This window comes from Suncus etruscus, chromosome 1 (assembly GCF_024139225.1).
Source record: "Suncus etruscus isolate mSunEtr1 chromosome 1, mSunEtr1.pri.cur, whole genome shotgun sequence".
Taxonomy (NCBI): domain Eukaryota; kingdom Metazoa; phylum Chordata; class Mammalia; order Eulipotyphla; family Soricidae; genus Suncus; species Suncus etruscus.
Window position 1 is genome coordinate 15814762 of NC_064848.1, and position 144179 is coordinate 15958940.

Below are 144179 nucleotides of genomic sequence, written 5' to 3' on the forward strand. Positions count from 1 at the left end.
GCAGAAATTTTTTTCATCTTGTGTAGTCTATTTGAAAATTACTGTTTTGGTGTACATGCTATGGTTTTTTTTTAAAAAACGTCTTTGGGAATTGCTTGAAAATTTTGTCCAGGGAACAGAAAATGTACAGCTGTTAGGTCACATGCAGCTCACCAAGGTTTTATCCCTGGCATCCCATATGTCCCGCCAGGAATAATTATTTTTTTAATTTAATATTTATTGGTTTTGGGGCCACACCTAGCGGCACTCAGGTCACTCCTGGCTCTGCTCAGAAATTGTTCGAGCCAGAAATTGTTCCTGGCCTGCTTGGAGAACTATATGGGATACCAGGAATCAAACCGGGTCCCTCCCACGGCAGCCACCTGCAAGACAAAAGTCCTATCTTTGTGCTACTATCTCTTTGCCCCCCCCCCCCCCCCAATAATTCTTGAGCTCAGCCCTGAGGGGCCAGAGACATAGCATGGAAGTAGGGCATTTGCCTTGCATGCAAAATTCCACCATCCCATATGGTCCCCCAAGCCTGCCAGGAGCGATTTCTGAGCATAGAGCCTGGAGTAACCCCTGAGCACTGCTGGTGAGGCTCAAAAAATCCAAACCGTCCCCCCAATTTTTTCAATGTTTTTATCTAGTTGAATTGAGTATGTATGTATATATGTGTGTGTGTGTATATATATATATATATATGTATATATATATATATATATATATATATATATATAGTTTATATATTTGGAGTAATTTTTGGCCAAAAACCAAAAATAAAAAAAAAAGTAACCCCTGGGCATGCTGGTGAGGCTCAAAATCCAAACCGTCCCCCCAATTTTTTCAATGTTTTTATCTAGTTGAATTGAGTATGTATGTATATATGTGTGTGTACATATATATATATATATAGCTTATATATATATATATAGTTTATATATTTGGAGTAATTTTTGGCCACACCAGGTGATGCTCAGGGGTTACTCCTGGCTTGAGGGACCATTTGGGACGCCGGGGGATCGAACCTCAGTCCGTCCTAGGTTAACGCATTCAAGGCTGCCCTACTGCTTTGGGCATCCCTCTGGCCCGAATTGAGAATATATTTTGTCTAAGAAGCCATGATAGAAAATACTTAAGTAATTTAGTGTAGATAGGAAGAAATGTTTAAATACTTTAGTGTTTTTCCTTGCTTGCATTCATGTAAGTCAGGCTCTTGCATGTGGCTACCTGGTTTTAATCCCCTGTACCCCATTTGGTCCTGCCAGGAGTGACTCCTGAGTTCAAAGCCAGGAAAAAGTCTTGAGTACCATCAGGTGTGCTACCTACCCCAAAAGCTGGCCTATTTTCCTAAGTAGAATAAGTTTCCAATATCCTGCCCTTCATTTGAATTTTGTGTCATGCCGGATGGTACTCACTGGTTACTCCTAGCTCTGCATGGGGGGGAGAGGGAACATCTGGGATGCTGGGATTTGAACCATCAGTCCTGGATCTGCTGCATGCAAGGCAAGCACTCTACTGCTGTACTATCTCTCCCGTGCCCCCCCTCATTTGAGTAGACATTTGCAAAGAATGAATTCTGGGCCTAAGCCATAGCACAGTTAGGCATTTGCTTTGTTTTTGCATGTGACCAACCTGGGATGGTCTCAGGTTCTATCCTGGCATCCCATATGGTCCCTGTAGGGTTCCAGAGTAGAAGGATGAAACCACACAACTGGAATAAAGTTGAACACTTTAATCTGTCTGCCAACAAGCTTCCCCAGCCTGGCCAGTCGGGCCATCCCCTGAAGGAGATGAGCCTCGCCCAAGGTCATGATGAGGTTTATATAGGAAAGGAATTTAGGGAGGTTCCAGCTTTCTGATGATACTTAAAACGATTGGATCTTGTCTAGGGGTATCTTCCTACTGCTCCCTTGTCCTTCCCTGATAGGCTACCTGGTATGGCCAGATAGACTGAGGCGGGGTCTGTGGAAATAGGCTTCTGAAGCCCCAGCATGTAGTCCACACCATGTGGTCCTTCCAAAATGGTGTTTCTTCCTGCTTCAACCTAAGAAGCCAGCCATGTGGCTTTTCTAAAATGGCGTCCTCCTTATTCAGAATTCAGGTCCCAACAGTTCCCTGAGACTGCCAGGAGTGATTTCTGACCAAGAGCCAGGAATAACCCCTGAGCGCCACTGGGTGTGCACCCTCCAAAAAAAAAAAAAAAGAACTAATTTTGTATTTGCCCAGATAAACAGTGATGAGGATTGATCTGCTTTTCAGGAAGAAACTTGGTGTGTGGGTGGCAGGGGACACTCAGAAGTAACTTAAAGTTAATGACTTTATGTGTACAGTGGTGACCCCGTTTGTGCATTGGGGAATCTTGTGGGGGAGGGCACAAGGGAGAGAACAGTTTATCAGTCAAGAAGGGTTCCTGATCTGAGGATATATTTGAAATTCCCCCACAGGCCTTTGTCGTGGACTGTGGCACTGTCTCAGGTTCTACTTTGCAGTTTTACTAACTTTTACTTCTATCAGGTTGTATTGTAATGACTAGTCAGTTGGATACTTGCATCTCTACCCAAGTGCCTGCAGGCATACTGTCATATTTTTTCTTTCTATACTTGGCATTTGTTGGTTGCTCTTTGAGAACCAGCATCTAATCCAGACCAAATGAAGGGAGTAGGGAAAAGGCTGGGAAAGAAGTTAACAAGGGACTTTGTAAAGCACAGATAATTGTTTTGTGAGGAATTTTAGAAGGTGTTATCCCTTCTAAGAAGGGATCAGAAAATAGTAATTGGGTTGGGGAGGACTGTGAGTAAGGGCTTGCCTTGCCATGTAGCCATATTCCCAGCATCCCATATGGATGCCTGAGTACAGCCAGGAGCAATTCCTGAGTGCAAAGCAAGAGTAACTCCTGAGCACTATCTGGTGTGGCCCCAAACCAACCAACCAAATGAAGAATAACCAAACCAACAAAAAAATATGGTTGGGTCAGAGAGATGATAGTACAGCTGGTGGCAAGGCTCTTGTCTAACCTGGAGCCTATGGATTTGATTCATGACATCCCATATGGTCCCCTGAGCCCACAGGAGTAATCTCTGAGCTAAGCCCTGTGCATAGCCCAGTGTGGTCGCCCTCTCCCTCAAGTAAGTTGTCATTAGGGAGAATTGGGTGCCCTAGACAACATTCTTTTTTTTTTTTGGGTTTTTGGGCCACACCCGGAGATGCTCAGGGGTTACTCCTGGCTGTCTGCTCAGAAATAGCTCCTGGCAGGCATGGGGGACCATATGGGACACCGACATTCAAACCAACCACCTTTGGTCCTGGATCGGCTGCTTGCAAGGCAAACGCCACTGTGCTATCTCTCTGGGCCCCCTAGACAACATTCTTTATGGAAGAACATGAAAAGTATGGTTTGTAAATGAACAAACTTGATTTTTAGACCAATGGTACTGTTGGTGACGTGCTTCTTGCTCCTGTGGCTTTTCTCTTGGAAGCTTCATCAATCATGGACTAACGGGCATTTTGTATCTGTGTGTATTGAATGTGATGTGAATATCAATGACTATTGTACCAAAATATACGGGGAGAGTGTTTGCAAGAGCACAGGAGATCTTTCTGTTGAAAGTATTCTAGTCTACAAGCAGTCCTCACTTCATTGGGATGAGAAGAGGTAGGTTTTGAAGCTAAAAAGGAAATCTTCCAGTGTCATTACAAATTATCAGGGCCTCTTTATTAAATAAGATGAATAAAAGTGGGGCCGGGAAGGTAGCGCTAGAGGTAAGGTGTCTGTCTTGCAAGCGCTAGCGTAGGACGGACCGCGGTTCGATCCCCCGGTGTCCCATATGGTCCCCCCAAGCCAGGGGCGATTTCTGAGCGCATAGCCAGGAGTAACCCCTGAGCGTCAAATGGGTGTGGCCCCCCCCAAAAAAAGATGAATAAAAGCTAGGGAACCCAGTAGATTCTCAGGAGAAAGCGGATAGATTTCAGAGGTTCATACTGTTGTAATCTCTTGTCTTCCTGCCCCTCGAGATTCCAGAGGTTCACACTATTGTAATCTCTTGCCTTAGCACCCCTCGATGTAGTAATAGAACAGAATGATGTTTTTTTTTTTGGTTTTTGGGTCACACCCGGCAGTGCTCAGGGGTTACTCCTGGCTGTCTGCTCAGAAATAGCTCCTGGCAGGCACGGGGGACCATATGGGACACCGGGATTCGAACCAACCACCTTTGGTCCTGGATCGGCTGTTTGCAAGGCAAATGCCGCTGTGCTATCTCTCCGGCCCAGAACAGAATGATGTTATAAACAGTGATACAAGGTGCTTTTTGTCTGCCAAGTGCTTTTTTTCCCACTTGCTGTGGAACATTCTCATTAGATGCTTCTCAGCTGGAGCTGCAAGTGAGGGAACTTGACTGAGGAGGAGCAGAATAGTTGTGCTTGGGTCCTATTTCCTGAGCTGCTACTGTACTGGTGTGTCTTGACTGCATCCTCTGTAAATTGGTGATGTCAGTGACTGGCAGTGCTCATCTCTTGGGGACACTGAGGATAAGTGAGCTGTGGATGTGATGAGTGATTTCGAGTCCTTTTGTTATTTTATTTATTACTATTATCATTATTATTTGTGGGGTTGAGGTCATAGCCTGGGGTTTCTTGTGGTCCTACACTCAGAAATCCTATTCCTGGTAGTGCTTGGGTCCTTATGGGATGCCTGTGATTGGACCCAGGTTGGCCTGTGCAAAGCAAACACCCTCCCCACTGTGCTATTGCTCTGGCCCCAAGTTTTATTTTATTTTATTTTTTGGTTTTTGGGTCACACCCGGCAGCGCTCAGGGGTTACTCCTGGCTCTATCTATGCTCAGAAATCGCTCCTGGGGGGCCGGGCGGTGGCGCAAGAGGTAAGGTGCCTTGCCTGCCTTGCCTGCGCTAGCCTTGGACGGACCACAATTCGATCCCCTGGCGTCCCATATGGTCCCCCAAGCCAGGAGCAACTTCTGAGCACATAGCCAGGAGTAACCCCTGAGCGTTACCGGGTGTGGCCCAAAAATCAAAAAAAAAAAAAAAAAAAAAAAAAAGGAAATCGCTCCTGGCAGGCTCGGGGGACCATATGGGATGCCGGGATTCGAACCACTGTCCTTCTGCATGCAAGACAAATAAATGCCTTGCCTCCATGTTATCTCTCCGGCCCCTGATTTAGTATTTTTAAAAAATTTAGTTTTGTTTTTGGGCCACACCCAGATGGCAGTGCTCAGGGTTTACTCCTGGCTCAGAAGTTTCTCCTGGCAGGCTCGGGGGACCATAAGGGATGTCGGGGATCGAACCTGGGTGTGTCCAGGGTCACTTGTGTGCAAGGCAAATGCACTACAGGTATGCTATCACTCCTGCCCCTGGCTTAGTCTTTTGTTTTTCTATTTTCCTTTTTGGCTTTTGGGCCACACCTGGTGATGCTCAGGTTCAAGGCTCACTCGTGGCAGTGCTCATGCAACATGGGTCTGCTGCATGCAAGGCAAGAACTCTATTTGTTGCACTATCTTTGTTCCTATGTCAGTAGTTTTTGTTTTGAGTAGTATTTCATTATAGGAATGTACTGTTTTTTTAATTCACTCATCATGGGATGGCCACATGGATGTTTTTAGCATTAACTATCAGTAATAAAGCTGGTAGAACCAGATGTGTAATTGGTTGTGGTCATGTATTTTAATTTCTCTTGGGTAAATTTGTAGCTGGATTGCTGAGTCATGTATAAATATTTGTTTAACCTCTTAAACTGTTCAGCAAGGGCCTCCACTTGCCTTGCTGGTTTTAGACCCAGTTCAGTCCCTGGCACCTCATATCAGTCCTCTGAACACTGAGTGATTCCTGAGCACAGAGCCAGGAGTAAACACTGATCATTGCTAGTGTGGGCCAAACCCAAACTTCACTCAAAAATAAAAAATCCAACAACTAAAAACCAAAATTACCTAACTTTTCCCGAGGACTTGAAGCATTTCCTATCAGTGTAGATGCTTCATGGGAGCCAGTATTCCTGAGAACACTAATGTTCCTGAGAACATCTAATGAGTGCTAGCTGTCTCCTGTGGTGGGATTTGGGTTTTTATTTCTGGGCAAAACTTGTCAGTGCTCAGTGGTTACTCCTGGCTCTTCACTTAAGGAATCACTCCTGGCGGTGTTTGGGACCAAATGGGATGACTGGGATTGAACCTGTGTCAGCTGCTTGCAAGACTGTCTCTCTCGCCCAGTACACTTTTTGTTTGAGCCTTTTGTTTACTTTCAAATTGGGTGGTTTGTCTGAGTTGTAGGTTACATCATAGTCTAGATCAGGGGTCTCAAACTCTTGGCCTGCGGGCCGTTTGCGGCCCTCCGTACATTTTGTGGCCCGCGGCTGGCCTTGAAATATCGAAGTATTCGCGATTATTCTCGTACCGAATAATCGCAATAAAAATTGCATTAGTGGGCCCGGAGAAATAGCACAGCGGTGCTTGCCTTGCAAGCAGCCGATCCAGGACCAAAGGTGGTTGGTTTGAATCCCGGTGTCCCATATGGTCCCCCGTGCCTGCCAGGAGCTATTTCTGAGCAGATAGCCAGGTGTAAGCCCTGAGCATCGCCGGGTGTGGCCCAAAAAAACCAAAAAAAAAAAAAAAAAAATTGCATTAGTAAGAAAAAAATCACATTAAACATTCGCATACCCCAGCAGTTCCGTTCCGGGTATGCAAAATTTTTTTTTTTGTGTGGTTTTTGGGTCACACCCGGCAGTGCTCAGGGGTTATTCCTGGCTCCAGGCTCAGAAAGTGCTCCTGGCAGGCACGGGGGGGGGGGGGGGGGGGGGGGGCACGGACCATATGGGATGCTGGGATTTGACCCTATGACCTTCTGCATGAAAGGCAAATGCCTTACCTCTCTGGCCCCTGCAAATGTTCAATTCGACTTTTTGCGATTTTTTTCTTACTAATGCGATTTTTTATTGCGAATATTCGATAAGCGAAATCCCTTATTAGGCCCTGCCTCACCCTGACTTTGCCTCCTGCGGCCCCCAGGTAAATTGAGTTTGAGACCCCTTCAGACTATTATACTCAGTCAGATATGTATTGTATATTTTAGGTCATGTTAAATAAAGTTGGTACTGAATTAAAACATTGTTTAAGGTCAGTTAAATTGTATAAAAGGTTTTTTGGGCCACACCCAGTGATGCTCTGGGGTTATTCCTGACTGTGCTCAGAAATCCTGGGTAGGGAGACCATATGGGACACATATGGGGGCTAGGTTAGCGCGTGCCAGGCAAACGCCTGACTGCTTGTGTCACCGCTCAGGCCCCCATATTCATTTTTTAACTTTGATCATGAGTGCACATTTGTGAGACTCTGCAGCAAGAAAGGACTGGACTGCTTCTGCTCTTGCCTGGAGTGGGAAAGTAGGGAACAGCTCTCAGTGAGAGTTAGTTATATAACAAACAGCTTGGGGTGCAGGGTGTACTTGTTTCATGGAAAGCACAGTTTATTTATGAAAGTATGACTTGACAAACATTCAATCTTGAGTGTTTAGCATTTTTTTCAAGAGTCAGCCCATCATTTCTAGGAAAATTCAGCCATTTTTGTCACTGATATAATATGAGTGATGCATACAGTACAGTGGGTATGGTGCTTGCCTTGCTCATGGCTGACTCTGGGTCTACTGATCCCTGGTACCCCATATGGTCCCTCAAGCACTGCAGCACTGCAAGGAGTATTTCTTTTTCTTTGCTTTTTTGGGCAACACCCAGTGATGCTCAGGGGTTACTCCTGTATATGCACTCAGAAATCGCTCTTAGCTTGGGGGACCATATGGGACACCAAGGGATGGAACCCAGATCTGTCCTAGGTTAGCGCGTGCAAGGCAGATGCCTTACCGCTTGCATCATTGCTCTAGCCCTGCAAGGAGTATTTCTGAATATAGAGAACTGATAGTAATCTGAACATCTGGATGTGGCCCCCAAACCGAACAATATAGATTTTTGGGGAACACTTGTTACTGAAGATCACTTCCCAATAATATTTACTTCTGATTAGATTGTGGGCTTAACAAACAAGATAAAAGAAATCTAATGGGGGTCTTACATTGCATTATCACTGGATAGGCTTCAAACTGTGTGTGTGTGTGTGTGTGTGTGTATAGGCTTCAAACTCGGTGTGTGTGTGTGTGTGTCCTGTATCGTATTTAAAATTTATTTTGGCAAGGCTTCATACCTGCTGGTGCTCAGATGCTGCTCTCACATCTGTGCTTGGGTTATTTATCCCCTGGGGACCTCAGCATGCAATTCCTGTGCTCAGCTTGATGGTCTGGTTTCCTTGCTTTTTTAAAAAATGGGGGTCCATATCTTTTGTTGCTTGAGGGTGGGGAATTGGTAGGCCTATGGTACCAGGAATTGAATTTGGTTCCTGAGCTATACTCCCAGCTTTTCAAAGGGTTCAAGTCTTGCATGGATGAATGATCTATATAGAAGGGTGAATATATTCATACTTTTTTTGTTTTTGTTTTTTGGGTCACACCCGGCAGTGCTCAGGGGTCACTCCTGGCTCTACTCTCAGAAATCGCTCCTGGCAGGCTTAGGGGACCATATGGGATGCTGGGATTCGAACCTCTGTCATTCTGTATGCAAAGCAAACACCTTACCTTCATGCTATCTCTCTGGCTCCATATTCATACCTTTGGGGCAAGTTTTGGGGCTACACTCAGCAATGCTCAGGGGTTACTTTTTTTTTGGCTCTGCTTTCAGGATTTACTCCTGGCAGTCCTCTGGACCAGGGATCGAACTTGGGTCAGCCGTGAACAAGGCAAACACCTTACCCATTTCTCTCAAATGATCCATGCATTTGGAAAAATTCCTTGAATTCTTGCAGTTCCACATTGCAAGAAGTGTAAGAAACTAGCCCTTCTTTTTTTTTTTTTCTTTCTTTTTTTTGTGGTTTTTGGGTCACACCCGGCAGTGCTCAGGGGTTACTCCTGGCTCCATGCTCAGAAATTGCTCCTGGCAGGCACGGGGGACCATATGGGACGCTGGGATTCGAACCGATGACCTCTTGCATGAAAGGCAAACGCCCTACCTCCATGCTATCTCTCCAGCCCCAGAAACTAGCCCTTCTGATGATATGTTGTCTTCAGGAGAGGAGCTCGGGGTGGAATTGCAGGTTGAACTAGACATTTTTTCCACAGAACGCTTTGGGTGCAGGATCATTTGTGAGATCCACAGAGAGCCTCAAAGGCTGTTCAAGGTTTTTTTTTTTCCCCTCTTTTTTTTTTTTTCCTCCTTTTGTAGTTAAGAATCTGGAACTGGATTTTCTCCAGATTCTTCAACTAAAACAACATTTTGGAATGAATTGAAAGCAGAAAACAGATATGGGAATCCAGCTGTCTTTTAAGGCAGATATTAAAGAAACTGGCAAAAATACAAAAGTGTCACTTACCAATTCTTTAGTTTTATGATTTTGGAGGTTGGGCCACACCCAGTGTTGCTCCAGGGTTTACTCTTGGCTTTGCACTCAGGAATTATTCTCAGTATTCAGGGGAGCTATATGGGATTCCTGGGATCAAACCAGTACCTTACCCTCCGCACTGCATTCTCTCTCCATTTCTTGATGTGGCCTATGAATTCAAGGACCCTAAAGACAACAGGGTTCAAGTGCATTGCCATGAGATACAAAGTTAAAAGGTTGTTGATGGAGGTAGGGCCTTTGCCTTGCACATGGCAGATCAGGGTTCTATCCCTGGCATCCCATAATGTTAAGTAAAATTTTTTTTTTTTTTTTTGCTTTTTTGGGCCACACCCGGTGACACTCAGGGATTACTCCTGGCTATGCCCTCAGAAATCTCCTGACTCGGGGTACCATATGGGATACTGGGGTATCGAACTGAGGTCCTTCTTAGGTCAGATGCATGAGAGGCAAACACCTTATCACACCTTATCGTTAAATCAATTTTTTTTTGGTTTTTGGATCACACCCAGTAGCGCTCAGGGGTTACTCCTGACTCTACACTAGAAATTGCTCCTGACGGGCTCAGGGGACCATATGGGATGCCGGGATTCAAACCACCATCCTTCTGCATCTAAGGCAAACACCTACCTCCATGTTATCTCTCCGGCCCCACGTTAAGTAATTCTTGAGTGCAGAGTCAGGAATAACTCCTGAGCACTGCCAGCTGTGACCCAACCTTCCCCCCGTTTTTTGATGGTTGAGTTTCAGTCATACAGTGTTCCAACACACATTCCTTCACCAGTGCACATTTCCTATCACCAGTGTCCAGAGGGGTTGACCTTGCTATAATTTCATCAGCACTAGATGAGGGTGGGTTCCATCTTTCCTTCCCTCTCCTATCAATTCTCTCCTTTTCCCCTCTTTTTCTCCTCCTCCCCTTCCCTGGCTCTGCACTCAGGAATTATTTCTGACCTTGCTCGTGACCATGTGGGTGTCAGGATTGAATTTGGGTGCCTGGGATTCCATTATCTCCCACTGTACTGATGTATACCATTTTCCCTGGTGTGAGGTATTCACTGATATTTTGTTTGATTTGTATTTCTTTCCTAAATGATGGACATTTTTTTTCTATGTACATGCTAGCTACCTCCACTGTTGTATGTCTTGTATGAGGAAGTGTCTGTTGAGTTCTCCACATTTTTTGGAGGGGGTTTTTGATTAGGAATTACTCCTGAAATTACTTAGGAGACCACAGGGAATGCCAGTGATTGAACCCAGGTTGGCCACATGCAATGCAAACATCCTACCCTCTGTACTATGGCTCTGACCCTCTCCCCATTCTTTTTTTTCTTGTGGGGGTGGAGGGTACACCTTGTGTTAGCACCACTTACTCTGCATTCAGGATTCACTCCTGGTAGGCTCCAGGTACCTTATTGTGTGCAAAGCAAACATACTACCCTCTGTACTATTGGTCTGGCCTTCTCTCCACATTTTTTGGGGGGGGGGGGCACATCTGGCAATACTCAGGGACTTATTCCTGGCTCTGCATTCAGGGGAGTGCTTGGGGAGGGGACCAAATGGGATGCTGGAAATCAAACTGGGTCAGCTGCATGCAAAGCAAAAAAACCTGCTGTGCGATCATTCCGGCCCATTCCATTATTTTTTTCCATTCCAATTTTTTGGATGGAGTTACTAAGTACTCTGTAGTTATACCTATAATATTTTTATATTGTTACTGTACATAAAATATTTTTTGCGTAATAGCCCTTAGCTCAGTTTAGGCAGATAACCTTTTTTTTTTCCTATTTGGCAGCATGTCTTTTACCTCTTTTTTTTTTTGGTGCCAGGGCTCAGGGCTTACTTCTGGTTCTGCACTCCTGCCTGGCTCAGGGGAGCATTGGGATGCTGGGGAACAAACCCGGTTGGCTGTGTTCAAGGAAGTGCTCTACCTGCTGTGCTATCTCTCCAGTCCTTCTCGGACTTGTTCTTTGTCTTTTATTCCTTCTAGTATTTTGACCATGTCATTGAGAAGATGCAGTATCAGTGTTCTTCATGGATCTGCAGGTGTAGAAGGTTGAAAACCACTGCCCCTGTTGTGTAGGTGTTCATAACTCTGTTCCTCAGGTGTAAACAGGTTGAGGAACATGAATGTTTGTTCAGTTTCATGTGGAGTTCTTTCTACAATGTAATTTATGGATCTGGGGTTGGTATTGAAGTCTTTATTTCATCATTTTAAATTGGTTTTTTTTTTTTTTTTTTTGGTTTTTGGTTTTTGGTTTTTGGGCCACACCCGGTGAATCTCGGGTTACTCCTGGCTATGCGCTCAGAAGTCGCTCCTGGCTTGGGGGACCATATGGGACACTGGGGATTGAACCGCGGTCCATCCAAGGCTAGCGCAGGCAAGGCAGGCACCTTATCTCTAGCGTCACCGCCCGGCCCCCATTTTAAATTGTTTTTAGTATTAAGAAACTTCATCTTGGAATATGTTAAGGTTTCTTTAAACATGGCACATTTGTCAAAACTAAGAAACTGGCTTCTGCCGCTGATTCACATCTTATTTGTGTTAGACGTTTTTCCCTTTGGTGCACAGAACTTGTTCCAGGATCCACACCAAGATACCACATTGCCTGCACACGTAGTTTGGTCCCAGTGACTGAGTCCCTTGTTCTTGAGTCCCTTGTTCTTCTGTTTCCTGTGATGGATTTGAGGAGTTGTGGTTTTTGTTTTTGTTTTTTGGGTAGAAGTGTCTTTCAGGTTGGACTGCTCTGGTGATTTTCTTAGGTTTGGCTGATGAGGCTGAGGTTGAGAGGGTTAAGGATGAATCCCATAAAGATGAGGTGCCTGCCCTATCACACAGCATAGGGGTGCATACATGCGGCTTGACTTACCACTAATAACTCAAACCCAATCACGATGAAGCGGCTTATTTCCACTTGACATCGTTGTTTCTCTCAGGGGAAGGTATGAGCGCTCCTCTTCCCAGTAAAGAAGCAGACATGTTTATTTGGATTCCTTTTAAGTAATGGTGGTCTCTTGACCATTTCTTTTTCTGGCCACATCTCATGATGCTCAGGGGTTACCCCAGATTTGTACTTAGGTATCCTTCTAGTGCTTGGGATCATATTAGGGTTCTGGGTTGACCACAAGGCAGTTGCCTTGAATCTGTACTATTGCTTCAGGCCTCCATCCTCTGTATTTATTTCTTGTATGTGCTCAGAAATCCCCCCTGGCTTGGGGGGACCATATGGGACGCCGGGGATCGAACCGCGGTCCCTTCCTTGGCTAGCGCTTGTAAGGCAGACACCTCTAGCGCCACCTTCCCGGCCCCTGTATTTATTTATTAGTATTGCAGGTACATTTATTGCACACATTAATTTGGTTATAATAGTATCATGCAGTTTTTGTTTTTTTTTTTTTGTATTTCTTTGGCCACACCCATTGACGCTCTTGGGTTACTCCTGGCTCTGCATTCAGAAATCCTCTCCTGGCTTGGGGTACCATATGGGATGCCAGGGGATTGAACCACAGTTCGTCCCAGGCTAGCGCTTGCAAGGCAGGTGCCTTACCTCTAGCGCCACTGCTTCGGTCCCCAGTCATGCAGTTTTTGATTTGCTTCTGAAATTTTCAGCTTTGGCCATTGATCATTCTTCAGTTGGTTTTTGTTTTTGACAATCCTGTTCTTTTTGGGTGGGGTCTAAGGAGCACACCCAGTGGTGCTCCCTCTAGCTCTGCTAAGAGGGATCACTTCTGGTGGTGTTCAGGGGATCCTATGTGGTGTAGGGTCACATTTTTCCATATACATGACAAGTACCCTCCCCATTGTACTATGGCTCCTGTTCTTTTTGTTTGTTTCTTTGGGCCAGACCCAGCAGTGCTCAGGGGTTACTCCTGGCTCTGCACTCTGAAATCTTGGCAGGCTGGGGACCATGTGGGATGTTGGGAATTGAGCCTGTCAGTTCTGGTTTGATTGTGTGCAGGACAAATGCTGTGCTATCTCTCTGGCCCCAGATTTTTACCAATCAATGCTGAAATGTTTCCCACACCCCATCTTGTAGCACCCAGCAGGCATTGCTATAATTTTGTTAGTTTTAAATGCATTGTTTGTTTCATGACTTAATCTGGTTTGATTTTTTTTTTTTTTGAGCAAAAGCATGGTTGTTGTTTTGGTTTCACTGTATACAGACAAATGCCTACACATATGCTATCTCTCTAGCCCCAGAAGCTCCAGTTTTATACTTGGTACTGCTTAGTGGAGGCAGCCACCCCTAAGATCCTAATATATCCCTCAACCCCTGGGGGCTTCCTGGGAATGGTATAGCCACTTACAGCATGTACTGGCTAGTGGACCAGGTTTGTTGCTGTTGGTTTATTTAGGTGTCTGCTACTGTCATCTGCTTCAGCTCCTCATAACTGTCAATCATTCCCGTTGTTCTTTTGATGGACCCTACTTCCCCTGAGGGTCTATTCATACAGGCGTGTGCTCCCTCCTGGTCAGCCCAGTATCTTCACATTCTGTCTTTGTTTTGTTTTGTTTTTTGTTTTTGGGTCACACTGGGCAGTGCTTAGGGGTTACTCCTGTAAGGTTAGAAGCCTGTTTTAAAGTATGGAAGAATTTGTGCCTTTTTTTTGTTTTGTTTTGGTTTTTGGTTTTTGGGCCACACCCGTTTGACGCTCAGGGGTTACTCCTGGCTATACGCTCAGAAATCACCCCTGGCTTGGGGGGACCATATGGGATGCCTCGGTCTGTCCTACGCTAGCGCTTGCAAGGCAGACACCTTACCTCTAGTGCCACCTTCCCAGCCCTGTGCCTTCTTTTTTAAAGAGTAATGATAGGGGCCGGGAAGGTGGCGCTAGAGGTAAGGTGTCTGCCTTGCAAGCGCTAGTAGCGGTTCGATCCCCCGGCGTCCCATATGGTCCCCCCAAGCCAGGGGCGATTTTTGAGCGCATAGCCAGGAGTAACCCCTGAGCGTCAAACGGGTGTGGCCCAAAAACCAAAAAAAAAAAAAAAAAAAAGAGTAATGATAAATCTTCCTACTTAGACTATTGTGGGTAAATTGTAATTTTTCTGATTTATTTTCAATAATGCTACTTGTTTTATGACTGGAATTTCCCCCCTCCTATAGTATGGATCTCACAGACTGAAAACCAGCTTATCAAAATACATGTAATTCCTGTACACTTCCTTAAAAAGGCTACTCTGCAGTAGTGGAGAATCTTTGTAAATTTGATAAGCACTTGTGTATGGCAGGAAACTTTGTTTCTGTGCCACAGGGCTCACTCTTTTATCTGTTTCTGGGTGCACTTCTGGTAGTGTTGGGGTTTCATGCAGGGTACAATGGAGCATCTGGTTAGCTGTGTATTATCAGTGGCCCCTCTGGACTATCTTTTATTTTTTTGTTTTTTTTGGGTCACACCCGGCAGTGCTCAGGGGTTTCTCCTGGCTCTGTACTCAGAAATCGCTCCTTGCAGGCACAGGGGACCATATGGGATGCTGGTATTCTAACCACTGTCCTTCTGCATGCAAGGCAAATGCCTTACCTCCATGCTATCTTTCCGACTCCTGGACTGTCTTTTTTTCGTTTTGTTTTTGGGCCACACCTGGCGATGCTCAGGGGTTACTCCTAGCTCTGCTCAGAAATAATTTCTGGCCGGCACAGGGACCATATGAGATGCTGGGGTTCAAACCAGGGTTTTGAACCACCATCAGTCCTGGGTTGGTGGCTTGCTGAACTCCTACCAACTGTGTTATCTCTCCGACCCCACCCTCTGGACTATCTTACCTCCAGCACCTTCTGCAGATGTCCATGTTCTTTCTTTCCTTGAATGTTGTTTTACTGTTCAGATTAAGGCTGGTTAGACAGTGATTTTAATATGAAACCATTGTTTTTAGAGTAATCATGGGCCAGACTGGCAAGAAATCTGAGAAGGGACCAGTTTGTTGGCGGAAGCGAGTCAAATCTGAGTATATGCGACTTCGGCAGCTCAAGAGGTTCAGGCGGGCTGATGAAGTCAAGGTACACGTGTCCTCTGTCACTGCCCATGCCAGTCAGGGTCGGTTCCCCAGCTAAGCCAGCCTGGTTTGGAGTCCTGGGGTTGAACAGGCTCAACAGCTTGGGGCCTTGAGGAAGAGGTAACAGTGGGAGAAGACTCTGTTCAATCCTCCTTATATTCACATAAGGATTGTACCCAGACACCAAGGACCTTGCTTCCTATTAGCTGTATTCCTGGTCCTTGTTTCTATTGTCTTTGGATATTCTCATACCATTTTTTAAAAAATATCCTGCATATGAATGCAGTCATTCTATATCTGACCCCTCTCTGACTCATTTCACTCAGCATATTACTCTCCATGTCTATCCCTATAAAAGCATCATTTTTTGGGTGAAGCACCTACTGATGCTTAGAGGTTATTCCTGACTCTGTACCTGGGGATCACTCTTGGTGGTGCTTGGCCGTATGGGATGCCCGGGATCAAACCTGGTGGGCCTTGTGCAAGGCAAACGCCGCCCTACCTACTATAACTATCACTCTGTTTCCTCTCAGCTCTCCATTGTGCTTTTTCTTTTGTTTTGTTTTTTTTTTTTGGGCCACACCCGGTGGTGCTCAGGGGTTACTCCTGGCTGTCTGCTCAGAAATAGCTCCTGGCAGGCAGGGGGGGGGGGATGACCATATGGGACACTGGGATTCGAACCAACCACCTTAGGTCCTGGATCAGCTGCTTGCAAGGCAAACACCACTGTGCTATCTCTTTGGCCCTCCATTGTGCTTTTTAAAAGTTTTTGTTTGGGGAGAGGTGAGTTTGGGACCATATTTGGCTGTGCTCAGGTTACTCCTGACTCTACTCAGGAATTGTTCATGTTGGTGTTAGGGGACCATATGGAATGCCAGAGATTGAACCCTGGTTGGCAGCAAGCGCCTTGCCCACTGTTCTATTGCTCTGGCCCCCTGTTGTGATTTTCTTTCTTTCTTTTTTTTTTTTTGGGTCACACCCAGCAGCGCTCAGGGATTCCTCCTGGCTCTATGCTCAGAAATGGCTCCTGGCAGGTTCTGGGGACCATATGGGATGCCGGGATTCAAACCACTGTCCTGCAAGCAAGGCAAACTTCCTACCTCCATGCTATCTCTCTGGTCCCTGATTTTTTTTTTTTTTGGGCCACACCCGGTAACGCTCAGGGGTTACTCCTGGCTATGTGCTCAGAAGTTGCTCCTGGCTTGGGGGACCATATGGGACACCGGGGGATCGAACCGCGGTCCGTCCAAGGCTAGCGCAGGCGAGGCAGGCACCTTACCTTTAGCGCTACCGCCCGGCCCCTGATTTTTTTTTTTTAAGTACAAACTTACCTGTTTCATCTGGAAATAATCACTAGTATTTCTGTAATGCTGGAGCCCAGGGCCCCAACATGCAAGTCTAGTATTCTCTTCCTCCTCCTTTTCCTCCTCTTCCTCTTCTACCCCCACCCCCCAAATTCAGTTGGGGAGTGACAGAGTAGCCTAGGCAATGTAGCTTCTGATGCAGTCAAGGGAATGGAATGCCTATGTTTTTGAGAACTCACTAGATTGCCCTCAACTTTTAAGGTCTGACAATATTTCCAACAATGACCATTTTTTTTCTCTTTTTGAAAAGAGTATGTTTAGCTCCAACCGCCAGAAAATTGTGGAAAGAACTGAGACCCTTAACCAGGAGTGGAAGCAGCGGAGGATCCAGCCTGTGCACATCCTGACATCCGTGAGCTCATTGCGCGGGACCAGGGAGGTTGGTTCACTCACACATTGGTCTTGGCAGCTCCTTCTGGGGTTTGTTGGTGGAGTGCTGGTTGGTTAGTGAGAGAATGTTCATCTTCTCACTGTAACTTAATGACTCTGTAGCACCTCTATTGGTTCCCATGGTAGAGTTCTAGTATGGAGAATATGCTTTCATACTCTATAAAGACCATTGAGTGAAAGAAAAAACAGTGCTAAATTTGAAATACTCTCCTCATCAGATCACTAATAGAACAGAGCTTTCTGACTCAGTCATTGTTTTTACCCTCTAATTTGAATTTACCATGTTAAAAGAAACATGTGTTTTATTTCCTATCATATCCATGAATTAAGAAGCTTCTATTTTTAAACTCTTAAGGCTCACTACAAGAGTTTTTTTTTTTTTTTTGATTTTTGGGCCACACCTGTTTGACGCTCAGGGGTTACTCCTGGCTATGTGCTCAGAAATCGCTCCTGGCTTGGGGGGACCATATGGGACACCGGGGGATCGAACCACGGTCCGTCCTACACTTAGCAAGGCAGACACCTTACCTCTAGCGCCACCTTCCCGGCCCCACTACAAGAGTATTGAGATTGCTTTTGAGATTCCTTTTGTGGCCTTGTCTGAGTTAGTTAGGTAAGTCTTGAATCAAGGCATTGAATTTTTTAGAGTCTAAATTGACACATGGCTTGAAAGGAAAAGAAAACTGTAGAAGTGGGCTGGAGCTCATGAACTGTTTTGGACTTGACTCCTGGCTCATGTGCCATTGGGGGTGAGTAAGCCTGCTCCCCTACTTAACCCATTTTGCCTGAAAGAGAAAAACACATTTAAACTGTATAGAAACAGTAGAATTCTGGACAAAATATTGTTTCATATCCATTTTACTTGTTTATTTGGTTTTTGGGCTATACCTGGTGGTGCTCAGGTGTTATCCTGGCTCTGCTCTCAGAAATCATTTCTGGCTCGGGGGACCACATTTGATGCTAGTGATTCAACTGGGTCAGCCACGTGCGAGGCAAAAACACCCTACCTGCTGTATCAACACTTTGTCCCTCATACCCATTTTATATAGAAAGACCTGGCATAGGATATGAAATGTCATTTGATTTTTGTTTTGTATGATTTTGGGGCCATACTCAGTGATTCAGGCCTTACTCCTGACTCAGTACTCAGGGTTCACTCCTGGTCTGTACTTGGGAGACCATATCGGATGCTGGGTATCAAACCCTGGTCTTTCACATGCAAGGCAAATGCCCTGACCATTGTGCTGTGTCTCCAGCCTCCCGGAATGCCATTTAAAGAGTCCAAGTAAAACAGGGCATGGGTCAGGGCATGCTGGAGCCCCAGGTTCTATCTCTGACTCTACTCAGTCAACCATGGACTACCAGTTGTGGCCCAAAATCAAAACAAAAGAGGTGATGTCTTTCTTATACTGTATATGAGATGGTTATCTCTGAGCTGAAACATGGCAGCATTTGAACAGTGAACTTGTTTTAAAATATTCAATGAGTAGCCATTTGTCCATTTGGTATACAATCAAGCAGTATTTCCTTACTGTTTGGAGTCTTGTCAGTATGTATAGTAGTGCAGAGAACTTCAACTATGGACATAATCCTAATTTTTTAAATTTACGGTGATTGGGATGGTTTCAACAAGACTTGGGATAATTCTTACTCATTTCTGCATTTTGTCAACTTTCAATTGCCTTGACTAGAGTTATATGTATATTATATGCAGATTCCTTCCACTTGATTTGGAACCATTAAAACAATGGTTTAATAATTAAGAGTAGAATATTTATTTTAATCACAGTGTTCTCAAAAATGGCAATTCTTTAGGAAGACTTGTCTAGTGACCTTTTGGAAATTTCGAGATGAAGGAAAATAGAAACATTTTTCTCTTTGGAGGAATAAATATTAGTATTTTTTTTTTTTTTTTTTTTTTTTTTGTGGTTTTTGGGTCACACCCGGCAGTGCTCAGGGATTACTCCTGGCTCCATGCTCAGAAATTGCTCCTGGCAGGCACGGGGGACCATATGGGGCGCTGGGATTCGAACCGATGACCTCTTGCATGAAAGGCAAACGCCTTACCTCCATGCTATCTCTCCAGCCCCAAATATTAGTATTTTTGAGACGAAAGTGGAAACTCATAGAATATATATATATATGTGTGTGTGTGCGTGTGTGTGTGTGTATATATATATTACCAATTATGAGTCAAAGTGTTACCAAGACTCAGCCTCACATTTGCATCAATAATTTTTTGGGTGAAGATAGGTACTTGGCACTCATCATTGTATTGAATTTCATGTTGTATGATGCCTTTTCTCACCTCCCAAGCAAGAAAATTTAGCTTTACCAGAGTTGTTGGTTTGCTTGCTCTCACAGTGATCTGATGTAGGCCTTTAGGAGCACATTTTCTTTGGATGCATGAATAAAGTTTATTATTATACATCAACTTTGAATTGCTCAAATTACAATTTAGATCTTAAATATAAGGGTGCAGTTTATTTAAATGTTCTTTAGTAGCCGAATTTTATTTTTGTCAAATGGAGAGAAATTCAATAAAAGTAAGGGTAAATTTATGTGAGAGCAAATAAATATTTTAATAGAACACGGTTGTTTTTGAACTTCTGAAACTTAACTAGTGTTTAACCCTACAGGTTTAAGAACAAACCATTTTTACCAGATAGGAGATGAAAAGGAGGGGAGCAAACTCTGAACTTTTTCATTTATTTTTGATTTTAGGGCCTTACCCAGTGGTGCTCAGGGTTTACTCATGGATCCACTCAAGGATTACTCCTGGTGGGCTTGGGGGAAACCATATTGGCTACTGGGTTAGCCACATTCAAGGCAAATGCCTTCCCTGCTGTATTTCTCTCTAACCCATGGAAGTCATTTTTGAATAATTCCATTCTGGTCAAGCCTGCAAGTTTTGAGGGACTTTCAATAGCAGATTCTACTTTCAAATGATTCCTCTTGACACCCCCCCCTCCAAAACAAAAAGAACCTTACTGACCTGGAAGCTGGTGGTTCATGCAGTTTGTGATAAACATTTTGGTGTAATCGTAACAAACTGACAGTTTGGGAAAGGACTTTTGATATCTCTTGGTAGAATCTGCATATTTCAGCCAAGACAAGATTCTTAGTTGCTTTTCTTGTCTCTTATATGTTTTGGCAGTTGGTGCCTGAAGTAGGTCAGGAGCAGCAGGATGAGTAAGAGGCTGTTTTGCAAAGCTGTTCCCAGCCGTTGGGCTTGGCAAGCAATGCTCCATCCACCACCTGAAGTCTGTGGCTCTTGGCCTCCTTAGTGTTGTCAACATTTGTGTTAATGGATCCTTGGAGGAGTTAGTTCCAGTTTTCCACCCATTGCTTTCTTCTTGACTTCAGAAAGTCAGACAGGTTTCTGCCTGCACATCCCTGAAGGGACTACTTTGCCCTATGCTGTTTTTAGCTATTCTCTTCCTCTCCCTCCCCCCCCCATTTCCTCTCCCTCTCCCCTCTTTTCCCCTCCCTCTCCTCTCTCCCCCCTCCTCTTCTCTTCTTTCTTCCATCCCTCCCCCTGCCCCGTTTTCTTGGGCTTGGGAACTTCTGATATCTTGAACAAATTTCAGAATGTTTGTTTTTTTCCTTTATATTATTTCATCTTCAAGAATTTATATTTCACACTAGTTTCTTGTGCTTCTCAGTTTTATCTTCTGAAGGGTCGTTCAGCATAAGAATGCTATTTAGTGTTACATATAGGCCAAAGAATGACTGCTGCCATAATGTGTGGTTTATCAGAAAATTCCTAGCGGCCTTCTCTTACTTTGTCAGCTAACACACGTCTGTAAACTTTCCCTGGACTCAGGTACTTCAGTGTGCCTATTTTTCTATTTAAGGAAGAAAGTGTTCTAGAAGTTACTCATGAAATTTTTGTTCAGTGCTTTTCTTTTTGTATGTTTACCCATTTTTTGTTGTGAAAGTCACAAGGCAACTTTCTCTTTATGGTTTTTTGTTTTCCTCTTGGGATGCCTGTCACATGTAGTGATGGAGTGGAAAACAACCTTTCCTGGGCATGTGATATCAGTGGTGCATGATGCAGTCATTAAAGACCCTGCCTGTCCATTTCTAGGTTCCCAGGAGAGTTGAAGGACTTCTTGTTTCATCTTGCTGGGGGTGGAACCCAGGGCCTCACACATATGAGAAATGGACCTTCCACTGAGCCACATTTCCAGAACATATTTGTAAGAGTTCTCTGGCACCTTTACTGGTGTAGAAGTGAGGTTTTTTTTTTTTTTTTTTTTTTTGGTTTTTGGGTCACACACAGCGGCGCTCAGGGGACCATATGGGATGCCGGGATCCGAACCGGGTCCATCCCGTGTTGTGTGAGTACAAAGCAAATGCCTTAGCACTGTGCTATTACTCCGGCCCCAGAGTGAGAATTTTTTAACTCTTACTTTAGTGTGGGGCATTCTTCAGAATGTCTAACATGTAAAAAATGGAATGTGTCCTCATTTGTAAAGGATAAACTATCTTTAGGACTTCCAGAAATACGCAGGTTTTTTTTTTTTGGGGGGGGGGTGCACACCCTGTAATGCTCAGGGGTCACTTCTGGCTCTGCACCTTGGAATCACTTGTGGTAGTGATAGGGAGACCATATGTGTTGCCAGAGATTGAGCCCAGATAGACCACATGCAAGGCAAGTGCCGTGCCTGCTGTGGCCTTTGAGTGCAATATTGAAAAAGTAAGAATGGGCCCGGAGAGATAGCACAGCGGTGTTTGCCTTGCAAGCAGCTGATCCAGGACTTAAGGTGGTTGGTTCGAATCCCGGTGTCCCATATGGTCCCCCGTGCCTGCCAGGAGCTATTTCTGAGCAGACAGCCAGGAGTAACCCCTGAGCGCCGCTGGGTGTGGCCCAAAAACCAAAAACCAAAAAAAAAAAAAGTAAGACTACTTCATTAGGTCTAGAACTTGATATGGTTTAACTTGATAATGTGATTGACTTTTTGCTTAGGATTCTGTTTATCCTTTTCTCCCGAGGTCTTATAAATAACTAGTACTTAGTACCAGCTTGGAACATTGGGCAGATTTCATGAGTTGTCTTCACAGCGGAGGCCACTTTATCTGCTGGCTTGATGAGTCTTTGATGTTATCTTTCTTTCTCTCCAATTTAAAGGCTATTGAAGGAGCCAGGAATGAGTTCAGGAATAGAGAATTTGCCTGGAATGTATGTTTGAGCCCCTAGGTTTGGTCCCTGGTATTATAAAATATGAATGAATAAATAAAGGTTCTTTGCAAACTAAAACTTAAAAATAACAGACATAAAGCAGATGGCAAGCTGTCTTTCAAAATGTGACTTAGATTTTGATTTCTTTTCTGCTTGTGATAACTAACTGTAATATGTTTCTTGTAAGAAGCGGCTAAAGCAGGCAGTGTCTGCTGTTACATGGCCATCCCAGGTCACAGTTTTGTTTCTCTTGAATATTCCAGGGCTTTCTAGCCCCCTCTTAATTCATGGATGTTTAGGGTTCTTATTTATTGTGAGGGGGAGAGGACTTGTTGGCTACAACGACCTGTGCTAAGAACATGAAGGTGAACCACCTTTGTGCATATCTTAGCATTTTGGGAGTTATTTGACTGGAAAAGTACCTAGAAGTAGAACTAGTAGGTCAAAATGATTAGCATATTTGCTTGTTTATCTTTGGCTGGGGTTAAATTTTGGGATAGAGTGAGGGCCAATATTTGAATTCAGGGTGTTTTAGGGTAACTTTATGCTTAGGGTTTGCAGCATTAGGACTTGAAGTTATCCAGCGCTAGCCTAGGATGGACCGCGGTTCATATGGTCCCCCAAGCCAGGAGCAACTTCTGAGCGCATAGCCAGGAGTAACCCCTGAGTGTTACCGGGTGTGGCCCAAAAACCAAAACCAAAAACAAAAAAACAAAAACAAAAAACTTGAAGTTAGGTTTAGAGGCAAAAGTTAGGGTTAAGAGCAGTTTTAAGGCTTAGGGGTTTAGGATTAGAGTTTAGATTAGGGATTAAGTTTTAGGATATGCCTATTTAAGATTTGAATAAGCATCATCCAATTTCTGTGTGGAGAATTTTATATTTATACTTCCAACTATTTCTGGAAATGGCTTTATCTAATTTCTTCCCAGAATATCAATCTTTTTCATCTTTTAATGTGTGGTATGAAAAAGTACTAATTTGATTGTGTGCCTTTTAAAAATATACTGAGTTAGTATTTATCTATAGTTCTTTTATGAATTTGCTAGTTCTTGACTTTCTGTTCGTTTTTGGACCATTTCTGGTGATGCTTAGGGATTACTCTTGGCTTTGTACTTAGTAATTACTTCTGGAGGTGCTCGGGAGGACCATATGGGATGCTGGGAGTCGAACCCAGATCTGCCATGCGCAAAGCAAGTTCTCTGCCCACTGTCCTGTTTCTCACTTTCCTCGACTCTTAATTAAACTTTTCTGTGTTTTCCCTTTGCACAGTGTCGGACCTCAAGAAAAGCCTGGGCTCAGCTGCTAACCTGTATCCCATCTCCTTAGCCATTAAATGAATTTTCTAAATTATAAATACATTTATCTTATACTTGCAGATTATCTTCTATTTTGGTATTATTTGTTTAAATTTTGGTCATTTAGGAATTTTGAATGGTTAATGAAATGTCAGATTCACATTTCTTTGACCTCTCTTCCTTTTGGAGGGGTGCTCAAAAAAATCAGGCAGTGCTCAGGGTTTACTAAAGATTTACTAAAGATTCACTCCTGCCTTTGTACTCCAGTCACTTGGTGGGGGTGGGATACTGGGATTGGCATACAAGGTGAGCCACCTACCCCTGTATAGTCTATTTTTGGCCCCAATTTTTTGGGGCATACCCAGAGGTCTTCAGGGTTACTCCTGGGTCTGCACTCAGTAGTTACTGAGGATTAAACCTGGCTCATCTGTGTGCAAGGCAGATATCCTCCCCACTGTATTATTGCTTTGAATTCTATATTTATTTTCAAATACAGGACATATTTTCATATGCAGTACTATTCTTGAATTGGGATCTGTATTGTTGTTTGGCCCCACTTACCTTTTCTCAGTGTTTGTTCATTTTTACCAGTGGAGGGTGTGTGATTTGTTCTTTATCTATTTCTCACTGTTTGAGCAAAGTTGGAGTTTCTCCTGGAATTGCTGCTTCGAACAGGGTGACACTTTCACCCCGTTAGATTCAGGCTGCAGTGGGTTCTCTGGGTGTTGGTTTTAATAGGGTTGACCAGTTAGACATCGAGGATGATCCTTTAGCTTCAGACTCAGCTTCTGCAGGTCAGAGCTTTAAAAGCTCCAGGCTACCTGAACTTGTATTCTACTTTTATATGCTCTGTGCTAAAATGTTAGAGGTGATACTCTGAAAACAAAACAAAATAAAACAAAAAAAAAACAAAACAACCCAACAAAACCCTGAGAAAAGTATGAGCGGCTGAAAAGAATATATTTCTCTTTGGTTTATGTGAATTCAGATGCAGTTTGCTATAGTTCTTCCCAGTGTGGTGGATCTGTAATAGTGACAGTGGGCACTTGTCATCTGCCAGGCACCTACTTTATTAAATGTGTCAAGATTCCATCATGCTCCCTTCTTCCCGCTTTCTCCACTGATGCTCCCCTGCTTGACTTGGGTTTTTTTTTTTTTTTTTCTTTTTCTTTTTCCAAGGCTTTTTCCGGACATCAGCCTTCTTCCAGTCTGGCCCTGAACTCACTTTTGTGGTTTTGGCTTCTCTTAATTCACACTTGGTCTTTCCTCAGCCCTGAGTAGCTGGAGTACAGCGACAGTTGCCGTCTATCCTTTCATCACGTCTGTCTTTATACTCACTGAGAGCTGAGTGGGTCAGCTGGCCAGGACTCAAGTTTTGCAGGAAGGAAATGGCTGGTGTATGGAGCAAAGTGGGTGGCGATGGTTGCTTTTTTCCTCCCTTTCTGCAGTTCACAGGTGGGTGGAGTCTTATTTTCACCTGGCAAAGCCAAAGGTTGTTAGGAAGTATCCGTGGCCCATTGTTTCTCTGGCATGAAACCCAATGGACGTAGCAAGACTCGAGCATGTTTCTAACTGTGCCCTCCTAGAGCTGATGCTGTTGCAGAGATGGAGGCTCTGGCTGCTGTCCTTTGGGGTATCCCACTGTGGAGGGGGTGCCAGCCCAGTCTCATAGGATAGTGGTGAGTGTAAAGCAGTTATCTTCGGTGCGTGGCGCATAGTAGGTGTGTTAATGTCTTTCCCTTCCCTTCAGGCCACTCACCTGCTCTTCCCTCTCCGGTTTTCCATAACACAGTTTTTCCTTGGAACCAGCCTTCTGCCAAGAGTCTCAGTTTGGTTGTGTCCTCCAACTCTTCTTGTTGGCTTCACTTCCCTCTCCAGCTCCCCATGGGCCAGCCACACAGTCGCCTTTGTACCAGCGGGTTGATGTAAGTCTCCCCTCCTCAGAGGAACCTGGGGGCTTACCAGGAGGCTGTTTTCTCTGAAAATGTAGCATCCTTGACGCCCCGCACTTGGCTTCTTTCTTGCCTGTGGATGGTGAATTGGCTTTCACCTGTGAGCCTCGGGTTGGAAGGAGAAGGAGAGGAGGGAACAAGTTGATCATGGGTGTCCTGGTGATCCTCGGAGTCTGGGACATGTGACTGCTGAGGTAATACAAAGGCTCTGGGGGACTCCTCAGGGTCATAGCCCTTCTCAGAACATGCAGTGATAGGAAACTGATGCCATGAACTAACTGTCAAGGATGATACATTCTCAAAGAAAAAAAGAGTTACTGGTAAGTAACTGGGATTTTTGAGTCTTTTTCCTGTTAAGTGAATAAGTAAGAATCCTCAAACTTGTTTGTAATTATTTGGTATGTGACAGATAGTTACAGGATAGTCCAGTAGTTGAGGACTGCAGTGGGCTTCTAGAGTCTCTCTCAAGCCAATGAGGAGCTAAAGCTAAAGCTTGTGCCTAGCTATAAGCTTTATCTGTTAATTCCAGAGAGGTGTGAGGTCCTGAACATTCTATGTTGTACCCCAGAAACATTTGTTGAGTGCCCTCTCCCTTTTGAGACACTGTTGAAATGCTGTGAGACAGAGGTAGGCCTTATCCTCAGAGATGGACCCCCTCACTGTCCTGAGGCTTGCTCCTGGTTATGCTTTAGCATGGCATAGTGAATGCACTACAGGAAGGAGGAGAGGAAGCTGAAGGTAATTAGGTAGAGATGGAGTTAGGTATCCTGCCTTACATGCAATTTACCCCTAGTTCTTTCCAGTACTGTCTGGACTAACTCCTGAACACAGCCAGCCCTGTTCACTGCGAGGTGTGGCTCAAAAACCCAGATGATAAAGGGGTCAGAGTTGAAGGTCTTCCCCGAGCTTTAATGCCAGTCACTCTGAGACTCAAGTTACCCGTCAAGTATGAAACAAAATCACCAATCCAATTTACTTGTTTTGCAAAAAGTACCCTTTGCTAATCAAAGGGTAGTGGGAGGATGGTACTTGATTTTCTGATTCTGACCTTTCCTTGTTGTCTGGGCAGGGAGTCCTGGGTATTGGCCACATGGCAGCAGCATTGCAGATCTGCAGTTGCATTTCCCCAGAGCCCCCAGAGGGTCCTGGAGTGTATGTAGTGAGGTGTGTCTTGGGGTTGCAGTCTCACTTTCAGGAGCAGCAAGTTTAGTTTCGTTGAGTCCCAGAGAAAGGCTACACATTTATTGAGTCCTGATTCTGGAGACTGAGTTCAGGAATCAGTTGACAACGTCTGAGAAATGGCACAGTGCCTGTAACAAAATATATGCTTATGGCTGTGATGACAGATTACTGAATGGCCCTGTGAACCATAGAGCAAAATAGGCTAAGGTTGGTGGGTTCAGACTTTGGAGAAATGTGGTTATTTGAGCCATGGGCTTCCTGTTATGACTTATCAATTGCCTGCAAAATTCTACTGCTCTGGACCACTTTCACGGGGAAGGGATCATTCTGTGCTCATTGAGTGAATTGACCCAAGATTGCCTGCTACGGGGTTGGTTGGAAGAGGACTTGGTGTGGCCCGTAGAACCACGATTCAGCCTGGCTCCGCCAGGCCTAGTAATGCTGTTTCTAAGAAGTACCAGAAACCTGAAGAACTCTGCATGCACATGATCTGGGGCTTTCCTTTTACCTGCTCGCTTGTAATTTTGCTTTGTCTGCATTTTTGACTGTAAGGGCTGTATCCAGGGTGTTTTGATAAGGTTCTCAGGCCTGATGATTAGGAGCTGGGATTGGGGAAGCAGGTGCTTGGGCACAGACTTGACTGAATTGCGTAGAATCGAAGATGCAGAATACTAATGTCCTGTCATCTGCAACTGGCACACAGTTTAAAATTGTTGTGTTGTGAGAGTTTATAGTTAGTGCTTTTCATTTCATCATAACGGGATTTTCTTAGTGGTGCAGAGTGATACGTCTTGAAGTTGGTGATGTAAATTAGATGAAATCTAACATTTCAGGGAAGACATTCACTGGCATTTTAGACAACATGTGGGTCAAAGCAGGCTGGCCTGAGGCCTTCCACTCCCTCTGAATATGGTATCACCTTAGTTTACTACTTGCGAATTGCAGACTAAGTAGTACCATTTTGCAGAGTTTCAATAAGGATTGTGTAGGACAAGTCACGTGACCTATTTTAAATGGTGCCTAGCTTAGAGAAAATGGTCGCTAATATTAGTTATTACTTAGGGTTTGTTTGCCTTTTTATGATTAGTTGAATTGATTTGAATCTAGTTATGAAGGAAATTCAGATCTTTCATCCTTAGTATTTGTGCCTCATCTGATGAGATCATCAAATGGTTTTTTTTTTAAAGGGAATATAAAGATAAGAAAGGGTAAGGTAACATAGATTCCTTATTAATAAAATTGAACGGCATATTTGGTGTAGTATGCATACTATTACCTCACATGGTCATATATAAGAAAAACTAAGTCTTGAGTTAGGAAATGTATAGTGGAAGTATGGACCAGTTGATCTGAAGCTAACTGAAACACAGTTTTGATTTACTAATATTGGTAAGTATGTGAGTTGGAGGCTTTTGAACATTTGTATAATTTGTAACTTTTCTCATCTTAAAGCGAGGAGACACTCCTGTTCGTATTTTATGAATGTTCTAATCTAGATGGAGTAAAAATCCTTTTCAAAGGATGTGATGGGTAAAACCTCTTTATAATCAAATTATAAGTTATAAATTGATACTATGTAAAGTGTTATTTTATCCTTACCAGTCAATTCTGTTTTTTTCTTTTCCAGTGCTCGGTGACCAGTGAGTTTGATTTCCCGGCACAAATCATCCCTCTAAAGACTTTGAATGCAGTTGCTTCAGTGCCTATAATGTATTCTTGGTCTCCCCTACAACAGAATTTTATGGTATGTCATTGCATCTTTACTTCATTGATGGCAACATTAAAAAAAAAACATAGTTCCTTCCTTCTTCCCATCTTCCCTCCCTTCCTTTCTCTTCTGGTGAAGCTCCAGACCATTGGGGAGGTGCTCTGGATTAATTTGAGTTAGCTGTGTGCAATATAAGCCCTACCTATTGTGCTATTGTTCTAGCTCCATGATTTCCCCCCCTTAATATAAAACAGTCCTTAAGTGGTTCTGTTGGCTTAAATAAATTTTTTCCAAAAGAAAAAAAAAATTCAGTACCCTGTTCATAGACCTGTACAACTTGGATTTCTTATCAATCTAAATTAGTTTTTTTTTTTTTTTTGGTCACACCCAGCAGCATTCAGGAGTTACTCCTGGCAGGCTCAGGGGATATGCGATACTGGGATTCTAACCACCATCCTTCTGCATGCAAAGCAAACATTCTACCTCTATGCTATCTCTCTGGCCCCTAAATTAGTCTTCTTTTTTTTTTTTTTGTTTTTTGTTTTTTGTTTTTTGTTTTTTGGGCCACACCCGGCGGTGCTCAGGGGTTACTCCTGGCTGTCTGCTCAGAAATAGCTCCTGGCAGGCACGGGGGACCATATGGGACACCGGGATTTGAACCAACCACCTTTGGTCCTGGATCGGCTGCTTGCAAGGCAAACACCACTGTGCTATCTCTCCGGGCCCTAAATTAGTCTTCTTAAAACATAAACATGTACTTCAGAATTTTCCAGCTTTGATAACTTTTTGAGGCTGGGTGCGGGTTATTCCGGGCTCTGAACTGGCAACCTTGGGGAACCAAATGGAATGCTGGAGATCGAAGTTGGGTTGGCCGTGTGCAAGGCAAATCCCCTACCCTCTGTGCTGTTGCTGACTCCTTTCCTAACTTAAAAAAGTGCCTCCCATTGAATGTCTTTCTGTGTCTCTTTCTTACTCTTTTAATTTTTTTTTTTTTTTGCAAGGGGGCGTCACTGTCTGGGGAACTATGTTGTACTGGGTACTAAACCAAGGATTTCTGCATGAGTCCCCTTTAAAAGCTCTCCCTCTGGCCTCTATCTGTTCTCCTTTATTCTCTCATATTTTGCTTTATACTCTCTTAAGTGCTTATCTCTGCTAAGTCTGTGCCCTAAGTTTTCTAAACCCGGAGCTTATCCGGGTTCAGCTAGCATCGACTTGAATGGGTCTTTTGATCCATTCTGGAAGTAGTTTATATTCTTGGAGAACACAAACTATTTTGAGCACAATGCTGAAACGAAACCTTTTGGCATAAACTTAGCCAGACTATTGTTGCTCTATATTTTTAGGATTTTACAATTTAACAATATTATTATTTTGATAACTTGATTGTCTAGTGAGATTCAGGAATCCCCCATTTAGTATAAGAAATACTGTGATTCTTGGATAATTCTGCCTTTATTTAAATATTTCTGAAATTTCAGGTAGAAGATGAAACTGTTTTACATAACATTCCTTATATGGGGGATGAAGTTTTAGACCAGGATGGAACTTTTATTGAAGAATTAATAAAAAATTATGATGGAAAAGTACATGGGGATAGAGGTGAGTCGTATGTTTGTCTTTTTTTTAGAAGAGGGAGCTAAGTAGCTGAAAAATTTGACTTCTAAAAACACGAGATATGAAAAATTGTGTGAAGTTTTGTGCTGAACTGCTTCAGCTCATAAGCCTAATACTTCCAGTGTTTTCCCAGAGAATAGGAAGCCAAGCAAATGAAAATTTTGACTTTTAAACATTAGGTATGCAAAAATATATATTTTTTATTCTGAACTGGCCTCCATACACCTAATACTTGCAGTGTTTTCCCAGACTACTTGAATTGAAGAATTGTGTTATTGCTGCATAGTTGTATGCAGTTGCTTATTTAAAAAATTGGTTGTTTTGGTAACTTGTTTTGGTAACATCTGGTAGGATGAGCTATATTCTGACTCTGCATGAAAGTGACTAATGGCAGTGCTGAAGGGGGAGAGACCATGTATGTTGGGGTTGAACAGGAAGTTTGCACATAGAAGCAGGTGCTCAGTCTTCTTGGCCATGCCTGCATCCCATATCAAGAATTTTTAACTTGCACAGAAAAAATTTAGTGTTATTAAATTAAAACTTTCTTTTTGGGCTCTATCCTTTAATGATGGTCAGGGGTTACTCCTCACATTGCTCAGGGAACAACATGCAGTGCAGGTAGTACTGGGTTATTGAACCTGGTGATCAGAGAGAAAATGATGTTGACGATCGGTTCTGTTCTCATTGATGTTGACACCAGTCAGTCAGGCTTGAATATATGTGCGTGTGCACCTCCCATTATCTCATCGATTCTGATGTAGTACTTACAGGCTCTTTCTCCCCAGTCAGGTCATGTTTTGGTACAAACGTATTTTTCAGTCTACTTTTCTCTATGTGTTTATGATGTTGACTTGATACATTTCAGAATGTGGGTTTATAAATGATGAGATTTTTGTGGAGCTGGTGAATGCTCTGGGTCAGTACAATGATGATGAGGATGATGAGGATGACGATGGAGATGATCCTGATGAAAGAGAAGAAAAACAGAAGGAACTGGAGGAGAGCCGAGATGGTGTGTATGTTTTATTAGGGCTGGATCTGATGTTGTACAGCCAGAGTTAGGGTATTACAAAAATCATTTCACCTTCACTCGAATCCAGAATATGACGCTGATCATGAGATTTAGCTCATTCCCGTAGTCAAGACTCGAACCCCTAAGCCTGTTGTGGCTTGTAGGAAATCCTTTTTAGGAAATAGAAGTGAGAGAAGCACAAAGCACCTTAGATATTAGCTGCTCTTGTACAGATAGCGGTTTGAAGAAAATAGACTGAAAAGTTGTTCACTTGCCTTTTAAAGTATTTTAAAATATTTTAAAATATTTTTAACCTATGTGCTTGCTTGTTTAGATAAAGAAAGTCGCCCCCCTCGGAAATTTCCTTCGGATAAAATTTTTGAAGCCATTTCCTCAATGTTTCCAGATAAAGGCACAGCAGAAGAGCTAAAGGAAAAGTAAGATTTGTTCTCCTGAAGTTTTTTTGTGTTTTTTTGTTTTAAGCCAAGTGTCACACTAACATTGTACACTATTTATTAAAAATGGAAGTGGGCTCCTTCATTTGTTGACAATGTGTACAAGGTAACTGTAGGTCTGTCAATGGGATTTTGTGGTATGGAAGCTTTTATTTGTAGAAAAAGTTACACAGATTTAATTTGCATAACATTCAGAGGAAATTTCTCTGAGCACACTTAGAAATTTTAGTTCAGTTGATGTTTTTATTTATTTATTTATTTATTTATTTATTTATTTATTTATTTATTTATTTATTTATTTATTTATTTATTTATTTATTGGTTTTTTGGGCCACACCCGGCAGTGCTCAGGGGTGACTCCTGGCTGTCTGCTCAGAAATAGCTCCTGGCAGGCACGGGGGACCATATGGGACACAGGGATTCGAACCAACCACCTTTGGTCCTGGATCTCTGCTTGCAAGGCAAACGCCACTGTGCTATCTCTCCGGGCCCAGTTGATGTTTATTTAAAATGAAAAATGATTTTCATTTCATAATGTTTATTTAAATTGAAAATAGATTCAGGGGCCGGCGAGGTGGCGCTAGAGGTAAGGTGTCTGCCTTGCAAGCACTAGCCAAGGAAGGACCGCGGTTCCATCCCTCTGCTCCCTCCGCGTTCCCATATGGTCCCTCCAAGCCAGGGGCAATTTCTGAGCGCTTACCTTAGCCAGGAGTAACCCCTGAGCATCAAATGGGTGTGGCCCGAAAAAAAAAAGAAAAGAAAATAGATTCAACAGTGTATTTGAATTAGCTGAAAATAATTTTTGAAAACATAGTGAACTTAATTGTTTTTTATATATTCAGCTTATTTTAAAAAAAATTTAGGGGGCCAGAGTGATAGCACAGCGATAAGAGTATTTGCCTTGCACACAGCTGAACTGGGATGGACTTGGATTCTATTTCTGGCATTTCATATAAGTCCCCCAAGCCTGCCAGGAGTGATTTCTGAGTGCAGAGCCAGGAGCAACCCTGAGCGCCACTGGGTGTGACTAAAAAAACAACAAAAATTTTTTTTAAAGTAAAGAACTGGTTTACAAAGTTACTGATAGTTGAATTTTAGGCATATAGTATTTTAGCACCAGTTCCACTAGTAGTGTCTGTCTATTCCTATCAGTGCTCTCATACTCCCATACTTCATTATCCTCCACCTTGAACCAAGCTCCGCCCTTCCCTCCTACTACACTGCCCTACTCCTCTCCCATATACCCACCTGACAATGTCACAGGCACATTAAGGTTTAGTAGTTTTAGCCTAGATATCACATTTTTAGTGTGTTGAGCCTATGCTTTGATATGTGGCTATACCACTCTCCCACATCCCCAGTATAACCAAAGCCCTGTTTTCCCAGTACTTCCCTCTTAAAGCGATTATTATTATTGTTGTTGTTGTTGTTGTTGTTGTTGTTGTTGTTGTTGTTGTTGTTTTATTTATCATCATTATTATTTGGTTTTTGGGTCACACCCAGCAGTGCTCAGAGGTTATTCCTGGCTCCATGCTCAGAAATTGCTCCTGGCAGGCTCAGGGCACCATATAGGATGCCGGGATTCGAACCAATGACCTTTTGCATGAAAGGCAAATGCCTTACCTTGATTATTTTTATTTTTGTTGTTGGGTATTCCTGGTGGTGCTCATGGAACCTATCATGTGAGATGCCAGGGATCAAACTAGGTCAGCTCTGTGCAGGGCTCCTGGAATTGATTTTGCTATATGGTGTATAATATTGAATTGCTAAATTGAACCTAAATGTAAATTGCTAGCTTGATCTTTTATAGTTTTGAACATAATAGAACTCAACAACCACAATACTGAAAATCCTTTTAGGAACCTTTTATCCAGAGAATATTGTGCCTTGACATTATTTGCTCTTGGTTATTGTCAGGTACAAAGAACTCACAGAGCAGCAGCTTCCGGGAGCGCTACCCCCCGAATGCACCCCAAACATTGATGGACCAAATGCCAAGTCTGTGCAGAGGGAGCAAAGCTTGCATTCCTTTCACACGCTTTTCTGCAGGCGATGCTTCAAGTATGACTGTTTCTTACACCGTAAGTGCCGCTCTCCTGTGATTTCTCTTTGTGGTGGGGTCGGAAAGAGCCAGGCTGACATGTGTTCAACCAGGATTACTCATTGAATCAAGACTTGGTGGTTGGAATTCAGATCAGACACGGTAGATCAGAGCTTTGTTGATTTATATTTTCAATTTGTTGCTTGAGAATGGTTCTGAAGTATGTGTGTGTGTGAGAGGAAGAAAAAGAAAGAAAAAGAGAAAGATTTGCATGCTATCTCCTGCTGGATGGATAGAGGTCAGTGGTACTTTTCCCAATTGCTGATGATCCTGTTGTTTTGTAATGAAACAAAACAAGAAGTAGTTGAATCCAGCTATGTATTGCTGACGTGAGGAAGAAATCTTGTTGAGGAAGAACTTGAAGAGATGTTTGTATAAGTTGTTGGTTCTCTTTTAGTGTTAAATCTCCCCCCCCCCTTTTTTTTTTTTTTTGCCTTTTTGGGGGGCCACACCCAGTGATGCGATCTCCTGGCTATGTGCTTAAAAATCACCCCTGGCTTGGGGAACTATATGGGATGCCCAGGGATTGAACCAAGGTCTGACCTAGGCTAGCACGGGAAAGGCAGATGCCTTACCTCTTGTCCCATGGCTCTGGCCCCTCCTCTTTATCTTTTTTTTTTTTTTTTTTTTGGTTTTTGGGTCACACCCGGCGGTGCTCAGGGGTTTCTCCTGGCTGTCTGCTCAGGAATAGCTCCTGACAGGCACGGGGGACCATATGGGACACCGGGATTCGAACCAACCACCTTTGGTCCTGGATCGGCTGCTTGCAAGGCAAACGCGCTGTGCTATCTCTCCGGGCCCCCTCTTTATCTTTCTAAAAGACCTGTATTCAATATAAATAAGCATGAGATGTTCTCTATGAGATTTGAGTGTTCTCTGGGGTTTTCGTTTATCTGACACAGCTCTGAAGTGTAATGGGTCTTATTATGTTCCAGTTAGGTGGAACTTTCTAAGTGTAGTTTTAGGAACTTAGTTTTTAGCAACTACTTCTGAGGCCCTTTTGGGGAAAAAATTATTTGGGGGCTGGAGAGAGCATAAAAGAGCATTTGCCTTGGGGCCGGGCGGTGGCGCTAGAGGTAAGGTGCCTGCCTTGCCTGCGCTATCCTTGGACGGACTGCGGTTCGATCCCCCGGCGTCCCACATGGTCCCCCAAGCCAGGAGCGACTTCTGAGCGCTTAGCCAGGAGTAACCCCTGAGCGTCACAGGGTGTGGCCCAAAAACCAAAAAAAAAAAAAAAAAAAAAAAAAGAGCATTTGCCTTGTAAATCGACAATACAGTCACCAAGTCACTTGATTGGGCTTGTCTCTGTTATCTTCTTCACACAGCCCTGAAAATCCTTGTCATAAACCTGTGATACCCTTGCTACAAACTGTCACTCCACACCCCCAGATTCAGTCAGTTGGGGACAAGGGAGACAGCTCAGCAATCTGGGGCTCATGCCTTACAGATCTGGGACCTCACTTTGATCTCTGTCATTGCCCCGGATTGAGGGGAGTGACCCCACGGCGGCCTCCTCCTGCTCCCATATCCAGTTTTGGGATTTTTTGTTTTTGTTTTTGTTTTTGTTTTTTTTTTTTGGGCCACACCCGGCGGTGCTCAGGGGTTACTCCTGGCTGTCTGCTCAGAAATAGCTCCTGGCAGGCACGGGGGACCATATGGGACACCGGGATCTAGTACTTTTTATTTGAGGCGGGGGGCTTCATATCGCTATGTTCAGGGCTCACTTCTGACTACACTCGGGGATCACTCCTGGTGGTACTATGGGGAGGGGCATATGGGATGCCAGGGGTCATACCCAAGTTAGCTGCCTACCAGGGAAATTCCCCTATCCCCCAATGTTCTGTTTCCTTGAGGTAGTTGTGGTTGTATCAGGGGTCACACTTGCTGACTGGCATGTCTCAGGTTCTATTCAGAGCTTCAGGTTTAAATTCCCGAGTTCCTTGGTTTGTGTGGAGTGAGTGCATGTGGGACACCAGGGACATGAACTCAGGATCAGATGCTTGCAAGGCAGACACTCAGGCCAAGCCTGATTCTTCACCCCACTCTGGCCTTCAATATGTCCGACTTGTTCAGCACAGTAGTTTATAGATTCAACTGTCTTATAGTTCATTTCAGAATCATCTTCATCTTCATCTCCTCTTCCTCCTCCATCTAGTTTCTCTTTTTCCTCCTGTGGTGCTAATGGCTTACTTTTTTTTTATTTAGGGCTTACCTCTGACACTGGATTCAGAAATTCTGGGCAGAGCAGCCTTGGGGGACCATATGGGATGTGGGGGAATCTATCACGGGCTGGCCATGTGCAAGGCAAATGCCATACCTGTTGTGCTATTGCTCTAGTCCTCCAGCCTCTTATGTTGTAGCAATTTCTTTTTTTTTTTGTTTTTTTGGGCCACACCTGGCGGTGCTCAGGGGTTACTCCTGGCTATCTGTTCAGAAATAGCTCCTGGCAGGCACGGGTGGGGGGTGGGGTGGGGAAACCATATGGGACACCGGGATTCGAACCAATCACCTTTGGTCCTGGATCGGCTGCTTGCAAGGCAAATGCCCGCTGTGCTATCTCTCCGGGCCGTTGTAGCAATTTCTGACCTTTCTTTAGTAAATAAGATATTGTAGGGGCCGGTGAGGTGATGCTAGAGGTAAGGTGTCTACCTTGCAAGCACTAGCTAAGGAAGGACCGCGGTTCAATCCCCCGGTTCCGGTTTGATTCCCCAGTGTACATATGGTCCCCCCAAGCCAGGGGCAATTACTGAGCACTTAGGCAGGAGTAACCCCTGAGCATCAAATGGGTATATCTGAAAAACCAAAAAAAAAAAAAAAAAAAAAGATTGTAGATGACAGAACCCTTTTATATAAAAGCATGAAGTCTGATTTTATTATAAACTGCATTGTTTTCTTTGAGAGTAGAGATTCCATTTAAATAATGCATCTAGTCATTTCCATGTTTATGTGCTTTGGTTACATTTGTGAAGACCAAATTAGAAGTGAATCTTCTAATCTGCTCTTTTTCTGACTGGGAGGAGACATTTTGAAGTACAAAGGGCAAGTAAGTAATTCTGGATGAAAACCATGTATGGACAAAGTGTTCATTCACTGTTTCCCCAACACTTGGAAACTGAAAAAGTCTCGACCAGTGTTTTTAGCTACTTGATGCTCCGTTTATTTTGCAGCCTTTCATGCAACACCCAATACGTACAAGCGGAAGAATACAGAAACAGCTCTGGACAACAAGGCCTGTGGGCCTCAGTGCTACCAGCACCTGGTAAGCTGGGGGGATGGGCCCCAAGCGAGGGTGGTGAGGCCCAAGCTGTTGCTGGTGGTTCTTGTGTCCATCTGTAGTGGCCTGCGGCCCAGCAAAAGTCTCACCCCAGCTAGTCCACCATGATCTCTGGCTAGTCTTGCCTGACCCATGTGCCGCAGAACCCTTGCCCCTCTCAGGGTTGCCTTGAGACCCTTGTGTGTGCAGCCCACCCCACTCGGCCACCCCTGTCTTCCTTAGACCTCATTGTGGTCCGAGTCACCGGCCAAGCCCCAAAAATGCTTTGAGTGAGGGAGCACAGGTAAGGGCTTAGGAAAGTGTAGAGTCGAAACCTTGCTTTTCACGGGTACTCTCTTATTTTTACCATTTCCCCTCTTTGAACCAAGCCACTCGTACCTAGGAACTAAATGGGTAGATATTGCCTGTTGGATTTTGGACAGAAGACCATTGAATGGCACCTGCGGAAGGTATCCTATTTTTTAAGCAATTTGGTTACTGTAGAATGAAATAATAGAAAAATGTTGGCTGCTCTCAAACTGTCCCCTTCTGTTGCCTCTAAAATGAAATCCTGACACACTATTGGAAGATGCCCTGCACAAGGCAGAGTTCCCTTGGTTTCCCTTTAGCTCATGCGCTCACCACTGCCTCAACTCCTGCCATGGAGCGGCAGCCTCGCTCTCCCTGTTCCTCTGGGTTCTCCCCGGGAATTTCGCCCCCATTTGTCCTAGGAAGACAGAGGGGACAGTCGGGCATGTGTGTCTGTCAGTCGGGCGTGCTTTAATGTCACCACTGAGAGGGGTGGTTGCTTAGGGAGAGCAGAGAGGAAAGGTTAGCTGTATTTGCATGTTAGGGAATTGGTGCTTTTTAGAGGGTTGCTTTTAAAGAGACTCTGAGGGGCCCTGGTGTAGCTCAGTGATTCGAGTCCTTTTGGCCCTGCATGTGTGAGACTGTGCATTTGCTTCCTTGATGCCACAAAACAGACTCAGAAAGTTTGAATTGCCCTTTTTACTCCCCAGCGGTGAGTTTCTCAGGTTTCCCATAGAACTGCTTTGTGTGACTGTGGCCCATTGTCAATGATCAGAGTCCGATTTTTTCTTTCTGAATCCTTGACTGATGCGGCCGACTGATGAGTGCCTTGAGTAGCTGAGTCTCTTGGTGCCCCCTTCACCCCTGACTGCAACTTGAAGCCGCTCTTCTTGGCTTTGCAGGAGGGAGCCAAGGAGTTTGCAGCAGCCCTCACTGCCGAGCGGGTCAAAACTCCACCCAAGCGGCCAGGGGGCCGGCGCAGGGGGCGGCTTCCCAACAGCAGCAGCAGGCCCAGCACCCCCACCATCAGTGTGGTGGAGTCCAAGGACACGGACAGTGATCGGGAGGCAGGCGCTGAGACAGGCGGGGAGAACAATGACAAGGAGGAGGAAGAGAAGAAGGATGAGATGTCCAGCTCGTCCGGTGAGTGGCTGGGAGGCCTGGCTTCATAGCCCAGAGCTCGCTGGGGCTCGTGGCTCGGTTGGTTCTGTTTCTGGGTTATTTTCTACCTTGGTCTCCAATCCATTGGATGGGCAGGGGCAGTCAGAACCCAGCTCCAGGTGGTCCCAGCTTGGCTTTTGTCTTTGGTGGGTTGTGGTGATGACCTAGTCATCCGATCTGTCTTCTCCAGAGGGGTGCAGCCCGGGTATATTTGTACTTCACCTCATCCTGAAAAACATGGCTGCCTATCACGTGCTCAACACTTACTGAGTTTTACTTCTTAGCATTGTTCTTTTGCGGGGGATATGTGTGTAAGTAGACTTGGCAGTGCTCAAGGCTTGCTCTAACTCTCTGCTTAAGACTCTTTTCTGGCAGAGCATGTTAGACCCTGTGAGCATGCTGGCAATCACACCCAGATTGATTCTCTGCTAGGCCAGTAGTCTGCCTTGCCAGCGCTGGCTTTTTTTTTTTTTTTTTTTTCTTCTTGGTGTGGATGCGGGGGGTTCATACTAGCTATGCTCAATGGTTACCTCTGGCTCTGCACTCAGGAATCATGACTGATAGTGGTTGGGGGACCATATGGAATGCTGGGGACTGAATCCAGGTTGGCTGCATGCTAGGCAAATGCCCTACCCATTGTGCTATCCTTCCAGCCACACTGTTGTTCTTGACCAGCTCTGGCTTTTGTTTTGCAGAAGCGAATTCTCGCTGTCAGACACCAATAAAGATGAAAGCAAACATTGAGCCTCCTGAGAATGTGGAGTGGAGCGGGGCTGAAGCCTCCATGTTCAGGGTCCTCATTGGCACCTACTATGACAACTTTTGTGCCATTGCCAGGCTGATCGGGACTAAGACTTGCCGCCAGGTGAGCATAGCCACTTCAGCTCTGGGAGCACTATGGGGGTGTTCTGACACGTGGGCTCAGAGCAGCAGAAAGCTCTGGGCTGAGGGAGCAAGCAGCAAACTATCACCCTAGGGTCCAGCACTGATGTAAGGGTGTATTGTGGGTTTAGGGAGCCTTGAGCTGAACCCCTACCTCCACCTCCACCACCCCTGCCCTCACCAGGTGTATGAGTTCCGGGTCAAAGAGTCCAGCATCATTGCCCCGGCCCCTGCCGAGGATGTGGACACACCTCCGCGAAAGAAGAAGAGGAAACATCGGTGAGTGTTGGGTCCAGGGATGAAGGCTCCCTGAAATGGACCATAGGATCTCCTTAGTAGCAGTTGCTGACATTTTTCTGCAAACATGAGTTTGTGGTGTTAAGAGCTGCAGGACTAACTGGTTAGCCTCATATGGTCAGGAACTTACACTGTGCTTTGGGAGCTGACCCTGTACAGGCACAAGTTCCTTCTGTAACCCTGGCCGGTGACCTGCTGTGACCATGCTCAGACCGGTGGGACTTGAGTGGGAGCAGATTTTGTCCTTTTTAAAGTCTGCTCCCCAGCAGCTTTCAGGAAACATCCGGGCTGCCTTAATCTTTTCCTTCAGCCCTGGGGTGTCTGCTGAGTAGGACAAGCTACTGCACCTGGTCTAGCTCCGTGTAGCGATCAGAGGCTGAGTGAGGGCATTGGCTGCATGAAGTCAATAGTGGCCCTGGTGGGGGCTGGGGTTCCCTGTACTGGGGAGTGGATATGGGGCACCCTGACAGTGTGTTTGCCCTCCCGTACAGGCTGTGGGCCGCTCACTGCAGGAAGATACAGTTGAAGAAGGGTGAGTTGCTTCCCTCAAGCACCTGTAGAAGGACTGGGGTGCCAGGAGGGCAGAGGAGGTATAGGGGAGTGACTGCCTAACACACTCTGCCTGCTCTTCCCCACAGATGGCTCCTCCAACCATGTGTACAACTACCAGCCCTGTGACCACCCTCGACAGCCGTGCGACAGCTCATGTCCCTGCGTGATTGCACAGAACTTCTGTGAAAAGTTCTGCCAGTGCAGCTCTGAGTGTGAGAGTTTGTCCGTGTTAGCAGCCTAGGAGGGGAGTGGGGCCCTGCTTAGAGGAGCCCCCTGCTTAGAGGAGGCCCCTGTGTGCTAGAGTGAGCTTTTTCTTTGTCATGGTGGTTTCAGCCTGTCATATTGCACAGGATGGGAGGAAACTGCAAGAGTGGCCTTGTATGGACTTTGTGTCCCAGATAGGATGGAGTGGGAGGGACAACCGTCACCATGAAATGCAGCAGTACACAAAGCACTGGGCGCCAACGGGCATCCAGTTTTTCTAGCTGGCCCTCTTTCCTTTGGGGATGCTGGGGCAATAGGCCAGTCCTGCACTGTTTTCACAGCCACCCTCTCCCCTGCATCTCTGAAGGTCAAAATCGCTTTCCTGGCTGCCGCTGTAAAGCTCAGTGCAACACCAAGCAGTGCCCATGCTACCTGGCTGTCCGAGAGTGTGACCCCGACCTGTGCCTCACATGCGGGGCGGCTGACCACTGGGACAGCAAGAACGTGTCGTGCAAGAACTGTAGCATCCAGCGGGGCTCCAAAAAGGTAGGCTCTGCCCCCAGTCCTGTTGAGATCTGGATCCAGACCCACTGTGCCCTGTGGGGACCTAGAGTGAATGGTCAGGTCAGAGTTCATGCAGTTACTAGGATGAGCTGATGACATCCCCATACGCAGTAGTGTTCTTTTGGCTCTGCATCACAGTATAAATGACGAATTCTCTTATGGCATTTTTGTATACTTAGTTCAGTTCTTGTCTGTAATAACTGAAACAACCCAGCCTGGCGGAATCTGGGAAGTTGAAACTGAGATAGTTCATTTTTTTTTTTTTTCTTTTTTTTTTTGGTTTTTGGTTTTTGGGCCACACCCGGCAGTGCTCAGGGGTTACTCCTGGCTGTCTGCTCAGAAATAGCTCCCGGCAGGCATGGGGGACCATATGGGACACCGGGATTCAAACCAACCACCTTTGGTCCTGGATCAGCTGCTTGCAAGGCAAACACCGCTGTGCTATCTCTCCAGGCCCGAGATAGTTCATTTTTAGGGCAAATGTTGTATATATTTTTTTTAATTTGTTGCATTTTGGTGGGGCTGGAGTGATAGAACAGCGGTAGGGCATTTGCCTTGCATGTGGCCAACCCGAGATGGACCTGGGTCCGGTTCCCAGCATTCCATATGGTCCTCTGAGCCTACCAGGAGTGATTTCTGAATGTAGAACCAAGAGTACTTCCTGGGGCTGGAAAGATAGCATGGAGTTAGGGCATTTGCCTTGCGTGCAGAAGGTCGGTGGTTTGAATCCCGGCATCCCATATGGCCCCCGGAGCCTGCCAGTAGTAGTTTCTGAGCATAGAGCCAGGAGTAACCACTGAGCGCTGCTGGGTATGTGGGCCTCTCCCCCCCCCCCCCCATTTGGGTCAGTGCTCATGATTCCAGGTGGTGTTAGGATGGTGGTCCTACTGGTCCCCATGAATATACCTGCTGCCATTCTTCAGACTGTAGCAGGGTCTCCAGTGCTGTTGCGTGCCCTCCCCCAACCCCCCAGTCCTCTCTGCAGACGTCATTTGGATCCATATGGCCTTTTCACCAGCTCAGTGATCTGCCTGGGAGGTAGTGGTGGGAAACCTGTGTAAGCCGCAGCAGCTTCTAGATGTGGGATAATGCTGACTCCTGACAGAGACCAGAAAAATGGAAGCAATTCCTGACCCAACCTTGAGCCTGAGCAGCGGACTAGTAATGGTGCCTGGTCTTCCTGTAACATCAGCGAAAGTCACACAGATGGGAGGAGGGAGATATGTGGCCTGGTCTCCCTCCTTGAGGTGGGATTGGGATTGGGTCCCCATTTAAGGGGCTGCTGCTGCCTTTTTTTTTTTTTTCCTGTTTGTTTTTGGGACACACCTTGTGATGCTCAGGGTTTTACTTCTGTCTATGCCCTTAGAAATCGCTCTTGGCTTGGGGGACCATATGGGATGACACAGATCGATCTGAGATCTGTCCTGGATCAGCCATGTGCAAGGCAAAAACGCTACTGCTGTGCTAGGGCTTGGATTTTTTTCTTTTTTTCTTTTCTTTTTGCCCCCCCCCCCCCTTTTTTTTTTTGCTTTTTGTGCCACACCTATTGACACTCAGTGGTTACTCCTGGCTATGCACTCAGAAATTGCTCCTGTCTTGGGGGACCATATGGGGCACTGGGGATTGAACTGAGGTTCGTTCCGGGCAGCTTGTTTTGTTCATTTTGGGGTCACACCCAGCAGCACTCAGGAGGTACTCCTGGCTCTATGCTCAGAAATCGGCAGGCACAGGGGACCATATGGGTTGCTGGGATCTGAACCACCGTCATTCTGCATGCAAGGCAAATGCCCTATCTCCATGCTATCTCTCTGGCCCCTCCTTGTCACTCTTTTTTTTTTTTTTGTTTGTTTTTTTTGTTTTTTTGTTTTTTTGGTTTTTGGGCCACACCCGGTAACGCTCAGGGGTTACTCCTGGCTATGCGCTCAGAAGTCGCTCCTGGCTTGGGGGACCATATGGGACGCCGGGGGATCGAACCGCGGTCCATCCGAGGCTAGCGCAGGCAAGGCAGGCACCTTACCTTTAGCGCCACCGCCCGGCCCCTCCTTGTCACTCTTAACAGCCTGTTTCTTCTTTAGCATTTATTGCTGGCGCCTTCTGATGTGGCTGGCTGGGGTATTTTCATCAAAGATCCTGTTCAGAAAAACGAATTCATCTCAGAATACTGTGGAGAGGTAATGAAGGTGGAGAGGGTGGGGGCCCTTCCAGAGAACAAGGTGCTGGTCCCTGGCCTGCGGGCTTTGTTTCAGCTTCATTCCCCTGGGCACTTCCTGGGCTTTGTGCTGACCTTGCAGGTGGGCTGCAGTGTATTCCATTTAATTAGTGTCTGGGGACAGTGCAGAGGAGCAGCTATGCTAGGTAGAACCCTAGTTCTAGTGGTTTCCAAAGGGGAGTAACTCGATTTGTATTTGGATTGAGCTGTTCTTCGTCACCTGGGCAGGCAGATGCATGGTAGAAAGACTCACTGATCTTTGCCGAGTGTTGGCCACAACTTTTGGGCTGGGTGTTTGTGTTGTTCTTTGCTGGCTCAGTTCTCTGCTTTGTCTTTCATTTTAGATTATTTCTCAGGATGAAGCTGACAGAAGAGGGAAAGTCTATGATAAATATATGTGTAGCTTTCTTTTCAACTTGAATAATGGTATGTCCAGCTGTTTTTGGCAAAGTGGCAAGAGTCCAGGGCTGACATGCAGTCCCAGGCCCTTTGCATGTTCTAAGGGGCCGAGCTCTTGGGCTCCTGTGGAATTATGTAAGTGCTCGGGCTACTGTGTCAAGCACTGAGGCTCCTGAGTAATAAGTTTTATTAATTCACAAAACCAGCATCAGTATCTATTAAACTTGACTTTTTTTTTTTTTTTTTTTGGTTTTTCGGGCCACACCAGTTCAATGCTTAGGGATTACTCCTGGCTAAGCGCTCAGAAATTGCCCCTTGCTTGGGGGGACCATATGGGACGCCTTGGCTAGCGCTTGCAAGACAGACACCTTACCTCTAGCGCCACCTCGCCGGCCCCTAAACTTGACATTTTATACTGAAATTGGCTGATTTGTTTCTAAAAGCAAAGGCCCTGAAGAATCCAGAGCCAATCTTTCTTATGCGGGGGGCTATAACTGGCAGTGCTGGATATCAGGAATCACACCTGGGTCAGTTGCTTGCAAGGCTCTCAAGTCAGATTTTCAGGATCATAACTTGCTGAATACATTTTTCCCCTTAGATTTTGTGGTGGATGCAACCCGCAAGGGTAATAAAATTCGGTTTGCAAATCATTCAGTAAATCCGAACTGCTATGCAAAAGGTAGGTACTCAGGGCTCCTGTGGTTGGAGCTGGGGGGTTTCCTGTAGAATTAATTAAATTGATAGTAGTCCTGGATGGTGCTGGATGGTGCTGGATGGAGGGGGAGATGCCTTTCTCGGCCAAGCCAGGCGCCTGCAGCCCCTTCCAGCTGCATGGTCTGTGAGTTCAAGGTAGCTGCAAGAAAATGATCCACTAGCAGTCAGAAGTCGTCAGGAGACATGAAACTTTATTATAGGGCCCTAGTCACCATGTGCAGCTTCTAAGATAATCAGTCTCTGCACCCAACCCTCTCCCATCTCTCCATCCTGCCTCTTGCTCAGGCTCCTTCAGAATCTCCTGCTGAATCTCCTTTACACCCCTGAGACAACCCCCTTGTTATATAGACCCCTCCAAGATGTGGCTGGTCTCCCTCTCCCGGAGAGATAGAAGGAAGTTGGGGCAGGGGTTACATACAGTCTCACTTCTCCCCTGGTCGGTGTCTAGTCACAACCCAGCCCTTCTCTCTCTGCAGTCATGATGGTCAATGGCGACCACCGCATTGGGATCTTCGCCAAGAGAGCCATTCAGACGGGCGAGGAGCTTTTCTTTGATTACAGGTATGTAGAATGCAGGAGTGGGTTCCCAGGAGTTCTGGATTGGGGGGAATTCCAGGTTATTCAAGCAGCAGCGTATTCTGTTGTGGGCTGTGCTGTGACCCGCCTTCTCATCTCCGCAGATACAGCCAAGCAGATGCCCTGAAGTATGTGGGCATCGAGCGAGAGATGGAGATCCCATAACGATGCTACCTCCTCCCTTCCTGGAACAGCTGCCTTAGCTTCGGGAACCTCAAGTACTGTGGGCGATTTAGAAGAAAATGCAGTTTGAAATTCTGAATTTACAAAGTACTGTAAGAATAATTTATAGTGTTGAGTTTTAAAATCAACTTTTTATTATTGCCTTCTCACCAGCTGCAAAGTGTTTTTGTACCAGTGAATTTTTGCAATAATGCAGCATGGTACATTTTTCAACTTTGAATAAACAATACTTGAACTTCTCGTGGGCTCATCTTTCCTCTGTAGCTGAGTGTGTGAATAAAGATTGCCTGACATCACTGATATTAATGTATGTACACGGACATGGCCTCTAGTCTGAGCCATACTATGTCAGCCAACAAATAACACAAGACATTATTTGCCAGTAAGGGGTTGGGCTGCCGGGAAAGTAAGTTTTGCTCTCAGCATAGCAGTAATGGAATATTTATGTATTAGCAGAGCTATGGAAGGACATTGAGAATGATACCAGTGGAGACCCATACATAGGAAGCACCACATGTGTCAGTCATAGATTTTGACTGATAACCCACATTAAGGATTTCTGACACCCCCCTTCCAAACACTTAAAAAATGTTATTTTGTGGGCCGGAAAGATAGCATGGAGGTAGGCATTCACTTTGCATGCAGAAGGTTGGTGGTTCGAATCCCGGCATCCCATATGGTCCCCCGAGCCTGCCAGGAGTGATTTCTGAGTGTAGAGCCAGGAGTAACCCCTAAGCGCTGCCAGGTATGACTTAAAAAATGGGGGGGAAAATGCTATTTTGGGGGGATGGCTTTACATGCAGTCTGAACGGGCCTTGAGAGTCAAATAGATCTGGATCCCCCCACTCCCACCCTTGACATTAAGATTGAGATCACATATTGGGACACAAAACTGATATCAGCGGCCTGTTTTCATACACATGTAAGATCACTTTGTTTTTTTCCGTTCACTTTTTTTTTTTTTTTTGGTTTTTGGGCCACACCCGGCGGTGCTCAGGGGTTACTCCTGGCTGTCTGCTCAGAAATAGCTCCTGGCAGGCACAGGGGGACCATATGGGACACTGGGATTCGAACCAACCACCTTTGGTCCTGGATCGGCTGCTTGCAAGGCAAACACCGCTGTAATTATGTCAACACTGGCCCTCAGGTGCTTTATGTTAAACTCTGGCTAATATAAGTGGCAGCGGGAAGCAGAAAGGAAGCTGGGCTGACTCAGTAAAATCTCAGATGCTGCTCAACAATCCCTGGCTGAAATGCATTCTCTTATGGCTAAGTCTGATTTCTTGTGCAAGCTGAGACCCCACGTATTGCAGTGGCCAGAGATTGTATAGAAATTAAACAGGCCTTGGCCTTGTGTTGGTTGACCCCATTCCTAATTCCATGCCACATATGGCTGTAAAAAAAAATTGACACACAAAACAATACTAAACTACAACCATACAAAGAAGTCAAATCTGGTTTTTTTTTTTTTTGGCCACACCCCTTTGATGCTCAGGGGTTACTCCTGGAGAAAGCGCTCAGAAATCGCCCCTGGCTTGTGGGGACCATATGGGAGGCTGGAGGAATCGAACCATGGTCCTTCCTTGGCTAGTGCTTGCAAGGCAGACACCTTACCTCTGGCGCCACCTCACCGGCCCCAAGAAGTCAAATCTGGAAGCAGATGTTGAATGATGGACAATACAGATGTTAATTTGCTGTTGAACAACTATTGGGTCAGCACAGTTTATCTCGCTACAAATGATGCACCAACACCTTTAGAAATGGATAGTGCTGGGGCTGGAGAGATGACATGGAGTTAGGGCATTTGCCTTGCATGCAAAAGGGGTTTGAATCCTGGCATCCCATATGGTCCCCTGAGCCTGCCAGGAGTGATATCTGAGTGCAGTCCTTGAGTGCTGCTGGATGTGACCCCAAAACAAAACAAAACGAAAAAAGATGGGCGACTATGGGAAGAATTGATAGTTAGGGCCTGTTGGGGCACTTGAAAATAATAGAAAAAAGGGGCCGGGTGGTGGCGCTAAAGGTAAGGTGCGCCTGCCTTGCCTGCGCTAGCCTTGGACGGACCGCGGTTCGATCCCCCGGTGTCCCATATGGTCCCCCAAGCCAGGAGCAACTTTTGAGCACATAGCCAGGAGTAACCCCTGAGCGTTACCAGGTGTGGCCCAAAAACCAAAAAATGAAAAAAAAAATAATAGAAAAAAAAAGACATCTTCAGATTTTTTTTTTTTTGGTGGTTTTTGGGTCACACCCAGCAGTGCTCAGGGGTTATTCCTGGCTCCAGGCTCAGAAATTTCTCCTGGCAGGCACTGGGGGACCATATGGGACGCCGGGATTGGAACCGATGACCTCCTGCATGAAAGGCAAACGCCTTACCTCCATGCTATCTCTCCGGCCCCATCTTCAGATTCTTGACTGTGTGATTGAACACCCCCTTCCAGTGTTCATGGACTGTCAGACTTGAGCCCTTGTGCAGGTAGCAGCTCCAGTCAAGATAAAGTGGCATCTTGGATACATATGATACTCTGCTGGGGAAATGAACCCTAGGTAGACACATAGAAACAGCCATGTGCGTGTACAGGCTCACAAACTTACATACAAGTGTTAAGTGGAGTTGCAGTGGAAAGAGTATCATCCCCTTATCCCAGGTTATGTGTTGGAATTCATGTTGGAATTTTGGGGGGCCATTTCTGCCAGTGCTCAGGGATCATTCCAGGTGGGACTTATGAAGCACATTTGTGCTGAGGACTGAACTGGGTGTCTACATGGCCTTTTCACTGCATTCTGGCTCTGGTTGAGATGAAGTGTCTTAGCCCTGCTGGCTGTGGCTGCCTACAGGGTAGTGAAAAAGGCTTGTAGGGTGGGGTATCTCCTCTCACCCAGTTCATTTGTTTTGGAACTTTCCAAGAGCACTCGGGGAAACTCGAGGTTGGTGAGACCCCTCTGCAAACACTTAACCCACTAAGGCCCCAGGAAGAACGTTTATTTCTGGAGCCTGTGTGGGGAGCTAGGGCTAGAAGTTGTGGCTCCTGTTTGCAGAGCATGTACTCAGGGCCCCAAGAATGCCTTTGTATACATTCCACTCAGGATACTGCTGCAATATTCAGGGTCCACCTCTGCAGCAGTGAGGTGATGTGGGCTCAAGGAAGTCCTAAGCCCCAGTCTGTTTTCCTCAAACCTGCCTCCTGAGAGGATGGGAAGATGGGAAGTTTGAAAGATATTTCCCCACCATCTCTCACAAGCCCAAGTTAAGTGCCAGCAGCCTCAATCCCCTTTTCAACTAAGGCTAGGGGCTGGAGCACAGCAGTTTGCTTTGCAAGCTGCTGATCCAGGATGGACCTGGGTTCAATTCCCGGCATCCCATAAGGTCCCCTGAGTCTACCAGGAGTGATTTCTGAGTGCAGAACCAGAAGTAACCCCAAGCACCAATAGGTGTGACCCCCACCCCCAAAACAAAAAGAAACTAAGGCTCTGGGGCCCAGAACGGTAGCACAATAGGTAGGGCTTTTGCCTTGTATGCAGTCAACTGTTGGGAGCTACCGGTTTTTATTCAGATAATTCTTTGCTAGTCCTTGTCATCCACGGACTGGAAGTACCTCTGGATTGGTCCCTACCCCTAACTGTTCTCTACCCATGGGGGTGGTCCTCTTCCCAATAAAGGCAGGTTAGACTGCTTGCAGTTGATTCCACAGCTAGCCTGTCTGCCTACGGGTATATTTTGCCGGCTGATAGCTAGTGGTGGAAGTTTCCTGAACTTGTTTCTCTTCAACCCCGTGTGTATTATTTGCTGTGTCGGGCACTGCTTCTTGACCTTCATTTCCTAATCCTCCTGGAACTGGGAACTTCTAATACAGACCTGGGTTTGATCCCAGCATCCCATATGATCCCTTGGGCCTGCTAGGAGCGATTTCTGACCACAGAGCTAGTAGCAACTCGAGCACCTCCAGGTGTGGCTCAAAACCCAAAACCAAACAAAAAAACTAAAGCTCTTGGGCTTCTGGTGGGGTGACAGTGGGGTCCTGACCATATTCATCCACTCTAGGAGCTTACCAGAAGACATACATCTCAAGCTTTATTTGGGGAGCTGTTTTCCAGGCCACACCAGTTAGAGGGTCACTCCCAGCTCCATCCAAAGCAAGTGCTAGAGTTTGTTCTCTCCAGCTCATTGCCCTCTCTTTTTTGGGGGTCAGGGGTCGTGGGAGGGGTCTCCCACGAAATGTTTAGGCAGCCGGGTGGAGAGATGGGTTTTTTTTTTTTTCACCAAATACTAGGCCCTGAGCACCTTCCGGTACTGCGGTACTGCAGATGCTCTTCCTGCTAAGAACCACCAGAATCCAAAGCAACGAAGGTAGCCCCCTTCACCAGCACTAGACTTACCTGGCCTCAGGCTCACCACCTGCTGTAGGGGTGCTGCTTCCCATGCTTAGTTCTACACTTTTCCAAGCCTTATTCAGATTCCATGTCAGAAATGAGCTGGGATTTTTTTTTTTGGGGGGGGGGGGGAAGGAGAGATAATAAGAGGGATTACATTTCATATTCCTACAAAGAAAACCCAGAAGCTCTTACTGGGGGCTTTGATTCCAGGAAGACACGGGAGTGCACATGTCCATAATCTTTAGAGCTTTTATTTACATATAGAAATTAGTAAAACTTAAAACCAAATGCGACTTGTACAGAAATTCTTTAATTTCCTTTATTTTCACACATTAAAAAATGAAACACACTATACAAATGGTTTCTCATAGCAGGTTACACATGGGTCCACTCAGCCGTGCGTGCTCACACAGGGCCGACGGGTGGGTTGAGATGCAGCCACATGCAGCCCTGTGGGCCCAGGCCCAGCTGCTGGCACGGATCCGAGCAGGTGAACGGTCTATGTACATGGGGCTTGGTCCGCACACCCGGGCCCTCAGTCTTGCTAGGACGGCCCCGGGCCCAGGCCGGGCTGCTATGAATGAACTCGAGTTGTCTCCTTTCTGTCTGGACCAGTCAGAATGTTCTGGAAGGCCTAAGCCAAGTAACTGTAGGTGTCCTTCTCCCCGTCCACTCGCTCCAAATACTCCTTCTCAATCAGAATGTCAATGCATTTCTGGACGTTATTTTTAGAAAAAGAGGAAAGGGAAGAGGTGGTGAGAAGACCAGAACAACACTTTTATGGAAATCTTGCCCTTTACCCTGAAGCCAGAGGATGACTTTGTCATTTCTTTCCTTTTGGGTGGGAAGGGGAAGGTTGGATCACTCTGGCTGTGCTCAGGGATGACTCCTGGTGGGGATTGAGGGGCCCACACTTAATGCTGGATGGAGCCCAGTTGCTGTGTGTAGGGCAGGTGCTTCCTTCCTCTACAGCATACCACAACCCCCAGTCCCTCCTCGTGACAGTCTTCGATGGGGTCAGATGTTGCCAAGAGGCGATGCCTTTTTCCACTGGCTGAATCAACTGGAAACTTTCCAGGCCTTTCTGTGTCCTGGGAACTGATGTCACCTCCTGTCTGTCAGTCCCCAAGGTCTGCAGGGGTCCCATCCATGTGGCTTAAGAAAAGGACAGTGGTCAGGGGTCTCCCAGGGGTGATGTTGCAGGAACACGGTACTGTTTCTTTTTTTTTTTTCTTTTTTTTTTTTTGGTTTTTGGGCCACACCCTGAGGTGCTCAGGGGTTACTCCTGGCTGTCTGCTCAGACATAGCTCCTGGCAGGCACGGGGGACCATACGGGACACCGGGATTCGAACCAACCACCTTTTGGTCCTGAATCGGCTGCCTGCAAGGCAAACGCCGCTGAGCTATCTCTCTGGGCCCCACGGTACTGTTTCTTTGTAATTTTTTGGGGTCTGTTTTGGGGCCACATCCAGCAATGCTCAGGGATTACTTGAGCATTAGTTCTGCACTAAGGAAATCACCTGGTGCTTGGGGGCAACATATGGGATGCTGGGGCTGAACCTGGATTGGCCAAGTGCAAAGAAAGCACCCTCCCCACTATACTATCAATCTGGCCCCAGACACAGGACTCTGGAACATTTGCTGAGCTCAGTGGGTGCCAAGTAACCCTGCACTGGCAGATGTCAGGAGAACCTTCCGGAAGGCTGGTCTAAGTAGGCTCTGGGGCAGCCCAGATCAGATGTAGTGAGATCAGCCCACTTGTAAGACCTGCGGCCTGAGCCTAGGATATGACTCTGTACCTTAATCACAGGGACCCTCGGTTTGAACCGGGATGACAGCTGAGTGAGCACTTCTCCCAGGAGTTGTTGGTGCTTCAGAACCTTCCTCATCTTCATGATCCGCACAATTGCAGCCTATGGCACGTGGGGCAAAAAAGCAACTTGTTTCAGGGTCCCTGAGCATGAGCAATCAGTGTCCACAGCACCTGAGAACAGACGCTGGGAAGGGCAGATGCTGCCTGACCCACTGAGTGAGCTTTGAAGAAGCAGAATGTCAACTACCGTATTTTCCGGCGTATAAGACTTTTGAAACAAAAAAAAAAAGTCACCCGAAAATCGGGGTCGTCTTATATGCAGAGTATATCCCGAAAAATGTTTCAATATGCCGTTAAACAAAACAAAACAAAACAAATCAGGCCACAGAGTTTCCAAATCTCTTTCTTGGGGAATCCCAAACAGTACTCAGGAGATCTGGGGCCACTTCCGGCAAAACCCAGCTAACCGTGTTGGTGGTTCAGTGCTAGGGTCCAAAGATGGGGTGTTGTTTGGTTCATGTAGTGGGGGAGATTAACTGACGCCACCAGGGAATTGCCAGAAAAGGTGCCTATGATAAGGGACCAATCACTGCAAGGCTGCTCGAACCGCCTCTCTCACTCAGCCAATCCAAGCAGGCTTTTGATGCATGCAAATTAGACAATGCTCTGGACCCGAATCTACCCTGTAAAAAGCTGCTCAGATTGGGCAGAGTCAGAGAGAAAGTCTATTACAGTAGAACCTTTGAACCTTTGCTTGTTGTGATTGACTCACTGTGGTACATACAGGTGCAGCACAGGAACGCTCTGTCTGATACAGCGAATATAGGCCTAAACCTATGTTTTAACTGCAAAATTAGGGAGTCGTCCTATACGCTGGAAAATTCGGTACTTATTTTGTGTGTGTGTATGTGGGTGAAGTGTGTGTGTGGGGGGTGTTGGGCCAAACACAGCGGCACTAGGATTAATACTGGCTCTGTGCTGCAGAAATCCTTTCTGCAGGCTCTGGGGACCATTTGGGATGCTGGGAATCAAACCTGGGTCTATCCCAGGTCAGCTGTGCACAAGGCAAATGCCCTACTGCTGTGCTATCTCTTCGGCCCCACATAAACAACTTTTTTTTTGGGGGGGGGGTTTGGGTCACACCTGGCAGCGCTCAGGGGACCATATGGGATACCGGATTCAAACCACTGACCTTCTGCATGAAAGGCAAATGCCTTACCTCCAAGCTATCTCTCCAGTCCCATAAAGAACTTTTTTTTTTTTTTTTTGTTTTTGTTTTTGTTTTTGTTTTTGGGCCACACCCGGTGACGCTCAGGGGTTACTCCTGGCTATGCGCTCAGAAGTCGCTCCTGGCTTGGGGGACCATATGGGACGCCGGGGGATCGAACCGCGGTCCGTCCGAGGCTAGCGCAGGCAAGGCAGGCACCTTACCTTTAGCGCCACCGCCCGGCCCCGAACTTTTTAACTCTGTATCACATGCTAATTCAATTAAAAGAAAAAAGTTTAAGTATATGTGTGTCCTAATGGGGAAAAATAAAAAAAAGAAAGTGGAGAGGATAAAATCTGCAAAGCCAGTCACAGAATGACTCTTTCCTGCCATCCACCCCACCCCACCCCTAGGGAGCTGTGGCCCTGAGCCCTGTACCTGAATGAGCAGTTTTCGGTCCTCCTCAATGTTCTTGTGTGTGGTCTCCTGCTCCTGCTTCTGCTCTGTTTTCATCGGCACGTTGATGTTCACCCTTAACTTTTTACTGTTGGGACAGCAGGGACACTCATCGTGGTGATGTTGGCACTGGACACCAGAGTCTCCCCACCTCCTGCCAACATGGCTAGGTATTCCCTCCCATGTGCCTCCTAAGTGACTGGCACGTGGTTACAGGCCACAGATGTCTAAGCTGTTATGGGATCCTTAGAGACAAGAGCTCCCAAACTCACATGGAGAAATGGGTTCCTTCACCAGCAAATTCAACTACAGCCTGCCCAGCACCACCCCAGACATGGATGTAGACCCAGATTTCGGGGTAATCTGGGAGCTGGGAAGGAGGCTCTCTCAGTGAGGGTCCTTACTTTTTATAACCCAGATACAATTTTATTAAAGTATCTGGCTTCAACTCCACCTCGTCCACATTTGCGTTCTCGTCTTCTAGGACCTGTAAAGACAGAGTATCAGCACGGACTGCCGGAAGGCGGGTGTGACATACCCAGGAGACAGGAAGGGCCTACAAACGTACCAGCAGCTTGGACTTCAGTAGAATCTGCAGGACCTGGGCCAAAATGTCCTGGGGGGTGAAGAGAAGAGGGTGAGTGAGGGAGGGGTGACAGTGCCCATGAGGCCTGGACACTTTCCCGGAATATCTGGTGCCAATGGGGAAAAGATGAGGCTTCATGACTACTCCAAGTACAAGTGACCATGTTCGGATCATGGTTCTCTAGTACTAAATCCTGGCAGCTCTGACAGGTCTCCCTTCACTCCTATACTATTAGAAAGACCCTGCAGGATTCAAATGTACCCGGAGGAACCCTCCAGGGTGTTGAGTTCTTCCTGCTGGGGACCTTACTGGCCTTGAGCTGAGTGAACATGTGTTGCAGCTGAGACCGGATGAGCATGTGCACCAGACAAAGGACATGCCGCCTTTCTCAATTCCCTAAAACCTCTGAAGCCAGGAGTCCTGGCACTGTGAACACTGCTATGGAGCAGTGCATGGTGGGGATGGGGTAGGGTCTGTCCAGGACCCAGGGGGACTCTCAGAAGCACATGAAAGCATGGGGCTGCAGTGGTGGCGCAGTGATAGGGTGTTTGCCTTGCACATGCTGACCCTGGACAGACTGTGTTTGATCCCCTGGTGTACCATATGGTCCCCAAAGCTAGGAACGATTTCTGAGGACGATTTCTGGAGTAACCCCTGAGCGTCACCGGTATACCCCACCCCCCCAAAACAAAAAAAGAAGTACATGAAAGCAGCACAGGAGAAGTAACCAATGAGGAGCATGAGAGTTAGCAAAGCAGGAAAAGACAATTTCCACCATTTTGTTCTTCTGGTGTTTGGGCCACACTTGGTGTTCTTCAGGGCGTACTCCTGGCTATGTGCTCAGTAATCTGACAGGGCTCAGGGCACAACATGGGGTATAGGAACTGAATATGGGTTGGCTGTGTTCAAGGCAAGTGTTCTCCCCGCCCCCCCCCCCCCCCCCCCGTACTATGGCTCTAGTCTCCAGTGTTATCTTTTAAACCCTTTAGTTTAGAGCATTGAGGAAACCCCACAGCTAACATCACACTAAACAGAGATTAAAGCTTCTCCCAAGATCAGGATTGTGGCAACAATCAGGCAAGAAAAAGGAAGAAAAAGAAAAAAGTGTTCCTCCATGCAGAAAAGGAAGAAGTGAAACTTGGTGTTTACAGATCACTGCACACTTGAAAACCCCCAAAGAATTCAGCTCCAAATGAAGGGGTTGATCGGGACAAATGAAACGACCATAAAATGACCAGTGTTTCTTTAAGACTAGTGATGAGGCGCTGGAGAGAGAGCACAGCAGTAGGCTATTTGCCTTGCAAGCAGCCAATCCAGGATGGATGATAGTTCGAATCCCGTATGGTTGCCAGGAACAGATTTCTCAGCACAGAGCCAGGAGTAACCCCTGAGCGCAGCCAAAAAAAAAAAAAAAAGACTAGTGATGAGCAGATAAGGCTTACAAACAGCAGCATTAAGACCTGTATCCATGGGGCCGGAGAGATAGCATGGAGGTAAGGCGTTTGCCTCTCATGCAGGAGGTCATCGGTTCGAATCCCGGCGTCCCATATATGGTCCTCCCGTGCCTGCCAGGAGCAATTTCTGAGCCTGGAGCCAGGAATAACCCCTGAGCACTGCCGGGTGTGACCCAAAAACCACAAAAAAAAAAAAAAAAAATTAAAAAAAAAAAAAAAAAAATTTAAAAAAAAAAAAAAAAAAAAAAAAAAAAGACCTGTATCCATGGGGCCGGAGAGATAGCATGGAGGTAAGGCGTTTGCCTTTCATGCAGGAGGTCATCGGTTCAAATCCCAGCGTCCCATATGGTCTCCCGTGCCTGCCAGGAACAATTTCTGAGCCTGGAGTAAGGCGTTTGCCTTTCATGCAGGAGGTCATCGGTTCAAATCCCAGCGTCCCATATGGTCCCCCGTGCCTGCCAGGAACAATTTCTGAGCCTGGAGCCAGGAATAATCCCTGAGCACTGCCGGGTGTGACCCAAAAACCACCAAAACAAAACAAAACAAAACAAAACAAAACAAAAAAAACCTGTATCCGTGGGGCTGGGAAGGTGGCGCTAGAGGTAAAGTGTCTATCTTGTAAGCGCTAGCGTAGGACGGACCACGGTTCGATCCCCCGGCGTCCCATATGGTCCCCCCAAGCCAGGGGCAATTTCTGAGTGCATAGCCAGGAGTAACCCCTGAGCATCAAACGGGTGTGGCCCAAAAAACCAAAAAAAAAAAAAAAAAAAAAAAAAAAAAAAAAAAAAAGACCTGTATCCGAGAGATAGCACACCAGCGTTTGCCTTGTAAGCAGCCGATCCAGGACCAAAGGTGGTTGGTTCGAATCCTGGTGTCCCATATGGTCCCCCGTGCCTGCCAGGAGCTATTTCTGAGCAGACAGCCAGGAGTAACCCCTGAGCATTGCCGGGTATGGCCCAAAAAAACAAAACAAAACAAAACAAGACCTGTATCCGTGTCTACACAATGGCATATTACGTAGCTATTAGAAAAAAGAATTCATAAAATGTGTTTATACATGGAAAATATCGGATTGAGTAAAATGAATCAGAGGGAAAGGGACAGATATAGAATGATCTTACTCATCTGCAAGATATTAAAAATAAAAGACCGGCAGTGTTAAAATAATACCCAGACAATGGAAATGATGGGACAGAGGAAGAGAGTAGTTAGGACAGAGAAGGAACCACAATGATAATAACAATTGGAAATGATCACTCTGGACAAGAACTGGATGCTGAAAGAAAGTAAAATGGTAAGTGATAAACATGAGATCCATTCAGTAAAGGTACTGCAAATCATTATGTCTAAAAGGTAGAAAGGGAGGAAAAGTGTCCGCCATAGAGGCTGGTGGATGAAAACAACCTGAAAGTAGGCAGAGACTCAAATCCACAAGGAGAAAAGTTTGTTCATGAAACATCCTAATAAAGCACAGAATGGGAACAACCAATTATACCAGTGGCACCAAGAGAAGGCAGCTCCGCAGACACAGCAGAGCCTAATGCACAGGGAGCAACCAGGAGGGCTGCTCTCATCTGAGGGCAAAGTGAAGAGAGAAAAGGAAAGTAGGTAGTACAGGGGAGTGAACTGCTCAGACAGGCGTTGCAGGGACAGGCAGAAGGTTCTGGTCAGACCATCGACAACTACTACCCATCTATGGCCCCAGATGATACATGCGGGGCCACAAGTACAAGAATAAGTGCTGTTCCAGTTCACGATCAATAAACTCAAGAATGAGAATCCAAACCCAAAGAGCCAGCTCAGTGCTTGAGAGGTCCCAGAGAGACACAACCAGCAAGTTGTGCTGGGGAGTAAGCTCTGGTCTTCGAGGCAGGATGGAGGCAGATGAGCCAGCACCTCACTCTGCACCCCCAAAGCATATGCCCCCTACATGGCATCCAGGGAGTAGGAGCCAATCAAGAGCCCACTGTGGTGGAGGGGAGGAGGGTAAAGGCAGTGGTTCCTGGAGGTCGGTATAGTACACAACAGGCAGGCAGAGCTTAGAGCAGCTGCCAATGCCTGGGAACGTCTGACTACCAGGGGCAATGGCTGTCCTGTTACTCCAGTGTCTTTGCTATTATGCACAATATATAAGTTCCAAAGTGCTGCTTTCCAAAGCATGCCTGGCAAGAGCCTTGGAAACAGGTTCAATGGAGAGACAAGGGAGGCAGACACTTGTGCCTGCGAGTTCTATGAGAACTGGAAGCTAAAAATCTGGACTTCTGAGTCATTTTTAAGTTCTAGGATTCAGTCATACTCTGCACCAGAAGATGCCCTTTGCCTAGTCCCACCCCTTACTCCTCACCCCACCCCCCTACTTTGGCTTGCTCTAAGGCTCCGCACCCTCACCCTGCCCCACTCCATTCCAAAGGGTCTGCCCCTTGCCCTGCCCCCTACCATTTTGATCTGGGTGCTGTCCGTGAGCTGCTGCACTGCGTAGGCGTCCTCCGTGTTGTACTGGAGCAAGATGGCCATCTGGAAGGTGGATGCCTTTGAGGTTCCCCCACAAGAAAGAAAAAGAAGCCTATGTGAGAGGTGCGACCAATAAGGAAGATGCGTCCAGTCTGAGCCTGCAGAAGCACTCAATTGGGATCTGGTTCAAGGAGAGCTCCTGTTTTTGTCTGGCTGCTCTTCCACGCCATCTGCACATGCACGGCCTCACTCCCCTTCGCATGTGCCAACCAGGTAATTGCAGAGACCAGACACAGCTCCATGGGGCCCAGGGAACTCAATTCTACTTCAGTGACTGGGGATAAATGGGAGGCAAGCAGGGGAAGATTCCAGAAGAAAGGACCCTAGATCTGCAGGTGGGATTCCTCCCAAGCACCTTGCTCTTCCTTGGCCCCTTGGGCTTCCCCTTCTTGCATGCCTTAAACCCATCTGCCTGGTGAAAAGAACATAGGAAGAGAAGGTTGTACATGCTATTGACAGACACCCCAATCTCCCTGTCCTTCTTTTCCATTTTTCCCAATCAAGTTTCTACTGACTTTGGCCACCTTATCGTGGTCCTCTGCTTTCAATATTGCCTACCTGAGGATAGGAACGTAAGTGTGCTCTAACAGCTAGAATTGTTTGTGCCCTAAATATTTGACTGCATATGTAGTATGTGGAAAACTGAGCTGCTTCCCTTCAGAGTAGAGGGGTTAAACCTCTGAGGCCCTAACAGACAACAACCCAAACCAATCAGCCCCAGCACATTCTCTCCACAGGGCCATCTTTGAGCCATGACTTGTACAAAGCAGAGTTGAAGATTATTTCCGGTCCTGAAGGAACAGGCCAAGGAAGTTCAGTTATTTCCAAACTTTTCCCTCAGTCAGAAGGTGGCAGAGGTGGTGGTCAGGTGTTTGTGTGGGTATCCATGCCATCCTGCCTGCCCCACCAGAACTGAACTCTCGATTCTGTGGTGAGAGCCACTGGGCTCTGATTTCTAAATTTTGCCAGCCCTGCAGTCAGATGAGGAAAGGCAACCCTAACAGAGAGGGGGCTCACCTGCAAAGTGTATCTGTTCTTGAAGCAGTTGGTGACCAGTTCCCCCTTGGATAGCTGGTAGAGCCATGTCAGCTTCCGGCCACTATGCCGACTGGCATAGAAAGCTGTGAAGCGCTGGTAACTCCGCTCCAGCTATAAACAAGAAGGGTTTCAGGAGCCCAGCAGCACTCCACCACTGTGGAGGACCCTCGCAAAGCATGGGTGGGGGGGGGGGGGAGGCAGAGAGCAATACCAAAACGCATCATCAACAACAAGCTTCTGCCTCAAAGCAGGCAGGCTGGCCTGGGGAGATCCTCAGAGGACAGGAGCACAGGCCCTGGGATCCCTCCCCCAAGGCTGGGGTAGCCCAAAACTTTATACAGATAAGAAAAAGATAACAGGGGCCGGGCGGTGGCGCTGGAGGTAAAGGTGCCTGCCTTGCCTGCGCTAGCCTAGGACGGACCGCGGTTCGATCCCCCGGCGTCCCATATGGTCCCCCAAGAAGCCAGGAGCAACTTCTGAGCGCATAGCCAGGAGTAACCCCTGAGCGTCACAGGTGTGGCCCAAAAACCAAAAAAAAAAAAAAAAAAAAGAAAAAGATAACAAGTGAGTAAGTTTGAGCTGATTCAGCTCAGGGTTGGTACTGTGAACTAACATGCCTGCTGGCACAGGGGAGGGGTGCGGGGTACACAAAGCTTCTCCAAGCCCCATGCCCCCCACTTCACAGAGACTAGACCAGGAACAGGCTAGCTTGCAGCAGTGGGTGTGCTGGCCTTACCTCTGATGGCAAAGCGAAGGTGCAGGACTGCTGAAAGGGCCATGACCCTGAACTCAGGACTTGGATACTGAAATCCACTGCAGGGAAATGTAGGAATCAGTAATGGGACAAATATGGTGTCACAACTGTTATGTATGATGGATGTGTACAAAACAATCCACAAAACCCACTTTCACGTAGCCCTTGGCTGAACCTATTTCCCTCCAGGAAATAACCAGAAAGAAGAGCTTGTTAGAAACTTCCTTTACAACTATTTTCCTATTTCACTCCAGCTGATTCATGAGGACCCTTGAGTGCCATTCTATCTGGCTGGTGATCTCCCAAACTCCAGAAAACAAAACCCCTGAAGTCCACAGTGAGGGGTACCTCATTGCTTATGCGGACGTCTTAAGTCTGGCCCATGTACTGCAGGGACAGGCTAGGATTGTGGCTCTGTCTCGCAAAAAAGCAAGCCCCCAAATTCAAATTATTTTTCCCTTCTATGCTGGGGAAGAGGAAACTCCTGCTCTCCTGAGGAAGAGATTCTTCTTTGCAGGACCCCTGGTCTGGCTATCACGGACACCATTTTGTCATTCTGAAACCACCATTATGGATGGAGTCAATGAAGGCCCACAGAAGTAGAATTCAACTGTGGCAGTCCTGAACCCACACGTAGACGAGCCCAGGGCTCCATCAGCCACTCCCAGCAAATGCGCTTCTAAGGTAGCCTAGGAGTCACCTAACAGTGCTCACAACTGCATCAGTCCTGCCTGTACATGTGTGTGTGGGACTTAGAGGAACACTCAGCGAATAGTACTCACGGTCCAGTGGCTCAGAATTGCTCAGGTGCTTTTTGAATTGCTCGTTCAAATCTTTGCTTACGCCAATGTCTTGGAACATCCGCTGAAGTTTGGAGGTATACTCGAAACCACAAGCTTGCTAAAATGAAAAGAATCCAGAAAGTCCCTGTCTTTACTGGCTTCGACAGAAATAAAAAGGTCCCCAGGAAAATTCAAGCCACAAGTCTTATTCTTCATTCTAAGAAATACTCTAAACACATAGCTTTTCACTGCATTGACTGAAATCCTGTCTAGCCATCAGGAGCAGCAAGCACAAACTGTACACGAGGGCATTGCAAACTGAGGTGGTGAGAGAATATCTCTGTGTTCTACCCCACTGCTCCCAACCCACAGGGAATTCCTGTATTCTGCTGTGACAGGAGGAGGGATTGGGTGTGGGTGTGAAGGAGCCTAGACTCAGCGGAAGTGCTCAGAGCAAACGCAGACCTAGAGCAGAGTAGGGAGGGAACAGCCTTTCCAGGACAGTTGTGCGGAGCTGTAGGGAAAAGTGCCTGACGCTGGAATAAAAGCCGATGGGCTACACCCCAAGGTCTGGCCCACTCACCTTGAGCTTCGAGATCATGCTTGCTTCAGCATCGTCACTTGCACTATTCTGATGCACAAGCCTTTTGGCCAGCATCTTGGCGTAGAATTTCTGGAACACGTCTTTATCCTCTATGTACTTGAAGACCACCATCTGGCAAAGTCAGGGGCCATAAGGTCGGTGCCCCACAACCTCTGGCATCAGGGTGCACCCAACACCCACTCTGCCTGTGGCCCTGTGGGGTTGGCTCAGAGTCCTGCTCCCATTCGATGACGCCCAATGGGCCCAGCTGAACACTAACAAGACCCATGTAGGAGCACTTGGCATACAGCCACAAACAGTAAGGCTATTTGCTGGCGTGCCAGTGAGTGGCGCACACATGGGAACAATGGGCATCAGTAAGCACCTTACCACTTGATTGAGTGTATCCTCCAGTTCGGCTTCTTCTGGATTCTTGGAACTAAAAAAAAATTTTTTTAAAGGCACAAAGTTAGATAAATCTGGTGACATTTGGTCCACAAATGCTTTGCTTTGCTTCCAATTCACAGAAGAACATGGGTTTGAACCTTGTTCCAGATTCTGGAATGGGGATAGGGAGGCCTAACCTGCCTGGAGGCCACTTGGCCATCTGGGACCACAACTAAGAGCATATGTAAAACAGAGCGCCAGAGAATCATGTCAAAAGCCAAGGGAAATGCAACAGCAGATATTATTAGCTTAGTAATAGTCAGAGATTCCTAGAGAGGGTTTAGTCAACTACCCAACTGACTGTCTGCAGCCACTTCTATAAAATCAGGCAAAGTCTAGAAATTTTGGGGCAAATGACTATAACAGTGTCATAACTGGGACCCTATACATCCATCTAAAATAACCCAATCACCAAATGTGCTTTGGCGAGGGTAGGTTCCAGCATGCTGATCTGCATGCACACAGATCAGGCAGTAACTGCTTCTGAGGCAGCTGAACCCAGGACCTGAGAGGGTTGGAGACTTCATGGGAGACAGTGGCTGGGACTTCACGGCCATGGCTGCTGAGCCCAGTGCAGCCTGGCTAGGAGGTTGCTGGAAAGGGGAATTCCTCACTCCGGGAAAGAGCAATTGGCTCTAAGATGCAGGTACCAAAGAGCCAAGAGTTGACCCAGGTAAGGAATGTCTCTTTTGGTCAAAGGCAATATAAAACTAGACCACTATGTACCACAAATAATAGAAACAGTCAATCTAGAATCAAAGCCCTGCATGGAGACCTAAAAATGGGAAATGTTTAGAAGACAGTGCAGGGGCCGGGCGGTGGCGCTAAAGGTAAGGTGCCTGCCTTGCCAGCGCTAGCCTAGGACGGACGCGGTTCGATCCCCCGGTGTCCCATATGGTCCCCCAAGCCAGGATCAACTTCTGAGCGCATAGCCAGGAGTAACTCCTGAGTGTTACTGGGTGTGGCCCAAAAACCAAAAACCAAAAAAAAAAAAAAAAAAAAAAAAAAAAAAAGAAGACAGTGCAATTGATGGTGATCTGAGAAAGACAGGAGGAAATTTGTGTCCACCCTCGGGGGAAGCAAAAGCCAAAAGAAATTGATTAGAACTCCACTAACAAGTTTGCACAGGGAAGAGGCCTTGTGGCCAGCCACTGAATGGTAATGGACATTTGTGCATCAGGCACATCACATAACAGCATGATCCAAACTAAGATATATAAACCATAAAAAGCAAAGCAAAATGGTCAGAGGAAATGGGCCTCACTTCTCTGAGGACAGATGGTGGACACAATGCACAGTCTGACAGTCAAGGAAATGCCACCAGGCCGCAGATACCCCCCATCCTGGGAATAGTTGTTGCACCAAGGACACAGCATGGCAACAGGCCCTAACAGGGGTGAGGCTAGAGCATGCACTATGGAAGGCAGAGTGGAGCTTCCACACAGAAACCCCATGATCTACTTATCTTACTTCTGAAGAAACTAGATACTAATGCACACTGAATAATAGGAGCCAGAGGTTGAACAGGTGGTAGGCAAGGCAAGGCAAGGCAGCAGCCACACAAACCTACTCAGGGCTAACCCCTGGAATGTATATGTAAGTTTCTTCCACAAGAACATTTAAGACTACATTAAAAAAAATTAAAGGTACCCACCACTAGAGGTTTGTACAGTGTGCAATGATTTCCATTTTTAATTTTGGGAGGCCACACCAAGCACTGCATAGAGGTTACTCCTGCCTCTGTGCTCAGAAACCACCCCTGGTGACCACAGAGAAGAGGGCCCAGGTGACCAACCAGCTTATCACAAAGAATGGAGCAGTTAGGTTAGAGAAGGATCTGCTATGACAATGATAGTTGGAACTCATCACTTTGGACAAGAACTACGTGCTGAAAGGGGATACAGTGATATGCATGATATTCTTTCATTAACAATAGTGCAAACCACAGTGTCTAGATTAGGAGAAAAAGTAAAATAGAAGTAAAATGAGGCAGGCAGGGCTTCGCTAAGAGGGGAAGAAAACTGGGGACAGTAGTGGCAGGAAATGAGCACTTGTGAAGGGTGCTATATACTGTATGATGGGAACAGATCACGAACAACTTTGCAACCAGTGTTTAAAGTTATTTAAACTTTATATAAAGTTATTTAAGAAAGGCAAGTACAGGGCCTGGAGAGATAGCACAGCGGCATTTGCCTTGCAAGCAGCCGATCCAGGACCAAAGGTGATTGGTTCGAATTCCAGTGTCCCATATGGTCCCCGTGCCTGCCAGGAGCTATTTCTGAGCAGACAGCCAGGAGTAACCCTTGAGCACTGCCGGGTGTGGCCCAAAAACCAAAAACCAAAAAAAAAAAAAAAAAAAAAGGCAAGTACAGTGGTTAATAGCAAACAAAACAAACAAAAAACACAACAAAAAAAACACAACAAATGGGGCCGGAGAGATAGCATGGAGGTAAGGCGATTGCCTTTCATGCAGAAGGTCATCGGTTCGAATCCCGGGGTCCCATATGGTCCCCTGTGCCTGCCAGGAGCAATTTCTGAGCATGGAGCCAGGAGTAACCCCTGAGCGCTGCCGGGTGTGACCCAAAAACCACAAAAAAAAAAACAAACAAAAAAACAAACAAAAAAACACACAACAAATTACTCCTGGCAGTACTCAGGGGACTATTTGGGATATGGGGATTAAAGCTGAATCAAATGCGTGCAAGGCAAGTGCCCTCCCAGGTGTGCTACTGCTCTAGCCCAGTATGTAGTGATCTTTAATCTACCACACTGCGGTGAGGTTCTAAGTACAAAACACAGAAGCAAACCAGAGAGCCGCACCTTTTCTTCAACAAGGAGTCACAGTACCGGGCCAGCAGCTCAGGCGACTTGCTGGACGATTGGGCCATCTTGGTAATCGCATTGTTGTTGATAAAGCGCCCGCAAGCCTGCAGGTCCACAAGAACAGTTAGAAGATCAAGTGATGCTATCCCTCAGCCCACTGCAGTGCCATTACACCTCTGCACCCACCTTGTCCAGGGCCGCCACAAAGCCAGCATCATTGTTAAAGGCTGACATGACCAGGGCGTTATATTTCTTATGGACATCCAACACAGTCTGCACGTACATTTTGGGATCCTTACGTATGGAGAAAAACAGGAAAAACAAAGTCAGTTACTGGATTTAAGTCTATAATGTGTCATTATAAAACAAGATATTCACTAACAGGATCAATAAACAGTTTTGGTGCCATCCACACAGCGGCACTCAGCTCATTCTGTAGAGAGCTGTAATCAAGTCAACTTTTTGCAGAGGATATTAAATACTGATTTCAGGCTTCTGAAAAGGAAGTAATATTTCAAATGATCTAAACATTCTAAGAAACCAGTGAAAAGAGAGTTTTCCAAGTGAGAGCCTGGCTTAACCTGTTTCTGTCTGTTCAAATTCTAGATCTTGTTTGGGCAGGAATCACCTGCAGTTTCCTAGAACCCAGCAGGGAGGTAGTGACTTGAAGGACTTTAGGGCTCACATCCTGGGAACCAGGCCCTGGGTCATCTCTGGGACTGAACAAGGGACTATGTGGCCCACCAGGTGTCACTGTTTTCTGGTGTGTGTATTCTGACAATGGGGCAGGAGCCAGAGACTGAGGACATTCAGCTGCCACACCAAGACCCTACTGCCTGAGCTGGACTAAGACTTGACATCTATCCCTTTCATAGCCAAATGAGGCAAGGAAATTACCACAATAACCAAAAATTGACAAGGATTTAGGGACAGTTGGGGTGGGGCAGGGCGCTCACTTACCTTGTACACCAAGCTGAGCGTGCGTGCATGCATTTGTGTGTGTGTGTTCAATCCACCCTACCTTCCAAGTCACCCACTTACATTTAAAGCAGCTTCCCCACACTTCTCAATGGCAGCAAGGCCTTGATTATGAATGTGTGTCTCCAGAAGTTTTTTCAGCTCACCCAGGCCATCCTGGATTCTGGACACGAGATTATACATGCGGCCCAAATCTGAAAAGAGAGGTGTCATCACATCCTGACTCAGTGACTCATGTACATGGGCTCTCTCATCTATTTGTGAGGGAGAACATGGGGTCATACTTGGTCATGCTCAGGGTTTACTCCTGATTTTGCACTTCGAAATTACTCCTGGCACGTTTGTCTTGCATGCAGAAGGACAGTGGTTCAAATCCCGGCATTCCATATGGTTCCCTGAGCCTGCCAGGAGCGATATCTGAACGTAGAGCCAGGAGAAACCCAAGAGTGCTGCTGGGTGTGACCCAAAACCCAAATAATAATAATAATAATAATAATAATAATAATAATAATAATAATAATAATAATAATAATAATAATAATAACAACAACAACAACAATAATAATAATGATAAAAAGAAATTACCCCTGGCAGGCTCGGGGACCATAAGGAATGCCAGACATCAAACCTGGGTCGACCAAGTGCAAGGCAAATGCTCTTCCCGCTGTACTATTGCTCTGTACCCAATCCATGTATTTTTGGATGGCTAATTGTCTAAAGGTTTTTTTTTATATTTATATACATGTGCTTAGTTACAGGCAAAAATACAATGGTGCTATTGGAAGAGCTAACTTATTCTGAAAAATCATGGAGAGAGAAGATAATCGTTATTATAGGAACTTCATGTGAGGCTTCCTGATCATTCTTTTTCTCTTGTTTTTATTTTAATTTTTTGTTTTTGGTTTTTGGGCCACATCTAGCGATGCTCAGGGTTTACTCCTGGCTCTGCATCAATTTTCATTTCTGGCGCGCTCAGATGGGATGTTAAGGATCCAAAACCACACAGGATGCTGGAGATAGAACCCAGGCTGGCTGCATGCAGAGTAAGTGCCTTCCCCACTGTGCTATTGCTCCAGCTCCCCATCAATCTTTTATCCAGCTCCTAACATGGTTTTCTTTCTTTCTCTCTCTCTCCCTCCCCCCCCCCTTCTCTCTCTTCTCACACCACATACACTCCATTTTCATATCTCTTTCTCTCCCTCCCTCCCTCCCTCCCTCCCTCCCTCCCTCCCTCCCTCCCTCCCTCCCTCCCTTTTCCCCTCCCAAGTCTAGAGCTTCAGCAGCACCAAGAAACAGGAACAGCCTAGGCTAGAGGGGATGTACCCACCTTCATTCTTGTCTGCGTCCAGAAGGTTCTGAAACTCAGTGTGGAAAATTTCCAGGTGCTTCTCGATGAGCACCTGCTCACATTTCCGGGCCAGTTCATCCTGCGTACTCTCGTGCAGGTATACCTGAACCCGCCGCTGCTCCTCCAGCAGACGGGCCTCGGCCTAGGGGAAGAGGAAGAGGGCTTATTCCTGTAACTAGCCTGCTCAGATGGGGGGAGGACAACGGGGAGAAGCTTCCAAATTCCAGAGTACAGGAGATACTCCCCATGTAGGTTCCCTTTTTATGGTTCTTGCAGGACGGGGCAATAATGGCCTGAAAATATTAAGTATAATAATGCATTTAAATTGTTTTCTTTTTTTGTTATTTTTGAGCCACACCCGGTGATGTTCAGGGGCTACTCCAGGTATGTGCTTAGAAATCACTCCTGGCTTGGGAGACCATATGGGATGCCGGGGGATTGATTCACGGTTGGTCCTAGGTTAGTGCATGCAACGCAAATGCTCTACCACTTGTGCCACTGCTTTGGCCCCTGCATTTAATTTTTTTATCTTTTATTTGGCCATATCTGGCAGTGCTCAAGGATTCCTTCTGACGCTATACTCAGGGATACCTCTGGTGGAATTCTCGGGGATCAAACCTGAGTGGACTGAGTGCGTTATCTGTTGTAGCCTCCATAAAGCTTTTTTTTGGAAGGAGGGGGAATTGGGCCACACCCAGTGATGGCTCAGGGGTTACTCCTGGCTATGCACTCAGAAATCGCTCCTAGCCTGGGGACCATATGGGATGCCAGGGAATCGAACCAAGGTCCATCCTAGGTTAGTGCTTGCAAGGCAGTCACCTTACTGCTAGTGCCACTGCTCTGGTCCCCCATAAAGCTTTTTTGTTTGTTTCTGGGCCACACCAGTGGTACTCAGGGGTTACTCCCTGCTCTGCACTCAGAAATCACTCCTGGCAGGTTCAGTGGACCAAATGGGATGCTGGGAACCGAACTCAGGTCTGTTCAAGGTCAGCCAGGTGCAAGACAAATGCCCTACCTGCTATGCTATCGCTCTGGCCCCCATAAAGCATTTGAGAGGAAGAAAATCCACGTTATTACTGTATACTTTATAGTGAATACTCTATTAATTTTTATCATAAGTATATAGCATAAGTGAGATCAGAGTGCAGACTGTAAAAGGTCCCTACACTACATACAACACAAGAGTTTCACTTCAAATATGTTTCAAATGAACTGATGATGTAGTCACTATTAACAATTCGAATGTCTTTACTTGGACTTTTTCCTTTAGATATGTAATATTCCATCTGAGGATCATGTCCACACAATTTGTTTTTGTTACAAAGTGGGTTTATCCTGGCTCTGCACTCAGAGATTGGTCCTGGCAAGATTTGGGGGACTATAGGGAGGGCCAGGGAGTAACATAGGGTCAGCCACATGCAAAGCAAATGCCTCCCCCCTGCTGTACTGTTACCCTCGCTCCAATATTCATGGTTTTATGGAGATAACACCTATTCTCTCTCCTCTATATGAACCCTAATGAGAGAACCACTACTTTGACTACTAGCAGTACTAGCACTCTAGCAGTCAAATCTACCATAGTCCCTGGGAAGAACCAAGTGGAAATAATCAGTAATTAGATTAAATACTTACAAATAAATAAAGTTCTCTTCTATCTCTGTCTCTTTCCTTATGGCTATGGTGGCTTCCACTGACCAGACTGACATTCCAGAGGCCTTCATGGCAAAGCTGTTTGAAACTTACCTTTTTCATGTACTCCGTAACTGGGTTCTGCTGCAAGAACTCCGTGCTCTCCCTGGTATAAAATCTCTCAGTATCAGCCAAAAACTGTGACTCAAAGGATTCTTTATAGACCGTTAACGTGGGGCCCTTGGCAAAGGCGTCATCTTCATTCAGACCCAGTTCCACTGCAAAGACACAGGCACTCTGGTTCAGTGACCAGCTTTTTCCTAAGGGCTGCGAGGAGCATGTTCATTTGAGGGACACTAGAAGTGCCTGGTTTCAAGAGAAAACAATCTTTGGCTACAGAAAGTAAAAGCACGTAACTTGGAAGTATGGCCAGGCATGTGGCAAGGCTATGATAAAGTTCACAGAGATGGTTTAATTTCTACAAGCTTAAAAACATAAAACAACTCCAATTAAATCTGTCAAGAACTCTACAATGCTACCCATGTCTCCAAAATATATTAATTCTCATGTTTGTATACAGGTTTCTGCTTATCATTTGGCTTCATTAATGACACTATTGTAGTATATACCCAGCAATTCAGTATGAGACCAGAAAATAATTCAAATGCATCAAAGTCTTCTTAAAGGCACAAGAGTCAAGCAAACGTCAAACTAATTTACAGAAAATCATGAGTGCCTTTGTCCATGTAACTGTATTCTGGCAGAGTGCATGAAATCAAATCTGCAGTGAGCCCATAAATGCCGCTGGGAACAAGGCCCAAAGCTCACCATAGGACTGCACCACGCCGCTAATCAGTCTGGTATTGATGGTCTCGCCATTTCTTTCCTTCTCTATCAGCTTTAAGACAGCATTCGTAACCTGGGGAAAGCACAGAGACATGGTATGTGAGCAACAGGAGGTAGGCATAGACATGTCTGAAATAATTCCGCTCAACCACAATGAAAGGAAAGCTCCCCAAGGGTGAGGAAGACTAGAGGCAGGGGGTGAAGTCTGCAGGGGCTACTGAGAAAACCTCACAGATAAATTCACACAAGTCCTACCATACCTGTTTATTCAGCGGCCGGAACAGACAATCTCTCCAAGTCACCAATGCAAGCTGGATGCAAAGGAAAAGTAAAAGGATAAGACATCTAGACATTTTCTTAAAAGCTGAAGTCATATAAAATAATCTGAGTCTCAGAATATGTCAATATTTCTTTGATTAATCAATCACAAGGTGAAGAAATCAGAAAGCCACTCTTTTTTATGGGGTGGGGGGCTCCATACCTGGAGGGGCTCCTGGCTCTGTACTCAGAAATTGCTCTTGGCAGGTTTAGGGAACCATATGGGATGCCAGGGATCAAACCCAGGTCCAACCTAGGACATCTACATGCCAGGCAAATGCCCTAGCGACATTGGAAATTTGGACTGCACTTGAGGTTAAATTAAGAGTGGTTTTCTTGACTGGAGAGATAGCACAGTGGAAGGGCATTTGCCTTGCACACACCTGATCCAAGAGGGATGGTAGTTCGAATCCCGACATCCCATCTAGTCTCCTGAGCCTGCCAGGAGCAATTTCTGAGTGCAGAGCCAGGAGTAATCCAAGAGTCACTGGATGTGGCCCCAAGAAACAAACAAACAAACAAACAAACAAAACCAACTAAACCAAAAACAAACAAGTTTCAAATGTCTATCAGATGACACTTGAGTAGATAAGATAAAAAGAAAACTACCTGAATTTATTTTAAGGCAATATTGGAACATTGGTAGAGGTAGGTGGACATTGTTAGTAGGACTGGTGCTCAAAAGAATAACTTTCTTTCACCCACCTGACACAGTGTCAGGACTGTTTGAAAGTGTCTGTGTACTTGAGGGACCTGAGGTGGGTTAACTTCAGTGGAAGCATGTCCCAATGGCAAAAGATTAGAAAATCTGCAGGCATACAGATGCCTGCCAAAGAAAGATGCTAGAACCCACGACTCACGTTTCTCTGTAGGCCTGTGCCTGGCTGAGCTCAGGTGTGATTAAGAGTGACACCTGGCAGCGCTGGGAGGTGTGAGGAGATGGACAAGGTTTGTGCTCTACCACCTGAGCCTCACAGGAGTTCTTTTATTTATTTATTTATTTATTTATTTATTTATTTATTTATTTATTTATTTATTTATTTATTTATTTATTTATTTATTTATTCAGTTTTTTGGGTCACCCCCAGTGGTGCTCAGGGGTTACTCCTAACCCTGTGTCAGAAATTGCTCCTGGCAGGCTCGAGGGACCATATGGGATGCCGAGATTCAAACTGTGGTCCATCCTGTGTTGGCCGCGTGCAAAGCAAACGCCCCACCGCTGTGCTCTTGCTCCAGCCCCATCATTTACTTATTTTTTAGGGAATGGGAGGTAGGGATTTAGTATGCATCTGGCTGTGCTCAAGGGATCACTTCTGGTGGGGCTTGTTTGACCAGTGATTGAACCCCGGTCAAACATATGTAAAGCTAACACCCTCCCTGATGACTAACTCTCTGCCTGCTCCCTCTCCCTATGATATTAAACAGGCTGTCTAGAGAGGTATTCTTTTACATTTTACTGCTTAAATTAAAATTAAGTGAGGGGGGCCGGAGAGATAGCACAGTGGCGTTTGCCTTGCAAGAGCGAAAACAGAACCTAAGGTGGTTGGTTCGAATCCCGGCGTCCCATATGGTCCCTCGTGCCTGCCAGGAGCTATTTCTGAGCAGATAGCCAGGAGTAACCCCTGAGCACCACAGGGTGTGGCCCAAAAACAAAACAAAAACAAAATTAAATGAGAGGGGCTGGAGAGATAGTACAACAGAGAGGGCGTTTGCCTTGCATGTAGCTGACCTGGCTCCCATAGGATCCCCAAGCAACACCAGGAAGAATTCCTAACCGAAGAACCAGGAGTAACACCTGAGCACTTCAGGCAGGGTTCCAAACACCCTCCCCCACAATTTAACATTCAACTACAAATTGCTGAACATCTCCTTTAAACACCTCTTATAGCCAGAACAATGCTTTTAGCAGGCAGGTGCCATGGTGTAGGTGGCTGACAAAGGTACCAAAAGTAGTCCCCAGAGATCCTGCAGGAATGATCTCAGAGCACTGCAGGGTACAGCTCCCCAAATCCAGGCATATTAAAGTGAAACAAGCCCGAGTCCTCCCTCTAACATTTTAAAAAACTCATCACGACATGGTGCCAGGGAAAGTGGGGAGTAGAGTTGGGCGTGGCGCATAGCCAGCCCTCCCTGGAGTCACAGGGACGGAGGGTCCCTTCAGTGCTGAGGGATAGTCAGGAAGGGCCCTTCAAGGGCCTTGAACAATAAAACGCAGATCCAGGAGGTAGCTCCAGAGGTGGCCAGGCTCCCAAGTCAATGGAAAGGGGAGAAACAGGGGAAGTGGGTCAGCGGACTCACCGAGTAGATCTCGTAGATGCCTTTGCGGCCCTCGTCACACTCGCGGCGCACCCAGTGTCTATTGAGGTAGGCGCAGATTCCATTGAGGACTTTGCTGGAGAACCGATAGTCCTCCCACTGCTGCGTGTAGAACTTGAGGACACTCTCGTCCATCAGGTCTTCTCCATCCTAGGGTGGCCGGGGAACAAAAATGGAAACAAAAACTTGCATTAAAGCACAGAGGGGTTCAGTTTCACCACTGAAATTCAAATGGTTTTTAGTGGTCAAGAGTCTCTAGTATAAAATCTCTCAAGCATATAGTTCATGAGAGTCTACATAAAAAAAAAAAAAATTTTTTTTTTTTTTTTTTGGTTTTTTGGGCCACACCCGGTGGTGCTCAGGGGTTACTCCTGGCTGTCTGCTCAGAAATAGCTCCTGGCAGGCACGGGGGACCATATGGGACACTGGGATTCGAACCAACCACCTTTGGTCCTGGATGGGCTGCTTGCAAGGCAAACGCCGCTGTGCTCTCTCTCCGGGCCCAAAAAGGAACTTTTTTATATTAAATATGCATTTGCATGTTAAGAAAAATTACCTAAACTTTTAGAATACAGGAGCTAGAATGGCACTCTAACATCTCATACAGTCAGTCCCTCACACACCAGCAGGAATGATTCCTGACTGCAGAGCCAGAAGTAAGCCCAGAATATTGCTGTGTGTTGCCCAAAAATCACACTGAAAAAAAAAAAAAAAAAAACCCAAACAAATGCACCAAATGCAAACTCAGCAGTAATGTAAATAGCAGTTCCACAGTTTTTCCATGAACTTACAAAGAAATTAATAAAACAAAATGTGGTTTATAGAAAAAAAATGGAAAAAATGACAAAAATTTAGTATTTAAGTCAAAATCACCGTTTTACTACTTTAAATGTTTTTGTTGGGGCACCTATAAAATGTCTCTCACCTTGAGAAGATTTGTCAAATAATTCTTCAAAAACTCTTTAAGCCGCTTGTACAACTCCAAGCCCACGAACTGAGCTCCCCCGGGAGTCTGGCCCTTCTTCGACTTGGAGGGAGGGACACCGGCCCCTCGAGCTTGGCTAGACTGGTGGACGCTAGTGCAATAGTTGTAGACATGGCTGGGAGAGAAGTCAAGGAGACCCACGGGATAATCAGTGAGCAGCACAACACAAGATCACTTAGAAAAACCTTTAGGAGTTCAATGCAAACTTGTTACAACCAGAGGGAAAAATAATTGACTCGCAGACCAGTAAGCGAGAATACAAAGCACATACAATTGTCCCAGACCCTCCAGAGTGAACAGAGCAGAGGATCCTCAAGGTCCTCGGACACTGACAATGGGGACCTGCCCAAGAGGGCGTTGGGAAGGGAGGGACAAATGGGCACCAGGTCCAAGTTAAGACCGCAAGCGAAAAAGCCATGTCTCAAAGCCAGAAAAAAGCCGAGACCACACTCTACCACTGGGCAAGCTCTGAAGGTCAGGTTTAACTTTGAGATTATTTCTATGGAATTTTAGACAAAGCTACCACTTGAGGGTGAAGGACAGAGGGCAGAAAAGATATCAGGGCAAGAGATACATTCAGAATTCTGACATACTTGGGAAAGAGGTTTCTCTACAAATCCAAGAAGCAAAAACAGTGCCAAACAAAATAGACCGAACAACACCAAGACATTTAGTCATCCAAATGGCAAAAAACAAAGAGAGAGACTGACTCTTTAAAGCAGTAAGGGAGAAAAAAATTCCTCAAAGAAAAAAAAAAAGAATCAAACCAGATCCTCCATTTGACATATTCAAACTACTGAGTGAAACTTTCAACTAGAGTCCACTACCCAGCAAAATTTTCATTTACATGGGAGGGAGGGTTTAAAAACATTCTCAGACCAAAAAGAACTCACAATATTTGTGCTAACCAAACCAACCCTAAATGAACTACTCAAAGAACAATCACGCAAACCAAATCCCCAATTGTAACAACAACTCTACACAATATAATGGCACAATAGCCCTTTCTGTCAATAGTTTCCTTAAATGTCAATGGCCTAAACTCTCTCATCAAAAACGGATATAGCTGTTTAGATTGAGCAGGTGTCCAATAAACTACACGTCAAAAACTTCTGCTACAAATGTCATTCATTGAGTATGTTTTTGTAATTTGTTTTCAATTTCAGGTGGTTCACCACTATACCATAATGTTCATGATTTTAGATTGCTTTTACGAAAGGAACCTGACACTTCATGGTGTAGACTCCTCTTACAGTACTCATTACCATATCACTTAGTTTTCTAGACATGAATGCACTATAAAACAATATAACCCATGAAGCCTTTCTTCAGTAAAGTTTTACCCTCACCAATCATGATTGGCCTAGAAAATAGAAAACCTTTACATCTGACTTGCCAGCTATATATATATACACACACACGTATGTATGTATGTATGTATGTATATATTGGTTTTTGGGGCCACACCCATTTGATGCTCAGGGGTTACTCCTGGCTAAGCACTCAGAAATCGCCCTGGCTTGGGGGGACCATATAGCGCTTGCAAGGCAGACACCTTACCTCTAGCGCCACCTCACCGGCCCCAGCTTTATATTTTTTAAGCCTTCTGTTCCATTTCACCTGGGTCAGCTTTTCAACTATTATCTATGGATCGAACTTCATTGTCTGTCTATATATGTGCATAAGTGTATATGTTGGCCACCCCAATGCCTGTCTAATGTCAGTCTGTAGTATAATGCCTATGTTGTATATTGTCCTTCCCCTCCTTCATCCCTTCACTTACCAATTCCACTTACCAATTCTTTTCTAGCCCTTCACTCTCTCAGCTCCAATCTGTTATTTCCCCCAAGTACTTAACTCCTCAGGAAGCAGAACATTCCCCCACCCCAGCCAGCTGCCAACCAGCTCCCAAAGTGAAAAGATAGATTCCCAGCCCAAGAAGCTGCCACTAATGCTGCTGCTGATTTGCTCTCAGCAGCCCCTTTCATTCCACCTCCCTTCGCTGTGGACTGTTGCTCACTACCAGATTTATTTTCTGAGAAGTCCCCAGCTTGAGGACATTTCCTGATAGATGACTGCTGGAAGCCATTTTTAGACACCCCAAGATCATGCTGCAGGTTGAAGCTGTGTTTCGTATTTTATCCCACCACCCCAAGACTATTTCAAAGACTTCAAGGGGACATGTATATCTCCTTGGAATATTTTTTTGATGCATTTCCTTAACAGGTATGACTCTTATTGTCTATCTTCTTATGCAGCAGTTTCCTCCATTCCATTTTTTTAAAAACTATTTAGTAAGAAATTCTAGTAGATAAGTTTTTCTAGTGTTCTGAATTCATGTTAGAACCAGGTTATCGGGATTGTTTAGCTTATTATTTTTCCTCCCATAAGCACCAGTAGTACCATGAGACATTGCCCGTTTTGCATAGGTACATTAAAATAGGGAAATCTTGGATGTGCAAACAATTTCTAATAGAGATAGGAACACATAAATTTTATATTGCAGTTGGTCCTTATACCCTGAACACTTGACATAGTGATTTGGCTTAGGCTTCAGAAGATCGGACATTGAACGTTCACCCCAAACCTTGGATCCATACTTTCTATGGAAACAGCACTGTTTTCTACACCATCACCAAGAATTGGACTTCTACCAGGGAAGGCCCTAAAGCTGCCCAGCATCAACTTAACTCCTGAGTGGGTTCATATGACACCCTGGCGACTTGGTAACAGCAACAACCTGTTCTCAGGACAAGGTTCTCTGCACTGACCCCTTATGGTGAGATGAAACCAGAAGATGTTCCGCATCACTCTGACTTCGACGACATAGGATCTGTACAGAAACCAGGATCTTTAACTACAGAAACCTAACAGCAACAACTTGTGATTGAGAAGAGCTTTTACTGGGACCACATGGAAAGACTTTGGGGTTAGACAACTTAGTATGCATGGAGACTGTAGTTGGTCTTATGCCAAGATGCTTCATGGGTAAGGTCTCCCTGTTTCTAGGCCAAAGGTTTTTTCTTTCTATTTTCCCATATTATGCTGTGCCTATACAAAAACCATACACACACACCTTTTTTATTGTACTTTTTTGGGGGGGTTTCGGCCACACCCGCTTGATGCTCAGGGGTTACTCCTGGCTAAGTGCTCAGAAATTGCCCCTGGCTTGGGGGACCATATGGGACACCGGGGGATCGAACCGAGGTCCTTCCTTGGCTAGCGCTTGCAAGGCAGACACCTTATCTCTAGCGCCACTTCACCGGCCCCTTTTATTGTACTTTTTATCTCGTCTTTTAAATTGGGGCTCCCCTATTTTTCATAGAACCTTGGGATAGGATTACTCTATTTTAACACATATTCCCGCATTGCTATATAAAACTAAGAGTAAAGTAAAAGTAAAGGAGAAAAGGGCCAGATGGTAGTGGGATAGGATGTACTGGGGTCCAGTGGTAGAAGGAGGTTGACATTGGTGGTGGGAAGGGTCCTTACTCATTGTATACCTGAAATACCTATGTAGACCTGTGTAGGCTACATTTGTTTCAAAAACAACAACAAAATGATGTTGCTTAATCTTAAAAACAAAAAAACACATCCTTTATTCCTGGAATGAAACCAACTTGGTCATGGTGTATGACCTTTTTAATGAGGCGTTGGATCCTATTTGCTAGGATTTTGTTGAGGATCTTTGCATCTGTGTTCATCAGGGATATTGATCTGTAGCTTTCCTTTCCTTTCCTTTTTCCTTTCCTTTCCTTTCCTTCCCTTCCCTTCCCTTCCCTTCCCTTCCCTTCCCTTCCCTTCCCTTCCCTTCCCTTCCCTTCCCTTCCCTTCCCTTCCCTTCCCTTCCCTTCCCTTCCCTTCCCTTCCCTTCCCTTCCCTTCCCTTCCCTTCCCTTCCCTTCCCTTCCCTTCCCTTCCCTTCCCTTCCTCCCTCCCTCCCTCCCTCCCCCCACTTTTTTTTTTGCCGTATCTCTGCTGGGTTTGGTATTAGGGTGATGTTAATTTCACAAAAATTATTTGGGAGTGTTTCAATCCAGGTTCAAACCCCAGCACCCCATGTTGCTCCCCGGGCCTGCCAGTAGTGATCCCTGAGAACAGAGCCAGGGGTAATTACACCTTGAGCACCACAGGTGTAGACCCCAAACCTTAGCTGCCAGACACTGGGCTAGGAGTAGCCCATGAGCACAGCCTGGTGTGGTCCCCAAAGCAAAACCAAAAAACCAAAAACTAATCATAAAGGTGAGAGGGACACTTCACAACAATAAAAGTACCCGTTTATGTTACAAAATAAATAATACACATCACCTGCAAATGCTCCAAATAACAACTTTTTTTTTTTTTTTTTGGTTTTTGGGCCACACCCGTTTGACGCTCAGGGGTTACTCCTGGCTATGTGCTCAGAAATCGCCCCTGGCTTGGGGGGACCATATGGGACGCCGGGGGATCGAACCGCGGTCCTTCCTTGGCTAGCGCTTGCAAGGCAGACACCTTACCTTCAGCGCCACCTACCTGGCCCCTCCAAATAACAACTTTAAGACACAAGAAGTAATAGTGGACAGAGCTTAAGGGAGGCGGGGTGGGGGGTGGGGGAGAGGAAGGCCAACCTCCCGGAGGAGATTCCAGAGTCTCAGCAGCCACAAAAAGCACTCTCACCCATTACCACATGTATAGTATGTGGATGAACTGGTTTCTTGAAAGGAGCAAAGGTAAGCAAAGGGAGAAGCCTGGGCTTGTAGACCTTGCAGGATGTGTGGTAGAGAATCCTCTACGTCCGTGAGTGGGCAGACACACAGAATCTGGCACCTGCACACCACTGCCTGCACCCAATGGATAGACGCTGCAAAATCAAAGTCAGTCCTTCCTTCCTTTCTTTCTTATCACCTTTGTTGGTCTTTCTTTCTCTCTCCCTCTCCTTCCTTGCTTGATTGTTCCCTCTCACTCACTCAACCTTCCTCCTTTCCCCCACTCCCTATGGTTGACTGCCTTCAGTTCCTACACCTTCATCACCACCAATGTGCCCACACACCTCCATCACTAACCCTGTCACTTCTACTACACCTTTCAAGTCCCCCTGAACTCCACTGCCCAGTTTGTTAATCTTGAGTTTTATAATCTAAGGCCAAAAGTAGTTCATTTCTGTCTATTCCTTTCTTGAGTCTCTCTTCCACAGGTGAGTAAGATCATTCGGCAGTTTGTCCGTTTCCCCCTCTGCCTTAGCACATCCTTTAGATTCATCCACTGCAGCAAATGCAGCATCTTTCTTACAGCTACAGAGGATTCATAGCTGCGGCTTTTTTTTTCATTCATTCTGTCTACACCTAGGCTGCTTCTACAGGCCCACTACTATACTCAGTGTTGCAACGAGCACCTTCGGGCCTACACAGGACTGCACCCTCTGGCCTTTCCATTGAACTAAAGTTTCGTTTGCTGAGATCACCACAAGGGATATGGAGCCTCACAAGCAACACTTGGGAGGACCTTCCTGTGTCTCTTCCCATACAACAACAAAAACCCAACCTGTCACTAGGTAAATCAAAACAAAGTAATATTTCATGTCCTAGATGTAAAGTGAAAAGTCTGATAAGGCCAAGCATAGGTTGGGCAGTACAGAGAAGGGTCAGTTGCTCTGGACACCAGCCTAGCAGTTTGGAAATGGCCTGGGGTTCAGCTACCACACCTCAGCATAGGAAGCTGGCAAAAATTTTTTAAAACCCCAAGCCTCACCTCATACCACATACAAAAGCAAAACTCGAGATGGACGCAGCTCTAATTGTTAAACCCCAAAATATAAAGCTGTGAGAGGAAAACAGGGCCTCAATGAACCCGGAAAAGGATTATTTTGTTGTTGATTTTTTTGGGCCAAACCCAGAGGTGCTCACTGCTTACTCATGCTGGCTTGGTGGACCATAGGGGATGCCAGGGATCGAACCTGAGTCGGCCACATGCAAATGCCTTCCTTACCTGCTGTACTATTATCTCTCCAGCCCTAGTAGAGGCTTGGTCAGGTCACAGAGGACAATATGAAAGGAAAAAAAAAAAAATGGGGAGGGGGCTAGAGAGATAAAGTACTTGTCTTGCACATAGCTGACCTAGGCTTGATGCCTAGAACCTCATATGATTCCCCTGAGTCCACCAGGAGTGATCCCCAAGCATCAGTGGTGAGTCTTCCACCCTCCTCCCCAAAAACCCAAAAGGTAAGAAAAAAGAGAAAAAGAAAATAAGGACAACTGATCAGGCTTGCTCAGCAACACTCAGATACCATTATTAGGAAAAGGACCGAAAGCTCAGAGAGTAACAAAACACACCAGACAGAACCAGAGAATCTGTGAACTGAGACCTAAAACTTAGTAATAATGGATGCATGCAGAAAAAAAAAGAGGGGAGGACATCATAACAGTCAGACTAGAAAAATGGAGTCAGCATCACTAGGGAAATGCAAACAAGACAGTGAGGTGGGGTCCCCCAGCCCCAGTGGCTCAATTTAAAAATTGGGGAAGTCAAGCTGATGCAAAATGGTATGGGACAGTTCTGAAAAGAGAGTTCACATTTCTTTTTGTTTTGTTTTTTTTTTGGGGGGGGGGCCACACCCATTTGATGCTCAGGGGTTACTCTTGGCTAAGCGCTCAGAAATTGCCCCTGGCTTGAGGGGACCATATGGGACGCTGGGGGATCGAACCGTGGTCCTTCCTTGGCTAGTGCTTGCAAGGCAGACACCTCACCTCTAGCACCACCTCGCCTGCCTCTGAGAGTTCACATTTCTTATAAATATCCCCATAGTCCAGCCATTCCCAGACCAGGTGAGCACAGCCACAAACCATTTGGTTTACAGAGCACAAACCATACTTGGGGTCTCTGGCCCACACTTTTGACTCTTGATTCCAAATGCTTTGTGGGAGCAGAAGGCATGGGTGGGTGGCTTTGATTTAATACCCAGTGCTACTTATTGTGTACTTGCTCCACAATCCTGTTCCCACCAGTTCCACTCCCCACCATAGGTGGATCACATCCCAAGGTCCTTTGGGGTGAGTGAGGATCCTCAACATGGGCTGCATGATCTCGAGGATTATGCAGTAGACTGAACCCACACCCACAGGCTTCTCATCTCTGAGAAGAGTCTGCTGAATTCCCATCTATTAAGGCTTGTTCTCGTCCATTATTTCTGTTGTTCTGAAATTTCTTTTATAGGGTCTGAAGAGGCATCATGGCGGGTGTGTCTCTGATTCAACCTGGTTCGACTCTGGTTAAATATTGCACATACCTGGGTCCCAGGCATTGTGGTAGGTACCTTCCCCCAATCCCTGGCACACACACACATGCGCAGCACACCGAGACTGACACACACACTGTCATTTGAGATATGTCACAAATGGGTAGAACAGACACAGACTGCATCCTGTATCCTATGATTATGCTATTTACCGCCTTTAAATTTCTTTCCTGTTTTGAACCTGTTGCCCTCCAGGTTCAAGTCCTTCCCTAAAGACCAACCTCAAGTCCTTCCCTAACAAGTTCTCAGTAAAGTTCTAATTCTCATCACACACAAATCAACAATAATGTCAGGGGTGTTGGTCATGGCTCATCACAAGGCGGCATCGTCCTGCAGCCAAGCCAGTAGTTGCCCCTAGGTGACCCCAGTCACATTGCTGACTACAGTCCTCATTATTGCCCCACTCCCTAAGGCTCAGCTTCTGAGGGACACTTAAAAACTGGAGACAAAATTGTACTGTAAAGTCCGATCTTAAAGTTCACCCACAGCAATGACTTCTTTCTTCAAGACAAACACGGCACACATTTGGAGGGTTATGGACCAAGAGTATCTGGGTTTCAGAACATTTATATCTTCACCACTACTAAAACTACACTGGAACTAGGAATCAGTCAAGGGGCTAATGCATTAATTCCTGGGCAGACAAAAGTGTGAGTATCTCCCAAAGCAACGAAGGAGAAACTTGCTCATCTACAGCCAACATGAGGCCACTGTGAGACGCAGAACCACACTTGTGGCCAGTGAGTAGCAGATAAGCTAATAGGAAGCAGGCATCGCAGTCCCCAGCTCTGATGACATGTCATCACTCTGAATCCACTGGCCAGCAGGAGAGGTACTCCCGGGCACCCTCTGCAGGCAGTGCCTTAGACCTGGGAATTTGAGTCCATATGCTCTGACCAGGGTTTGTCTGCCAAGGGGACCATAGGCCACGGGTGAAGGAGTCCTTTCTGCTGTTTCTCTGACCCCACAATTCCCACCTACTATTTAATACAGGCCCAGTTATGTGATCATGAATCATGCACATTGAGGATAAAAATAATAAATGACTAATAATCAGAAATGGTCCTGTCTCAAACTGGTTCTTTGGTGGAGAACTTGCAGCAGTGCCAGTTGGGTGTACCAGGTATGGCTTTCTGGGTTGAAAGGGTAGCCAAGATGCAGTTCTCCTTGCAGTCTGCCCAGGATGGTGGTATGGTTCTGCAGCAGGCTGATGTCTGGCTGCATCTTGAAATAGTTCCCACAATTCTGTCCCTTCACTTGCCAAGACCTGCTTCAGCTATACAAGAATGGCCATAGCTTGCCACTAGTCCTCACGTGGCATCTTCACACAGAGCCTGCAATGCCCAGGAAAAGCACCATCGTCTATCCACTATCCCATGTACATGGTCAGCCACGGTCCTTCTATTCTTATGGCCTCACTGCCAGTCTCCATGGCTGGAAAGAGTTCAGGGGCAAAGTGCCACTGATCCTGCTTCGACCCTAGTACTCCTGGGAGAGACTGCTGAGCCCAGAACTGAGAAGCATCTCCAAGCATGGCCAGGTGTGGCTCCAAATTCAAGATAAATCAAGCAGTACAGAATCATTTTCTACCATCATTTCCTTCAGGACTGGAACTTAAGAGAATTAACTTCAAAATTAATCACTGTGACCCATCTATACTGAAGCTGCTGCAGAAATACCCTCTCTGGGGCAGGCAAAGTCCCTGATCTGCCAATGCCATGCCTGCTGTATCCATCACCCAGAATCTCCATTTTGCCGATGGCCCTGCCTTACCACCTCTCTACAATTCTCTTTGGGGAACCCAATCTGACCAAACTTCAGGTTATGCTGGTGTTTGGGCTGGTATAACCAGGGCTTTATGGAGTGTGTGAGCACTCTCCCTCAGCATTCTCCTTTTTCCAGGAGGATTAGAAGCTCAGAATACGCCCTATAAAAGCCATAGTATCAGTAAGAATGCTTTGCTGGACAACCTCATTTGTTTGATGCTCTCAACCCTACAAAATCAATTTAACAGAATGGACAGCTAACATGAGCTTACTAAAGCTTCTATTATATTAATGACTTCACTGGAGATATAATAATTTTCACATTATGTATTTACCTACTACACCTTTTCCTTTTTTATTGCATTTTTGGGTCACACCTGGCGGTGCTCAGGGGTTACTCCTAGCTCTGTGCTCAGAAGTCACCCTGGCAGGCTCTGGGAACCATATGGGATTCTAGGAATTGAACCACCATTTTTCCTGGGATGGCTGCAAGCAAGGCAAACGCCTTATCACTATACTATTTCTCCAGTCACTCTTTTTTAAAGTTTCTTCTCTTCCTTTTTTATTTTTTCTATTGTTTTTAAGAATAAAAAAAAACACACAAACTTTTACTTATCTGGAAACAAATGTATTATGGTCTACTATGTCAACTATGTGATACATTTTCTTTAAAGTAAAACACTCTCTCTTGGGGCCGGAGAGACAGCATGGAGGTAAGCAATTTGCCTTTCATGCAGGTCAGTGGTTTGAATCCTGGCATCCTATATGGTCCCCTGAGCCTGCCGGGAGCGATTTCTGAGCATAGAGCCAGAAGTAACCCCTGAGCGCTGATGGGTGTGACCCCCCCAATAACAAACAAACAAACAAAAAAACCTCTCTCATTGGACCCGTCACAAATACAGAAGCCCAGTCCCATCGGGAGCAGCTCCCTGAAGCACCCTGCAGTTCTGGGGCTGTGGGGAGATGGTTCTAGAAAGAAAAGCCTGCATAGAGCAAGGCTGATAGCTCGTTTCAAAGGCAAAGGTTGTGTAAACAACCAATAGCCACTAACAACTAGTAAAGCTGCTATACAAAATGCTTACATTGCTGAGTCTTATACACCATAAGTCAACTTTAGAAGACCAGAAGTAAATTAAAACCCTGAATAACTGTTTTTATACTGATAATAAAAAAATCACTTCCAGAGACAACTATGAAATATTATCTGGTTTTTCTTTAAAAAGTTGCTTACAATTCTTTGAAGCTAAACAAAACACACTTTTTCAAAGTACACCAGATTGGCAGTGAAAGGGAGAGGATTCTGCGACAGATTATGACACTTACACTGACAACTAACTTGAACTCACATGTTTCTCTACTGAAACTTTAGAAAGCATGGCAGGGTAATCCTAACTCCAGAGAAAGATTTTCTGCAGAGAAGCATGTTGTTGCACTGCAAATGCTACGGGCTACAAGCACTCAAGAGTGTCACTGTCCAGCTTTTCATTTGGGGGGAGGGCCTCCCAAAGTCAGGGTCTGAGGATGGGAGTGCTGCTCAGGGCCTCCAAAGCCTCATCTCATAATGCTAAAGGATGGGCAGGATGCTAGGCTGGACCTTAGCCTCATACTGATATGACCCTTCTGTGTAAGCCTACACCAGTTGGCATTCCTACCTGCAGTGGATAAGGGTCCCTCCTTTCCTCATAGCCATGCTAACACTGGTGATTCTAATTCTTTCTGGTGTGTCCAGTCTCACTAGTGGGAGGTGAATCTCACTTATCCTCTGATCTGCATGTCCTTGATGATAAGTGATGCTGCTTTGATGACTAAAGTTTTGTGGTATAAATTCAAAGTTGGGAAAGAGAAAACCTCCATCTTCTTTATTTTTCCTTCCTAGGATTGTTTTGGCTATTTGGAGGGTTTTACACTTCTAGATTTCAGTAACATTTTCCACAGGAACTACATCGAATCTATAGTGTGTTTTGGGTAGGATTGTTATTTTGACAATATTGATCTTTCCCTTCTTTTTTTTAATTTTTATTTTGATCATATTGGCTTACATATCTTTCACAGTAGTATTTTAGGTACATATTAACATTGAATCAGGGGAATAACCATTCCATCACCAAATTTGTCCTCCCCCCCATCCCCGTAACAATATTGATCTTTCCAATCCATGAACGGGAGGTGTTTCCATTTCCTTGGGCCTTACTTGTTTTAGCAGCGACAATATTTTCTTTGTAGAAGTCTTTCACGAAACTCTTTTATCAGGTAAGTTAAAAGAGTTAAAAAGATGGGGAGGCCCCATCTTCTCCGGCCCGGACGGCCCCGGGGCGCCGAGGCGAGGCCGACGTCTGGAGGACGCTCGGCCGAGCAACAGCCACTGCTCTGCCCGCCCGGCCCCCGGAGCCACGTCCGCCAGCCGCGACGAAGCCCTGGTCGGAGGCCGGTCCGAGCGGAGCGCCAGGGACGGAGGGCTCCGCCTGCAGCCTCCCTCTGGGGCGCCGCCGCCCGCCTGGCCGGGACCCCCGCGTCCCCCTGGGCCCGGCCGGAGCTGCTGGAAACTATATTTTGGGGCTGTAATTGAGAGTGGTATTTAAGAAAACTACTCCCTCCTCTTTTCTATCTTCGTGTTTGCATTTAGGAATGCCATGGATTTCTGCATGTTAATTTTGTTGTCTTCATTACAGAAGAAGTCTGCTCTTTCTAGAAGTATTTTTGGGACAGTCTTTAGAGTCATCTTAAGAAATGGTTTAAATGGCAGTTTACAGCTATTAAATAGAAAATCTTCAGTGTCAAAGACTGAGGCTTGCTTTCCATATTGCCTATTACACATAATTTGAAGACAACTATTTCCTTAGCACAGTTTAAAATAATTAAACAAACAAAAACAGAGTATTGCTCTGTTCTAGGAATATTTAACCTAGTATCTTGTCTCACCTTGAAATCACTTCTAGAGAATACTACAGGGGGTTGAGTACAGGCCTTGCAGTTAAATAACTGAGGTTTGGTTTCCAATACCACATAGTCCCTGAGCACTGCCAGGGTGGCCCAGTTCATCACTACCACAAGACCCAAATACTGAATTACCAATTCGGCTTGTCCGGAATCCCCAGGAAGGACCCTCCAAACATTTGGATGGGAACTCCATGCAAAATAACTACTTTTTTTGCTTCCGAATATTAGACCTATCAATCCCGTGTAGGCGGTAAAATAGAGACAAATCTTGGTATTAGAAGATGGTTCACAGTACTGGAACCTGAAGCATGTGCTTTTACAAGCATAACTCCTACACCCTTGGTTCCTAGGCACTGCTTGGAGTAGCCACCAAGCATAGGGCTTGTAAAGCAGCACAGGACATGGTCCAAAATAGAAAAATAAGACACAGCATAATCCAACAAAGTTCCCCACAGGATTCTATGCCTCAAACGCTGCACATCTGGGCAATTTGCTCCAGGAGATCTCTGGCAAACAATAGTAGAATAGAACTGAAATCAAAGAACTGCACCTGTTTGTGATAAGCAAACTGTGGCCATGACCCACTGTTTCAAAGACACAAACAGTCCACAGAAGCCCGATGACACCAAGTGCCAAGTACACGGCCAGATAGACATGGCCAGCTACAGGCACAGTTCCACCTATAAGGCATGGCCCAGATAGGCTAATTCAGAAAGAAAAGGTAGGTTAGGGGTGATGGGGAGGGCAGAGAGGAGGCTGCTCAAGGGTAGGGCCCTTGGGCAGTTAAGGTGGCAAAACATGGCTCAACTCTGAATGCCCCCAACCCTACACCCCCATCACACTGCACGCCTCTTTGTAGGGTGTGTTCTAGGGCAGTCCCTGACAGTACAATTGCACTCAGTGTGTACGTGGTACGTGCACACATTTATCTTAATCTACCTTAAATGTCTTGTACTTCAGTTCATGCTGATTTAAGATTCTAAAATATTAGCATAATGGGGCAAAATAGATCATCAAGAAAGATAAGACCCAGTGATACTAAGATTTAAATGCACTCACTTCTGAACCACCAAGGGCTAGCCTAGGACGGACTACAATTCGAACCCCCAGCATCCCATATTGTCCCCCCAAGCCAGGAGCGATTTCTGAGTGCATAGCGAGGAGTAACCCGAGCATCACCGGGTGTGGCCCAAAACAACAAACAACAAGAACAACAACAAAAAAGAACATAAAAACTCAGCCAATGGTAATAATGATTATTTCTTCTATCTGAATGCCACTGTCCTCTCACACATAGTAAATATTCAGCTGATATTAATAACTATCATTTCTTCTATCCAAATGCTGCTATCCTCAGATCCTCGACAGGATCTGAGATCCAGGCCACACAATCCAAACTTCTATTATCTGAAAACCCTGTGGACAGGGTGTGTACGTATTCCCAGGGAGGCTCAAATAGGGGTGTGCAGCTGTTTCTGAATGACCTTTCAAGTCTGACCACAAAGCAATAGTGTGCATGACCCTGACTCACCAAGGCCCCAGCAGAGTGTTGAACGGGTTTCAACTACTAGAAATGGGATCGGTACTGATGTGGCTTAGGGAAATGGCACCGGGTCCCACAGCTTGGCTCAGCCATGTTGCCTGATTCACCTCCCCACAAAGCCTCAACGCAAACAAGCTGTTTCTGCAGCCTGCAATGAGCACCCTGAGTGCACATAGGAAGAAGCGTGAGAGAGAGAGAGAGTAAGGTTGCCGCCCCATTGGCCAAAATTCCCCCAGAACATGGGCAAAGATACGTGTAGAGCTCCATGTATCTGGACTTGGCCATGCTCTGCCTGGTGTAGACCTGCTGGATGCCAGCGCGGAGGTCGTCCCAGATCTGGTCCAGGCCAATCTGCTTGAGTCCATGGGGATTCTGACTCCTGCTTGAGGACATTGTGAGAAGGCTCTGCAGTCGTCTGGCACAGCAACCCTGAGGCCAGGTCAGCTACTTCTCCATCCGACGGGCAGGCACAGGATCATACCAAACCCATTCACAGCAGCTCAGCAATGGGGGCCTTCAAGTGGAGGGAGAGAAATCTCATTGCAGGCAAACCTGAAGGAGAAAGGAAGGGGACGGTTAGTTCTTTGCCCAGATTCTGAGGAATAGGCATGGCTGCCATGCATAGTGGGAACAGTCAGCACTTGGCATGAGGTTTCCTGTCAAATCCGGTGGCTTCTGTGTATGTGGGCACAGTCTGGGGACACCACAATGCTGACACAGGTGTTTAGCTCCACAACACTTGGACAGCCACAATTCCAGAGAAGATGAAGTTAAATTTGGCACCAGTGCAGGCAGAGAGGCTTTGAGAGGTGTCAAAGACTGGCACATTCAAAGGGAAAATGGGGAAAAGATGTACTTGGGAAATTTCCAGACACACACAAATTAGCCATTGGACAGGAAAAGTCATGTCAACTTCAACAGCTCTCAGAATTCAAATATGGTTTGATGAGGGACACCTTGTGGGGTAGTTCAGGGGCTGAAGCACTTGCTCAGCAATTGAGGCCACAAGCGCCCTTCCTGGTGTTGCCTGCCCACGTCAGCACTCTCTTGACATTCTGTTCTGTTAAGAGTCCTGGCATGACAGTGCGTAAGCAGGACAGATATTCCTGCTGTGAGCAGTGCATACACACACATCTTCAATCAGAGTGAGACCCCAGGAGCACTGCATCACCAACCACCCCACCTAGCTCTAGCTCCATCATCACAACAAAAGCAGAGGTAAGGGAAAACAACTTCAATTAGAGCCTGGTAAAAATACAAACATGGGTGAGGCTGAAGGTGAAAGCACTGGTCTAAATTTTAAAAGCAAGTGGAGAGACAAGAGAGAAAGTACAGGGATGAAAGGAGTTACCTGGCATTTGGACAACAAAGATTTGATCACACATATGGTCCCCCCACAACACAGAGTCAGGAAAGAACCCTGGTGTGGTCCCCAAACCCAAACCAAACCAAGATGTGCCTTGAATGTAGTGAGGCTGGGCAGACCTATAGCTCCTTTGAGCTAAGTGGTCTGTGCTGTCAGCCCACTGGATTAAGTCCCAATTTCCTGGTTTGCCAGACAGGAGCAAATCAGATTATTCCAAAATTGCTGGACAGATTACATGAAAGCATGGATCAAGTTCCCTGTCCACAGTCCAACTAGGACAACAGTGACAGCTATGACCACTAAGGCAAGAAGTGACAGCAGTTTACAGATCAGAGAGGGGTCACTGATACGTTATATCAAGTCCTGCGAGGGGCCAGAGTGATAGCAGAGTTGGGCGTTTGCCTTATACACAGCCAATTCAGGACAGATCCAGGTTTGATCCCGGCATCCCATATAGTCCCCTCAAGCCTTCCACGAGCAATTTCTGAGCACAGAGCCAGGAGTAATCCACCAAAAACCAAAAAATTAAAAATAAAAAAGGAAGAAGCCCTGAGAAATTTTTTGGGGGGGATGTCTTTGTTTTTGGGGGCTATATCTGGCAGTGCTTAGGGTTTAGTCCTGACTTGGCATTCAAGACCCACTCCTGGTGGTGTTTGTGTGAGAACCAGATGGGATACTGGAGACTGAACCCAGGTTGGTCGTTTGTAAGGCAAGTGCTCTACCTACTGTACCACAGTGCTAGCCCCCATCTCTGAGTGATTTAATAGCTCCCTAAGAGGATTGTTGCAAAGCAGACTCCATCTTGCAAAGTAAGAACAGAAACAAGAAGTGGCTAGTAGCTGCCATGCACCAGGCTGCGATCTCAGCAAGTCTGGAGAGCATCCTGTGGCCTCCAATGTGCACAAATAGGGGCTGGAGTGATAGAACAGTGTTAAAGCCTTGCATGCAGCCGACCTGGGATGGACCAGGTGCGATCCCTTGGATCCAATAGGGTCCCCCAAGCCTGCCAGGAGCAATTTCTGAGCCCAGATCTAGGAATAACTACTGAGCACTGCCAGATGTGGCTCCCAAAAGAAACATGCACAAACATGTGTGTGTCTAACATGTGCCTACCCACATGTGTGCATGTTGACATGTTTGCACATTTCCACCTGCACATGTACACATGTCCCTGTGAGACCTCCCCAGTCCACCTCAGGTCCTAGATGAACAAGTATGAAAAATCGGACCAGCATCACCTCTAATGCTCCAAGTCCATGAACTCTGAAACTCAGTAAAGAAAGTTTCTCACCTAAGTAATAAGGAATTTCTCTGCCATTACTTAACACTCTGCAATCACTTATTTTTGATATCCCGTGGGCACAGCACGTCCCAATGCTAATATAAAATTTGCAGGAAATGAGAAGGTGCACGTACTTGTGCACACAGAACAGACTCACCAATCAAATTTTTCCCTCCTAGAAATCCCAGGACTTCAGAAGTCAACATTCTGCTCCCAAAGAGTGAGGATGTCTCTTCAAATAGTGCCAGAGCGATAGCATGGTGAGAGGGCATTTGTCTTTTTTTGGGGGGGTTGGTTTTTGGGTTATACCCGGTGTTGCTCAGGGGTTACTCCTGGCTCTGTGCTCAGAAATTGCTCCTGGCAGGCACAGGGGACCACATGGGATGATGGGATTCAAACCACCATCTCACTTAAATCCGCTGCGTTGTAAGGCAAATGCCCTATCACTGCTATTTCTCTGGCCCCAGGCATTTGTCTTGTATGACCCAGGTTCAATCCCACATGGTACCTTGAGTGCAGACCCAGGAGTAACCCTGAGCATGGTGGTGATAGCCCCAAAACAAAAACAAAAGAAACCCCTGTATGAAGCATCTCTCACCCCATGAACCAGGCCAAAGTGTTTGCTGCTGAGCAAACCTGAGGGCTGGATCTCAAGAAAACTTCCAAGAGCAAACGTGTGTAGAAGAGCAGTTCATTTTGCTGATCCCTGGGACACACACTTCTTGGTTCTGGGGGTCACAGTGTTTTACTGGGGATATCCCAATCCCCAGGGACTTGCAAGAGCTTCTTCAGAACAGTTCTGAGTAACACACCTGTGTGTCCAGGTCTGTGTCTGTATGATGCAGGCCCGGAGGGGGCTGAGTACAGCCCAGAAGTCTACTGAGGGAACAGGGAATCATCAGAGAAATTGAGGAACAGGTGGTCCCTAAGCAAGGCCTGTTCAGAGACCACCGAGTTGCCACCTGCAAAGCCACAAGGATTCTTTCCTATTGCAAGACTCAGGCCAGCAGTGTTGGTCCTGGACTGAGTCCCAATCTCAAGCCCGGTTCTGTCTTTACCCGAAGAATGACCTGGATACATCACTCAGGCTCTAGCCTTGTTAAATGAGCTGATGCTGTTCAGACCATCTTGGGAGCGTGGAAATGCAGTGCTGGGCTTCAGTTTTCTCTGGGTCTCCACTGAGCTCAGGAAACTAAGATGGGTGGGATCAGAGCAGATTGGCTGCAGGGGCAGCAGCTCAAAGGACCTCTCCACTGGGTCGGCACTGCTCTGCTCCTGCACCCCAAAGTTCAGGGCCATACTGCCACCTCAAAGAATCTCAGGCACAGAGAAGGACCCTGACCTCAGCTGCAGCCTCCCCCAACCCAACCCCAGCCACCATCCTTCATCACAGGAGTCCCGCTCAGACAAGAGGGGATCCCTCAAGCTCAGAAGAGCTCATGTGGCTCTTCCAAGGAAGCAAGCGTGAGGGAAGTCATCCTAGGGGGTGCCCAGTTTACTTCCCTCCCCTGGGAACAGCGAGCACTCGCAGAAATGGGGACTATGTGTGACCTCCAAAACATTCACAGGAGCCCCAGGCCCTACACCAGCGTTCACCACTTGGGATGGCGGCAGTCCTGATGCCTAAATCATGACCCAAACACACAGGCTGTGATAAAGGTTCCCATGTGTGTGACAGGAGACCTCTTACTGCCTGTGCTAGGGTTATACCATGGCTTCATGGCCAATATTCCACCTTGCAGAACTTGCACTTTTTGTGTAGTATGGATCACAGTATATCTGAAGAATCATAGTGAGTGAAAAGCATCTGAATGCAATGAATATCATAGGAGCTGGCTTTTGAAAGGCATTACACTTGATTTTATTAGCTCTAAAGAGAAAACAAAACATGGACTCAAATGGAAAATTTTCTCCAACAAACCAACTGAAAATCCACTCTCACCAGAATCTAACATAAATGCCCCCAGGTGCTTGGGCCTTAATTCAGCAGTGGATAAACTGACCTGCCATGCCACAGTGGGGCTGGATCCCCAAAAGCCACTCCATGGATGAGCTGGGTGCAAGGTGCATGCCTCTGGGACCGTCAGTGATGGAGATTATGGGGACACACTAAGCAGACTGGGGGTGGAGTGGGGACACAAAGTGGTTCTGTGTTGGTCTGGAGTGAAACCTCAGTGACGCAAATCAATTAGGCCTTCTCTTTGAGGTGATGACAACTTTCTACAACTAGATGACTATAACAGAGACAGAACTCAAGACCTCTGTTCTAAAGTCACAGGCACATTTATGGCACGGAAACTAAATCTTGATAAAGAGATGGGGAAAGAGGACTCTTAAAAAGAGTGTGGAGGGGCTAGAAAGATAGTGCAGCAGTAGGGCACTTGCCTTGCACATGGCTGACCCAGGAAGGACCTTGGTTCGATCCCAGGCATATGGGGATCCCCGAGCCAGTATGGTCCCCCAAGCCAGGAGCGATTTTTGAGTGCACAGCCAGGAGTAACCCCTGAGCATCACCAGGTGTGGCCCAAAACCCAAAAATAAATAAATAAATAAATAAATAAATAAATAAATAAATAAATAAATAAATAAATAAAGGGACTACTGAGAATTCTGTTTATGAGTGATTGTCCTTCCATTGTAACTTTACCTTGTCCCCTTTCTTTGCATCTTTGTTCTCATAATTAAAAATAAAAAATTAATTAAAAATTAAAAAAAATTAAAAATAAAAAGTGTGGAGACTCTGAATGAATCTCTGTAAGTCAAATCCAGCTCATTCATAGAATAGAAACGCTTCTGGAACACAGAACAACCAGCTTCTGCGCAAGTCCCAGCACATCTGCCAGGTGCAAGTCCAAGGCGTCTAGACTTGCTATCCGAGGCAACTGGCAGTGATGTCCTCTGTCCTCAGGCAGGAGATGGGCAGGACGAAGGGCAGAGCACCAGGACTAACTGCAGAGACCGGGCTCTGGAAGTGGCCTGGGAGTCTGGAAGCATGGGTTTAGGTAGGTTGCAGAGATTTTGCAGCTTTATAAATAGTCTCAGTTACACTGGGGGTGAGGAGAAATGGCATTCCCCCAGCGGTAGGGAGCAGACATGGGTCCACAGACAGGCCACCTACCCCATGGGCCCAACAGGTGGGCAGAAGATTCTGTTCATTTACTTGTTTGTTTTTGAGCTTATCCCACCACCCCCACCCCAGGCAATGTTCAGAAGTTACTCCTAAGCAATATTCCTGGCTCTGTGCTCAGGAATCATTCCTGGAAGTACTAGGGCACATTATGAAATGTTGGAGATTGAACCTGGATTGGCTATGTGCAAGGCAAGTGTCTTATCCACTCTCCTACCTCTCTGGCCCACGAAGAAGGATCTGCACTGGAAGAAACTTTCTGAGAAAGCCTTTGCAGGGCTTTGTACCTGCAACATTGCAAATATGCCTGCCTTGGGGCTGCCTTGGACTCTAGGAAGTCTTGAGTTTTTCCGGTTTAGAGGAAAGTAACTGGGCAGAGCAGCTTCTCAATTCAATGCTGCTCTCAGCTGCAAACTTTGTTCTGTGCTTTCCTTCCTGGTTCACTTGTCCCTTACTGGCAACTACCCAAAGCCCCTCACTGAGACAGTTGGGCAGAGATGCCTCACTCCTGAAAGCATGGGGGGACTTTGTGGGCATTGATCCAAGATGGTGCTTCTCTCAACAGGCTTCCCCGTGTGAGCAGTTTCAATCCTTCAGACTCAAGCTGAAGGAAGTTGAGCTTAGTCTACTTTGGTAACATGCCCACTGAGAAGGGGGGATCTGCAGATGAAACTGGCAGGCACTGTTAATACAGATGGAGGAAAACATCCCAGGTTCTTTCCACTAAACTGACAGAACCAAAAAGTGCTCCCCAGGGACTTGAGTGAAGACCAGCCACCTACAACTGACCCTCGACTTTCTCCTTGACACCTGGTATCATACCAGGGTGGTGACAGACAGTATCATTAATGCTATCAATATTCTGGAATTCTAGAAGTGATGAAACACATGCAGGCAGTGACCTTCGATCGGAAATCCATTAAATGTGTGATAAAAGGCCATAAATAGGTCAGGGAGATAAAAGTTCATGGGGTTGGAGCACCTGCTTTGCATGCAGGGAAGCCGGATTCCATGGCCAGCACAGCCCAGAAACACACACACACGGGGTTGGAGCACCTGCTTTGCATGCAAGGAAGCCGGGTTCCATGGCCAGACACAGCCCAGGAAACACACACACACACACACACACACACACACACACACACACACACACACACACACACACACACACACACACACACACACACACACACACACACACGGTTGGAGCACTGGCTTTGCATGCAGGGAAGCCAGGTTCCACGGTCAGACACAGACACAGACACAGACACACACAGACAGACACACACACACACACACACTGCCTGTACACTGGGGCTTAAGTGGTACAGTGGGCAAAGCATCTTGTATGCTGGATTTAATCCATAGCATTCCATATGGTTTTCTTGACACAGCCAGGAGTCGTTCCTGAGCACTGCTTCGTATGGCCCCAAAACAAACAAGAGCAACACTGTAGAAAATCCTAAGACTACTTGGGAGCCTTATTTGTCTCTGACCAGACTGTGGTGTTTGAACCAACCATCCCTTAGTCTTTACCTTAGGAAACATCCAGGCATATCTAATTTTAATGACTGACCTTCTCAAGAGTAAATCTTTTTTTGTTTTTTGTTTTGTTTTTTGGGCCACACCCGTTTGATGCTCAGGGGTTACTCCTGGCTATGCGCTCAGAAACTGCCCCTGGCTTTGGGGGACCATATGGGATCCCGGGGGATCAAACCGTGTTCCATCCTACGCTAGCGCTTGCAAGGCAGACATCTTACCTCTAGCGCCACTTTCCCGGCACCACAAGAGTAAATCTTAAAGTCGTTCAGTCAAATGATGAGCAATGAGAAATTCCCAGATGGGCTCATATGAAACTTTTGGTACCACTAAGTAGAGCACATTTTAAAAACACTACGGGCCCAAAAAAGAGCAAAGGGAAATGAGGAACAAAGGCCCTAAAGGGAAGAGGGATCCACAGAGGGATGCTTGCAGGCAGCAGACTCTGGAAAATTAGAAGTGACAGGGAAAGTGAGATCTGAGAGGGATGAGGTCCCCACCACAGCACGGGCAGAGCCGATGGGGTTCTGTGGAGGGCTAGAATCCTACACTAGGAAAAAAGTGGTGCGGGACTTACAGTAACCCAAAGATGAGGAGAGACAGAACCTACCTGAAGAGTTAGGAAAACCAGTGAGAAGCAAAATTTGAGGCCCAGAGCAAGGCTGCACCCCTGGGAGAAGAGGGTGCACAGCTGGCACAAGGCCACGCTAAGAACTGCAGGAGACCATCAACGACTCCAGGTTCTCCTCCACTGGGCAGCCACCATAGTACTGGACTCAGGGGACTATTGGGGAGATAGGAACACAAACTAAGTTGGTAGAGGAAGGTACACACTTCTGTCAGGAATGCTTCTATGATAAAGGGTTTTGAGCTTGTTGTGCTCCCAAGGGGGCACTTTCATACTTTAGGGAACTTCCTTGTTCTGGGGATTGACCCACACTTGCTTAACGGTATAATATTGCTCTTTCCAAGCCTTTAGAGAAGAGCATATATCTCTTTTTTACTTCTCTGATTTCCCGAAAAAAGAAAAAGAATATTTGGTTTCATGATTTTTTTTTTTGGTTTTAGGGCCACACCCGGTGATCAGGGGTTACTCCTGGCTATGCCCTCAAAAATCGCTCCTGGCTTGGGGGACCATGAGAGGCTGGGAGATTGAACTGAGGTCCGTCCTAGGTCAGCCATAAGCAAGGCAAATGCTCTACTGCTGTGCCACCGCTTCAACCCCTGGCTTCATGATTTTTATCTCCTATAATTCTTCTCTGGGTACGAAGGAAAACAGACCTTGGAAACTTGCAGAGGTTTGGGACCAACTCTCCTCCCTGTAAAGGACAAGTCCTTGCTTGTCCCAAGAAATTGGGGAGCAGGGATCATTTTTCCCACTGGGCTGGCAAGAAATGTAGGTCTGTACCAGGCAGGGCTCTGAGCAGATGCTCACCAGGCCTTGATTTCCCAAGTATGTCCTGAGATGCAGAAAGGGAAGCAACGGATCACACATCCCCTCTCAGGCTGCTGCCTCTCCCTACCCTCAACAAATGTCTGAGGCCTTGAGTACCAGGCCGTCACCAACAGAATGAAACCCAAACAAAACCACGACCAGCTCCAAATGAGAGTTTACAAGTACAGAAGCAGGACCCAGCGTAGCAATACAGCCGTAGGGGGTTTGCCAGGTACTCAACTGACCTGGGTTTGATCCCTGCACTAAATGTGGGCTCACAAACACTGCTAGGAGAGATCCTTGAGCACAGAGCCAGGAATTAAGTCCTAAGCAGAGCCAGATATGGCCCCAAAACTTAAAGAGGTGGGGGACATGGAGGGCAGTAAGAGCAAAACATACAGAACTAGGCCTAAGTCTGGTAAACAGCACAGAGCTCTGGGGGCTGCTACCTTAACAAGTGCCTTGTCACACATTTAAATTCCTGGAGTCCCACGTGCACTGAGTGTGAGCCTGGCAGCTATGTTGTCTGGAGTCTCCAGTGCCACTGGTAACTTCTTGCCATGCCACAGCCAGAAGAGACTGTTCTGGGGAAGGAACTCTATCCAGTGTGCACAAAGGTCTGCCTGTCACAAGAACAGTGACAAAAAAGGAAGAAGGAGGGTGAATAAGAAAAATCACAGGGGCCCGGAGAGATAGCACAGCGGTGTTTGCCTTGCAAGCAGCCAATCCAGGACCTAAGGTGGTTGGTTCAAATCCCGGTGTCCCATATGGTCCCCCGTGCCTGCCAGGAGCTATTTCTGAGCAGACAGCCAGGAGTATCCCCTGAGCATCACCGGGTGTGGCCCAAAAACAAAAAGAAAAATCACAGCAGGGCCGGCGTGGTGGCGCTAGAGGTAAGGTGTCTGCCTCGTCAGTGCTAGCCTAGGACCGCGGTTCAATCCCCCGGCGTCCCATATGGTCCCCCAAGCCAGGAGCAACTTCTGAGCGCATAGCCAGGAGTAACCCCTGAGCATTACCGGGTGTGGCCCCCCCCCAAAAAAAAATCACAGGGATGGACAGACAGAATAGCAAGTAGGATGCTTGTCTTGCACACAGCCAACCCAGGTTCAGTCCCTAGCATCCCATATGGTCCCCTTAAAGCCACCTAGAGTGATTCCTAAATGCAGAGCCAGAAGTAACTCCTGAGCACTGCTTGATGTAGCCCAAAATCAAAAACAAATTAAAAAAGAAAAAACATAAAGATACACAGACATTACTAAAGATAATCAATCACCCAGAGAACTCCCTTAGCAGTTTCTCAGAAAGGTACAACCATTGGCACTTATGTGGGTTTAAGAACCAAAGCAGGAGGAGTGTTGGGAGGAGGATGTAGGCTTTCTCCCATGAGTCAGGAGTGGATTGGAAGGAGAGACAAAAGAGAACAGGAGGGTGAGAGTGAGGACAACATCAGATGCTGGGTTCTACATGCTCACAGAAACATCCAGAAATGGTCTCTATCTCTTGGTCCTTTTGATTTACATGCCACCCCACCTTCCACCACTAACCAAGCATGAGTGAGCCACAACTATCCCTGTGATCCAAAGGCAACGACCAAACATGATCTGTGACACTGTCACTGGAGATATAAGCACAGCACCTTCAAGGCCACAAAGCCACAATGAGCAAAGTCATCATGCAGCAAAATACATCTTTCATACATGCCCAACTACACACAGGTCAACCTGAATTCAAACCTGAAATAAAGTCCACTGCCTTCTGCATGTTTCCCATTGCCTTGGATCTGGGGGTGCCCATTCAGCAATCAATCAGGATGACGCCCAAATCAGATGGCTCCCAGATGAGACCAAGCAGAGCCAAGCGCAGTGAATCTGAGCCATTGAATGCGGCACCTGTGAATGCAAGGTTGGGCACCACTCGGTGCTTCTGGATGGCAGGGTATAGCTCTGGCTCCTGATTTAAGACCGCAAGTACCTGAGACTTGGCCAGAGCAGAGAACAGCTCTTCTTCTGTAAATACCCACATGCTAGTGGTTCTTGTTTTCTTTTTGGGTCAGCAAATTATGAAAAACCCTCAAATCAAGGACATTTCAGCATGTCAAACACTGTTTATGGAACAGTTGATCTGACTCTCCAGAAAGAAGAGCAGAAGACAGACAACAAGGGAGGAAAACCTGAGGGATGACCTTGGGGCTGGAGATGCCCAGACACAACACAGAGGGCAGGAGCCAGGAAGAACTGCTGCAGACACGAATGTCTTTAAGAACAAACGGGAACACTTCTGAAAGACTGGAGACAGAGAGGCAGGAGGGGGGGAGGGGGGAGAGAGAGGTGGAGAGAGATGGGGGAGAGGGAGAGACAGGAGAGAGAGATTGGGGAAGAGAGAGAGGGGGAGAGATGGAAGAGGGGGTAGAGAGAGAGAAAGAGGTCACACCAATCACAAAGCCTGCAATGCATCAAGGACTGATCACCCATACTGAGGTCTCTGAAAACCCAGCCAGAAAGTCAGGGCCACTAAGAAGTGAACAAGACCTTGCCAAGGAGCCACAGAAGCCAAGCAGGCAAGTACACTGAAAGGGACTGCTCAGGGTTGGTAGGGGATAGCTCAGGCCCCCAAACACGGCAGTTCACAGGGCCAGATCCTGGCACAGTCACCCCGAGCAGAGGGGGCCCGCCAGGCACGCAGTCATTGAAGCCAGGTGGTGGTGTGCCAGGGGCTGAAGAGCAGCTTCATACGAGGGAGCCAGGGGCTCATTCTGGGCACTGTTGGAAATAATCAAAATCTTTTACTTTGCAATGCAATGTCCACACAGGAATCCACCCTGCAGATGTGGCTAATAATTCTATTCATTTTTTTTTTTTATTTTTGGGCCACACCCGGTAATGCTCAGGGGTTACTTCTGGCTATGTGCTCAGAAGTTGCTCCTGGCTTGGGGGACCATATGGGACACCGGGGGATCGAACCGCGGTCCATCCAAGGCTAGCGCAGGCACCTTATCTTTAGCGCCACCGCCTGGCCCCATAATTCTATTCTTGATGGTCTTTTGTTTGTTTGTTTGGGTCACACCCGGGAGCGCTCAGGGGTTACTCCTGGCTCTATGCTCAGAAATCACTCCTGGCAGGCTCGGGGGACCATATTGGATGCCGGGATTCGAACCACCATCCTTCTGCATGAAAGGCAAACACCCTACCTCCATGCTATCTCTCCGGCCCCTCTTGATGGTCTTAACATGGAAGCAACCATGATCCGCTACAGCGGATGGATGTCAGGACAGGGTGGCGCCAGCACTTGGGAACTTTGCTCAGACACTAAAGACAGGACAGACCACCAGGTCCCAGAAGGACCATCAGTGCTCATAGGACCAAGAAGGCCGCAGGGTTAGGCTCCAGCAACAAGATCCGGATGCACAGGCAGGGGACAGAGGGCAGGGAGAGCAGGGCCACCACCCAGTGAGACACTGCAGTGATAGCTGGCAGGACTCCAGCAAGGTCACCACACCTACCTCCCAAGCCACCACCTCGGAAATGAGCTGGGACTGGGCAATTAGCATGTATCACTGTGTGGTCACTAATTACAAGGAGGCCTTATCTGTGAGGAGGGCAGAACAAGGGACATTTCTATACCATCCTCCTCACTTTGTCCCAACCCAACAACTGCTCTAAAGAAAAAATAATTGTCTTGCATACAGCCAATAGCAATAGCAACCATGTATATTTGGTTTCCTGAACCCTGTCAGGAGTGATCCTTGAGTGCAGAGCCAGGAATGAATCCTATGCATAGCCAGGTGTGACCCCTCCAAAACGAGGAAAACAAAACAAAAAACAAAAACAAAAACAAAAAAACCCAAATTCCCTAACTAGAGGTTCATTTTTGATTTTTTTTGTTTGTTTTGGTTTTGGTTTTTGGGTCAGACCCAGCAGCGATCAGGGGTTACTCCTGGCTTTACACTCAGAAATCGCTCCTGGCAGGCTCGGGGCACCATATGGGATGCCGGAATTCAAACCACCAGCCTTCTGCATGCAAGGCAAACGCCCTACCTCCATGCTATCTTTCCGGCCCTTCGTTTTTAATTTTTTAAATTCCCTCATGAAACAGAGATAGAGTCCACAATCTAGAAACAGGAGTCCAAAAGTTTGTATCCTTCAGTTAAAATTTAGGTATCTAGGGGCTGGAGTGGTGGTGCTAGAAGTAAGGCATCTGCCTTGCAAGCGCTAGCCTAGGACAGACCGAGGTCAGATCCCCCAGAATCCCGTATGGTCCCCTCAAGCCAGAAGGAGTTTCTGAGTGCATAGCCAGGAGTAACCCCTGAGCGTCAACTGGTGTGGCCCAAAAACCAAACCAAATCAAACAAAACCCCAAAATTAGGTATCTAGGGCTGTAGAGAGAATACAGCAAAGAGGGCACAGTCAATCTGGGTTCCATTCCCAGCACCACATAGGTTCCCGGAGCCTCGCCAGGAGTGATCCCTGAGCATAGTCTGGGGTGGCCCAAAGATAAAAACAACTAAAGAGATGAGGCCAGGATCCAGCCATGCTGGGAAGGGCAGAGCAAATCTCTTTTAACTTTCTCCCTCCTCTCCTTCTTGGGAAATCTGTAGGCCTGATGATCAATAAGATCAACAGATCAGTAGTTATACTGGTCACAGATCCTGGCTCTCTGAGGGGAGTGTTCCTAGCAATGCTTCCCTGAGCCCAAGCAGCATGAAGGGAAGCAGCAATTACCATAAATTTATCCAGAGAAGAGCTGAGGCTTCCCAGAGTCAAAAAATAACCTGCCAAATCATACCAACCAACACACAGCCCTAAAGAAGGGCGAAGTAAAGGCAAGAGTAGCAAGAGGCGGGGCCTCACAGGCAGCACGGGGGACCTGGCCAGTACCCAGCAAGTGCTTTTCTCTTTCCAACTTTCATCTAGAAGCAAAGCCCCTTGGAACTTCAGTCACAGAAGCGACAAGGCAGGCCAGTGTTCTGTGAACAACAACAAACGACATGACCCTTCAACAAAGGGGGGGGTCTGCCTGCAATGGCAGCTCTGGTACATGCCATCTGGGTTTATTCTCCCAGACATACACATGGGCATTCCATAATTATGGGAAACAGTAACATTATTAAGTAAGAATTCACAATTTTCTTCTAGAAGCATCTTAAGAATTAGGAGACAATGCGTTCTCTTGGATTTGGTACTTGCAGAATCAAGAGGTTCATTAGAATCTTAAAAATCCACACACCAGCACTCAAAGCCTCCCCCTCCACCTTTTTTTTTTTTGCTTTTTGGGCCACACTCAGTGGCGCTCAGGAGTAATTCCCGGCTACGAGCTCAAAAATCGCTCCTGGCTTGAGGGGGCCATATGGAATGCCGGGGGAGTGAGTGAACTGTGGTCCGTCCTAGGTTAGCTCATGCAAGGCAATTGCCCTATCACTTGTGCCACAGATTAGGCCCAGCACTCAAAGTCTTAAATATTATTAAATTCATAGCTGATTTGGGAGGGTTACATCCACTGATATTCAGGGATTACTCCTGTCTCTGCACTCAGGAATCACTCCTGGCAATACTCAAGGGACCATACTGGAACCAAACATGGGTCAGCCATGTGCAAGACAAGTGTCCTCTCCACTGTACTATCATATAATGCGGTACATTGAATATCCTTCCCATTATAGTTACCATGTAAATTCCAAAACTGGAATGCCCCAACACTCCTGATACCAACTGCTTTTAAAACATCAAAAATATGAACTAGTGTGAAGTGCTTGCCTGGAATGTTAATATATTAATATAGTAAGGAGAGAGCTTATGTACCAGTATGTACCAGGGCTATCATGCCAAGAGCTTACTCAAGGAACAGCTCCAAGTCTGGAAAACATCCTGTCTTTCAAGGTCACCAACAGCGAAGGGACCTGGCCACGCACCCCAAAATAATATGGTCCAATACTGCCCAGTTCCACACTGAAAACCATGAGGTTTTGGCAAACTCAGGGAATTTAGGCATCAGGGAAGAATATAAGAGATACTTCAAAAGATTTGCAATGGATGGACCAGAGAGATAGCACAGCGGTAGGACGTTTGCCTTGCACGCAGCAGACCCAGGACAAATGGTGATTCAAATCCCGGCACCCCATATGGTCCCCCAAGCCTGCCAGAAGTAATCCCTGAGAGCTACTGGGTGTGGCCCAAACACTAAACCAAAACCAAAACCAAACAACAACAACAAAAGACTTGCAATGGACTGAAATCTTGGCAGTTTCTTGAGAAAGACAAACTAAAATGAAGAAATCCTGCTGAAAGAGAGGGACAACCACATACCAAACCCCTAGAAGTGACACCCCGAGAAACAAAGACATTTGCAAAAGCTTGACTAAAAAGTCTAAAGCAATAAGAAAAAAAGTGGGGAGAGGAGCTGAAGAAACACCTCCTTCAGGAAGACCCACATATGCAGGAGATACATGTTCACTTGTCAGGGAAACATAAACCCAAGGGACAATGACACATCACCTCAAACCAGATAGGTGGCCTGTATCAAAAAGCCAAGCTATGTGTGTGTGCACTTGTGTATCTGTCTCATATACTTGTTTTATTGGCCTCTATAAGAAATAGAGTAGACTCCATCAAAAGACAGAAAGAAGAAATGAACAGACATTTTCTCAAAGAAACACAAGTGGCCAAAAGGCACATAAAAAAACATGCTCCATACCACTAATTATCAGGAAGATGCAAATCAAAACAACAATGAGATACCATCTCACACCACAGAGACAGGCAGACATCACAAAGAACAACCAGTGCTGGCATGGATGGGGGAGAAAGGGACTCTTATTCATTACTGTCTAGTCCTGTCTTTCTGGAAAACAATATGGACATTCCTCAAAAAACTGGAAATTGAACTTCCTTATAATCCAGCAATACCACTCCTAGGGATATACCTTAGGAACACACAAAAAAAATGCTCTCAGCACGCCTATGTTCACTGTGGCTCTATTTACAATACCAAGAATCCGGAAACAACCCAGATGCCCGAAAACAGATGAGTGGCTAAAGAAACTATGGTACATCTACAAACACAGGAATACTATGCAACTATTAGGAAAAAAATGAAGTCATAAAATCTTTTTATACATGGATGGACGAGATTATTATGTTGAGTTAAGTGAGTCAGAGGGAGAGGGATAAACACAGAAAAATCTCACTATCTGTGGGATATAAGGAAAACAAAAGAACTGTGGGGATAATATCCAGAGACAATAGAGATGAGGATTAAGATGAGTCCTTAGTAGGAAGCAGGAAGCCTGCCACAAAGAGCGAAGAGTGCAGTTAGAGTTAGAGTAGAAAAGGGTCTACTATAAAAGTGATAACTGGAACTGATCACTCTGGACAAAAACTGGATGCTGAAAGAGGATAAAATAACATGCATAGCACCCCTTCATTAACAGTAGTACAAACCAGTGTCAAAAAAGAAAATAGAGAGAAAAATAAAATGCCTGCCTCAGAAGCAGGCAGACAAGGATGGGTGCAAGGGAAGAAGGCATTAGGGAGGGTAAGAGAGAGACTGGGGACACTGATAGTAGAAATGTACACCGGTGAAGGTTGTTGTAAATTTTATGACTGTAGCTCAATTATGAACAACTTTATCTGTGAAAATAACTATTATAAACAACCTTGGAACCACGGTTTAAAAAAAAAGAGTAGAGATAGCTCAAGAAATTAAAAATAAGGGCCGGGATGATCACAGCCAGTTACAGATTTCTTTTTTCCTTCTCCACCCCCACTGCTTCACTTGACAAGTCTTAAAAAAAAAACAAAAAACATACATACATACATACATACATACATACATACATACATACATACATACATATATATATGGGCCAGGAGACAGTACAGCAGAAGAGTGCTTGCCTTGCACATGGACAACAAGGCTTCATCATCTTCAGTGCCCTTTATGGCCCCCAATCTCTACTAGGAGTGATCCCTGAGCATAGAACCGGAAGCTACAAATACAGCCAGGTGTGCCCCCCACAAAAACAAAACAAACAAAACTAAACACAGAACCATCACAGGACCCAGCGATCCCAGTCCTTGGCATCTATCTACCCCACGAATAAAAGTAATGAATTTGCAAAGATATATGCACACCTATGTAAGATTACTGCGACACTTCACGCTGGCCAGTGACAGAAATTAAGGGTCCGGTGAAGAGAGGAGCAAAGAAACTGATCACAATACAAATACTGCTCAGCTAGACAGGACAACAGAACCCCAGGAGAGAGAGAGATCAGAGGGAGGCAGACTGATATGGGAGTTGTGGCTCACATCAATCTAGAAAGAAAACTAAAAGGTTCGGTCAAGGTGGATAAAAATAAACCCTTGGAGTAGGACATCAAACTGAAGTTAGTAGGGACAGAAAAAAACACGTGGAGTAATACTGCTATTAAAAAAAATTAAAAGGAGGGCTGGAGAGATAGCACGGAGGTGGGGTGTTTGCCTTACATACAGAAGGTTGGTGGTTCGAATCCCGGCATTGCATATGGTCCCCCAAGCCTGCCAGGAGCGACTTCTGAGTGTAAAGCCAGGAATAACCCCTGAACACTGCCAGGTGTGATCCAAAACCAAAAATAAATAAATAAATAAATAAATAAATAAAAGGAGGGGCCAGAGCAATAGCACAATGGTAGGCAGGGCATTTGCTTTGTACGCGGCCAATCCGAAAAAGACCTGGGTGTAATCCCCAGCATCCCATATGATCCCCTGAGCCTGCCAAGAACAATTTTTGAGAGGAGAGCCAAGAGTAACCCCTGAGCACCATTGGATGTGACTAAATAAATAAATAAATAAATAAATAAATAAATGGAAGAACAAAATGCCTGCAGGAAAAAAAGTTATTTCCTCAAATTCAGAGAAAGACTTTGAATCTCTTGCAGTGTGTTTCAAGATCAGTATTTTCCAAGTTTGAAAGTCCCAAGCAAGCCAGTTTCCTCCAGTGGGTTTCATCCACACAAGGGAGCACGTGGGGTCTGAGTCAATACCCCAACCCATGTGGCACTCCTAAGGGTCACCGTCTCTTGGGAAAGGCCCACTCTGCTCCAAGAACAGAACAGATGGCTCTGGGTGCTTGCTATCCAGAGCTCCAGACAGGAAAATAAATGTCCTTTTAGTCAAGGCAGATGCTCTCCTAAAAGGCACAGCACTTGTCCCAGTCTGCAGTTCTGAAGTCAGTGCAGAGAATAGTCAGGGCAGCTCTCACTGCGGCTTTAAAGAAGGGGGTGCTGGATATACACCCCCACGTCTCAGAAGCCATGTTGCCCCATTCATTCATGGAGGCCCAGATCTATGTCAGTGTATGACAGGTTCACATCCGGCATATCCTAAAGCTCCTAAATCTTTCTTCATAGGTACCCCACTTCCTGCACACAGGCCGGTGGACAAATAGACTGGGCAGATATGATACCCAACTGGCCCCTGGCTGGGCACACAAGGACCTACCTGCTTCTCTAGCCTCACGGCACAGCCCAGCTCCCTGCAAGGGGTAGAAGGTTCAGGTAGGGTGTCAGAAAACCATGTGGGGTGTGGATAGGCCAGTATACCTGCCTGTGTCCATGCCCGAAAATGCAGGGAGCTGGTGGAAAGGGGGATAACAGGACAGTTTGGGAATTCATAGGCAGAACCCATCCCAACATTCCCTGGGGGCCTCCAAACATGAGCACTGACAGGAATGTGACCCCCTTAAAAAGTGTATCTCAAGTTGACACTGGTGGTGGGTTGGTGTTTGGAAAATTCTGCATTTGAAACTCTTAACAATGATTAACTCAGAGGGATGAAATGATAGTACAAGGTAAGATGCTTGCCTAGCACATGGCTGACTGGGCTTGTACCCGTCACCCCATCATCTTCAAGCTCACCAAGAGTGATCCCAGAGCACAGAACCAGGAGTAAGCCGTGAGCACAGCGGGTATGCCCCTCCGTCAAGTTAACTATGAATAAGTTGAATGACACTGTGAATAACATGGTGAATATTAACTGTGAATAACACCGTGTCTTAATTTTTTTAAATGTGATGACTATTTGTGGGGTGTGACAACAGCAGCAAGGCTACAATGTCACTAAGAATAGGAGATGTCCCTGAGTCTATATCTGGTCCAGCCATACAAATGCACCAGCTAGGGGTTGGAGAGATAGAACAGTGATGGGGCATTTGCCTTGTATGCAGCCAATCCAGGGCAGAGGGTGATTCAAATCCTGGCATCCCATATGGTCCGCCTGAGCCAGCCAGGTGTGATTTCTGAGCGCAGAGCCAGGAGTAACCCCTGAGCACTGCCAGGTGTGACCCCAAAAAAACAAAACAAAAACAAAAAACAAAAGCACCAGCTGGACGTAGCTGAGTTTCATGAGACGAACAATTCATTATTCCTTAAATTTCATTTAAGGAGATCTTGATGTATGGGGAAGACAAGGCTCAGAAAAGAGGTAAAATCCTAGACACTTAGCCAACAGATCATATACCCAGGGACCCTTTAAGCCCAATGACTTCAGCTCCCAGTATGTGCTGGCCATAGTTTCTGCAGATGTTCTCAGTTTTTTGAGTGAATGCACTGGGCTGCAAATACACATGCTCTGGAGAAAATCAAAGGGAAAATGAAAACCCAGAAGGAATACTTAACTCTCATAATCACTATTAGCATGTTAGTTATTTTTCCCCCAAACAGATACCCACACCTAACTAAATCTTAACATTCTGTATATTTCACAGCCCTGTTTTATTTTGGGGGGGGGACATTTAATATCCTTTGGGTAGCCATGAAATAAAGAATTACAGAAATGCAATGACTTCTCAAAAAACTTGGTGAAACGTTCAAGGGCTGCAGAGTTAGTGTGATGGTTAAGGTCCTTGCCTCACACGCAAGTTCTATCCTCAGCAACCCCAAGAACCTTCAGGAGTGATCCCTGAGCACAGAACCAGGATTCAACCCTGAGCACAGCCAGGAGTGGCTTCAAAACCCAAACATAAAAATAAAAAATAGACGGGCCCCAAGAGATAGCACAGTGGCGTTTGCCTTGCAAGCAGCAGATCCAGGACCAAAGGTGGTTGGTTCGAATCCCGGTGTCCCATATGGTCCCCCGTGCCTGCCAGGAGCTATTTCTGAGCAGACAGCCAGGAGTAACCTCTGAGCAATGCCGGTGTGGCCCAAAAACCAATAAATAAATAAATAAAAATAGATGGGCTGGAGCAATAGTACAACGGTAGGGCGTTGTGTTTGATTCAGATTTGATCTCCAACATCCCATCCCTCAACTGAATACTGCTGGATGTGGTGATGGTGGTGGTGAAATAGAAATGTTCATTCCTGATAGCAAAGAACTAAAAGAAATTCTCAGTAAGAGGGTATTAGCTGGAGTGTGCTCATTCTGTTCATCAATTTTTGTAATTCTTTTGACTAAATCTTTTGTTTGTTTTTTGTTTTTGGGTCACACCCGGCAGTGCTCAGGGGTTACTCCTGGCTCTGCGCTCAGAATTCGCCCCTGGCAGGCACGGGGGACCATATGGGATGCCAGGATTCGAACCACCATCCTTCTGAATGCAAGGCAAATGCCCTACCTCCATGCTATCTCTCTGGCCCCTCCTTTGACTAAATCTTTACACATGGACTGGTCATTTCTTTTTTTTTTTTTTTTTTGGTTTTTGGGCCACACCGGCATTGCTCAGGGGTTACTCCTGGCTGTCTGCTCAGAAATAGCTCCTGGCAGGCACGGGGGACCATATGGGACACCGGGATTTGAACCAAACACCTTTGATCCTGGATCGGCTGCTTGCAAGGCAAACACCGCTGTGCTATCTCTCCGGGGGACTGGTCATTTCAACGTGAAACACATTTGCTAAGCAATGCTACATATTTCTCTTAAAAAAAAAATCAGGGGTCCGAGCAATAGCACAGCAGTAAGGCATTTGCCTTGCACATGGCTAACATAGGATGGACCCCAGATCGAATTCCGGCATCCCATGTGATCGACTTCTGAGCACAGAGCCAGAAGTAACCCCTGAGTGCCACCAGGTGTGACCCAAAAACCAAAACCAAAACAAACAAAAATCACTATAAAATTTGGGGAGGGGCCGGAGCAGTGGCACAAGCAGTAGGGTGTTTGCCTTGCGCACGGGTGATCCAGGACGGACCTCTATTCGATCCCCGGTGTCCCATATGGTCCCCCAAGCCAGGAGCGATTTCAGAGCGCATAGCTCAGGAGTAACCCCTGAGCGTCACCAGGTCTGGCCCCAAACCAAAACCAAAACCAACCAACAAACAAAAAAAATCCCATAAAATTATATTCTTTCTGACAAATATATTAATGAAACTACTTCTCTATACTCTCACTGGAAGTGGTTAATTTTAGTCTATGTCAATGCAAAAAAGCCATTTCTCGAGTACTGCTAGCTAGTGAAGCTGAACTTGCTATCATGCACAGACCCTTTCTACAGGATAAATGAAAAAGTGTGCCCACAAATTTTCTTCCTCTGAAGAGAATGGGATCATCTTTTACTGTTAGGAAGGTCACTATGCATGCAAATCACGATTATTTTTCACAATCTGTATTTGCTTTAAAATTTTTTTAAACATAGGGGCCAGAGAGATAGCATGGAGGTAGAGCATTTGCCTTGCATGCAGAAGGATGGTGGTTCGAATCCCAGCATCCCAAATGGTCCCCAAGTCTGCTAGGAGCAATTTCTGAGCATAGAGCCAGGAGTAATCTCTGAGTGCTGCTGGGTGTGGCCCAAAAACCAAAACAAAGAAAAAATTATTAAGCATAAATGTAATTATTATTCTAAAGTAAGTTTTTATTTTTCCCTTACAGTTCCTACACCTGGTTTTAAGTTTGGAGGCATTCTCCATCATGAGATCTCTACCATCTTTCGGTTCATGTTAAATATGCATGTATAAATGTGTATTTATAGACATGCCAGTACACCGCCCTAAAAATTACCACTTTTTCCTACTCTGAAGGTATAGGTATCATCCTTCAGTTCTTAGGTTCAGTTCTGTTAAATATACATGTATAAATGTATTTTAAAAGCACACATCTTCACCACCCTAGAAAAACACACACACACACACACACACACACACACCTTTTCCTACTTTTTGTATTTCCACCAGCTCAGACCCAATCAACATTTAACACTTTAAATGTTCACTCTCATATTCTTTTTTTTTTTTTTTTGGTTTTTTGGGCCACACCCGGTAACGCTCAGGGGTTACTCCTGGCTATGTGCTCAGAAGTTGCTCCTGGCTTGGGGGACCATATGGGACACCGGGGGATCGAACCGCGGTCCGTCCAAGGCTAGCGCAGGCAAGGCAGGCACCTTACCTTTAGTGCCACCGCCCGGCCCCTCACTCTCATATTCTACATTTGTTTCCAAAGCAGCTTCTGACAAAGATCTTTTTAAAACGTGCAGCTGGGAGCTGGAGTGATCCCTTCATTTGGTTGGATGCTTGCTTTGCACATGAATGATCCGGTTCAGATACCTGGTGTGATTCCCCGTGCAGAGCCAGGAATAAGCCCTGAGCATCACCAGATGTGGCTCCCAAACCAGAAACCACACAAAGCAGCTGGTCTGACCCCAAAAAGTTCTAAAAGCCTTGTAGATTCCTAGAAGCACCTCTCTCAAGTCATACCCAGTTTGACAAGGAAGCCCAAGACAGGCAGATAGTGACCAGCAGCTGAGCTCGTGGGAGCCTGGAATGAGGAGCAATGTCAGGCACTCCTCCAGCAGGCACCCCCACGGGGAAAGGCTAGGGTGCTCAGGCTTCTCCACTAGCCCTACTGGGACCACTAATGGACATTTCTCTCTACAAAGGGTGAGAAAGGGCAGGTCATGAAGCAAGTGCATGGATGCTCAGCTAATCAGTGAGGGCCAGGGGCACACTCCCATGTACCTTGAAGGAGGTCTATGGGGGGAGGGAAATGGTGGCCAGTACAAGCTGAAGGATTAAGGTTCAGAAGGCCGGAAGGATCTAGGCCTGAGCTGAAGCCTTCATAGGTGCAGGCATATGTGGAGAGAAAGGAGGGGCAGAGAGTGTGGGCCACAAAGCAGCTGGGACCAGGTCTGCAAGGTGTGGGTACAATACCCAGGGTGACCTCTGCCCCAACCACTGAGGTGATCTGTCTTACTGAAGGAGTCTCAATCCGGCCGACAGGAGAACCCTGACACCCCCAAGGAAGCTATGGTTCCAGGGAGGACCCAGATCAAGTGTCACAGAACCACATCCCAGGCCTTTCTCCCAGGGAAAAGCAAAAAGCCATTTCAGTGTTCCAGAGCCAGAAAATCTTTCTATGAAGGAAACATGTCAAAAGTACCCAGTTTCCTGCAAAGTCAGCTGGAAGTAGCACACATAGTGGCAACAGGGAACATAAAAGTCCTTGGCAAGAGAATCAATTTCAGGGTTTTGGTGTCTTAGTTTAGTAAAGCAAACAAAAGACACACTGGATTAAACTAGCCACAAGGTGAGTGCAGACAAATCTACCTACAACTAAGCCAAGTGTACCCCCCCTTTTGCCCCCCCCCACTCATCCAGCAAAGTTGGAGAGTGCATGCATGACCTTGGGACCTTGGTGGGCAGAATCAGTGTCAATTAAAATACACACACATACATGATTGCTTGCTAAGAGAATGTACAGTAACACATAACACTCTCCTTTTCTGTTGAGATGGGGCCTGATTATTACCAAAGAAAATGTATACTAAAGAATCACACACACACACACTTTCCTGTTGATATAGAGCCTGAGTTATTACCTGATGGTATGTGTAGTAATGAAGACACACATACCCTTCTGTTGAGATGGCGTCTGAGTATTACATAAGAGAATATGTAGTAACAAATAATACACTCTCCTGTTGATAGAGAACCTGAGCATTAGCTAAGAGAATGTATAGTAGTGAGTAATACACACATAATACACACTCCAGGTGAGATGGAACCTGAGGACTCTCTATTGTTCAGATAGGGATGGAGTATGACCTAAGAGAATGCACAGTAACAAACCTCTCTTTCCCTCCTCTTTTTTTCTCTCTCTCCCATTGAGTACTAAAAGTTCGTTACTAAAAGAACATATCGTAGGAATAACACACACAACTCCCATTGTGATGGAGCCCGAGTATTACCTAAGAGGGTGTATAATAATGAAAAACACAAATATACAAACACACTGTTCTCGCTCGCTCTTCTCCTGATATAGAACCTGAGTATTACCTAAGAGAAAGTATAATGAGCAGTTCTGTTGAGAATGTACAGTAATAACACTCACACTCCTGTTGATACAGACCCTGAGTATTACTAAGAAAACATATGAGTAACTCTTCTGTTGAGAACGGGGCCGAGTATTACCTAAGAGAATGTACAGTAAAGAGTAACACACACGTAGTCACTCCTGTTAAGATGGGGCCTGAATGTTACCTGAGAATGTAGTTATTAACACACAGATACTCCTGATGACAGAGAGCCTGAGTATTGATATAGTATGGTATAGAGCCCGATATTTAAAGTCTCTCTCTCTCTCGTTGATATTATACTCTGAGTATTATCTAAGAAAATGTAGAGTAGGAGCTAAAGCAAAGGCAGTGGGAAGAGCGCTTGCCTTGCACACAGTCAACATGGTTCAAAGCCTATGGTCCCCCAACACAGAAAGAAGTAATTCCCGAGTGCAGAGTCACGAGTAAACCCTGAATTTGTGGACAAAATCTTACCCAACCAAAAAAAAAATGTGTGTAGTAGCCAATGACACATACACAAAACACATTCCTGTTTTGATACAACTGAATGTATGGGAGGGAGGGGAGAGGGAGAGGGAGAGTCTCCCATACACACACTTTTGAGGTGGGGTCTGAGAGTGGACAGGAATGACACCCAGAAGGACCATGAGGGTCCCCTATGCCAGAGGGGACTCCTGAACCTGCACAGAAGAGGCCAGCACAGCCAACTGGATATGGGGGGGAGGGGGCTAGAATGGGGTAAGTCAATTCAACCTGTGGATGGTGTCAGAAGGGGGGTGTTGAGGGGCTGGCCCTGGAGGATAGACCTTTGTGGTCCTGCAGATGGCCTCTGGGAAGATTCATGTCTCTTTAGTAAAGAGCCACAACCAGCACTTGGAAGACCTTGCTATTTCACCCTAGGTCTAGGGCAGGGGTCTCAAACTCAATTTACCTGCGGACCGCAGGAGGCAAAGTCGGGGTGATCCTTGAGTGCAAAGTCAGTAGTAAGCCTTGAACATTGGGGGGTGTGACCCAAACAACTAAAACAAAACAAAATTCCTCTAGGGCAGGGCCACAAAATGTTGTACGGAGGGCCGTTTGCGGCCGTGGGCCGCAAGTTTGAGACCTCTGGCCTAGGGGAAGAGGCCTGGAGACCCCACTCTGGCTCCGAAACATATCAAATTCAAATAAAATCTCCCTTACAACTTTGAACTACTGAGGGACAAGCGAAACAAACCTCTCTGCTCTTGACTATTTCTTGCACTGCCATGGATACAAACCTGGCCTGCCCTCATGGAGGCACTGCCTTGGATATAGGGATGCCATAGAAATGGAGTGAGGCTGGCTGGTGTTCCTGGGCCACAGACTATCAGATCACTTCCAGTGGGGGGGAAACACACCCCAAAGCCCCACAGCTCTGCCACCTGCCTTCAAGCGTCCAGGTCTGAAATATACCAGCCCAGATAATTCAGTTTTCTAGAAGGTAAGTAAGTAAAGGAGTCTGGAGGCTGCTCTGTCCTGCAGAAATAGCTCAGACACCCTGCATTATCCCGAGCAACTCTAGGACTGGGGGGAGGGGGTCGGAGTAGGGAGGGATACAAGGACAAAGATACAAGGACAAAAAAGTAGGTTTACAGAAGGGCTTACATCTATGCTTCTCAATTATTTTCTGTCATGTCCCCCTAGGATGAAGAAAACATTTATGCGCCCCCCCGCGAGATTATAAATACTATATTTAAAAAAACTTTAACCTGCAATATATATATATATATATAAAATAATCTGAGCTGATTTTTTAGTCAGAGGTGATGTCTGGATTAATGGCTACAATGAGCACGTTTTGCAATGCATAGCTTTTCTAAGTGGGGTTTGAAGCAGGACACAGCAACTCTCAGCTCCAGAGACATACAGAGACATAAACGCAGGGCTTAGCTTGTTATGACAGTGTTTGCCGAGGTCAAATGCGCCCTCCCCCCTTTACGGAGCCTCGCGCTCCCCCTCTGGGGGGCGCGCCCCACTATTTGAGAAGCACTGGCTTAGATAAACCTAGCATTTCCATAGCTTTTTGGGAAAAGCTGCTTTCTGGCTCTGAACTCAGGGATTACCCCTAATGGTTGTGGTACTCAGGGGAGGACCATATGAGATGCAGGGGATCCAACCCAGGTTGCTGTCTGCAAAGCCAGGGCCTTCCTTACCTGTACTATAGCCCCAGCCCCTTCCATGCATGGCTTTTGGGGGGGGGGCAGTTTTAAAAAATACCAGTGGGGGTGGGGTTTTGAAAAGATTAGCACAAGGGCTAAGGTGCTTGTCACCTGGGTTCCATCCTCAGCAACAATTATCTTTCCTCCTCAACACCACCGGGTGTGACCCCCCCCCCCCAGCACTTAAAAACAAAAGTTTCATGACTTTAAAAAGTAATCTAGCCATCCTTCACCAGTTTTAATGCCCTTCCCCCCCCCCACCCCCCACCCCCCCCCCCCCCGCCTCCAAATGGGTAGGCCAGAGAGAGCAGGCCTGCCTCTGTTGGGGCTCAAAAACCAATCCCGGAGGAGAAGCAGCAAAGAAAACTTTCAAGTCAAACCTCTCCCTCACCTCCCCCAGACCTTCTCCAACAAAAGTCCAAGTAGGTTTTTTTTTTTTCCAAATGCCTTTCTTTAAAGGGGGATGGGGAGAATGGAGCTTTAATCTTGGCTTACACCTCCCCACTCTCTGGGACTGCAGGGCCAACCCCACCAACTCCAGGACTTTAAAAAAAAAAAAAGGTGGTGCACGGGGTGGCAACATTTTCACCCCCCCAAAAGTGCATGCACTTAGACGATCTCCCCCCATAAAAGGGGGGTTGCAAATGTGTGCGAGTCTCCTCGTGGTCTTCTATTAAAAGCCAGTGCGTGCAAGGCTGGGGGGGCTCCTGGTTTGGGTTGGTGCAAAAGGGGGACCTCTCACCCAACATTTTCACCCCCCCCAAAGTGCATGCACTTAGACGATCTCCCCCCATAAAAGGGGGGTTGCAAATGTGTGCGAGTCTCCTCGTGGTCTTCTATTAAAAGCCAGTGCGTGCAAGGCTGGGGGAGGGGGGGCGGTTCCTGGTTTGGGTTGGTGCAAAAGGGGGACCTTCTCACCCGAAAACCCCAACTCCAGGACTTGAAAAAAAATTGGTGGTGCACGGGGTGGCCACACTTTCACCCCCCCAAAAAAAGTGCAAGCACTTGGGACGATCCCCCCCCCCAAAAAAAATAAATAAAAGGGGGTGTGTGTAAATATATGCGGGTCTCCTGGTGGACTTTTTTTTTTATTAAAAGCCTGTACAAGGCCGGGGTTCCTGGTTTGGGTTGGTGGAAGGGGGAAACCTCCCAGGTTTGGGGGGGACCCCAAAAACCTCTCCAGGGCCTAGCTAACCCCCCCAGACACCCCCCCTTTCCAAGCAACTGGAAAGGCGGGCAAAGGGGGGCCAGTGGGGGAGGGCGATCTCATTGAAAGTGGGGGGGCAGGTACCCCCAACACACCCCTGGTTATATCCCTATCGGGGAGGAGGCCCAGCGGGGTCAGCGCGCGCTCCCGGCGGCGCGCACGCGCAGGCCCAGCCGGGCTCCGGCCGCCACGGCACGACCCCCCCCCGAGGGCCCCAGTGTCCCCCCCCCACACCCCGGGAATGGCCGGCGAACAACGCGCTCGAGGCCGGGCGAGGAAAGGCCGCGCGAGGCCTCGGTCCCCCCCGCGGGCCGCAGACGGGCGCCGAGTCTGGGCCCGGCCGCCACCATCATCCGGGCCCTGCGCAGCCGCTCCGGCTTCCCCCGGCGCCGGCGCGGCCGTCACTGCGCCACCGCGGCTTTCCGGGCCTGCCGCCGCCGCCGCCACTCACCCGCATGGCCCGCCGGCGTCTGCCCGCCCGCCCGCTCGCTCCCTAGTTGAGCGCCGGGGGCCGAGGCCCGAGAGTGTCCCGCCGCCCAGTTCTGGCTGCGTGCGTGCGTAAGTGCGTGCGTACGTGCGCGCGTCTGTCCGTGCGTGCGCGTGCCCGCGCGCGCGTGCGTCCTTCTGTCCGTCCGTCTGCCCGCCCGCTCGTTGCCTCGTTGAGCGCCGGGGGCCGAGGCCCGAGAGCCGTCCCGCCGCCGAGGTCTGGCTGCGTGCGTGCGTGCGTGCGTGCGTGCGCGTGCCCGCCTGTGCGTGCGTCCGTCCGTCCGTCTGTCCGCCTGTCCGCCCCGCCTGGAGCTGCGTGCGCCACGGATCCCGCGTCTGTTCTCTCGGCCTCACTCCTTGGGGAGGCGCTGATTGGGGGCGCAGGGCCGGAAAAGGTGGCGCCCCCGCGGCCTCCGGAAACCCCCGCACCCGCCCCTCGAGACTCGGGAAAGTGGGAAGGAGCCATTCTGCAACCTCACCATCTTTTTTGGGGGGAACGACCTCCCCTCTTTCCTTTCCTTCCCAGGCCCCCCATCCCAGGGCCACCCCAAGAGTCTGTCTGCAAGGGAGGGCGTGGATCCCATTCCCCCCAGGTTCTGCAGGGCTGGCTTCTCCCCCCCAACTCACTTTAACAAATCCAAATCACAGCTGAGATTTCTTCCCCTCTTCAAACTATTGAAATAAGTTAGGTATTTCTTTTGGGGGGGGTTGGGTGAATGGACCAAGAACCCCATCACTATGAGTATTGGGTTCACAGACTCGGGATTGGCTTACGTGTGGCTTTGCCAGGCCTCAGATTGATTTTATCGAGCTCACAGTCTACAGTTATTCTGTAACTGTCACTCTGGGAGACTGAGGCACACCAAATCTAAGTTGGGCCTCCCCTCAACCCCCCAACTGGCTCTTCCCTTGTCTGTAACCACTTTTTTTTTCACCTGCTGAGGGATTTACAATTTAATATCAGCTCACACACCTGATAAAGAATTCACTGATTCCCAGTGTACTTTCAGATTAGCCATCCAGTTAAAAGACAAAGTCACTTGATTGTTGCTTGCAAAGGAAAGCACTCTTGACGGTCTATACAATCTCTTTCCATACCAGGCCAAGACTCACCGCATCTAGATTTTGAAGAGATCCGTTAACCTGATGTCTGTCAGAACCAAACTTGTTTGTCAATCAAAAGTTTAAATTTGTCTCCCTTTGAGACTAGTAGGCCCAAACCAATTAACTAAGGAAGGTTTGCGGCTGAGCCTTCAGGCACACGTTTAGCTTGTATATGGCCCTGGCTCTGGATTTGGATTCCACACTGAAAAAAAAATGTGCAAAAGGAATGAAATGAAAGTGTAACCTTACCAGTCTAAGACAAAATGAAGTTCAGAAAACACAAAATTGTGCTCGCTTCGGTAGCACATAATACAAAAATTGGAACGATACAGAGATTAGCCTTGTGCCTCTGCACAAGGGTGACATGCAAATTCGTGAAGTATTCCATATTAAAAAAAAAAAAGAAGAAAACACAAAATCTAGAATTGTGTCTAAACTGTCTCATTTACTTCACTGTCAAGTAGTCATCAAAAGACATGAGGTTATAGAGGTTCTAAGTATATCTTCAACTCCTCTTCCATCTGTGGAGGTTCACTGATTCCTGATTACCTTTCACAGTAGCAATTTTTGGTGGCCACACTTAGCTATGGTCAAGCATCACACCCAGGCAACCATATATAAAGTTCAGCCCTTTAAGCCATCCTTCCCACCCCAACAGCATACTTTTGTGAGGGAGGGGCCACACCTGGCTGTACTCAGAGATCACTCCTAGTGGGGCTTGGGATAGAACCAGTGTTGGCCATATGCAAGGCAAGCACCTTACCTTATCTCTTTGGCATGAAAATCTAAATTTTTTTTGTTTTTTTTTTTAATATAAATTTTTATTTTGATCATAATGGCTTACATATTGTTGACAATAATATTTTAGGTACATATTTACATAAAATCGGGGGATTCCCATCGCCAAATTGTCATCCCTACGCCTCCGTTTCTATCCTACCTCCCTTTTCCTTTTCCCTCACCCCAGGGCGGCTAGAATATGTGGTCCCCTCTGTATCTAACCCACTACTTAGTAGTCTTGCACCTGTTTGGTCCTGATGCCTCCCTTATTTCCCCCTCTATCTGGAGTCAGGACTAGCTAGTTCAAGTTGCGTGGTTTTGTTTGAAGGAGAAAAAAGCAATAAACTGGGGTAAGAGTCTAATACCCCGAAAATGGGCGGAGTCCTTCTAAAGGCTCTCATCATCACTCTGGGAGATGGAGAAAAAGTAGGTGAAACACTCCACTAGTACCAAAAGAAGTGTCAAATATCCAGTGAGGGCTCCAGCTATTTCGATAAGCACCACACAGAGCAGACAAAACAAACAAACAAGTAGAAAAAAAATAAAACAAAAACAGACAAACAAAAATCACGCCATGGTCTTGAATTAAGAAACATGGCATAGCACATAACGAAAGAGAAGAAAGGAAGAGAAAAAAAAATAAAAAAAATAAGTATAATTGGGGACTACACTTTCAATAATCACACCCAAACAGAGAAATCGACCAAAATAGATTGGTAAATCAAAAATAATAATAACAATAATAAATGAAGGTACTATATATATTTATATCAAAAAATAACCAAGGTTTTGTGCTTTTTGTATTTTTGTTTTTTTCCCTCCTGCACTGGCACAGTAAATATTGGGGTCATTCGAAAAAGAATTCACTTGGCCTAAGAGATATGGGATTTCTCCGTCCTTGGAGCATACTGTCATGGGATCAACTCTAGACATTGCTCAGATCCTTTACTTTCCCGGTGGTGTTTTTTTTTTTTTTTTTTTCTTTCTTTTTTTTTTTCCTTTGGTGTGTGGAAGACTTCTGCTCTGTGTTTAGAGGTTCTCAGTATCTGTACAGATCCTGAGGTGGGACTTATGATGAAGTCAGTCCTTTGTGGTTCTAGAGGTTCTGTTACCTCAGTGTCATTTTAACCCATCTTCTGTGGTTGATGATCTTGGTCTTTGCACTGAGCCTAGGGTGGCACCTAGGATAGCGTCTTTCTTTGTGCTCCCAAAAGCCCCATTCCGTTACAATTGTCTCTGCCGGATCTTTGGGGCTGGGGATCATGATTCTTGTGCAGGTCATAGTTCAAACCCTAAACATAGGGCTTATTTATTGGTCCCAAGATGTACTACAGTCTGGTCGTGAATCAAGCAGCAGTCATCCTGTAAATCCCGATCTTGGGTTTTTTGTCCTACCAAAGGGAAGCCAAGACTTATGGTTTTGTCTTGTCGTTAGTTGGTAAGGTAGGCTAATCTTGCTCTAAGGTCAAAATGATCGCTTTTCCCCGTGCCCCGTTTGTCAGGATATCATGTTAGAGGTGGGCCTTGTTGTTGGTCTCGTCGTATTAAGGCCCGTCCCTGGATGGAGTTTGTTTCCTGCAGCTGTTGTGGAGAGCCTGTGCCGATTCTATGTCGGAGATCCAGGGATCAAGGCTGGATGAATGGTACTCTAATCACCTGAGGTCTAATTTGATTCCACATGACATATTTTCAAGGCAGGAGGATTTACCCTATATTTTAAATAAACTATGAGTTCCTATCTCTAGTAGATAAAGAGCTCTCTTTTATTTTTTTTTAAATGTAAAATTTCCCCTTTACTTAGTGTGCCTTTGTAGGGGAAGTGGTGCTACCATTATAATGTCTGTGTATTCGTGGGTGGATGATGGGATAACAGCCCAGGTCACCTACCCAAAAACGAAGAAAAAAAAAAAAAGGGGGGGGGGGATTGAAACTGTATGTGCTCACAAATATAATTGAAGGACAAACATTTAAAAAAAAAGATAAATAAATAATTTAAAAAAAAAAGAAATAAAATGAGGTTAGCGAATTTTTATGGGACCAAAGTGGTGCAAAAGACTTCCTTACATTTGGGGGAGGGCTGGTAAAGAGGTGGTGTATTACAGGTCTTATGCCCTATGTTGGAAGTACAGTTTTTCCCATTGTCTTTTGGTTTTTCTTGTGGTGTGTGGTGTTCCCAGGCATCTTCCTAACCCACCCCCTGACCTTCTTCAGATTGGTAAATATTGCGGCAGGGGGGTCTTGGAAGAGTTCTTGCATTGGGGATACTTTTGGATCTAGGCCCGGTTCCAAGGAGCAGTTCGAGTTAGGGGGAGTTGGTCGGGAGGGCCTCGCAGCATGAGTCCATAGGGGAGTTGGCTGTCTTTTCTTTCAGGAGACGAGGTGTGGTTTTATCTGGGTGTCCTCTCGCCTGGGTGATGGGTACTGGTTCATTGGGTAGGAGGTCGATCTTGATGCCTAATAGAATAAGGATCCTCCAGCCGGCCCGCCGGGGTCCCTGGGGCTTTTTTGTTTGTTTTTAAGTCACACTTCACAGTTTCAGGGCTTACTCCTGGTTCTGCACTTAAGTATCAGTTCTAGTGGGACCTGTGGAAACCCTATGAGATGCTGTGTATAGAACCTAGGCGAGCAGTGTTGGAGATAAGTGCCGCACCTGCTATACTATCTCTTTGGCCTCAGGGGGTCAATTTCATTGGCTCTACCACTTGACCTCCTATGCTTGGTTTTGGTTTTGGGGCCACACCCGGTGATGCTCAGGCTATGCACTCAGAAATCACTCCTGGCTTGGGGGGCCATATGGGACGCCAGGGGATCAAACCATAGTCTCTCCTAGGTCAGCGTGTGCAAGGCAAATGCCCTACTGCTTGTGGCACCACTTCGGCCCCATGGGTTTTGTTGTTTTTATCTCTAGTACTCCTTCCTCAATTCCATGATCTTTCTGGACTAGCTGGGCTTAATTTGGGGCTCTCTCCCTGGATGACCTCCAACTCCATACCATGCAGGGTCCTCTCTTCTGTCCGTAGCAGCCAGGAAAATCCCTGCCTTCCTGCCTGGAGTAACAATCCCATTGTGACTTGCTCTGTTCCCATCATGCTCTCTTACTCCTTCACCATTGGATAGAATTTATCTTCTGGTTCCTGCCCCTTCATGTCCCATCCCACCCTGAGCCAACATCGCTTACTAACCCATGAGAGTCTCTGGAGATGTGTTAGGACTCCTATTAGCAGTCATGGTGGGGAAATGTTTTTCCCTGAAGAAATCTGGATCATTTGCCAAGGGCCCTGTCCTGTGGACATTCCCTTCACCTCTCCTTTGTTCCTATAGCTTTTGCCTTGATGTGGGCCAAAAGTTCTCTAAGAATTCTTCCTTGCCTCTGCCCTGCTTTGCCAATAACCAAATACTGTGTGTATGTGTGTGTGTGAGAGAGAGAAAGACAGAGAGAGAGAGAGGAGAAAGACAGGAGAGAGAGAGGAGAGAGAGAGAGAGAGAGAGAGAGAGAGAGAGAATGCTGGAACAATAAAGTTTGTCTTGGATTCCCTCCACATGTTTGTTGACACCCATGGGAGGAAAACATTCTGGTCATGAGTGAAGAAGTGCATGTTCCTGGTCAGACGACATTTGTTCTGGAAAAAGTTTTCTAGCCCATCAATATAGTTGCTTGACATGATATAGCTGAAAAAATAGTGTACAGAGAATGTGTGCAGAGAATTTTAAGAAATTCCAAAAACTTTGATGCTTGGTTTTCTTGCATACAAGAGGACAATTGCTTTACAACTCAATTGGGGGGAATAAGAAAATGGATGAAGGAACCAGAGAGATAGTACTGCTCTTGTGTTGCAGGCAGCTGACCCAGCTTCAATTGGTGATATCCTGTATGAGACCATAAGGAGCAAGTCCTGAGTGCAGAGCCCAGGAATAAACCCCTGAGCACCTCAGGGTATAACCCTACCCCCCCAAGAAAGGATGGAGAGATCAGGACAGGACAGAGCACAGTGGACATAGTACATGTTCTGTGTGCAGGACGCCTGGGTGCAATCTTCCACAATTGCAGGGTCCCAGAGCACGACAAGGACTATAGTACATGGTTCTGTGTGCAGGACGCCTGGGTGCAACTCTTCCACAATTGCCAGGGTCCCCAGAGCACGACAAGGAGTAGCTTTTGATCACCGAGCTGGGAGTAGCTCCACGTTTATCTCCAGGTATGCCCTCAAAAAACTGAAAGAAAAAAGAAGAAAAGAAAATGGATGCTAAGAAAGTAGATAGGTATGGGCCGGGAGAGATAGCACATGGAGGAAAGGCGTTTGCCTTTCACTGCAGAAGATCGGTGGTTCAATCCCGGCATCCCACATGGTCCCCTGTGCCTGCCAGGGGAGATTTCTGAGCATAGAAGCCAGGAATTAAACCCTGAGCCGCTGCCAGGTGTGATCAAAAAACAAAAAGAAAGAAAAAGAAGAAAGAAAAGAGAGAGAGAAAGAGAAAGAGAGAAAGAAAGAAAGGAGGGAGGAAGAAAGAAAGGAGGAGGAGGAGGGAGGGAGAGAGAAAGAAAGGAAATGAAAGAAAGAAAGAGAGAGAAAGAAAGAAAGAAAGAAAAGAAAGAAAGAAAGAAAGAAGAAAGAAAGAAAGAGAAAGAAAAGAAAGAAGAAAGAAAAAGAAAGAAAGAAAGAAAGAAAGAAAGAAAAGAAAGAAAAGAAAGAAAAAGAAAGAAAGAGAAGGGAGGGAGGGAGGGAGGGAGAAAGAAAAAATGAGAGAAAGAAAGAGAAAAGAGAAAGAAAAGAGAAAGAAAGAAAGAAAGAAAGAAAGAAAAGAGAAAGAAAGAAAGAAAGAAGAAAGAAAGAAAGAAAGAAAGAAAGAAAAAAAGAAAGAAAAGAAAGAAAGAAAGAAAGAAGATAGGCAGGTTTGAGTTTTCAAAGTGCAGAATAAGAGTCAAAAAATAATAAATTAGGGCCTAGAGAGACAGTACAGCACTTGCCTGGCATGTGCAAACTCTGGTTTGATCACTAGCATCACCAGGAGTAATCCCAGAGCATAGAACCAGCCAGGTATGGCCCCAACTCCCCTCCCCTGCCAAAAGAAAAGCTCCTGCTCACTTCATTTATTTCTGTCTTCTATGCAATGGTAAGTAAAGAGACTATTTTAGAGATTGTTTTAGAATTTGCATTCTCTCTCTCTCTCTCTCTCTCTCTCTCTCTCTCTCTCACACACACACACACACACACACACACACACACAACTATGCTCAATGCTTACTCATGGCTCTGTGCTCAGGGATAACTCCTTGGCAGTGCCTTGGGGCACTATATATGAGCTGGGGTTAACTGAATGCAAGGCAAAATGCCTCATCCCCTGTACTATGTCTCCGACAAACAATCACCCATTCTTTGACTTTTTTTTTTAGAGAACTTGTGTTAACTGTGAAATGTGGATAAGTCATTGCTGGCAGTTCTGCTGGTGAGTAAGCAAATGCTTGATGTCCCATGGAGAGGCACATCTTCCTGTGCTGTGTTCCAGATAGTAAAGGGCATGCCACTAGTATTTGTAGCTGTCCCTTCAGTGACAGAGTTGTGGGCAGATTATTGACAACTTTGGGTCTCGAGCATAAGAGTTTGGGTTACAACCAGCTATGCTTAGGGCTTATTTCTGGCTCTGTGCTCAGGGATCACTGCTCTGTGGTGGTGTTCAGGGGATCATATGTGGTTCAGGGTATGGAATTGGGATAGAATTGACATGTGCCAAGGAAAATGCTTTAACCCCCTGTATTGTTTCTCTGGTTCAGTTTTTGATATTTTTGTTTTGGGGCATAAAACGGTGATGCTCAAGGGTTACTCCTGGCTCTGCACTCAGAAATTGCTCCTGGCTTGGGGGAACCCATATGGGACACCAGGGGGATCGAACCGGGTTGCGTCCTAGGTTAGCACATGCAAGGCAAATGCCCTACTGCTGCGCCACTGCTCTGGCCCCCAGTCTATTGATACTTTTTTTTTTTTTTTTGGTTTTTGGGCCCACACCCTGTGACGCTCAGGGTTACTCCTGGCTATGCGCTAGAAGTTGCTCCTGGCTTCTTGGCGGACCATATGGGACGCCGGGGGATCGAACCGAGGTCCGTCCTAGGCTAGCGCAGGCAAGGCAGGCACCTTACCTCTAGCGCCACCGCCCGGCCCCAATACTTTTTATATTTCTTTGGGAGCCCAGCCTGTTGCCCTGAGCTTAAGCAATTCATTTAGAAATACTATGATGTGAGAGAATTACAAATATTCTCTTTGCTTTTTTGTGGGGCACACATGGCAATGTGCAATAGTCTCTTTACTCAGAACTTGAGATCCTGAGTAGGAGAGCTAAGTGAGAAATCTGCAACAAAATCACCAAAATCAGCATCACATTCTCATGCCTCCTTGATGTTCCTTTCCACACCCTCTTCTCACTGGTATATTCTTCCTCCTTCTTTTCCCCTTCTGACCCCTTTCAATCTTTGACTAAAAATATCAGAGGGAAGCAAATATCCAGTAACTTCATTTGCTAGTTAGTGGTTAGGAGATGGTGGCCATTAGGAAACGCTCCTTGGGGTATTGGGATCCATGACCCACCCACACCTGCCTGCAAGATCACTAGAAGAAGGTGACAAGGGAACAAACTTCACTTCCAATTCCAGGCATGCTAGTGTTCTTGTGAGAATGCAGTAAGCAGTGGCAAACACCACTGGCCAAAAGAAAGTGGCTTGGAAACTCCCAGGGTCTCCATATTTTGGAGCCTAGAAAAAAAGCTACCTGCCATGTGTCTTGAGTAAGCACTTCCATAGCCAGTTGCTTGCTGACCTACTTTCCTCTCACTGTGGCTGGGCGGCTGGCACAATGCAGCTCTTGCTCAGCACCCAGGCAGTACCAATCCTCCAGGTGAACTGTCTGTAGTGTTAAATAATTAACGATGGTTGCTGGATGGAGAAGGATAGAGGCCTTTATTCTTAGGCCATGGCCACGTGGCTTCATCCCCCATCAACCGGCGGGTCTGGGGTCCCGGAAAGAGACGGGTATTGAACTCACTCACAGGCAGGCTTCAGGAAGCATCAACTTTATTCATGCCCTATCCACCACATGTGTGGCCTATATCATAACCTTTTAAGCATTCAGCATTCTTAGCTAGCCCTGCATCTTAACTCCTGTCAGCCATCTTCCCTTTGACCTCCATGCTGGCAAAAGACCAAAAGCCCTAATCCTCTCTGGACGTGTTCTTACGCCCCCATATACTCTGATAAGGCCACGTGGCTCTATTCCTTGTTTGCTTAGGTACACTAAAACGTGAAAATACTATACATACCAATAAGTTCTTATCTAATAGAGATGGGAACACACAAATCTTGTAGTGCAATGGGACCTTACACCCTGAACATTGACATAAAGACCTGGCACAGGCCTCAGAAGAATGGGCATTCTCCATTCACCCCTGATCTAGAGAAGACATCTACAAAACATCCAAGGTTGTCTATAACATCACCTGGAGGCAATCCTCTACCAGGGAAGACCCTACAGCTGCTCTGATATCGATCTACTCAAAAGAGACTTCCCTTAACACTGAGAAGACTTAACAAGAACAATGACCTGCTTACTGGACAGGACTTGCTGTATTGCCCTTAATTGTGAGGTGAAACTAGAGGATACTCCACACCAGCCTGACTTCAATGTAGGATGTGCAGATTCCAGGATCTTTAATACAGAAACCTGACACCAACAATAGGACTGCGTGAAAAATAAAACTGTATTGGCACTGTAGACAATGACTTGGATTGAATAAACTAGTTTGCCTGGAGCCTAGAGTTGGTCTTATGCCAGGAAACTTCAGGGGTAGGGTCTCCTGTATTTAGACCAAGGCTATTCCTTTCTATGACCCCCATATTTTGGTGGGCCTATGCAAACAATATTTGGCACTCTAACACCGTTTTTACTGTGCCCTTTTGACTAACGCTTAAAAAAAACTTCTTAAACTTTTGATGTTAACTTAAACTAATATGTATGTGCATGAATATATAAAAATACTATGCCTTCAAAGGAGTCACATAAATCTCATGGCTTTAGGTTGCTTCGTGTACTGCTAAGAAATGTTATAATGTACTACAACCTGGGGACCTGTAGACAAAGTAATTGTACATGGGTTCTGCCTTATTTTTCTTAATGTTTTTTTGACTGTAAGTTCAATATTTAGGCGTCAGCAAGGGGATTTCTTCTGAGAACTCTGTTTATGGGCGATTGTTCTTTCACTGTAACTTTACCTTGTCCTCTTTGCATCATTGTTCTCATAATTAAAAATAAAAAATTAGGGCCCGGAGAGATAGCACAGCGGCATTTGCCTTGCAAGCAGCCGATAGGACCAAAGGTGATTGGTTCGAATCCCGGTGTCCCATATGGTCCCCTGTGCCTGCCAGGAGCTATTTCTGAGCAGACAGCCAGGAGTAACCCCTGAGCAATGCCGGGTATGGCCCAAAAACCGAAAAACCAAAAAAACAAACAAACAAAAAAAAACACCCTCCTGCTGTACTATCACTTGTGCCATGCATATTTTACATTCTGGGTGCTCAATACTGTTACATTGATCTCGGAGTTGATATTCATGCCTCCAGGTCTGAAGATAAGATGTTTTTGGTCCTTTGCTTTGCCGATTGTAGCATCTATCTCTGTACCTGGCATTCAGTGGTTGGCAAATTCATGGGAAGACGCACGAGAAATTGTACAGATTAAGGTGCTCTCTTTGCAGAGGCAACGGGTCCTGGTTTGATCCTTTGTACCATAGATGGTCCTCTGAACACTAAACCAGGAGTAAGATGTACACTTCTGAATGTGGTAGAATCTCCTCCCTACTTCCTAAATTGTGGCACAAAACAAAGGTGTTTATTTGTTTATTTTTCTATCAAAAATACAGAGTAAAGAGTAATTATTGTAAAAGTGCAATTTGAAGCCAGAGTGATGAATAACAGCCCTGGATATGGCCAGATGGTGATGGGATGGATGGAGGGGCCTTTCTCCTCCAGCTGGGACCACATGCCCTGCAACTCTTTCCAGCCGACAGGGAAAAGACCTCTGACAGGTTTCAGGAGACATCAGTTTTATTCATGCCCTAGCCAACACATGTGGCTCCTAAGCTTAAACCTTTTATGCTGGGTTTATAGTCAGCGCTGACATCTCAGCCTCTTTCTGCCATCTCTCCTCCTCCTGTTTCTTCTTCCATCCCTCTTACTGAATCTCTCTCCCAATCAAACCCCTTCCTGTCCTCAGAAAATCTTTTTGTTATCTACCAAAGACCTCTCCCTGAAATGCGCAGGTCTTACTAGCAGGTAAGGTTACGCAAGAAGAATGGGAGATGGGGTAACACCAGAGTGCTACAAGTAATTTTTAGACACTGATGATTAGTTTGAAGGTATTTTTTGTGAGTATTAATGGAGTTTGGGGAGCCATACCAGGCATCAAAATTGGGGCCTCTAAATGTTTTGTTGCACCCATTTGAACTATCTACCCCCCCCCCCCATTTCTGAGAAGTTGAGTTTAACTTTAAAATTCCCAATTCTTTTCTATGAGTTACTAGAAAATGATGAACTCATGCAATTTGCTGTAACCTGTTTGGAACATTGTGTGAAGTAAGCCAGAAGAAGAAAGACAAATACAGAATACGGGGCAGGAGAGATAGTACATCTGGTTGGCATTTGCCTTGCAGGTAACAGACCTAGATTCAATCCCCGGAATCCCACATGTTTCCCAAATGTACTAGGTGTATTTCCTGAGTACAGAGCTAGCAGTAACTCTGAGCTAGCATCACTGAGACCTCAAAACAAAATAAAACCAACAACAAAACAAAACAAAAGCCAACCACCCCAAAACAAAAAACATAGGATGATTTCACTTATCTGTAGTATATAGAATAACTGAACAAAGAAATGTAATGTAGTAAAGGGGGATGCCTGGATCACTCTTGACCCCAGAGTATAGGGAGGAGAAAGAAAGAGAAGGAAAGAAATGGAGAGGGGAAGTAAAAAGAAAATAAAGGGACATAACGGAGGAACAGAGGTTGTTGCCTGTATTATACCGGTGAGTGGCATATCTATCTATCCAAAGCAAAGACTCAACAGCACTGACAACTAAGTTTTGAAATGTGCTTGTCAAGGTGGCAGGCAACGGGTGGGGGGTGGGGGTGGGGGGGCGTGCTTGAGGGAGCATGGGAACATTGTGGAGGGAAGTTGATACTGGTGGAGAGACCAGTGTGTGCCTCAGACTTATCTATCAATAACTTTGTAAATCACAACTCTTAAATTAAGCAAAAATAAAAATTTTAAAAGTTCCAATTCTGGGGCCAGAGTGATGATAGTACAGTGGATAAGACACTTCCCATGTACTTGGTCAACCTAGGTTAGATTCCAACATCTCCTGAGCACTACCAGGAGTGATTCCTGAATAAAGAGCTAAGAGTAAGCCTAAAGCAAAGCTGGGTGTGTCCCCAAAACAACAGCAACAAAAAGCTAAAGGAAAAAAAATTAAATAAAACAAAAGCCACCCACAGAATAGGAGAAACTATTCACCCAAACCCATCAGATAAGGGACTATTATCTAAGATATGCTAGGTACTGACAGAACTTAACAAAAAGTAAACATCTGACCCCCTCAAAAAATCGGGAGAAGAAATGAATAGAAACTTCCTCAGAAAAGAAATACAAATGGCTGAAAAGCACATGAAAAATGCTCCATCTCTTATCAATAGGGAGATGTAAATCAAAACAACAATGAGGTGCCATCTCACATCACAAAGATTAAGAACAATCAGTGCTGGTGGGATGAGGGGAGAAAGAAACTCTCATTCACTGCTGGTGGGAATGCTGTCTAGTTCAGCCTTTATGGAAAATAATATGGATATTCCTCAAAAAACTGGAAATTGAACTCCCATCTGATCCAGCGATACAACTCCTAGGGATATACCCTAGGAATACAAAAACACAATACAAAAATGTCTTCCTCTCACCTATATTCATTGCAGCACTATTTACAATAGCCAGACTCTGGAAATAACCAAGATGTCCTTCAACAGATGAGTGGCTAAAGAAACGGTGGTACACATGCACACAATAGAATATTATGCAGCCATCAGGAGAGATGACGTCATGAAATTTACCTATACATGAATGAACATGGAATCTATATATAGGGATAGACAGAGAATAGTCTCACTCATCTATGGGTTTTAAGAAAAAAAGAAGACATTATTGTAATAATTTCCAGAGAGTGTAGAGATGAGGGCTGGAAGGACTGGCTCATGATATGAAGCTCACCACAAGGAGTGGTGAATGGAGTTAGAGAAATAATTACACTAACAACTATCATGACAATATTAATGAGTGAGAGAAGTTGAATGCTTGTCTTGAATACAGGCAGGGGGTGGGGTAGGAGGAAGATGGGGGCATTGGTGGTGGAAATATTGCACTGGTAAAAGGGGCCGTTTTTTTTTTTTCTATAACTGAAATCCAACTACAATTATGTTTGTAATCATGGTGCTTAAAGATATTATTTAAAGAAAAAATTAAATACAATAATAAAGCACAGTTGGCAACTTCTGCTTATTTTTTGAATTGGGCTGAAGGGGTATTCTGGTTTATTAATCCCAGTGGAATTAAGTGACCACTTGGTGCTCGGGATCAAATCATGGGTGTCCCACATATACAACAGTAATTTTTTTTTTGTTTTGTTTTTTGGCTTTTGGGTCACACCCGGCAGTGCTCAGGGGTTACTACTGGTTCTACACTCAGAAATCGCTCCTGGCAGGCTCAGGGGACCATATGGGATGCCGGAATTCGAACCACTGACTTTTTACATGTGAGACAAACCCCTTACCTCCATGCTATCTCTCCGGCCCATACAACAGTGTTTTAAGCCATCTCTTCAATCCCAATTTCCCAATTTGTATGTTTTATTTACTTTATTTATTTGGGGGACTACACATTTCTGTGCTCAGTGCTTACTCCTGGCTCTACGCTCAGGGATCACTCCTGGAGGTGGTTAAGGCACCATATATGATGCCAGGGATTATGCCACACATGTCGTACCTGCTATACTCTGTCTCTGGTTCTAATTGCTTTCTTTTTTTTTCCCCAGGAGAGCTACACAAGAGTCCTTAGAGCTTATTCCTGGCTCTGTGCTCATATATTACTTTTGGAGGGCAATACGGGATGTTGGAGATCAAATCTGGGTTGGCCATGTGCAAAGCAAGCCTCCTACCTGCTGTACTATCTTTAACTCCTATGCATATCACTTTACCTCCTTTCAGCACTCAATCCTTATCCAGAATGGCCACTTCCCTTTACCATTGTCATAGTGGACTCTTCCCCGATTTATCCATCCTCTCCCCCATCTCCAACAGGGAAAAACTCTTACTAAGGACCAATTCTCCTGCTCTTTATTTTTATTGCCTTTCAACATTAGTTATTCCCCTACTATGCAAAGCAAGAGCCTTACCACCTGTACTATTTCTCTAGCCTTCTACATAAATCTTTTGGGTCATACCCAGTGGTGCTCAGGGCTTACTCCTGACTCTGCATTCAGGAATCACTCCTGGCAGGCTTGGGGAACCATATGAGGTGCAGAGGATTAAACCCAGGTGGCCACATGCAAGGTAAGTTCCCTCCACACTGTACAATATTTCCAGCTCCCCCCCCCCCATACTCATTTTGGCTTCCCCAGCTTAATTATGCCCAGACTGTCACTGAGTAGAAATCTTATCTAGAGTATAAACAGTTGGTGTGTGTTGATTTTGTCTGAAATGTGTGACATAGACATAAATCCATCGAGAGAAAAGATTGAAAAGATTACGTTAAGAAAAATGTAGGAGGTGCAGAGCAATAGCACAGTGGTAGGGCGGTTGCCTTGCCAATGGCTGACCCAGGTTGGACCTGGGTTTGATCCCCGGTATCCTATATGGTCGTCCCCCCCCCCTGGCCAGGAGTGATTTCTGAGTGCAGAGCCAGGTGTAAACCGAGTGTCATTGGGTGTGGCCCAAAAAAACAAAAACAACAACAACAACAACAACAACAACAAAAGTAAGGAAGTAAAAAAATCCATTTCCAGTACAGAACTTTACTATTAATAGTGGGGTTCTTTTTTTTTTTTTCTTTTTCTTTTTTTTAGTTTTTCAAGCCACACCCGTTTGATACTCAGGTGTTACTCCTGGCTAAGCGCTCAGAAATTGCCCCTTGCTTGGGGGGGGGCATATGGGAAGCTGGGGGATCGAATTGCTGTCCTTCCTTGGCTAGCGCTTGCAAGGCACAACCTTACCTCTAGCGCCACCTCGCCGGCCCCAATAGTGGGGTTCTTTTGCCTAATATTTTTTTTTACAAGAAAATCCACCTATAAGTGGTCCAAGACTCCCCCCAAACTATTAATTTTTGTCTTCTGAATACTTTATTTTATTTTATTTTTTTTTTGGTTTTTGGGCCACACCCAGTAACGCTCAGGGGTTACTCCTGGCCATGCGCTCAGAAGTTGCTCCTGGCTTGGGGGACCATATGGGACTCCGGGGGATCGAACCTCGGTCCGTCCAAGGCTAGTGCAGGCAAGGCAGGCACCTTACCTCTAGCGCCACCGTCCGGCCCCTTCTGAATACTTTTTTCTCCTGTCTAAACTCCTACCAGTTCACAACAATCTTCCTTGATTTTACTTAATTAATTAATTTATCTTTGGTTTTTGGTCCACACCCAACTGCGCTCAGGCTTACTCCTGGCTCTATCCTCAGTAATCAGTCCTAGCAGTACTCGGGGTTGCTGGGAATCAAATCCAGGTCAGTCATATGCAAGGCAAGAGCCCCCTCCCCACCATACTATTGTTCTTGCCCCAGTCTTCTTGCTTTTAGTTACAGCTCTGAACTGAATATTTCCCAGGGTGGTTGGCGCAGTATACTGAGCCACTCTATTTTCCACTTTGCAACCCAGGAACCATCCATGCATTGTCCCCACAAGGTTTAGTCTGTCCCTGGGAGCTGTCCTGAGCCCGGCCACCTGCTCAGGAGGGAGACTGCTGTTTTTTGAGGAGCCATAAGTTCCTTCGATTAGGAGAAACAAACACACTCTCTCCAAGAGATATTAAACTATTAAAAATAAAAATTTCTCTCAAAATAAATTCTGGACAAAATACAAACTTCCTTTGGCATAACTTCAGGTTATAAAAAAACCAAATTCCAGCTATAAAATTCTAACTATAAGCTATTAAAAAAATCCCAACATTCACTGAATTCTTTTTTTTTTTTTTTTTTGGGCCACACCCGGCATTGTTCAGGGGTTACTCCTGGCTTTCTGCTCAGAAATAGCTCCTGGCAGGCACCGGGATTCGAACCAACCACCTTTGGTCCTAGATTGGCTGCTTGCAAGGCAAACGCCGCTGTGCTATCTCTCCGGGCCCCAAATTCTTTTTTTTTTTAATATCTTTATTTAAACACCATGATTTCAAATATGATTGTAGTTGGGTTTCAGTCATGTAAAGAACACCCCCCTTCACCAGTGCAACATTCCCATCACCAATGTCCCAAATCACCCCTCCTCTCCACCCCACCCCCACCCGTATTCGAGACAGGTTTTCTACTTCCCTCATTCATTCACATTGTTAGGATAGTTCTCAATGTGGTTATTTCTCTAACAGCACTCATCACTCTTTGTAGTGAGCTTCATTTTGTGAGCTGGACTTTCCAGCCCACCTCTCTTTTGTCTCTGAGAATTATTGTAAAAATCTCTTTCATTTTTCTTAAAACCCATAGATGAGACTATTCTGCATCTATCTCTCTCCCTCTGACTTATTTCACTCAGCATAATAGATTACATGTACATCCATGTATAGGAAAATTTCATCTCTCGTGACGGCTGCATAATATTCTATTGTGTGTATGTACCACAGTTTTGTTAGCCACTCATCTGTTGAAGGGCATCTTGGTTGTTTCCAGAGTCTGGCTATTGTAAATAGTGCTGCAATGAATATAGGTGTGAGGAAGGGATTTTTGCATTGTATTTTTGTATTCCTAGGAGTGGTATAGCTGGATCGTATGGGAGCTCAATTTCCAGTTTTTGGAGGAATCTCCATATGCTTTCCATAAAGGTTGGACTTGACTGCATTCCCACCAGCAGTGAAAAAGAGTTCCTTTCTCTTCACATCCCCGTCAGCACTGCTTGTTCTCATTCTTTGTGATGTGCGCCAATCTCAGTGGTGTGAGGTGGTACCTCATTATTGTTTTGATTTGCATCTCTCTGATGATTAATGATGTGGAGCATCTTTTCATGTGCCTTTTGACCATCTGTATTTCTTCTTTTACAAATTGTTCATTTCTTCTCCCCATTTCTTTTTTATGGGATTAGATTTTTTTTCTTGTAAAGTTCTGTCAATGCCTTGTATATTTTGGAGATTAGCTCCTTATCTGATGGCTATTGGGTGAATAGTTTCTTCCACTCAGTGGGTGGCTCTTGTATTCTGGGCACTATTTCCTTTGAGGTACAAAAGATTCTCAGCTTAATATAGTCCCATCTGTTTATCTCTGCTTCCACTTGTTTGGAGAGTGCTCTTTCCTCCTTAAAGATGCCTTTAATCTCAATGTCATGGAATGTTTTACCTACCATTCACTGAATTCTTACCTCTCTCTTAAAAAGGACTTTTGGCCTATTCAGTACTCATGATACTTATTCTGATAACAGAAACCTCCCTTTTTAGCATTTGCTATTTGTGCAGCTAGAGTTGATCGACTCTTGTTGGCTCCTAAAAGTCAGTTGGTAATATTTCAGGAATTTGTCCAGCCCTTTATCCAAGACTGATATTATACAGGATTAAATTCTATTATTTGGGACTAGAAAGATAGTACAGTGGGTAAAGCGTGTGCTTTCTATGTAACCAACCTGATTTGGTTCTCCTGTACCACCAGGAGTGATCCCAAGGCATAGAGATAAGAATTAGAGCTGAGCACAGCAGGGTATGGTCCAACAACAAAGGAAAAAAGAGTGATCCGGGGCCGGAGAGATAGCATGGAGGTAAGGCGTTTGCCTTTCATGCAGAAGGTCATCGGTTCGAATCCCGGCATCCCATATGGTCCCCCCGTGCCTGCCAGGAACAATTTCTGAGCATGGAGCCAGGAGTAACCCCTGAGCACTGCCGGGTGTGACCCAAAAGCCACAAAAAAAAAAAAAAAAAAGAGTGATCCTGAGCACAGAGCCAAAGTAGACAAATTAAATATAATGTATAAACATATGAGTAAATATGTACTATTAACAACAAAGGTAATACTATTCAAAATCCATCATTTCCTAATTATTATTTTCTTATTTGGACCACACCTTGCAGTGTTCAGGGACTTCTTCCAGCTCTGATGGTGATGGGAGCTCATGTGGTGCTGGGGATTAAACCTTGACCTCTTACATGCAGAGCATGTGCTTAATTCATTGAGTTAGCTTTCTGGTTTCTTCCTAAATATTTTCATATTACATTTAAAAATGTATAGATATATTTTTGTTTTGTTTTGTTTTGTTTTGTATTTTTGGGTCACACCCGGCGGTGCTCAGGGGTTACTCCTGGCTGTCTGCTCAGAAATAGCTCCTGGCAGGCACGGGGGACCATATGGGACACTGGGATTCGAACCAACCACCTTTGGTCTTGGATCGGCTGCTTGCAAGGCAAGCAAAAAATGTATATTTTTAAGATTGGTGATCTTGATGATCTCATTTATTTGTTTATTTGCTTGTTTTGGGCCATATCCACCCATGCTCACAGCTTACTCCTGGCTCTCCGTTCAGGCATCACAACTCAGGGTGTTTGGGGGACTATATGACAAGCTGGGGATCCAACCTGGTTAGTCACCTACAAAGCAAGCACCCTACTTGCTGTATGATCGCTCCAGCCCACTTCCCCCCCCCTTTTTTTTTGGGAGGGACACATCCAGTGATGGTTAGGGTTTACTCCTGGCTATGAGCTCAGAAATTGTTCCTGGCTTGGAGGGATCGAACAGAGGTCTGTCCTGGGTCAGCCGCGTGCAAGGCAGACACTCTACTGCTGTGCTATCGCTCTGGTCCCTCTTTTCCTTTTTTAAATATCTGCTCCTATATAGCTATTGCAGGACTGCTTTGGTACATTGAAATATGCCTTGGTGGTAAGTATTTTTATTTTGGGGTTTTTGACCACACCTGGTAGTGTTCAAGGGGTTATTCCTGGTTCAGGAGAAAATATACAGGGTAACCAAATACAGAGCTGAAGATTTGAACCAGGGAGGGCCTCATAAAAGTCAAAAGGCAGATTTTACCTTCTTTTTCAGCTATCAGTTGAACGTATTTATACCATGGGAACAGACAGACTTTATGAATGAAAACTTTCTGCCTCCTCTCACAGAGCTGATTGCTAAATGCTTGTCAACACACTTCTGGGCATTTCCACTGTACTGGTTGCAGTTTCAATGGCTCAAGGAGTCTGAATCCATATGCCAAGTAGCAAGTGAGAAACTCTGGGCTTGCTAAGTTAGGGTATAAATTACTTGTGGGTGAAAGACTCTGTCATCACACAGGGACTGTTTGAAAAGGAAATCTATAGAGGATAAAGTGGAAAGAAAGAAACATGCTTACATTTTTTTTGAATCAACATTTGCTTAGCATATATGGGTTTCAGGTAATACCAGGTTAAAGATCAACCTCTCTCTCTCTCTCTCTCTCTCTTCTCTCTTATATATTATATAATATACATGCATAAATTATGTTCCCTACCAAAGTCTATACTCTATTACTCACCAGGCAACAAGTTCCTTTTACCCACTTTACCCTCCTTCTGCTTCCTTCCTTTTGGTATAATCACTATTTTGTTCTCATAGTCCAAGAGTTTTTGTTTGTTTGTTTTGTTTGCTCATGACTTTTTTTTTCCTTTATCTCCCACATGAGTGAAGCCATATAGTACATGTCTTCATCTGATTTATTTCACTAAGAAGAAACCCTCTGGTTTTGTTCATGGGATTACAGCTGATAAAATTTCATCATTTGGAGCCAGAGAGATAGCACAGTGGTACGGCATTTGCGTTGCATGCAGCCAACCCAGGACAGATGGTGGTTCGAATCCTGGAATCCCATATGGTTCTCAAGCCTGCCAGGAGTGATTTCTGAATGCAGAGCCAGGAGTAACCCCTAGGTGTGACAAAAAAAAAAAAAAAAAAAAAAAAAAAAAAGAGCCCCCTCCCCAAAAACAAACCAAACAACAACAAAATTTTTTTTTCACCATTTAAAAAATAGCTGGGGGCCGGAGAGATAGCATGGAGGTAAGGCGTTTGCCTTTCATGCAGGAGGTCATCGGTTCGAATCCCGGCGTCCCATATGGTCCCCCGTGCCTGCCAGGAACAATTTCTGAGCCTGGAGCCAGGAATAATCTCTGAGCACTGCCGGGTGTGACCCAAAAACCAAAAAAAAAAAAAAAAAATAGCTGAATACATTGTGTAGATTTATCCAAGTATCTGCCAATGGACACTGAATTTATATCCAACCCTCGGCCACGGTGAGTAAAACTGCATTAAACTTGAGGTTGCATCTCGCTCTTTGAAGGATTGTTTTCATGTTCTGCAAATAAAACTCCAGGACTACTAGAGCAATGAAATGATGTAAAATTTCCATGTTTAGGGGCCGAAGAGATAGCACAGCGGTGTTTGCCTTGCAAGCAGCCAATCCTAAGGTGGTTGGTTCGAATTCTGGCATCCCAAATGGCCCCTCATGCCTGCCAGGAACTATTTCTGAGCAGATAGCCAGGAGTAACCCCTGAGCACTGCTGGGTGTGGCCCAAAACCCAAAACCAAAAAATAAAAAAAAATTAAAAAATTCCATGTTTAATCTTTGAGGCATCTCCTTAGTGTTTTTCACATGGCTGCATCAAATTACATGCCACCAAGAGCAAGAGCATACAAGACTTTCCTCTCCAACTCTACATATTTCTGATATTCTTCTTTCTTTTAATAATAGCCATTCTGCTCATTGGAGATTTGATTTGTCTTTCCTTGCAAATCCTTCCTTCCATCTTTTCACATGCCTGCAGAGTACCTCCCGAGCTTTTTGGAAGCATCTATTCAGATCCTCTGTCTGCCCTTTTTTGTCAATGGGCAGTTTGAAAGAGCTTCTTAATGATATAAGCAAATATCAAAACCTACCCTACGGGCCGGGCGGTGGCGCTAAAGGTAAGGTGCCTGCCTTGCCTGCGCTAGCCTTGGACGGACCGCGGTTCGATCCCCCGGTGTCCCATATGGTCCCCCAAGCCAGGAGCAACTTCTGAGCACATAGCCAGGAGTAACCCCTGAGCGTTACTGGGTGTGGCCCAAAAACCAAAAAAAAAAAAAAAAAACCTACCCTAGTCTGAAGTTATGACAGCTTAGTCTTTATACTAACAAGAATCAATTCTCTTGTGCTGAAATAATAGTATAGCTTGCCTTACATACAGTTGATCTGGGTTCAATTTCTGGCATCCATTTGATCCCCTGAATCAAAAAAAAAATAGTGATCCCTAAGTAACACTGGTACTCAGGTGTGGCCCCAAATCATACCCCCTTCAATTATCCTTTTTTTTTGGGGGGGGCCACACCCGGCGGTGCTCAGGGGTTACTCTTGGCTGTCTGCTCAGAAATAGCTCCTGGCAGGCATGGGGACCATATGGGACACTGGGATTCGAACCAACCACCTTTGGTCCTGGATTGCTTGCAAGGCAAACACCGCTGTGCTATCTCTCCGGGCCCTTCAATTATCCTTAACCTCTGCCTCTATGCGTTTGATTCTAGATATGTTTGAACTAACTTTTTCCCTTTAAAGAGCATCTTTCTTCAAAACACAATTAAGATAAAGATTCTGTGAAGGCTGTTCCTGACCTTTGCCACCAGAAAAAAGAATACTGAACCAATGCCAGAGAAACTGTGGGCTCCCCAAGGCCCTTCAGACCTTCTAGGAAAAGCTCCCAAAGATGGGTTTACAAAATTACTTCGTTTAGAGGCCTCTGCTTTCCTGAGTTGTTGGAGCTTGGACTTGGGGTATCAGAATGAATTCCTGGTTGGCTTTATCTAGCATCACTGCTGAGGCTGTGTGAGCTCTTTCTCCAGACTTCCAGGAACCTAGCAATCAAAAAATAGGGCTAGAGCCATAGTACAGCAGGATGGCACTTACCTTGAATACAGCTGATCTAGGTTTAATCACTACCCAGCATACCATATGGTCCTTAGAGACCCACCAGGAATGATCCCTTGAATGTCGAGCCAGAAGCAAGCCCTGGACACCACTGGTTGGCCCAAATTCCAAACAAAACAAAACAAGAATAACAAAATGCCTTTTTGGGGAAAGGACCCTATACTAGAAATCAGATTTTCCATGATTTTGGGCAAAATACCTCACACTCTTGTTTCTATTTTCTGAATTGAAAAGAATCTACACATTTTCTGCAGACCCCCTCCCATAATGAGGGCTTGAATTCTAATTCTCAAACTTTATTTTTATCTAACAAAAACAAGATGCTGCAACTGCATAACTATGTTCTTCCCCAGTAATACTGTACAACTTAATTATTTCAGGGTGGGAATGTTGTTACCAGGTTCTGGGCCAGCAGTACTGTGCTCAGGTCTAAGAATGTGGTGCTGCTTGGGCCCTGGGATAACAGGGGTCACCAGGCAACTTCAGGGATGCTCAGTGGTGCACCTAGAAAGGCTCAGTAGGTCATGGGGTGCTAGGAATAAAACCTGGGATAATCACTGTCAGCACCCTACCGTATGCGATATCTCTAGCTTTCAGGAAACAATTTAAAAAGAGCCTCACATAATGGTTATACCTCACTTTTGGACAATAAATAAGTAGGCATACTGTGGCTGGAATGCTAGTATGTGGGTAGGGGGCTTGCCTTGCATGCTGCTGACCCAGGTTTAGTCTTGAGCATCCTATATGGCCCCTTGAACACCCCCAGGAGTGAGTCCTGAGTGTAGAGCTAGGAACAACTTCTGAGTGCGGCCAGATGTGGCCCGTCCCAGGCAAAACAAAAGTAAAAACTCAAACAAGCATAAAAATGATGATACAGATGAAATCTGGTATTTGGATCAAATGTCACATTTCTAGAGAGGCTCATAGGATCACCTTACTTTTATTTTGCATGTGCTCAGGGGTTACTCCTGGTTCTGTGCTCAGAAATTACTTCTGGAGAAGATCCCACATGCCAGGATTCCTGCTCCTCTCCTACGCGTATGGCTGGGAATCTGGGCAGACAGCTGGCCAATGGCCTCTTAGTCCAGGAGACCGAGATCCCCCCATGCCAAACTGGTCTTCAGGTCCAGATCTGGCAACTGGGCTCTTGGGTAGGGGGGAGGAAAACTCCTCCCGTATTCATACTGGACCCCTGCAGCGGTGTCTTTTCTTACTAATGCTCATTTTCATAACCGCGCTGGCGCAAAGGCACCCGCACAACAAATATACTTTTTAAGCATTATCTAAAAATGTTCTTTATTCTAGACGGTTCCTAGGAAAGGAAACGGAATGCCAAAGATTTGGATGATAACACTCAAATAGATCTTCAAAGTCAGTCTTTATATGGATGTGACTTTCCATACTGACTCCAAGCTGAAATCGCAAACAATTCACACACACACACACACACACACACACACACACACATATATGTGTGTGTGTGTATATATATATGTATATATATATATAGTATATTGTATATAGCCCCTGTCATGTATTGCTTCTCCCCTACCCCTGTGTCTCTTCTATCCCCTCATCTCCCAATCCTGATCCGTTATCTTCTCCTAATTTAACCCTCTTTACCCTCAGTTCCTAACTCGGTAGGCACCAAGATTGACCTCCTGCCCCAACAGACCACCTTCCAGCTCCTCAGTGAAAGACACCCTCTGGGTCCCCGTTCTCATGCCTCAGCAAAGAACTACAATCAGCACGCCTGCTGACTCATGCTTGATGGCCCCTCTCATCCCCACCAAATCGTGGACTGTTGCACGATACAGGAATCAGCCTCAGCAAAACTCCCAGCTCAAAGACACTATATGGTCTCATAATGCAGCAAAGCATCTCTCAAACTCAATTCCAAGGCCTGTGAATCAAAAAGTACCTTGGCTTTTACTCCCCACAAGAATATATCAAAAGACCTAATTGGGAGTCTTATATTGCCTATGGAAGCTCAATACCTGTATAACAATACATCTTAAGATGTGTATTCCTGGGGCCGGAGAGATAGCATGGAGGTAAAGCATTTGCCCTTCATGCAGGAGGCCATCGGTTCGAATCCCGGCGCCCCATATGGTTCCCCGTGCCTGCCAGGAGAAATTTCTGAGCCTGGAGCCAGGAATAACCCCTGAGCACTGCCGGGTGTGACCCAAAAACCACACACACACACAAAAAAGATGTATATTCCTAAATATACAGGTAGCCTCCTCCACCACTTGTTTTATTCGAATACCTTTTCTTTTTAACTCAGTTTTATTTATTTGTTCTATTTTAATATATACATTTTTTCTCTATCCTTACCATTTTTGGTGCTGCTTGGTACAAAAAGCCTTGACTGGGATAAAAGCTCAGAACAAAACCAGACGACAGAGGACTGTGTGTGCAGCCTATCATCCTTACCCAGGAATAGCACCCAGCAACACAGTATGACACCATACGTTTTTGTATGGGCACAGTAAAAAAAAAAGGGGGGGGGAACCATAGACACAGAAACAAGATCTTCTAGGGATAAGAACACACTTTTTATAGAAGGGTGCCTCCATCCTGAAACATGTGTCATGTGGATACAATGCAAGTCCCCAGGAGATTGGACAGTGTTAGTCCAATCTCAAACCCAGATCCCCTACGTAGAAATGATACAGCTCCGGGCAACACTACCAGGAACTAAGCTCCATTGGGAGATTTATAACACCCACTGCTCTGGCACACCCACTTGTGCCAGTTTTTTTTTTTTTCGGGCACACCCATTTGATGCTCAGGGTTATTCCTGGCTACGTGCTCAGAAATTGCCCCCTGGCTTGGGGAGACCCATATGGGACACGTGGGATCAAACCATGGTTTTTCCTTGGCTAGCACTTGCAAGGCAGACACCTTACCTCTAGAGCCACCTCGCCGGCCCCAACTTGTGCCAGTTTTGATATGACAACGAGGAAAGGAAAACTTGACCTAAGACTAGGCTGTCCTATCACATCACCTAACACTAAATGGAAATCAGAAGATATATCATCCTTTGAACTGTGAAAAATAAGAGCACCAACAACAGAAAACTGACTTTGACAACCGTGACTGAACAGAACCTACCTTGGGACTAATAAGGAAAACCCTACCCTAGGCTGTAGCCCAGGACACATAAAAAACAACGACAACAACAAGTTGTCTTATTGCAGAGGCTCAACTTGGACAACAGAGACTGAGCAGAACCTTTGGATCCATAATATCCTAGGCTTCGGCTTAGGGACTGAACAAAAACAGGGAGCAAGTGTTACAGAAGACTGAACACAACAGCAACGATGGATAGGAACCTCTAGAACCTAGAGACTCTATCCTAGACCCTGACCTATAACCAGCACAAATACCAAGATCACTAGCTATAGTGGCTTGATTTTCTCACACACAACCGAGAGGAAACTTTCCTGGCATCACAAAAAAGCCTTTGGGATGGGGTAATGAGTATATATGGAGCCAGGGGTTGATCCCATAATGGTATACTTCAAGGATGGAGAAACCCTAAATCTCTTAGGCCATGGGAATTCCCTTTCTTCCCCAATGCTTACTGCACCTATGCAAAAAAAAAAAAAAAAAAAAGTGGAGGGAACGCCAAATGCTACCACTCCAGCACCCATACTTTTTCTTGTTTTGTTTTTATTTGTTAGTTTTTTACTTTATTTTCCTTCTCTTTTTTCTTCCATTTTTCTTTCCTTTTTTTTTTTGCCTTTTTTTCTCTCTCTCTCTCTCCTTTCATTTTTTGGGTAGTTGTCACCAAATTTTTTTCTCCCTTTTTTCTTATCCTTTTTATCTCCAATGACGGTGGAATAGATGCTCAATCTACAACAAGCTGTAAAGTGGAGACCAGTTGCACTAGCATTCTGGGGGGGTGGGTGGTAAAAGAGGAAGATATGGGATGCATACTGGGAACAGGGACGGAGGGAGGACAGCACTGGTGGTGGAAATGCCCCTCATTCATTGTCACTATGTACCATAAATGATGCAGTGAAAGATTTGTAATGCACTTTGGTCACAATAAAAATAAAAAAAAAAAGAAATTACTTCTGGCAGACTTAAGAGACTATAGGGGATGCTGCAGATCAAACCTGGGTTGGCTGCATGCAAGGCAAAAGCCCACCCCACTGTGCTATCACTCTGGCCCCGATGTCACCTTTTTATCCCCAGGTTTGCAGGTGTCCACAGGGATACGTGAAAAGCAACTTTCCACTAAAGCTGGGGTAAAGGAGTTGGACAGAGGCACTGACATAGAGGAAGGGTATTTCTGGTTCTTGCTTTGCTAGCCTGTGATCTCAGGTACTAATTAAATGAACAAAGCAACATTTTGTTCAAACATGTGCTCCACACCTGCTGTGTCACCAGGCTCAGGCTTCTGGCCTGTTGTGATAGAACAGTTTCATCATGTAACAAGAAAGCAAGAGAGAAAATAAGAGTAAGAAGCATGAGAGACAATAGGTCTTGGCATTCTCTCCACGAATTTGCCCAGTAATTTGTCATCACAGAGCACAAAAACACATAGTTTGGACTTGACATTCTCAATGACGTAGGGTGGGACAATTTTAATAGTAATCACAGTGAAAAGAAATAACATCCTGATCTCACCCATGTAAGAGTGAGGATGATAAAATGAGAAATTATAGCTTATTAAAAAAATTAAGCTTTAGAAACCATCCCCAAGCATACACAAGCTTCATGGAGAGATCTGCAGGTCACCAGTTTGGAATTGTTTTCAAGAACCTCTTGAAACATTTCTTCTTTGATTTAATTGCAGACATGGTGCATTTTTATTCCAGTAAGATATACTTGAAAGGCTTTTAAGTTTTATTCTATTTCATGTTAAAAATTGATTTACCTGGGGCTGGAGAGATAGCATGGAGGGTAAGGAGTTTGCCCTTCATGCAGAAGGTCATCGGTTCGAATCCCGGCATCCCATATGGTCCCCCGAGCCTGCCAGGAGCAATTTCTGAGCGTAGAGCCAGGAGTAACCCCTGAGCGGTGCTGGGTGTAACCCAAAAACCAAAAAAAAAAAAAAAAATTGATTTACCTCAATGGAGGAGGATTAGATGTAGTTGTAAAGGACAAAATGTCCAGACAAAGTATTTATTTTCAGTTTATCCAGGAGTTTGAGTTGAGTGTTCAGATCTAGAATCATGGTTCACAGAGTTAGGCTCTGACTCTCTCATCCATAGATCTCCTATGTCCCTGTGTTTGTCCATCTGGCTCGGGATGATGCAGTTACCTGTCTCTATTATTGTCCATTGACCCAACTTGAATCAAGATAAACTATAGGGGTGTGGGGAAATAAAATCCTGATCCCAGGCAGTTGTGGAGTCCCTGAAAATTACAAGTTTTGTCTTTTTTTTTGGGGGGGGGTTGGGCCACACCGTGATGCTCAGGGGTTACTCCTAGCTATGTGCTCAGAAATCGCTCCTGCCTTGGGGGACTGTATGAAATTCTGAGGAATCAAACTGCAGGCTGTCCTAGGTTAGCGTTTGCAAGGCAAATGCCCTATTGTTTACGCCACCACTCAGGCCCCATAAGTTTTGTCATTTAAAATTGTTTTTGTCAGAAGCCTGATGGTACATAATGTTATTTTGTCAGGGCCACATGGCCCCTGAATCAGATACTTCACTTTGCCTTTGTAGTATGAAAATAGCCATGTGTGTGGCTGTGCTTAAATAAAACTATTTACAAGAAGAGGTATAGGGCCATATATATATACTTGAGTCTTTTTTGGGGGAGGTTGGGGCCACACCTGGTGACAGTCAGGGGTTACTCTTGGCTACTGGCTTGGGAGACCATATAGGACACTGGAGGATTGAACCTGTGTTCGTCCTGGGTCAGCCACATGCAAGGCAAAAGCCCTACCACTGTGTTATCACTCTGGCCCCTCAGGCTGATTCTTGTTACAGAACGTGGTAAATTAGATGCTGGGCACCAGTAGTACTTCTATGCCAGAGATTTATTTTATATTATTTACATATTTGTAATACCTTCTGCAGCCCCTTCCCTTTCTTTCTTTCTTTCTTTCTTTCTTTCTTTCTTTCTTTCTTTCTTTCTTTCTTTCTTTCTTTCTTTCTTTCTTTCTTTCTTTCTTTCTTTCTTTCTTTCTTTCTTTCTTTCTTTCTTTCTTTCTTTCTTTCTTTCTTTCTTTCTTTCTTCCTTCTTTCTTCCTTCCTTCCTTCCTTCCTTCCTTCCTTCCTTCCTTCCTTCCTTCCTTCCTTCCTTCTTTCTTTCTTCTTTCTTTCTTTCTTCTTTCTTTCTTTCTTTCTTTTTTCCTTTCTTTCTTCTCTCTCTCTCTTCTTTCTTTCTTTCTTTCTTTCTTTCTTTCTTTCTTTTCTTTCTTTCTTTCTTTCTTTCTTTCTTTCTTTCTTTTCTTTCTTTCTTTCTTTCTTTCTTTCTTTCTTTCTTTCTTTCTTTCTCTCTCTCTCTTCTTTCTTTCTTTCTTTCTTTCTTTCTTTCTTTCTTTCTTTCTTTCTTTCTTTCTTTCTTTCTTTCTTTCTTTCTTTCTTTCTTTCTTTCTTTCTTTCTTTCTTTCTTTCTTTCTTTCTTTCTTTCTTTCTTTCTTTCTTTCTTTCTTTCTTTCTTTCTTTCTTCTTTCTTTTTGTTGCGGTTTTTGTGGTTTTTGGGTCACACCCAGCAGTGCTCAGGGGTTATTCCTGGCTCCAGGCTCAGAAATTGCTCCTGGCAGGCACTGGGGACCATATGGGATGCCGGGATTTGAACCGATGATCTCCTGCATGAAAGGCAAATGCCTTACCTCCATGCTATTTCTCCGGCCCCGCCCCTTCCCTTTCTACTATAATTAATGACGGGCAAAATTGTCAGTGACAAAATCAAACTAGCAAAAAGAAAAGGGTACAGTTCCAGTTAGTCTAAAGCACTATTTGAAAGCTTCAAACATGCTTTTGTTTGTGACACTGGCCATCTCTTAGGAAAAACGTTGTCCTATTTCTCTCCTGGTAAGAGAATGGCTGCTTTTCCAAGTGGATGCTTAGAAGATGCAAGCTTTGATAAGGACATCATTGCAGAGACAGTGCAGGGAAGGAATGCTTGGAGAAAGTGCTCTAAATGGTTAGTGAGCTTTCCTTTTCCTCTGTCACTCAAAGACCTTGTCTGTCTTCCTCATGCACAGGGGAAAGAAGGTACATGATGAGTCCCAACTGGAGCAAAAGATATGGTAGTTATAGACTCAAAAAATTTTTTTAATTTTTTAATTTTTGGGTTTTGGGTCACAGCTGGCAGCACTCAAGGGCTACTCCTGGCTCTATGCTCAGAAATCACTCCTGGCAGGCTCAGGGGACCATATGGGATGCCAGAATTCAAACCACTGACCTTCTGCATGAAAGGCAAACGCCTTACCTTCATGCAATCTCTACGACCCCCAGACTCAAACTTTTTTTGTTTTTTGTTTTTTGGGCCACACCCAGCGGTGCTCAGGGGTTACTCCTGGCTGTCTGCTCAGAAATAGCTCCTGGCAGGCACGGGGGACCATATGGGACACCGGGATTCGAACCAACCACCTTGGGTCCTGGATCGGCTGCTTGCAAGGCAAACGCCACTGTGCTATCTCTCCGGGCCCCAGACTCAAACTTTTGATTCACTTAACTCACCAGTGAAATTCACCTGCAACTTATCCACTTTATTTCTCATTTTTTCTAAATTCAATGACAGTAGATGGTTTGGTGAGTCAAGTGTCCATAGGATGGGGAGGTAAATTGGGGGTGAGGGGTGTGTGCATTGTATGTGCAATGACCTGAGTTTGAGCTCTGAGCACTGCTGGATGGGAAGCACCAACAAGTCGCAGCAGGGCTGTCGAGTTTGCTTTGAGAAATTGACCACTGAATCAGACACTCTGGCCTGAGTGGGTGCTGAGTATGGTCGGGAGTAGACACTGGCCCTATGAAGACACCCCCCCCCACCCCCACAATAAAGGGCAATATGTACAAGATAGAATTGAGAGTTTATTAATTCTTCCTCCCAGGCTCTCCCAGTGGCAGAGTACATGCTTTGCAAATGTAAGGCCTTGGGTTCAATACTTGACAAAAACAAAACTTAAGCAGCAAAGGGAAATTGCCTGAGAGACCATCTCTCCTGAAGTGAGAAATTCTAATTAAAGAGTATCAAGAAGTCTCGGAAGCTTCTAGTACTCTCTCTCTCTCTCTCTCTCTCTCTCTCTCTCTCTCTCTCTCTCTCTCTCTCTCTCTCTCTCTCTCTTTCTCTCTCTCTCTCTCTCTCTGGGTCACACTTGGCTGCGCTCAGAAGTTACTTCTGGCTCAGAAATCGCCCCTGGTAGGCTCAGGGCACCATTTAGAACACCGGGAATTAAACCCATGTCTGTCCCGGCTCAGCCATGTGCAAGGCAAATAAATGACCTACCGCTGTGCTGTTTCTTTGGCCCACTTTTAGGAAGGTACTTTAACCCATAATACATACATGTAGGGCAGCCCTTCTGACTGTATTGTGAGCATCTTCCCT

The 144179-nt window shown here is 45.8% G+C and overlaps 2 protein-coding genes and 1 non-coding gene across 3 annotated transcripts; 2 read left to right on the forward strand and 1 right to left on the reverse strand.

The window, feature by feature from the left end:
- Positions 1 to 15299: 15299 nt before the first annotated feature.
- Positions 15300 to 45136, forward strand: EZH2 (enhancer of zeste 2 polycomb repressive complex 2 subunit). Its single transcript, XM_049769431.1, has 19 exons — positions 15300 to 15418; positions 17029 to 17157; positions 28410 to 28526; positions 29969 to 30089; positions 30970 to 31116; positions 31451 to 31553; positions 33489 to 33652; positions 36840 to 36931; positions 38137 to 38377; positions 39091 to 39260; positions 39462 to 39556; positions 40066 to 40106; positions 40213 to 40338; positions 40698 to 40876; positions 42970 to 43065; positions 43448 to 43529; positions 44101 to 44181; positions 44693 to 44777; positions 44897 to 45136. The coding sequence occupies exons 1-19, from the start codon at positions 15302 to 15304 to the stop codon at positions 44955 to 44957; spliced, it is 2247 nt and encodes a 748-aa protein (XP_049625388.1). The 5' UTR covers positions 15300 to 15301; the 3' UTR covers positions 44958 to 45136.
- Positions 45137 to 49581: 4445 nt separating this feature from the next.
- CUL1 (cullin 1) lies at positions 49582 to 113671 on the reverse strand. The gene is made up of 22 exons (XM_049769407.1): positions 113574 to 113671; positions 85989 to 86287; positions 72161 to 72335; positions 71218 to 71385; positions 68862 to 68912; positions 68584 to 68674; positions 67870 to 68033; positions 66106 to 66268; positions 64842 to 64972; positions 63987 to 64094; positions 63798 to 63904; positions 60921 to 60969; positions 60531 to 60662; positions 59948 to 60065; positions 59148 to 59224; positions 58391 to 58522; positions 57299 to 57391; positions 53391 to 53438; positions 53227 to 53309; positions 52805 to 52910; positions 51146 to 51259; positions 49582 to 50061 (listed from the first exon to the last, which is right to left on the reverse strand). The coding sequence occupies exons 2-22, from the start codon at positions 86126 to 86128 to the stop codon at positions 49981 to 49983; spliced, it is 2331 nt and encodes a 776-aa protein (XP_049625364.1). The 5' UTR covers positions 86129 to 86287; positions 113574 to 113671; the 3' UTR covers positions 49582 to 49980.
- A 1328-nt stretch (positions 113672 to 114999) lies between these two features.
- LOC126029703 (U6 spliceosomal RNA) lies at positions 115000 to 115106 on the forward strand. Its single transcript, XR_007503039.1, has one exon. It is a non-coding gene; the product is annotated as a U6 spliceosomal RNA (small nuclear RNA).
- The last annotated feature ends 29073 nt before the right edge of the window (positions 115107 to 144179 follow it).

Excerpts from the sequence above, each read along its gene's own strand:
- EZH2 (XM_049769431.1), top strand. The coding sequence starts at position 15,302 with ATGGGCCAGACTGGCAAGAAATCTGAGAAGGGACCAGTTTGTTGGCGG. Across the intron at positions 28,527-29,968 it reads CCCTACAACAGAATTTTATG|GTAGAAGATGAAACTGTTTT; the intron begins GTATGTCATTGC and ends CTGAAATTTCAG. Across the intron at positions 31,554-33,488 it reads GCAGAAGAGCTAAAGGAAAA|GTACAAAGAACTCACAGAGC; the intron begins GTAAGATTTGTT and ends GGTTATTGTCAG.
- CUL1 (XM_049769407.1), bottom strand. The coding sequence starts at position 86,128 with ATGTCCTCAAGCAGGAGTCAGAATCCCCATGGACTCAAGCAGATTGGC. Across the intron at positions 66,269-67,869 it reads TTACGGAGTACATGAAAAAG|GCCGAGGCCCGTCTGCTGGA; the intron begins GTAAGTTTCAAA and ends CTCTTCCCCTAG. Across the intron at positions 58,523-59,147 it reads CCTTCGCTTTGCCATCAGAG|CTGGAGCGGAGTTACCAGCG; the intron begins GTAAGGCCAGCA and ends TCTTGTTTATAG.